General features: G+C 40.7%; 4 protein-coding genes and 1 pseudogene across 6 annotated transcripts; 2 read left to right on the top strand and 3 right to left on the bottom strand.

Annotated features, from left to right (window-relative positions):
- Window positions 1–23,230: 23,230 nt before the first annotated feature.
- Stx7 (syntaxin 7) lies at window positions 23,231–64,755 on the bottom strand. The gene is made up of 10 exons (XM_057762285.1): window positions 64,657–64,755; window positions 58,698–58,847; window positions 37,531–37,600; window positions 35,437–35,530; window positions 34,633–34,770; window positions 33,635–33,687; window positions 32,485–32,581; window positions 31,194–31,266; window positions 29,031–29,113; window positions 23,231–26,374 (listed from the first exon to the last, which is right to left on the bottom strand). Exons 2-10 carry the CDS (start codon window positions 58,780–58,782, stop codon window positions 26,282–26,284), a joined length of 786 nt encoding a protein of 261 aa, XP_057618268.1. The 5' UTR covers window positions 58,783–58,847; window positions 64,657–64,755; the 3' UTR covers window positions 23,231–26,281.
- Window positions 64,756–88,483: 23,728 nt separating this feature from the next.
- Window positions 88,484–89,530, top strand: Taar9 (trace amine associated receptor 9). Its single transcript, XM_057762377.1, has one exon. It carries the CDS (start codon window positions 88,484–88,486, stop codon window positions 89,528–89,530), a length of 1,047 nt encoding a protein of 348 aa, XP_057618360.1.
- A 4,872-nt stretch (window positions 89,531–94,402) lies between these two features.
- Window positions 94,403–102,649, top strand: LOC130869901 (trace amine-associated receptor 8b-like). Of its 3 annotated transcripts, XM_057762387.1 has the most exons (3): window positions 94,444–94,523; window positions 98,294–98,304; window positions 101,706–102,649. In XM_057762387.1, the coding sequence occupies exons 1-3, from the start codon at window positions 94,444–94,446 to the stop codon at window positions 102,647–102,649; spliced, it is 1,035 nt and encodes a 344-aa protein (XP_057618370.1). The 3 variants fall into 3 exon arrangements, with proteins under 3 accessions (XP_057618372.1, XP_057618370.1, XP_057618371.1); XM_057762389.1 differs by lacking the exon at window positions 98,294–98,304 and having other exon boundaries at window positions 94,403–94,532; window positions 101,701–102,649; XM_057762388.1 differs by lacking the exon at window positions 98,294–98,304 and having other exon boundaries at window positions 94,444–94,534.
- A 6,340-nt stretch (window positions 102,650–108,989) lies between these two features.
- Window positions 108,990–110,065, bottom strand: LOC130869910 (trace amine-associated receptor 8b). Its single transcript, XM_057762400.1, has one exon. The coding sequence runs from the start codon at window positions 110,022–110,024 to the stop codon at window positions 108,990–108,992; it is 1,035 nt and encodes a 344-aa protein (XP_057618383.1). The 5' UTR covers window positions 110,025–110,065.
- Window positions 110,066–116,979: 6,914 nt separating this feature from the next.
- On the bottom strand, window positions 116,980–118,056 carry LOC130869914 (trace amine-associated receptor 7e-like; annotated as a pseudogene).
- Window positions 118,057–121,896: the final 3,840 nt, after the last annotated feature.

Raw genomic sequence — 121,896 nt, 5'->3', positions numbered from 1 at the left:
CCCCACTGTCCATGATATTCAATTTAAAAATCTATGCACAATAACACTGGAAAATTCCACGGAGGAAATGAATATAAATGCTTTTTAAGAATCTTACTTCTCCTTGAATTCTGAACCAAGATGATATTTTTGCTTTGGCATAAATACCAAATAAAAGTATGTTGATTTGATTGCCCACTAGAAGAAAAAGAAGATGAAGAGAAGAAGGAAAGGGAGGAGAAAAAGAAGGAGGAGGAGAAGGAGGAAATAAAGGAGGAGGAGGAGGAGATGAAGAAGGAAAGCAAAGCTGTGATTGTTATAAATACTGGCGAATGGAAGAATGTGGGTTACCAAATAAGACTGTAACCTAATTAGACTCATTCCTCGCTCTCCCCTTACAGATTTCTGTTACACCAGCAGAACATGATCAAAGCATGGCCATTTCTGCATTAAAAGCCATACAAAGGAACAGTTGTTTTAACTTAAGCAGTGCTCTCTTAGAAATACCACTCGGAAATATTTACTTGGACAGACTATGGAAGGGAAGTTATTTCTGCTTCTTCAGAGCATATGGATGTTTGAGGTATACCATCAGTCTGCCATTCTGCTGACTAAAGTCAGATCTCCACATGAGAAATGAACCGAGCCAATTGCATGTGGAATGTGCATTATTTTGAGGTTAATTCAGCTGTCGCAGAGATGAGACACTGCAGGAGGAGGACCAAAAGGCAAACAAAATTAGCTGTGTATCTACCAACACTGGGGAGAACTTTCTGGGTGAATTGTCATGATTATAAGAAAATTTAAGGAGGAAGTATTGGCCAATTTCCCATTCTATAATCTAAAGATGAGGTGACCAATATCATTGTCATCAAGTTAAATAGAACCATGTATATATTTGCCCTATTCATGATTATACACAAAATATCCAAAATTTTCTTTTCTTTGGCATAACTATAGTGTTATTTTGTGGTGATGTACTCTGAATGACTCTAGACTGTCCCTAACTTGCTAGAGATCTATGACACGTGTGCAGTGACAATTAGGAACATGTGTGTGAGTGTGCTTGTGGCTGAGGAGAGAATACATAAGGACATACCTTTCCTCCATGAGTTTTTTTTGCTACCCTGAGATTAAGTTATTAGGGCCCCGTTTCTTGCAGTTCATGAACCATTTCCAGTGAGGTCGTTCAAAAGCTGTGGCTGTGGAACTGCTCTGGGGAAATCAGTGCATTTATGACCAAATACGCTATTCTAATAGGTTTTCTGTGAAATCAAAACCATGTTAATTTAGCATCAGCTCATATTAAAATCTCTATATAGACACGAATCAGTGATTGTTTTGAGATCACAGAAATGACAGTCAGTGAGAAATCAAAGATTCAGGTCTCAGAGTTGGGGGAAGGAAAGACTGTGTTAATCATTAGACCAGTAGGGGAAGGGGTGGTGAACTGCAATGAATGTGGGAACATCTGTAAGACAGGGTCTGATTCAAGGGCAACTCCAAATCATCACATGAAAAAGTTGACTATTGCACTTTGTGGACTCCTTCTACCAAACATAATGCTAAGGAGAACTCAAGATGTGTTCTTGTTAGGAAAACTTTCCAGTACAAGATAAGGGAATTGATGCTCTCTCCAATGCCTAAGAGTACCCTGTGCCTATTCATAAATGCGTCCCATAGATACTTACTCCTGGTTCTGTCCCTCTTCTCTATTAGGACTTATTGTAATCTGAATATGAAGTGCACCCCATGTGTTTGGTTTAAGCATTGGTTCCCTGCCCTTATCATCATTTAGAACAGGCAATCTCAACCTGTGGCTTACAACCTCTTTGAGGGTCAAACAGTCCTTTCAAAGGGGTTGCACAGCAGATATCCTGCATATCTGCTATTTACATTACAATTCACAACAGTAGTAAAATTATAGTTATGAAGTAGCAACAAAAAATAATTTTATGGTTGGGGTCACCACAAGATGGGGAGCTATATAAAAGGGTCACAGCATCAGAAAGGTTGGAAAACGCTGGTTTAGAAGGCTATGGATCCTTTAGATACTGGAGCTCTAGTGGAAGCAACAGATCACTGGGGCCTCAAGGTTTGGACCAGATCCACTTCCTGTCTTGTCTCTGCTTCCTGTTCTCCTAACAAGTGAGGAGGTAAGATGTTGTAGGTGCATCCTCCCACTGCCCTGCCCATGTCTTCACCATAATAGGCTGACTCTACTCCTTCAAACTGTGAGCCAAAGTAAAGTCTTCCTCCCTTCTTGCTATAGGAAGGAATTTTATCACGGCCAAGAGAAAAATGACTAACATGAGGGTCCTGGATATGACTACCCAAGGCATTTCTTTGTTGATTATAGTACCTCAACTATTCTCTCAAAGCTGAAGACTATATATATATATATATATGTGTGTGTGTGTATATATATATATATATATCAATTAATTGCAAATTACTAACTCCACAATTTGGAGAATTGCAACAAAGCCATGGCTGAAAATGAAAAACATAAGCATAAAATTCAAACTCTAACTGATATAGTTCTCATTCTGTTTAACCTTTTAAAAGTTCTCTGGCTAAAATGGTAAAAGATTTACACACATAATGTGTTGTGTTGTACATATTTAGTGCCACATAAATTTCCTTTCTTTGAATATCCTGGATATAAATTTTCAATTCATAACTTTCTCCATAACTGTGGACCTAGTATCTTTTTACCTTTGTGTTAAATTGTAAAATCATCTTGCTTCCGAAGAGAGGCTTTGAACTTAAGTATAACATAGAAGAGAATTATGATCATTGACTGCCACGAACAGATGGCTTCATTTATACTGTTTACAGTTATTGAACTTTAGGAAAAATATAATTGAAGGACGGTAATATGAACATTCAGTGCAAATTACCAAAGTGTTTATAAATCTCTTTAAATTTGTGGGAGCAAAACTTCTGGCAGATTATCTTTAATGTAAACAGTATTGATTTTTAAATGTCAAAAGTTGCTACTCAGTCAAGTTCTTTGTTCAAAAAGAGCCAAATGAAACATTTACCGCTACTGACAAAATCAGTTTAAACAAAACACAAGGCTGGAAACAGGAACAGCCACTTTGCTCTCTTCCTTCTAAATTGTAGGAACATTTAATAGCTTCTGGCATCTTACGTCTGTGCTACGTCAGATACTTAACATCTGTCATTCATCAGGGATGATCTTCAATGATATTAGATGTATAATTCACTTGATTAATCTTACTAATTTCCCCTTTGCAGAATATGTCTACCCATCTTTGTCTCATCTCTAGACAACTGTTTCAAATTAGATACCAAGTAATATGAACTATTCGATTGTGAAACAGTAAGTTTTCTAACAGAGAAAAAACAAACATGTCATTCAATCTTTTAAGTTCTGTCTTAAGGAAAACATGTGATAGTATGCTTGAATATGTGTGTGTACACACACACACACACACACACACACATATATATATTCTGTTTCAGAGTTATTTATCCTTTACACATGAATGTTAAAGAACCATAACACCACACAAATACCCTCAAAACTATAAACCAGTTAATGCAAGTTTTATTGGATAACACCCATAAGATTGTAATAGAATCTCTGTAAGCATGGCTAAATGAAGCAAGAGCCACATGCACCCACAATATTGAAATACATACTTCCAAGGGACCAAAACAAACATGTCCATTGTAACACACAGCCTGATCAACTAATTTTACTAATGGACCTCCAATAGGAAGAAGAGTCATCTACTCACTGATACTTTCCATTAAACACACAATCTGTTTAACTCTAGTGAGACCACTCCTGAAACTCAGAGGAGAAAGTGGCCCTTTTCTGTGCCAATCACAGGACCTCGGTCAAGTGAGAGAGCTTGCTCTACAGAGGAATTTCTGATTCTGAAGCAAAGGAAACCACGTGCTCCATTCTGATTAAGGTGTTGAGTTTTGCAAATTACTTTTTTATTTGTAGAATCAAACAATGTATTTCTTTATGACACTCAGATATCAATGATTATATTATGCCCATCTTCACCTCCTCACATTGTCCCTCCACATCCCTCTTCTCACTCTCTCTCTGTCTCCCTTCCTTCTCCCAAACTGTCCTCTCTCTGCTTTCATGTCAAAGAGAGAGAGAGAGGGAGAGAGAGAGAGAGAGAGAGAGAGAGAGAGAGAGAGAGAGAGAGAGAGAAATTTTGTAAGAGAGATAATATATATTTCTGTTTCCCATTCTCTTTCTCAATCCCCCTCTCTTTAGCCCTCTTCCTCCCTCACAATAGTGGGGATTAGATTCCATGTATGAGAGAAAGTGTATTTGTCTGAGTCTGACTTATTTTGCTTACCATGATGATCTCCAGTTCCATCCTTGTTTTGGTTACTGTTCTACTGTTCTATTGCTGTGAAGAGATGCCATGACCACAGCATCTCTTCTAATGGGAGGTATTTCATTGGGGGCTCACCTACACATTTAAAGGGTTAGTTCATTAATTATCATTATCATGACAGAGAGCATGGCAACATTCAGGCAGGTACTGGAGAGAGAGAGAGAGAGAGAGAGAGAGAGAGAGAGAGAGAGAGAGAGAGAGAGAGAGAGAGAGACATGGGCTTTTTGAAACCTCAAACCCCACCACTACTTACTTTAACAAAGCCAAATTTAACCTCTTAATACTTATAATCTTTTCAAATAATGTCATTCCTTGGTGACTAAGCATTCAAATTTTTGAGTCTTCCGGGGCCATTTTTATTCACACAGTCCTTTTAATTGCAAATGACATAATTTCATTTTCTTTTATTGCTGAATAAAACATTGTGTATGTATCCCATTATGCATGCATCTGTTGGCAAGCAGCTACTTTGTTCCCACACCTTAGCTCTTGTGAATTCAACCCCTGTTTTAAAAGCTGCTACAATGCCATTGCAAGAGAGATAAAGGATTCATGTGACCCATGAAGACTTCAAGTGTTGACACTTGGATGTCCATAGAAGATGAAGATGGGAAAACTATGTCATAAAACCTAGATGTTTCCAACTGGCAAGAGAACAACAGGAACAGCTTGACCTTGGGCAAAGAATGTGAAAGGTCCCCAGGAAGATATTTTAGAGAAGTGGGGAAAAAAAACAACTCAGTTCATCTGATTTCCAGGTATCAAATTGGTAGAGAAATATGATCTCTAACCAGCCATTTAGTTCCCAGAGTCTTGAGCTATGTATGGTGGATATATGCCCAGAGATTGCAGACTTTGCTAGATCAGAATCCAAACTTGTATTTATAAGTGGTATGCATAGTGGTCACTCACCTGCTTCATCAATATGTGTTGTAATAAGAGCGGCAGGGCTGCATCTCCGGCACCCGGCCGCCCACATGGCTAGCTTATGCCCCGAAATAATTACATGGAAACTGTATTCTTTTGAACACTGCCTGGCCCATTAGTTCCAGCCTCTTATTGGCTAGCTCTTACATATTGATCTAACCCATTTCTAATATTCTGTGTAGCACCATGAGCTGGCTTACCAGGAAAGATCTTAACCTGCGTCTGTCTGGAATGGGAGAATCATGGCGACTCCCTGACTGGGCTTCTTTCTCCCAGCATTCTGTTCTGTTTACTCCACCCACCTAAGGGCTGGCCTATAAATGGGCCAAGGCAGTTTCTTTATTAAATGAAAGTAACTCCTCCATCAAATATGCACCTTCATGCGTGGACATATGTGTTAACTGATTCTTTTCTTTCAGGTAAGATCTTGTGTAGCACTGACTTGTCCTGTTTTTTTTTCATATAGCACAGGCTGCCATCACACTTGCTGGAATCCTTCTGTTTCTGCTTTCCAATTGCTAAGATATAGGCATGCAACATCACTTCTGACATTATCTTGATTTTAAATTTTTTTAATTTTTCATCTCCCAAAAGTATAGACAAAGATGTAAAAACTCAACACCCGAATTTTTCTAGCTTATAGTTCATTTTCTTATAAGAGCTAATTAATAATAAATTTTCCTAGAGAAACTATAGCTATAAGAACAAACTGGAATTTGTGATATGTAATTAAAATTATCTTTGATTCTGATATTGCTGATTTGTCCTCAATGTGAACAAAAGAAAAACTTTCTTTTCTAGATGTTACATAAATCTACCAAGTATTTTAAGAAATTTAGAATAAAAGACAACTTTGAATTATTTTTTGAACTTTATTAACCAATGAAAGTAACACATAGACAGATGACCCTCCTACACCAAACTCTATAAAGTAAGAGTGTTGAAGGAGTTTTTCTGTCCCACCCAATCATTCAGTCCCAAAGAAACACACAGAGGTCTACATTAACTATGAACTGATTGCCCTGGTAGCTCAGGCTTCTCATTAACTCTTATAACTTATATTAGCCCATAATTCTTGTCTGTGTTAGCCACATGGCTTGATACCTTTTTCAGTGAGGCAGTCATATCTTGCTTGCTCTGTGTCTGGGTTCCTCTGTGTCTGGGTAACAACTACAGACTGACTCTTCCTCTCAGAAATCTTCTGTTCTCCGTGCTCCACCTCTACTTCCTGCCTGATTGCCCCCGCCTTTACTTCCTACCTGGCTACTGGCCAATCAGCATTTATTTAAAATACAAGTGACAGGGTACAGACCATTGTCCCACAGCACTTCCCCTCCTTTTTAAAACAAGAACTCTGAATCGAATCTCCTTTGTTTAGCTTTTTTCCTAACCATTATCCATAACAATTTGTAACCAACATTCTAAACAAAGAAAAATATCCATAATCTATTTTTTGTGAATGTGGGTGTAGTGTTTCAGGCTACTTCCTGTTGATTGGGGGTGCTGATAATCTTATGGGGACCTAAAAAAACTGAGTTATGGTCAAGTCCTGAATAAAATATTCTATGAGGCTTAATCATTGTAGCCAGCAGTCTAGAAATTGTTCTGCATATAAAACTCAGAGGAAACTCCAACAGAGGTCCTCTGAGATGTTGGATCATCTGGACCATCTGTTCCTATTGGAGATTTTTCATGGGGTCTTCCTGATCAAACCTGATTTCTCTTATCCCAGAATGAATCTACAGCCTCCCATTTCCTGTGGAAACAAAAGCAAAATCTTCTCTCTAAAGTAACATACCTTTTGACTTTAAATTTTGAAGTCAAGGCATATTCAAAATATATGTGTTGGATTAATCTAGCAGCATTTATAACCAAATATCTTTTAGCAGCTTTTGTTCCTTCCTCAGCTATCAAACAATTTAAAGACAACACAATAACATACAGTATACAGACTCTCTGGTATTTTTCATCTTTATGTGGCTTTATTTTAAACTCTATTTCTTTTATTTTTATTTTTAATTTTTAGCTTTTTGAGACAGAGTTTCTCTGTGTGTCTTTGGCTGTCTTGGAATTCACTCTGTAGACCAGGTTGTCCTTGAACTCACAGAGATCCATTTGCCTCTGCCTCCCAATTATTGCGATTAAAGGTGTGTGCCACCATATCCAACTACTCTCTTTCTTTCTCTTTTATTTAAAGGACTTTATCCTTTTACTTTTCTTTCACAAGCCTATATTTCTTTTTAAACACACAGTAAACCATTTAGAGGTTTTCTTCAACTGAATCTATCTTTACTGTATATCTCTCTTTTTCTGACCATAGAAGTCTTTATTTGCTAAGCAATATGGCTAGGATTAAAGCTGTGGCCTTGACTGCTGGATCCAACCCATTCCTTAGCTTTCTGAGAACCTAGCTTCATGGCAGAGGTACTGGCTGGAGCCATGTTTATTGCCACAATGCTATGGAGTTTCAAGGTCCCTAACACCACCAAGAAGTATGCTGTTGACAATTCATAAACACCATTTAAGTGTTTGGTGGCAGGGTCTCTTAAAAGAGCTGCAAAGTTTTGCAGCTAAAGCGGAGTCAGGAAGCCTCTCTTAAATGAGATGCGCTTGCCTGTAGCAAAGAAAGTAAATCCAAAAAATTGCTACTACCAAGAAGACATGCTTAATGCTGTTATTTGGGGTATAGAATTACTTTCCAAGCTCTCTCAGGTTTTCTATGGATGTAGTTGTCCACATGTTGGGCACCATTAGTTGGGAAGTGCTGTGGGACAATAGTCTGTACCATCACTTGTATTTTAAATAAACGCTAATTGGCCAGTAGCCAGGCAGGAAGTAAAGATGGGGCAACCAAGCAGGAAGTAGAGGTGGAGCAAGGAAAACAGGAGAATTCTAGGAGGAGGAAAGAGTGAGTCTGCAGCTGTCACTCAGACGCAGAGGAAGCAAGATGTGGCTGCTTCACCAAAAAAGGTACCAAGCCATGTGGCTAATATAAGTTATAAAAGTTAATAAGAAGCCTGAGCTAATAGGCCAATCAGTTTATAATTAATGTAAGCCTCTGTGTGTTTCTTTGGGACTTAAAGACTGCGGGATCCAGGCGGGACAAGAAACCTCGGTCAACATTTAAACTTTAAAAAAAAAACTGTTGGCATGTACTCATTGCACATAGAAATGGGTTTCATAAAGACAGTTCATTCAATTAGGTTTTTTTTTTCTTTGATTTTTATGTTCTTGGGGAGCATTTTGCTGAAACTCTGATGCTTGGCACTTTACTCTGTCCCCTCTAACCCTGTAACACTCTCCACTCCTGTTCTGAGCCCAGCCACATCTCAGAGGTTATACACATCTAAAGACTTGCAGCTAGGAATTATGATGAGAAAGGACATGTGAATCTGTCTGTCTGGTTCTAGGTTGCCTCACTCAATGTGATCTTTTCTAGTTCTATTCATATAGTAGGAGGCTGCTTGTTCATTCCTGGCTGCCCAGACCAAAATAATCACTCTGAAACTATATTATTTGCAGTAATGTTTGGCCCAATAGCATAAGCATATTTTTAGCTAGCTTCAATATCCTGAACTAACCCATCTCCATTAGTGTGTGTATCACCATGTTGCTGTAGCTTACCGGGTAAAGTTCTGCCTGGCATCTGTCTCTGGCAGGGCTACCTGACTTCTTACTTGACTCCACCTTCTTTCTCCCAGCATTCAGTTTAGTTCCCCCTCCCCTCTACTAGCTCTACTGGACCCTCTCACAGACCAACGCATTTTCTTTATTCATTAACCAATAAAAACAACACATATACAGAAGGACTTGCAGACCATATCCATTTCATTATTTCATTCTTCTTTATATCTGAAAGATATTCTATGGTGTATATGTACCATATTTCATTTTACATCTATCAGTTGAAGAACAATTATGTTGTTCCTGTTTCTTAGCTGTTGTGGATAGAACAGCAATGGTGATGACTGAACAAGTATCCATGGGGTAGGATGTCCTTTGGGCATATGTCAAGAAGTGATAGAGCTGAGTCAAATGGTAGATTTATTTTTAGCTTTTTTGAGAGTTCTCCACACCAGTTTCCAGAGTGCCTAGACTAGCTTGCAATTCCACTGATGGTGAACGAGAGTTCCCTTTCACCCACATCTTTTCTAGCATTTGCCATCTGTTTTTTATTGATCTTTGCCATTCTGACAGTGGTAAGATGACATCTCAAAGTTGTTTTGAATTGTATTTCCCTAATTGTTAAGGATGATGAACAGTTTTTGAAATATTTCTAAGCCATTTTTATTTCTTCTTTTGAGAACTCTCTGTTCATATCTCAAACCTATTTGTTTTTGGAATGGGTTGTTTCTTTTTTGACCAGTAAAATAAAAGGTACCATGAGGTTGGGGAAACAATAGAGAGTCAAATAGCAGGGCACAAGAGATTTAAAATGGAAAATGGGGGGAAAACATCCATGCAGGGACTTTGCATAGGGAAGGGAGATAGATAAAAAAGGAAGATGGTAAAATAACAATAAATATGACTGAAAAGTCATAAGGAATCATTATCTATGTACCTAAAATTGCATATAAGTCTGTGTATGCATACATACTTTAAATGAAAATTTTCCATCTGGGCTGACAAAGATTCCCCAGTCAAAATCACAGACTATCTAACAAGAACCCTAATACTAGGTATTAAAAGTCTTTGTTAAGTTGTTGGTCAAAGTTGTCCAAGAGACTCCAAAAACATTATAGGCTATTCCCAGAAGGGGAAAAGTCCAACAGGAAAAGTCCCTGTTGCTTAAGACACCATACACTTTAGATGTAGGACCTAGAGGATCTGAGAAGGCTCTGACCTGAAAGCCTCCTCCTTGAGAACTATTTTCCATGGTACCAGAAAGCTCCATGCAAGCATTCAAGGGAAGGGAATTATCAATTGTGCTGTCCAGCAATGAAGTATATGAACCAAAACAATGACCAGGATTACAATAATATCTGTAAGGGCAGGAACGGCACATATACCTGGGCAGTAACCAACAGGTCTCTAATTAGACTTTACAACTGCTCAACAAAAGAGAAACTATGCCTGGTACTAGAAGGCTAGCCAACTACCCAGTGCTCTTGAAGTCACGGATCTTAGATGACAACCCACAATCACCAGGTACCATACTAAACTAGCATAGTTACAAACCACATTAAAAATATTTATCTGTACATCCAAAGGTAGTCTTCAGCCTTCAATAAAGAAAGTTCTCATTGTAACAGATGGAGATCATTACAGAAAAGTACAACTGATGAAAATACAAGGGAATAAAAGATTGTGTGGTACCCAGTCCCAATTGATACATATACAACACAGTTTTTTCATGCAAGACAAGGAACATTGAAAGAAAGAAATGCAATTGGTGTAAATTAGTCAACAGACTAAGTAAACATTGAGTGCACCCACAAAACAGAGGACTCAGAAATGACCAAAAAGCTTAACTAATAATTTATTATATTGAAATAAGGAAGAATCATTTGAATGCCGGTATTTGTGTGAGTTTTATAACATTTTGAATTTCAGTGGAGTTGTCATAACATTTATAATGTTGGAATTTCTAAAGTTCTCAACCTAAGCCCTGGACAACTCTACATCTGGAGGGCAAAGGCATCACAGGTGAAAGCAAGCTCCCTTACAACTATCTTTTTTTTTAAATTTATTTATTTATTAAAGATTTCTGCCTCCTCCCCGCCACCGCCTCCCATTTCCCTCCCCCTCCCCCAATCAAGTCCCCCTCCCTTGTCAGCCCGAAGAGCAATCAGGGTTCCCTGTCCTGTGGGAAGTCCAAGGACCCCCATGCAGGTGAGCATCCAAACTGCCTAGGCTCCCACCAAGCCAGTACATGCAGTAGGATCCAAAACCCATTGCCATTGTTCTTGACTTCTCAGTAGTCCTCATTGTCTGCTATGTTCAGCGAGTCCGGTTTTATCCCATGCTTTTTCAGACCCGGGCCAGCTAGCCTTGGTGAGTTCCCAATAGAATATCCCCATTGTATCAGTGTGTGCATGCACCCCTCACGGTCCTGTGTTCCTTGCTCATGCTCTCTCTCCTTCTGCTCTTGATTTGGACCTTGAGATTTCTGTTGGGTGCTCCAATGTGGGTCTCTGCCTCTGTCTCCTTTCATCACCTGATGAAGGTTAATATTCAGGAGGATGCCTATATGTTTTTCTTTGGGTTTACCTTCTTATTTAGGTTCTCTAGGATCACGAATTATAGGCTCAATGCCCTTTATTTATGGCTAGAAACCAAATATGAGTGAGTACATCCCCTATTCCTCTTTTTGGGTCTGGCTTACCTCACTCAAGATAGTGTTTTCTATTTCCATCCATTTGTATGCAAAATTCAAGAAGTCATTGTTTTTTACTGCTGAGTAGTACTCAAATATGTGTATATTCCATACTTTCTTCATCCATTCTTCCATTGAAGGGCATCTAGGTTGTTTCCAGGTTCTTGTGAGAGCTTTGCCGGTCTCCAAGAACACGCAGTCTCCCAACCCCAGCCTCCCCTCACAGGGTTATGCTGATTCGCTGATCCACAGCTCAAAAGCAACACTGTTCAGCTTTGCTTCAATTCAGACTACAATTTCTTTTTAAACTACCTGACCCTTATAATCAGATGGCGAGTGCATCTGGTCATTCATCTTCTCAGGGTCAAGTACCCGGCCTGAACACAGCATCATTTGTGTTTCTGAGGCCTCTCAGCATCGTGAGGAGCAGAGCAGGAAAACTGCCCATTGGAAAGGTTTGAAAGGAACTTTTCATACGCTGTTTTCATTGTCTTATGTTTCCCTCTGGAACTTAGATACCCAGTAGGGAAACACATCTTCCTTGGTACAAGGATGAGATTTAAAAAGATACTCTTTGTTTCTAATTAAGTATGGGAAAATGATCAATTACTGCATTACTGCCAGTCTTAGAAACTAGTGTGCGAGATTTTGCTCTCATTCAGGGACCAGCATTCATGAAGCACCCAGTAAATGCTTTCTGGGTGAATAAAGGAAGAGCTCAACGCATTTCTGCCTTTGTCTGGAAGTTGTCTTTCATCACGAGGATGAAAATGTTCCTTAAGTTCCTGCTTCACCATGAGAGAATGTTGTCTAAAGCTTGCTCAATTTGCATCACAAGTTGGAGGGAAAGCCGTAAGCCGACTGATCATTGAGACCAGGCTTCTGCCTATCTCTGAACCATCACTGAAACAAAATATGATTAGACCGACTGGTTCCAGTAAAGCAGAGCCCGTAGTCTTGGCAGTTAGGATGATGTCAACTATACTTATCACCTTTCAGATAATTATCTACTCACCAAAAGGAAGGATAGAGTTCCAAAAAAGAAGCTGGGGTGCCATTAAGAACTGACAAGCAGTAGCTGGAGAGATGGCTTAGTGAGGAAATCACTTGACCCAGAAGCATGAGTCTGGAGTTTGGATGCCAGCATCCATGTGAATACTATAGGCAGGCATGGTGGCAGCCTACAAGCCCAGTGCTGCAGAGGCAGAGACTGGTGAGGCCCAGAGCAAGTTGCCTCACTAGATTAGCCCAATCAGAGAACTCTAGGCTCTGAGGGACCCTGCGACATTACACAGGTGAAGAAAGATTGAGGAAGACACTCAGTGTTGACCTCCATCATCCACAGGTACCTACACCTATGTGCATGTGCACATACACACATGTGAACACTCGTACACACCCATGCACTCACACACATGTGAACACTCATGCACACCCATGCACTCACACATGTGAACACTTGTACACACCCATGCAGTCACACATGTGAGCACTCATACACACCCATGCACCCACACACATGTGAACACTTATACACACCCATGCACTCACATGAAGAGAACCAGAGCTGAAAGAGTGCTCTGGATGCTCCATAGGCCACCAAGAAATAATTGCAATGCAATATGTTTTATGACTCAATGTGAAATTAACGATGTGACATGAATTAGAAATAATCCCACATTTCTTAAGTTTTAATGAAAATCTCCTTCACAATGGTAAGAAGAAAACACTACAGGACTATTATGATATTTAACACCACATTTTTGTTCTTAAGAAGGGATCAGATAGTGTGATTTCTTTATATAAAAAATGCTTTAGATTAAATTGATGTTAATTAACTGACTGAATTGTTACTTAATTAACATTATTTACACAGAAATTTTTCTTTTATTATTTAATTAAAAATTTCCGCCTCCTTCCCTCCTCCCATCTCCCTCCCCCTCCCCCATCACCCTTCCCCTCCCACTCCAGTCCAAAGAGCATTCAGGGTTCCCTGCCCTGTGGGAAGTCCAAGGTTCTCCCCCCTCCATCCAGGACTAGGAAGGTGAGCATCCAAACAGACTAGGCTCCCACAAAGTCATTACATGCAGTAGGATCAAAACCCAGTGCCATTGTCCTTGGCTTCTCAGTCAGCCCTCCTTGTCAGCCACGTTCAGGGAGTCCGGTTTGATCACATGCTCTATCATCCAGCTGGCCTTGGTGAGGTCTCATTAGATCAGCCCCCCCCCATCTCAGTGGGTAGGTGCACCCCTTGCAGTCCTAACTTCTTTGCTCATGTTCTCCCTCCTTATAGTCCTCATTTGGACCTTAGAAGCTCAGTCCAGTGTTCCAGTGTGGCTTCATCCATGGCCAGATGAAGTTTCTATGGTGATATGCAAGATATTCATCAGTGTGGGTATAAAAACTATCTGATTTTTGTGTAGATGATGTTTGCTGTCTTTTGCATATTTTCTAAGAAATCTTTCTGAATTCCAGGGCTATACACTGCTATGGCTATTCTTGGTTGTCAGCTTGACTCTATCTAGACAGAACTACAATCCAGAAATGGAGAGCACATCCATGGAGATTTTCTGCTCTGTTTGAAGTGGACCAGTCCACTTCTAGTATGGACTTTGAGTGGGAAGACCCATAGGCATCAGGCATGCTTGTGGTATACAGACATATATACACAGACAAAATAATATTCCCATTAATATACTAAAAGTAAAAGAATAGAAAATGAGTGTTCAACTAGCACATGATATAACAATCGTACTGTGACACATCTGTCTCATAGAAAGGAACACTTTATTAATATAAAACCTGCATGTGGCCCAGAGTGGTGAGTGCCTGACTAGCGGGCAGGCTTCAAGGTCCCCCCTGCTAGGGAGCACAGGCCCCTGCTGCTGGGGCTGCAGGGTCTGCTGTGCTCTTCTGGACCTGCCCTGCCTGCCACGTTCTTCCCTTTGTCCCTGGCTCATTGGGCTACCAGGCGTCCCTGTGTAGGTGATGAGAAGTTCCATCTGGACGGGTGAGTGTGTGTTATCCAGGGGCGGACTGTCCCGGAAGAGAGCACAAACCCCCCTCCCCCAGCTCCTGCTGCAGGGTTTTCTTTCCTACACACGCCCCCCCCAAGCCTGCCTTGTCTGCAAGGTCCTTTGCTGAGGATCAGCTTCCTGCTCCTACACTAAGGCTACCCACTCAGAGTGGTGAGTGCCTGCCTACTGGGCAGGCCTCAAGAACCCCCGAAAGGGAGCACAGGCACCTCCAGTTTGTGCTGCAGGGTTGCCTGTGTTCTACTCAACCCGCCCTACCCCCCACATTCGCCCTTTTGTCCGCAGGTCATTGGACTACCAGGCGTCCATGTTTTGGTGTTGAGGAGTCCATCCGGAAGGGAATGGTTCCTGCCCCTATACTGAGGAGATACACCCAGGGAGTTGGTCACAGCAAAGACTGGACCAAGACACCAGGCCTCTCCTGGATCCATTTGAAGGAAGAGATGGGCAGGCGCCAATGCAAGAATTCCTCCAACAACCTGAAAGGCAACATGACATGACCAGAATCCAGGAATCCAGAAATAAGAATTGTACACCCTATTCTAGAAGAAATAGAAGAATTCGACTCAAAAGTGAATTATATGAAAATAATAGAGGACCTTAAACAGGAGGTGAAAAACTGCCATAATCAATTAGAGATTACAAACAAAAAGGTAGAGGAAATGAATAAATCTCTCAAAGATACCCAAGAAAACCAAGAGAAACAAGTAAAAGCAATCAAACAGGTAAGGGAAACGGTTCAAGACTTGAAGAATGAAATGGAAGTAATAAAGAAAACACAAACCCAGGGAAGGATGGAGATGGAAAATTTGGATAAACAAACAGGAACTACAGAGACAAGTACTACCTACAGATTACAAGAGATAGAAGAAAGAATCTCAGACACTGAAGATACCATAGAGAAAATAAACAAACTGATCAAAGAAAACAGCAAAACCAACAAATTCTCATCACAAAACATTCAGGAAATCTGGGACACAATAAAAAGACCAAACCTAAGAATAATAGGGATAGAAGAAGGAGAAGAAGTACAGCTCAATGGTCCAGAAAATATATTTAATAAAATTATAGAAGAAAACTTTTCCAACCTTAAGAAAGATATTCCTTTGAAGGTCCAAGAAGCATACAGAACACCGAATAGACTGGATCAAAAAAAAAAAAACTCCTCGTCATATAATAATCAAAACACAAAACATACAGAATAAAGAAAGAATATTAAGAGCTGCAAAGGAAAAATGTCAAGTTACTTATAAAGGTAAACCTATCAGACTTACACCTGACTTCTCTATGAAAACCATGAAAGCCAGAAGGTCCTGAATAGATGTACTGCAGAAACTAAGAGACCATGGATGCAAGCCCAGACTACTATACCCAGCCAAGATTTCATTCACTATAAATGGAGAAAACAAAATTTTCCAGGATAAAAACAAATATAAACAATACGTAGCCACAAATCCAGCCTTACAGAAAGTAATTGAAGGAAAATCACAACCCAAGGAGTCCAACAATGCCCACAATAACTCAGACATCTAATGACTCTTCACCAGCACAACTTGAAGAAGGGAAACACACAAACACTACCACCAAAAAAAAAAAAAAAAACGAAAGAAAGAAAAAATGACCGGAGTTAACAACCACTGGTCATTAATATCACTTAATATCAATGGATTCAACTCACCTATAAAGAGGCACAGGCTAAGAGATTGGATACGAAAACAGGATCCAACATTCTGCTGTTTACAAGAAACACACCTCAACCACAAAGACAGACATCTACTCAGAGTAAAGGGTTGGGAAAAGGTTTATCAAGCAAACACACCTAAGAAACAAGCAGGTGTGGCCATACTAATTTCTAACAAAGTTGACTTCAAACTAAAATCAATCAGAAGAGATGGAGAGGGACATTTTTTACTCATAACAGGAACAATTCATTAGGACAAAGTCTCAATCCTGAATATCTATGCCCCTAATATAAAAGCACCCATTTATGTAAAAGAAACATTACTAAAACTCAAGGCAGTCATCAAACCACACACACTAATAGTAGGAGATTTCAACACTCCTCTCTCACCAATGGACAGGTCAATCAGAAAGAAACCTAACAGAGAAATAAGAGGATTAAGGGAGGTAATGAATCAAATGGACTTAACAGACATCTATAGAACATTCCACCCAAATAGGAAAGAATATACCTTCTTCTCTGCAGCTCATGGAACCTTCTCGAAAATTGACCACATACTCGGTAACAAAGCAAACTTACACAGTATAAAAAAAATATTAGTAACCACCTGTGTCTTATCAGATCATCATGAATAAAAGTTAGAATTCAACAACAATGCTATCCCCAGAAAGCCTATGAACTCACGGAAACTGGACAGTCAACTACTGAACCACACCTGGATCAAGAAAGAAATAAAGAAAGAAATTAAAGTCTTTCTTGAATTCAATGAAAACAAAGACTCAACATACTCAAACCTATGGGACACTATGAAAGCAGTGCTAAGAGGAAAGTTCATAGCACTAAGTGCCCACTTAAAGAAAACGGAGAAAGCACACATTGGAGACTTAACAGCCCACCTGAAAGCTCTAGAAAAAAAAGAAGCAGACTCACCTAGGAGGAGTAGAAGACTGGAAATAATCAAACTGGGGGCTGAAATCAACAAAATAGAAACACAGAAAACAATCCAAAGAATCAATGAAACAAAAAGCTGGTTCTTGGAGAAAATAAACAAGATTGATAAACCCCTATCCAAACTAATCAAACAGCGGAGAGAGAATATGCAAATTAACAAGATCAGAAACAAAAAGGGAGACATAACCACAGACACAGAGGAAATTCAGAGAATCATTAGATCTTACTACAAAAGCCTGTATGCCACAAAATTGGAAAATGTAAAAGAAATGGACACACTTTTTTAGATAAGTACCATATACCAAAGTTAAACCAGGACCAGGTGAACAATCTAAATAGACCTGTTAGTCGCGAAGAATTAGAAGTTGTTATAAAAAACCTCCCTACGAAAAAAAGCCCAGGTCCAGATGGCTTCAATGCAGAATTCTACCAGAACTTCCAAGAAGACCTAATACCTATACTCCTTAATGTATTTCACAATATAGAAATAGAGAAGTCATTGCCAAATTCCTTTTATGAAGCTGCAGTTACTCTGATACCAAAAACACACAAAGACCCAACCAAGAAAGAGAACTACAGGCCAACCTCACTCATGAACATCGATGCAAAAATACTCAATAAAATACTGGCAAACTGAATCCAAGAACACATTACAAAAATTATCCATTATGATCAAGTAGGCTTCATCCCAGAGATGCAGGGCTGGTTCAACACACAAAAATCTATCAATGTAATCCATCATATAAATAAACTGAAAGATAAAAACCATATGATCATTTAATTAGATGCTGAAAAAGCATTTGACAAAATTCAACATCCCTTTATGATAAAGGTCTTAGAGAGATTAGGGATGCAAGGGTTGTACCTAACTATAATAAAAGCTATTTATAGCATGCCGACAGCTAACATCAAATTAAATGGAGAGAAACTCAAAGCTATTCCACTAAATTCAGGAACACGACAAGGCTGTCCACTCTCTCCATACCTCTTCAATATAGTTCTTGAAATTCTAGTGATAGCAATAAGACAACATAAGGGGATCAAAGGGATTCAAATTGGAAAGGAAGAAGTTAAACTTTCATTATTTGCAGACGATATGATAGTGTACATAAGCGACCCCAAAAACTCCAGCAAAGAACTCCTACAGCTGATAAACACTTTTAGTAGCCTGGCAGGATACAAGATCAATTCCAAAAAATCAGTTGCCCTCCTATACACAAAGGATAAGGAAGCAGAGAGGGAAATCAGAGAAGCATCATCCTTCACGATAGCCACAAATAGCATAAAATATCTTGGGGTAACTCTAGCCAAGGAAGTGAAGGATCTATTTGACAAGAACTTTAAGTCTTTGAAGAAAGAAATTGAGGAGGATACCAGAAAATGGAAGGATCTCCCTTGCTCTTGGATTGGGAGGATCAACATAGTAAAAATGGCAATTCTACCAAGGGCAATTTATAGATTCAATGCAATCCCCATTAAAATCCCATCAAAATTCTTCACAGATCTTGAGAGGACAATAATCAACTTTATATGAAAAAAAAAACAGGATAGCCAAAACAATCTTATATAATAAAGGATCGTCTGGAGGCACTGCCATCCCTGACTTCAAGCTCTATTACAGAACTTCAGTGTTGAAAACAGCTTGGTATTGGCATAAAAACAGAGAAGTTGACCAATGGAATCAAGTAGAAGACCCTGATTTTAACCCACAAACATATGAACACCTGATTTTTGATAAAGGAGCTAAAAGTATTCAATGGAAGAAAGAAAGCATCTTCAACAAATGGTGCTGGCAGAACTGGTTGTCAACCTGTAGAAGAATGAAAATAGATCCATATCTATCGCCATGCACAAAACTCAAGTCCAAATGGATTAAAGACCTCAATATCAGTCTGAACACTCTGAACCTGATAGAAGAAAAAGTGGGAAGTACTCTACAACATATGGGTACAGGAGATCACTTCCTACATATATCCCCAGCAACACAGACATTAAGGACAACATTGAATAAATGGAACCTACTGAAACTGAGAAGCTTCTGTAAAGCAAAGGACACTGTCACTAAGACAAAAAGGCAACCCACTGACTGGGAGAAGTTCTTCACCAACCCTGCAACAGACAAAGGTCTGATCTCCAAAATATATAAAGAACTCAAGAAACTAGACTTTAAAATGCTAATTAACCCAATAAAAAAATGGGGCACTGAACTGAACAGAGAATTCTCAACAGAAGAAATTCAAATGGCCAAAAGACACTTAAGGTCATGCTCAACCTCTTTAGCGATAAGGGAAATGTAAATTAAAACAACTTTGAGATACCATCTTACACCTGTCACAATGGCTAAAATCAAAAACACCAATGATAGTGATGGAGGAAGGTCATTGGCTAATAAAGAAACTGCCTTGGCCCATCTGATAGGGCAGAATTTAGATAGGTGGAGTAAACAGAATAGAATGCTGGGAGGAAGAGGAAGTGAGCTCAGACTCGACAGCTCTGCTCTCTGGAGCAGACGCCATGCTCTCCTCTCTAGAGCAGACGCGATAAAGCTCCGACCCAGGATGGACGTAGGCTAGAATCTTCCCGGTAAGCGCTCCTTGGGGTGCTACATACATGAATAGAAATGGGCCAAGCAGTGTTTAAAAGAATACAGTTTGTGTGTCATTATTTTGGGGCATAAGCTAGCTAGGCAGCCATGAGCCGGGCTGTGGGAAGAGGCCCACAGCTCGTACTTTGCTGGAGAGGTTGTGGAGTCAGGGGCACACTCATCCATTGCTGGTGGGAATGCAAACTTGTGCAACCACTCTGGAAATCAGTGTGGCGATTTCTCAGGAAATTTGGGATCAACCTACCCCAAGATCCAGTAATACCACTATTGGGAATATACCCAAGAGATGCCCTATCATATGACAAAAGTATCTGTTCAACTATGTTCATAGCAGCATTGTTTGTAATAGCCAGAACCTGGAAACAACCTAGATGCCCTTTAATGGAAGAATGGATGAAGAAAGTGTGGAATATATACATATTAGAGTACTACTCAGCGGTAAAAAAAAAAACAATGATTTCCTGAATTTTGCATGCAAATGGATGGAAATAGAAAACACTATCCTGAGTGAGGTATCCCAGACCCAAAAAGAGGAACATGGGATGTACTCACTCATAATTGGTTTCTAGCCATAAATAATGGACATTGAGCATATAATTTGTGATCCTAGAGAAGTTAAATAAGAAAGTGAACCCAAAGAAAAACGTATAGTCATCCGCCTGGATAGAGGAAGTAGACAAGATTACCGGGCAAAAACTGGGAACTTGTGGGTGACGGGGCATGGGGCTAAGGGCAAATGGGGTGAGAAACGTGAGAAGGGGAGGATGGGGGGAGCTTGGGGGAATGGGATGGTTGGGATATAGGAAGGGTGAATATGGGAGCAGAGAAATATATATCCTAATTATGGGAGCCATCTTAGGGTTTGCAAGAGACTTGACTCTAGAGGGGCTTGCAGGTGTCCAGGGAGATGTCCCCAGCTGGTACCTTGGGCAACTGAGGAGAGGGAACCTGAAATGACCCTATCCTATACTGATGAATATCTTACATATCACCTTAGTACCTTCATCTGGCGATGGATCGAGATAGAGACAGAGAAACCTGTCTCGAAAAACCAAAACAAAAAAAAAAAAAAGAAAAAAAAGAAAGAAACTAAGGCACCTTCATACAAACCCAAAAGAGCCATAGCACCTAGTTTTGAAAAGTGAACTAAATCATAATGCATTCCTCATTAAAACATGCTATATTTCCTGAATCCCCACTGATGGAAAGACCGGCTTGGACCTGGAAGCTTCACCACTTCTTCTTTAGTGATGCAAGATTTTAAGAAGAATAAGTCTTCCACATTACTTGGGTTAGATCCCCGACTTTTAGACTCCTCTTCTTTGTCAGAGTTCAGATCCCAGTTCTACTGTTAAATTGTTGATACGAAGCAGGCATTCTGAAGAGAGAGCAGGAGCCAGCACACCTCAGCAGAGGCTCAGTGAGTTCATCTCTGAACACTCTGCCCATGCCCACAGTCTTTGGAGGGGCAACTACTGTCGAGCGCTCCTTACCGTAAACACTTGAAACTTTGTATTTTGGGTTGGTCCAAGTGGGAAGTGATGCTCTTTCAAGTTTATTTAAATACTCGGTTCAGTTCTAGAGGACTCTCTTGAATACAAGTAGGGGTGTTATGCATGCAGGGCAGGCACAGGAAATCTGGTTTTGAAAACAAGTAGGGGTGTTGTACACGCAGTGCTGGCACAGGAAATCTGGTTTTGAAAACAAGTAGGGGTGTTGTACACTCAGTGCTGGCACAGGAAATCTGGTTTTGAAAACTTTTACCACTCACATGAAAAAAAAATGCTGTCACTACATGGCCTACAGGAGCCCAGTCTGAGTAATTAAATGGCTGAATTCTTAAAACCCTGCCAGAAGCAACAGGGTCGGATTTTAGTGTTTAAAATTAGAATTACTTAGATAGTAATGCTCATTGGTTAACTCTGTGTGTGTGTGTGTGTGTGTGTGTGTGTGTGAATCCCATTTTGGTGGGTGTGTCAATCACAATAAAATGATTAGAAGACAATGTTTTAAAAGCAGCACGTTGATGGAATATGTGAAAGGCAGGAATTTACGCGGGCATCAGCTATTGGATGAGTCTTCTTCCTTCCTTGCTCTTCCTGCTCTCATCACTCTCCCTTACCTCCTTCCTCCCTCTCCACTTTCTGGTTGTTTTTAAGACAGGGTCACAGGGTTCAACCTGGCTTGGACCTCTCTGTGTGATCAGTGGAGGCTAGTATTAAATCCCCACCTTCCTGCTTTCGCTTCCCAAGTACCAGGACTCCAAGTATGGATGACTGGCTGAGGATTTTCCTCTATGCCCCCTTTTCACTAAGCACAAAACAACAGCAGCTGAGGTTGGGGTAAAGCTCAATTTAAAACACTGTGATATATTTTGCAAGGCACATACTCATTGCATTTGTTTGAGGGTACTGCGTTGCAATAGATTCTAAATTCTCCTTGCCTCCTTCCTTACATAGTTCTGCCCTCTACTGGAAGCAGTAATTCTGTGAATGCCTTATATACATGGGATCTGTTATTCCAGATACGAGTCCAGCCTCAGACAGAAGAGCAACTGTTTGGTGGCTTTTCAGATGGACTGTCAGATTCTTTCTAGAAAACTTGATTTTCCAGAGGTCTTCACGAGGAAAGAAAATGAACTCAGTCACTTTACGAGTGGGCAATAGGAGCAAGAAGAGAGTCCAGTCCTTAGAGCAGTATGGCCAACTGTTTAAGTGCCCAGTGGTCCCAGTCCTTGCGCACTCCCTTTCTTCCCTTCCCTCCTACCATTTTCTTATGATACATAAAGTGTATCCCAGGCTGACCTTAAACTCACTGTAGCGGAAGATGGCCTTGAACTTCTGATCATTCCGATTCCACTTCCGATTCCACTGAGCCCATGGCTTTGTGAGTGATACATTAGCATTGTGCCAACTGAGCCGCATTCCCAAGCCCTATACTAAGCGCTTTTTTCTATGTCAAATAAAAAGGACTATATTCATTTGGTTCATTCATAGTCTTTATGCCCAGACATGTAGAACCCTGGCAACAAGCTGACCTCAAATGATGCCAAATTAAGTCAAGTATCTGTTGAGAAACTGTTGAGGGGAGGAACACAAGGAAGTGAAGTAGAAAGAAACTGCTGGATGCGGCTGTCCTAACAGACACACAGCTTCTTGGGGCTGCTCGCTCCAGCACGGAGGACAATTCCCAGGAACAGCTGACACACTGTCCAGTCAAAGTCAACATCAAATTGAATTCTACGTGTGCCAATGACTTTTTATTTTTCACCATGAACTTCACGTCTCTGCATGAAGAAACAAAAACTATACAAAGTTCAAAATATTCTGAGTGATTTTTTTTTTGCTAAAACCCATTTCATGAGCCAAAAGTGAACTGAGACATATTGTTTTTATTAGAGATTTATCTAAACATGTCAATATTTAAAACATTCTGGGTACAAAATTTTACCAAAAGTGGTGAGGACCATGACTAGCCCCAAGGGTGATATCTTCGAGGCGTGGTGTTAGCAGTCACCTCTACAAATGCTGTTGTGGTCTTGGCATGCTCAGGCAACCTCCTCCAGACAGCGCTTGTGGCTTCTTGTTCCATCCTTCTCCCCGATTGTGTCCACATCTATAACAGGAGGTACCATTCCCACTGAAAAACAGTGCACTATATTCAAAGGGAACACTTAATCTTTCACTATCAACTCTTCTGCAAAATTGTATTTTTTATTATATTTTAACAACCTAAACACTTTAATGTGAGACTGTCATTCAATTTAAGAGGCCAGGTAATCTCACTCAGTCCCGTGTGAGAACACTGAACAACATGGCACTCAGTGGGAGAAATCCTTCAGCTTTAATAAGATCCAGGCATACTCAGTCATCAAAAGCTCTCACTTTAGTTTCCAGTGTGAAGATGCGCTGAAGTGTGAGAGCCAGAAGACGGGAGGGAAGCTGTGCACTGCTGTGCTCTGGACACACTATACCTGTGAACTCACAGCAGCTGGGAACCCCTGCACGAGAGTGGCACGTGATCAAGCCCGCCAAACTACCACAGGCAGGATGGTCGATCTCCACCTCCCACCCCTTACTGAGAAGTTAGTGGCAGCTTATAGTTGCTAGGGGTGGAGGTGATCTTTGATAAGGATGTGGTCATGGGTAGAATTCCATGCTCCCAGAGAGGGCTCCGCACTCACGCATCTGTACCTAACAGGACTTTGTGAGCTATAAAAAATTAAGTAAAATGAATAATGAAAAAACCACATACAGTTGGGATGGAAACATGTTGAAGAGAATATGGGCACAGTTAGTGGAGCAGATAAATATGACATACAACAGATTTCATTGTATGTTGATATGAAATTCTCAATAATAAAAAAAAATTAAGACAACATTTCAGAGGAATTCTAAAACTGGCCCGAGGGAATCATCCAGCTTTTTGGTTTCTCAATTAGCTCTTCTGTTATATTTTGTGTTTAAATTTTTTTCAGTCAAAACTAGGTTTTATGTTCCAAATATCTTGTAAATGTTTCCTCAAATTAGTGCTCTATAGAAGAATACAAGCAGCTAAGGTTGCTGTCTTAGATCACTGTTCAAGGACCCATCTAAAGCAATAACTTAAGATCAAATCTTAAGTACAGTGGCTAAGGTGACACCCAGCTTTTGAAAGCGCTCTGCTGTTGTGGGGCACTCGCTATGAAGGGCACAGCAGAAAACGGGCATGGGCTACATGAAAACAAACTTTGTTAGCAAGGAAAGTTGGCACAAACCTGTTCACAGATGCCACTAAAACTCTCTAACGACAAGAGGGCAGCTCTGGCTGGCACAGCGCATGCTCCAGGCACATCTGGGAGAGAAGACCACGTGGGACCAGGCCTGGGGGGCAGGCACTGACCTGGCAGCATCTGCACGAACTCTCCTTGGATTGGCCATACTAACCATGATGTTGTAGGAGGCTGAAGCAGTCTGACTCTAGCACCAGAAAAACCTCCGCATTCCCACCAATCTCTCACAAAACCATTTTCTGCTGTCGCTTTTATCGAACAAAGAAAGCTATACTGAGATGTGAGGCAACTTCTACTTATTAGTAAATGACTCATTTAATACTCAGAAATTCAAAACGTTAACCAGTGATCCAGAAATGTGGACCATGTCCCCACAAAGCACACGTGTTTTCTTCAGCAGCGAATGTGAGGGAACCCAAGTCGCACAAAAGGAGTCCCCAGGAGTCAGAGTTAGAAGGCATCTCCGAAATCATCTTTATTCTGCTTGCAAGGATACAATTATTTAGTTACTATTTCACTTGTTCCCATTTAAAAGTTCCAGAGCCTGCCACATTAAACGACGCCTTCACTAGCAAACTGCTATAACATGACATTATGAAAACACAAATGTTAAACAAGATAACCCCTTTTACAGCATTCAGATTACAGCATTCAACATTGATTTTAAAAGGCAAGTGAGTTCACTGGCAGACATCTGATTCTTATTCTAATAAAATATGGTAAAAAAAAAAAACAGAATGACACTCTAAATAAACTATAAATTTAAGTGTCAAAACTTGTGCAAAAATTAAGTCCCAAATCTGCAAGTGGGGGAAAGTTACTTTGTGATGATGACTCAAAGATACACATCTAATCAGTATTCTGTAGAACGCAGAACCACAGTATGAAGACTGTGCAGTGAATAAGAAATTGGAATCTTTAGCATCTAAACAGAATAGATATGGGTGGAGATTTTTCAGGCAATTCCTCCAAGTTACACCAAACATTCCAGTCCCTATGCACTCCTCAGGACACATCGAACTGAGCAGCCCACATGTGAAGACAATCTATCCTATCCATCTTTCCTACACAATACTCAGAAATGTATATACACACTCGGAACTGGTTCATGGGTTCTAGTCAGAGAGGACAAATGCAATCTGATAATGAAAGATAAATAATGATTGGCACACAAGTAGGTATGATATGGTTTTGATACTGAGAATAGTGGCTGGACAAATCAAATTTAAACCTGAATTTTAAAAAGTAGATGGCACAGTCTGGTTCATGTTACACAATGCAGGGGTGCAAGCAGAATACACCTACCAATCAAATAATCCCCCAAACTCAGTCAAACAATATAAATAAGTTATAAATGAACATCATACACAATGTGAGCAAAATCCAACAGTCATTGAACTAAAAAGCATGGATGCTATACCAGCAATGGTATTTAGAAAAACCTTCAGAATTAGAAATTATCAGATCGAATCCAAAAGAACCTCCTTCCCCCAACAAAAATGACATAGTATGATAGGGACCATCCTTTACACCACAGCCTTAATAATGGTAGAAAGTGATCGTGAGAATCTGCCTACATAACCTAGACGACGTCATGCAGCGGTCCATTCCTTCCCGATTCAGCCTTTCAGTCCCCATATGATGAGACAGACAATCACAATCCCGACCACGAGGATAAGAATGATGATGCAAAGGGTTTTCCTGGATTTGCGCTGCAGAAACAAGAACAAGACACAGGGACAGATATGGTGAGGCCACTCCACAGGAGCGGAGAGAAACTCGTCTACTTCAGAAACAGTTTGCAGCCCTGGCATTCGGGGTTGCGATTTTTCTTCTTAAAAACCTATACAACACATTTATTTTAAGAAATATTTTTCTTGAATAAATGTTGCTTTTTTTATTTGTAATTGCGGGTAGCATTCCTGGGAGTATAGTTGAGCTTAAGAAAGAAGAAACTGGGTCTGGAGAGATGGCTTGGTGGTTGAGAACACTGACGACTCTACCAGAGGACACAGGTTCAATTCCCAGCACTCACATGGTAGCTCACAACTGTCTGTAACTCACGCATGTAGTGCACAGACATATGCAGGCAAAACCCCAACACACGCTGTCAGAACATAGTCCAGGAATAGAATCGTGGGAGGGGAATTCTGAGTGCTTGTGAGGAAACACCAAGGAAACAAGACAAGAGTTTTATGACCTTACTTACAAAAAAAAAAAAAAACATGGAATTTTTCTTGGAATGAGCTTCTGTGCTCCTCCGGGTGTAGCATGTAGGAGTCAGTTTACTTTAGATTATCCATTACACCCAGCTATTGTTATTTGTGTACATGCCTCGACGGAAAAAACATGGTTTTGCCATGTGTGGCTTGACCTTGAGATTGTACACTTTGCTCGGGTGATTGTTCCTAACCTCGAGTATAAATCACCTGGTGCTCTGAATAAAGCTGGCTATTGCACGAGACTCTAGTCCGCCTCATTCTCAAGCTTCAATCTCCTGGGTTTAATCGTTTAATCACCTTTAGAGCAGTAAAATGCACATAAAACAAATAATAAAATTTACCAAAAGATAGATAGATAGACTGACAGATAGATGGATGGATAGATAGATAGATAGATAGATAGATAGATAGATAGATAGATAGATAAAAGAAGAAACTATGTCAGGTACAGATAGTGCAGTGGCAAAGCATTTGCTTGGTGTACAAGGCCCTAGATTAGATTCCATGTTCTCTTTCAAACCCCCACAATGCAAAAGAAGAGAGAAAAAAAGAAAAGCTACTGGTTTAAGTGGTACACTGAGAACACCTAGACAAGAGGATAAAGAATAGCTCCCCGAATGCATCAGTGTTACCTAGTGCCAAATACACAGTGGTTTACCTGGTGGGGGAAAAAATGGCACTCGCTTAAGTTTCCAGGTTAGAGAGGAAAGTAAAAAGCAATGGAAAATATCTAGTAAGGCACAATATTGTAGCTACAAGGTCCAAGAAAGGAGTAATTACAACAGCAACAAAAACTGATGTGGTAAGAGGGGAACCAATGGTGTGCTATGACGGCCTTCAGAGGCTGCAGAACAGATCTGCCTCACTCTTAGTGAAAAAAGATCTACAAACCGTACAACTGTTAATAGTTCACAGCAATAATATCTGTATAGTATCTGAAGCAAGATTTATATTTCTCAGACACATATGGACTCCCCATGTTAATGAGATTACCTTGAGAAACAAATTTATATCTATTTGAAAAGTTTCTGCTACTTGATGACATAGTATGTAATGATTAATGCCACTCCTAGCTAATATAGCTTCCAGAGACCCTGGAGAGACCTTTCTAGTACAAGGACATCTGTCACTCAGTCTGGAGTACCACTGACAAGAAAGAAAAAGTGGTGGGTCAGACAGGAGTGATACACACTTTTAATCCCAGCATTTGGAATGCAGAGACAGGTGGAGCTCTGAGTTCAAGGGCAGCCTGGTCTATGTGTTGAGTTCCAGGATAGCCAGAGCTACATAGAGAGACTCTGTCTTTAAAAAAAAAAAAATGAAAAATAAAAAGTAACAGGGAAGAATGGGAAATGAGGGGAAAGGCTACCCAAGAGGTCTCTTTGTATGTAGGGCCGTCACTCTCTCATCAGAGACTATCATGGGATGCAGAGAGCACAGCTTACAGATAGCACTAGACAACCCACATTGTTAAATTCACAGATTTTGTTTTTTCTTCAGTGAAAGAAACTGACACTTTTCCATGCAGAAAGATATGAATGGATAATGTTACTGCCTGGTAATCTTCACTGGTCTGTAAAGCCAGCCTTCGTAGAATCCGTCAATAGAACCCATCTTTATACACAATACAAACCCTTCCTCTGTAGGGCCAACTCCTGGGCACTGCTTCTCAGTCAATATAACTCATTCTTGTGTGAAGGTCACAGGTACTTTGCTAAAGAGATGAACTTTGGTGTAGCCACGCCTGAAACTTTGCTGTGACAATTCTCACATGGAAACTTTCCCCCAAAGTTTTACTGTGTTTAACTATGTGAAAAATAAACTGCTTAGCATCAGGCTCCAGAAGGTTTTGATCCAGTACCAGTTAAGTTGTGCTGACCTGAATTTCATTTTCACCTTTCCTGAACTGTTCCCCTGCCACCCGTGATGCTTGCAGGGACCTGCACAATGGGAAAAAGCATGAAGCGGTAGTCTCTTGCAAGCCTCCTGATTTCCTAACTCTGTGATCAATGTGAGAATAAACATGTCCAAACCAATTTACATTGACTGGCACATTCTGATCCTCCCCTTCCACAGAATACACAGCTACTTCAAGTATGAGTCAAACCTCTTAAGCTGTAAGAAAATGGATCACAGTTAACCTTACCTGATAATCTGCTGCTCTCGACAGCTGTTGGTTCGCCTGTTGAACGTGTACCTCTGCACTTTCTACATTGGCTTCTATGCTGTCTTTAAAATAAAATGCACACACAGGACTGTTGAACACGAATTGATGTGCCAATAATAAACCAGCAAATTTCCTTCAGCAGACAATGAAGGAAAAGACATAATGCAACCAATATACAAATGTATAAATAATGACCTTAATCACCTTCTCTAGCTCTACTGGACCCAACAAAGGTACTGCCATTTTGCAAATATCAGATCAGCACAGCACAAGCTCCTATTGATTTCTAACCCTAGAGCTTGCACTATCTCAAGACCAATGTGCAAAACAGATCAACCCTCTTCTCCCTAGGCCCAAAGACTTTCGTCATCACATAGGAAAAAAGCTACCTCAGCTTCCCAAAGAACAGTCCCCTCAGGACCAAGGAAGGACCTAAACACTAGAGTTGAGTCCTTTGTATATTTATTTATTCAAACTGTCCTGCTTGTTCTTAGTGTTCCTCAGCTTTGTATTTCTTTCTGTATTGCAACTCACCTCAAATCATTCACCTAAACACAATGCTCCACCTATTTGCAAGGTACAGAGGTCAACTTCACAGCAAAAATCTGGTAACTTTAATTTGTTCTGTTTTCACTAACCTGACTGCAGTGAAGTGTAGTTCCCACCCACGGGCCCTCCTTTCTGCTTTACTCTAACCCCGCGGTGGAACAGAGACTGACTTGTGGACTGAAGGCTTTTGCTCCTCCCTACGACTCTTAGTTTTAAAGGTCATTGTGTCATACTCTTCCAGCCCTCCCTGGCAGCAGACACTCAGAGGTCTCGTAGCTTCTTCAGGCCTTGAGCCCTGACTCAGGGATGTTCTTTCCCATCCTTCTCAGAGTGTCACAGCTCGTGACTGCATTATTTGATGCTGAGCCCTTTTAACCAATACCCTGGTCTCTTTATAAACTGACCACTTACTCTGTGTGTCTGTGTCTGTGTGTGTACATATCTGGTGTGCACATCCTTGTGCACACGGGTGTGGAGGCCATAGGTTGACTTCCAGTATCTTCCTCAGATGTCTTTCTCATGACTTTTTGAGACTGAGCCTCTCAGTAAATCTAGAGCTCATTAATTCAGCAAGAATAACTGGTCAATGAGCTCTAGGCATGCCCTTGTTTCTGCCTCTTTAGTTCTAAGATTAGGACATGGGTAGCAGGTGCCCACATTTTACTCAATCTTTTTATATAGGTACTAAGGATCTGAACTCAGGCTGTCAAGGTTTGAGAACCAAGCTATTTTACCAGCTGAGCCATCTCTCCAGCCTTACTATACTGTGTGCGGTGTGTGTGTGTATGTGTGTGTGTGCATACGTGTATTTCTGTACATGCACCTGTGTGTACAGAGGCCAAAGAAGGACGTCTGGTGTCCTGTTCTATCAGTTCCCACCTTGTTTCTTGGAGAGAGGGTCCCTCACTGAACCTGAAGTTTACAGAGAGCAAACCTCAAAGATCCTACCTTTGCGCTTCACAGTTCCGGGGTCAGGAACATCTGTTGCTACAGCAGGCTTTCTCTCCTGTGGACTCTGATCTCAGATCCCTGTGTCTGCACAAGAGCTCTTACCCACTGGACTCTCCCTCCAGCTCCCACCCACCCATTTCCATGGTTACATCCCAAACCTAAAGCTTTAATGCCAAGGGTCTCAGTACCCTATCATCTAAATGAGCTACACTAGTCTATGAAAAACTATTTGATAGTTGGTCAGACTAATGACAAGGCAAATAGCTAACTATTTCTCATAAAGCAAGACAATATACACAGCTAAAAATATCATGAGTTCCCCCAGTCCTCAGCATGATGGGCACCAGATATGGATAAAAAGGAAACTGAGGCCCCGGAAGTAGGCTAGGGGGCCAGCGAGACTCAGGGACTCAGCAGCAGGAGGTCCTGAGTAAGCTCCTAGTTTAGGAAGCAAGTCAAACTTGCTTCAACCAGCAGGATCGCAAACAGAGACAAGGCAGCAAACTCCCCGTAGAGACTATGCTTTTGATTTCAGAGGAGCCCTAAGGGACAGAAAGGAAGTGGTTTCTTGCTTGAGAAAGCTGCTGCGGGTGAACTCGGGTAACTTGTTCCCGCCTCACAGTCCACACCAGCAGGACTTACCAATCACATCTCCTTGCTCATGAATCATCATTCCCAAGTCTTTGAATATTTCATTAATGTCCATAATATCAGCCTAAGACAAAAAAGCATGCATTATTAAGCATGATTAGAAATTTAGTCCCCATTCCTACAAATGAGAAAATTCAAAAGGAAAAGAAAGGAAGAAATTTATCCCTATACATACATATATAATATGCATTTAGAAGCAATATATAAACTTTGGGAGCATCAAAAAATATACTACTCTAAGCAACCCTAACAAAAGAGCTCCTGTATGGTCACTAGTTGTCCAAAGTAAATCTGTGACACTTGCTGTATCAAGTAAGGTAGGATGGAATTGAGGACCTATAATGGAAGAAGGCCATGGGGTACTAAGTCCAACCTGACAAGCTTTCTTGTTAAATGAAATATGTTTTAAAGAATATTGATATTCTTATATTTCAATAAAACAATCACCCATCAATTTGACAATTTCAATGAATAAAACATTAGGTATAAATGTAAAGTCCTACATTAATAAATTTGAATACCCAACAGAGTATAGTGAAATTATAAATGTCACTAGTGGGTAAACAAATTATAAATTTATTGGCTAAAGAAACTATAGCCTTATTTTTCTTCAATAGATACCTATTTCTTCGTTCCAATTAAAGACTCTCTTTATTTAAGTACATAAGGATTTTGCATGCCTATCAGGGCCTTAGTTTCCCCATCTGTAAAGTGTTAGTGATAATGACATAGTTAGCAAGTATAAGGAACTTTTATGAGGACAGAATGAGAAAATTAACAATTATCACAGTGCCTTGACACATGGAAGACATTCAGTGAACTGTAGCCACTGGTAACTAGTATTAGCCCATTGTGTGTGGGGGGGGTGGGTGGGGGGCTGGATCACTTCCACAGGAACTACAACTTAAGAAATCCTTCATCTCTGATACAGCAGACACCCTAACACAGTTCTTTCCATGCTTCTGTAAACATCTTACTCATGGAGGGATGGTGTGTGTGTGCTGACGGATGTCAGTTTCCCAGAGTCCCTGGACAGATGCTTACTTCTAGAACTGTATTTTCTCAACGCGAAGGAGAGCTGTGAATGATTTAACAATGTGAAAGAATCATGGCCTCTCGCCCTAGCACCAACAGTGTAAGTTCTTAAACAGGAATATTCCAAATGCTGTACTAGAAATTTCACCAAACTGACAGATGTTCTTAGCGTGTTCTTCCCCGGCATCATCCAGGTCTGTGAAAATGCTCAGAGACAGAGGCAGAAGGGTCAGGCTGTGGGGCTTACTTCCAGCTGCCTGATTGAAGACTCCCTCTCGTGAATAAGGCGGAGGTCATCCTCTGTAATTTCTTCATCTTGAACCTGCACTTGAGGCTGTGTTTGGCTAAAAAGAAAGAGAGAAAGAAAGAAAGAAAGAAAGAAAGAAAGAAAGAAAGAAAGAAAGAAAGAAAGAAAGAAAGAAGACAAATTATCCACTAAACAGGACATTTTCATCCTCAAGACCAGAATATAGCTCATTTTAAAAAGTGTTGAAATAAGTTAGGCATGGTGGTACATGCCTGTAATCCCAGTATGCAACAGGCTAAGGCAGACAGATCTGGAATTGAAGGCCAGTCCTGGCTACACAGTGAATCCCAGGCTAGCTACACAGTGAGATCCTGTCTCAAAATAAAAAAAAAAAAAAAAAAAAAAAAAACCCTCAATAAATAAACAAAAACTTCTAAGTATAAATAGATATTTATTCAAATTTTATTCCATTTTCATTACTGTAATATTAAGCTGGGTGTGTCCCCCAGCCCTCTAACGCCCCTATATCCAAGAAGTCTGGGGGACTGGAAGCCTGGCCTGGCAGTTGCCCTGGCTTGGACTCCAGCTCTCGGCCTGCCAAGCGCTGACCCCTCCCCGGGAAAGGTCAGGACCACTCCCCAGGCTATTTAGGCTTTCACTGGAAAGAAGAACACGTGGTTTTGGGGTTTGTGTGGATCCCCCTTCTGTATCTCTCTCCCTTGCCATGCTCTCCCGGCCACCCAAGAGTGCAACATTGATTAAACATGAGCATTTGATGTGTTTTAATCTGGTCTGATTATATTTCTTTGCACTGGCAGAGCAGCTTGTCTTAAGATGTTTCCTAACAATTATACTTATGATTTAATCATATATAGGTTTAGAATCACTTACGTGTCAAAATTTATACTTGGCAACTTGACATAAGAATATTTCATTCTTAAAATTAAATAAATAATTTTATTTGGGTGATCTATCTACACATTATATAATACCTTATAATTATTTAATTTTTCCAAAATTTACTATTTATTTATATATAATAAGCTATTTATGTTATAATACAATAAAAGCTCTCATTCTGCTCCATGGACTATAATATATAAAAGTTGAAAAATTATATGTTGATTTATAATTTTTTTTTATTTCTTACCTTTCCCAGGACACAAGATGCTTTTCTTTTGAGCTGTCTTCAGGAAAACCACCCTGAATAATTTAGTTAGGAGACAGAAAGAAAGCAAGAATAAGGACAAGTAAACACACTTATATTTTCCTTAAGATGACTAATCTGTATTTTAGGTGGGTATGTGTTCATATGTGTGTGCATACATATGGGTGTGTGCACATGTGTGCTTACATATGGGTGTGTGCATGTGTGTGTACACATATGCGTGTGTGTATACATACGGGTGTGTGCATGTGTGTGCACACATATGGGTGTGTGCATGTGTGTGTGTGCAAACATAGGGTGTGTGTGCATACATATGGATGTGTGTGTGTATATATATGGTATGTGCATGTGTGTGTGCACATATGGGTGTGTGCATACATATGGGTGTATGCATGTGCAATAGGAGCGGGAAACAAGAAGTTCTTGTTCTAATTTTCTAGGTCAACTGCTTAAGTAATGACAAAATAATATATTAAACTGACAAGGAAGGAATTCACTATTTATAAGGACAAAATAATATAATTTAGCTAATACTTAATGTCATTGTGAAACCTCTATAGTAAAGAATGAAACATCAACTAATGGTGGATCCTGTGAGAATTTAAGACAAAATTAACTCAAATGTTCACTTCAGATCATCCTTTCAATTACCCTTTCCAGGCTCATATTCATTCTCAGAATTCCTTGGCATATGCGTTAAGTTCATCACTTTGCCCTGGCACACACCCGAGCAGCAAACTGACTTGCCATGAAAAGACCACCTGGACTTGACACCTAACTTTTAATAAAAACAGGTTTTTCCATTTTTATGTAGTCTATACTCTGCTAATGCTCCACGGGAAGTAACTACAACAATACACAACACTCTTCTTCTTAAAACCCGAGCAGAGATTCCTTAAAACAGTCACAGATTAAGGTGTGTCACAGACACCAGTATGCTGCAAAGGCCACGCCTTTACCACGTCACTCCCAGTACTCACCGATACCCTGGAGCTGGCTCTCACTCGAGCGACAAACTCTTTCTCTCTCTCAGCAGCTTGCCTCTGGGCCTTCTGAAAGTTTGTCAGAGATGTTGTGAATTCTGCCACTAACCGGTCCTTCTGGATCTTTCTTTGACGCTAGAGGGAAGGGAGAAAGAAACAGCCTGCTGAAACAAACTGAGAAGCTCACTAGGATTTACAGTAGCTGCTTCGCTACTCTGGCTCTTTATGTGATTTTGAAGTTGTCAGTCAGTCTCCAGTAACAGACACTATCTGATGGACTCCCAGGCACCTTTCTAACGTGTGCAAACACTTGCACTTTTATCTTGAGTCAAAAGGCCTGCCCTGCAAGATTTCTCACCTTGGGTCATGGTCTTAAGGCTAATTTTGGGTAATCCCCCTGTTAGGCAAATAAAACCTATACCCTTATATAAACAATAACTTGCAGTAAGTAAGCAAGGAGCTGACTGTACCCTCAGGCGCATCTTAAGTGTGTACATGCTGAGGGTGTGTGTGTGGCAAGAGCCCTGCAAAGCCAGGAAGCAATTAAATAGGAGGCATTTTCTCAGCCAGCAGTTAATCATGGGCCAGAGCAGCTACATGGAAATAATTTCTGCTTTATGCAACCACATGATCCTACCTGAACAACTAAATACAGTTTTGTTCTGGTAACTAAACTCAAATATCATTTTTTTTGTTGTTGTTGCCTAACTTCCTTTGTAGTATCATCGTTCAAAGATCTGACCAGGCACTTAATTTCTTCTACATTCAGGACATCAAAACACGGGTCTGAAAGCCTGGTACCTGTTCACTGGGGGTGGTGGGCAGTGATCCAAACTCTTTAATGTACTTATCTGTTTCTTTCGCAAGTTGGTTGGTATATTGCTGCTTCTGCTGCCTAAAATGAAATGAAAAAAGAAAAAGAGACAGAAGGCACACACATTACAGCCAGAAATACATCTCTGCTACGTGTGTTAACCATAGTAAATGGTTGTGGAAAAACTAGTGTTTTGTCAAAGTATTTATAGTTTCAAACTATAAACTGTAAAAGTACCCATAGTTTTCTGAACGGCTTGTCAATTTCTTCTTTTAAACCATATCTTTAGGTTCTATTTTTTTTTTTTTTGGAAAATACTAAGAGCTGTGACATAGAAGGGTCTTCATTCACCTAGAATAACCAAGCTAAGAGAAATAAATAAGAATTATAATTACCTATAAGTGAAAATCATTAGGTATAAACAAAAATGACTCCAATAAGAAGGGCATGTAGTCAGGAGACTGATGGCTATCTGGTTCTTTATATTTGAGAGACTGAATATGTGTACAGCTCTTATCCGCGCCTCCCCTGGGAGGGCATCTGAAGAAGAAAGAGGATTTTTTTTTGTACAGTGCCTAGGTATGAGATATATCTTGCACATTTTTTGTCTTTGTGTGAACACTTATGTTCCACAAACACAAAGGTGGAGGAGAAGCGGTGATTTTACAAATTTACTAAGTTAAACTTGATGCGGAAAACCTAACAGGGCTTCCTTATAAACAGAAGTGGATTCAACAAAAGGGATAAATTACACCTATACCTGCATCTTCCTAGATATCTTATAGAGGAAAGAGTATAAATTGTAATGGGAAGACTTGATATTGAGCAATATACTCTTGCATTAAAGGGTTCTTAGAAATGACACCAGGGCCTTCCTTTACATTCCTTAAGTTGCACGTGGACTGTCAGTGAGGCTCAGATGTAGAGGGCTTCACAGAGCTGGCGAGGAAAAATAACAGCTCACAGCTCTAGACACCAAACGTCCTTGCTTAGACATACTTCTCTGGGACAGGAGAGTCAGAGCTCTCAAAAGGCAACCTCTATGATCATGTCTATGGATTCAGAATTTCCACTGTTAACTCCACCAAAATAATGTGACCATTTAGTATGTACCTCCATTGCATTTCATTTCAAGGAGTGATGACATATCAGCTATGATTCACCCCAACATCTATTCTATTGTATAAAAAAATATAAACTACAGACAACTACAAATACTTCGAATGGTCCTTTTTTAACAACATGAGTTTCTATTTCTATCTTTTCATATCTTCTTTGTACTTTTGTTCTAGCTAATGGTTGTATGGAGATGATGCTGTGTGTGTGTGTGTCTGTGTGTACAAATATATGTGTATGTGAGTTTGTGTATGTATGTTTGTGAGTGTACTTCTATGTGCTTGTGTGTCTGTATGTGGATGTCTGTGTCCCTGTGTGTTTGTGTGTGTGTATCACTTGTAATATGAAGCTATTAAAGTGCTGAGGACTTAAGAGGTTCTGAAAAATATTTGGCAGATCAAGGCTCAGAAAGAGAGAGTTTTCTATGAGAAAACTAGAAATGGTTCCAGATGTGTCCATCACTCACATTTCACAAAGTTCAGGCGAGAAAAGATGAAGAACACTACAAAATCTATAAAACACACCAGGTACTATTATTATTCCTCTACCAGCATATTTACTGAAACATATGTAGTGTGTGTATGTGTGTGTGTGCACGTGTGCATGCGTGTGTGTGTTTGTGTAAGTCTTGAGACAGAGACTCACTGTATAGCCCAAACTGGTCTGGAACTTACGCTGTAGCCGAGACAGGCTTTAACGTCTCAGCAATCCTCCTGTTTTATTAATTTTCCATAATTTTTCGCAATAAAAAGCCATTACAAAAGCAGGTTCTCTTTTTTTCTGTCTTAAAACAAACAAAACCAACAAGCTGGCAGTGGTGATACACACCTTTAATCCCAGCACTCCAGAGGCTGAGGTAGAGATCACTGTGAGTTCCAGGACACCCAGTATAGTTACACAGAGAAGCCCTGTCTCAAAAGATCAAAAAAGCAAGACACAAACAAACAAAACAAAACAAAACTTACAGCTGTTGCCTCAATTCTGGTGAATCTTGAGGTGTTCCAAGTTGATTCAGAGTCCTTTGTATGTCCACAGCTATCATAATAGAAAATTAATGAACAATTGTTATAAAACTTACAGCCACAGAAAATATTACATTAGAATGTAATTAAATGATGAAAAGAAAGAAAAACAAAGGCATAGTGATAGATACTAATAATCGAAAAACAGAAAAAGTGAATGGTTTATTTTTGTCTAATCAGTAACAGCAACAGACTGATTTCCCAAGACAAAACTGAGTGGGAACACTGACATGAGAAACTGTGCTCATGACCCAAAATGGCAATCTGTTTTCCATGCTACAGAGACCACACTGAGAGGGGTATATGTGAGTTTTACTTGAATCTCCTAGCATAAAAATTACAGGACAGTTACTGTGGTGATGACATGCTTTATTTTAATATAAAGTGAGTATTACAGCTTTAAGTGAGAAATACATAACAAAATTATAAACGTTCCAGTCATCTGTGTAACAATTGATACAGGTAAGAGTAACTAAGGAATGCTAAAACCACAAGTGGTCTCTGCATCCCTGGGAGACGATATTAAAGAAATAACCTTTCCATTGATAAATTCATTGCTTAAAACATAAGCTCAATGTTGGCATCAACACGGGACAAAACGGCACTGTGAACCGTAGCACAGACTGTGATGAGAGAGAGTCACAACAGTCCTTACATAGTTTTTCTTTTGCCAAAATGTTTAACCCAAGTCTAACCATGAGAAACAAATCAGACCAATCTAGCCTATTGGTTAATCTATAAAGCAGCTGGTCTGGACTTAAAATATCAAAGACGCAAGAATTTTGTGTGTAACAGAACCTATCACAGCCCAGTAGAGTGTGATTCAAGGATCTTCCCAGACATTTGTGGCCACCATATTCTTCCTTGAAGATTAAAGATACAGACATTCCTGAAAGTATGCGAAGTGAAAAACCTACCGTATAAAGGAGAATTCAGAAAAGTTAGAAATTAAGGAAAAGTGAGAGAAAGTTCCAAGAGAGGAAAGACTTTTGATGAGAGGAAAAGACCTTTGAATTCCTTGTTTAGAGTTTTTACAGTTTTGGCAGAAACTGGACAGAGGTGAGGTAACTCTTAAGCTTGGTTACTTCTCAACAGTCAAAACAATGGGGGCCCTGGACATTCTCTGCATGTCACCTGGCCTACCAGATTGATCATCATGCCCTGTTCATGGGCTACCTACTAAGTTATGAGATGTTGAAGCCCCTTTGTCCATTTCTGACATATGCTTTATTAGCTGGTAACATTGGCTGGCTGTAAACTGTTAGTCTTGACCAATATTGCCATTACTGATCTTGCAGGTGTCTTGGATCACACATTCACATGATCAACTTGTAGCTTTACCATGGTAGAGACCTAACTATATCCCAGCCACCAAGATATAGTGTCAGTCCTTCTTGGCCACCTCCTACTTAGCTCTTTGTCTATGGGGAGTCGGGAATGGTCTCACAGGTAGAAGTCTATTGTTCAAAGCTATCCTTCCCCACAGTTTCGTCTGCCATAAATAGCTGCATTAGGATCAAGGATGTGCAAAAGGTCAATAGTGTTTTCTGTGTGTTCCCCTAAAGTGTTCATGGGACCAGCTGGCCACCTTAACTGGTTGAGAATCCTGTTTTAACTATCTGCCTCCTTCCCTTTCCTTTTTCTCCACTGTTGGTTGCAGGGTGTACTGCATACAGGTTACACTTAGACTCTGATCCACAATCTGAAGAATTCAGTTCTACTGGTGATAAGGAATGTCCAACTAGAGATCACTCACTAGGGATTGCGCTGGGCACATGGACAGAACAGGTTTTACTTCAGCACCCCCGTGGAGAGAGTAAAGATGCTCCAGCCTATGAAAAGCAGATGCAGTATGCCATTAGGAACTTTTCTTCTTTAAATGGCTTACATTAGGGGTTTTGATTGTTTGTTTGTTTGTTTGTTTTGGAAATCGTACTTATTGTAGGAAAAAAAAAGGATGAAGCATAATGGAAACTTACATCTGGCCTAACACTCAAAAGTCTTATGATAGTGGTATCTTTTTAGTTTTTTACATCATGATCAATAAAAAGTAGGATCAGAGAACTAATCTTTGAGGAGGGAAAATCCTGTTAAAGTAACAAGCCTCATCAGATGAGTTTGAGGGGAGTTCTAGTGGCTACCACAGACGGAAAAGATCAGAATGTTGTAGATGACAGTTATGGCAAAAGGCTTTATGCACAAATTCCGTACAAATCAAATACATTGATGAACAACCCCCTTCTACTCTGAAGCAATGAAGGACCATGCTATTGTCTTGGAGGATGCATTCAAATGAGTGCATGGATGCAGGCAAGGGAAGACACGGGACTTACACAGCATCCACCCCAGAAAAGGAAAGAAGAGTATTATGAAGACCCAAATAAAAGATATAGAAACAGATGCTACAAAAACTGAGTCAAACAAGGACCTAAAACATCTGTGTTCTTCTGAAGGACAATCCCCAAAGCAACAGTGGGGTGGCATCTCTATTACTTAGAGTAGGAAATAGAAAAGTAACCTCTAGTTGGGAGACTTAGCTATCTAATTCCGTACTAGGATGCAGAGTGAAATGGACAGATCGCCTACTATACACCACAAGTAGAAAGTAAGCTCTAGACAAGGACTAGAACTATATTTTATCCATTTCTGTATTTACAGGATTGACCATACAAGTGATACTCAATGAATATTTTTACAGCATAAATACAAAAAGTACTGAATAGATTAAAATTTATATAATAAACTACATGCATCTAAACATATAACAAAACCTAAATCTAAAACATACAACTAAAGTAGGAGATGAGTTTAAAATTGCTAAGCGCTCAGTTGTAATTAATTCACTCATTCTGCAATGACTGGCTAACCACTATGGGCCAGACACAGTGGGAGGTTCTGGATATGAACAGCAATTCTACAGAGTCCTTTGAATCAAGTAGGTCTAAGCTTAAAAATCAACTAAATCATCAAACACTGGGTAAGGTCTAGAGAAACATAAATCTGAAATTACCAAATATATATAGACTCAATTTCATTACAGAAAGACACTGATAGCCATAGAGAATAACTGATGTCTGAGAAACTGTATCTATTTGGTAAAGGAGCTGGGATTAAGAGAGCGATTTCCTGGCTTTCGAGGTGGTATTTTTCCAGTGTGACAGAGGCACTGACAAGGTCGTGTCCAGGTCTGAGTGTTTGGTCACCACAAAGGAGACAAACATCAAGTGCGCATAACTTGAGGAAGCAATAGAAACTAGTCAAGTGGGGGATGTGTGTACCCAGCACCCTGAGTGAGTTCCCTGCACCACAAAAGGATAGCAATGCCCACCGGATGCAGATGGAGCTAGTCTGCTTTTGTTTCCTGTGGCGCTATGAACTAAGAAAGCACTAGAGTTGTCATTTTACACACCTCTATCACTAGCACCATCCTGTGCCAAGGCCATCAAATGCCCCATGAGCTCAGGATCTGGTTTTGTACAGTTCCCAAGCTAAGAAGGCTATTAAATATAAAGAGCAAACACAAACAACAAAATGAAGAATTTGTAGAAAATTGTACAATGACTGCAAGAGTATAAAATATTTACTATTTGATACTTTAATAGAAAAGCTGACATCCCGCTCTGATTATTAAATATTAACTAAATTTTGTATTCACAAGCTCTACTCAGTACTGAGTGTACTAAGAACTCTTTATGTTACTAAGGCTATTTGGCATAAATACTTAACAATGTGGCAAACTTTCCACAAAGGGCGCCTAGGCTTCAAGCTGAACCTCTATAATTTTCCGAAAGTATGTGTTGCTAAGGCTTGGGAGGCACAGGCTTGCGCAGGTTATTCTTATCCACTATGTTAATTTAGAAGCTGGATTACGGTTACTCTGCACTGCTAATGAACTTCTTTGCAGAAGACTCCATGGCTTGCACAGATGGTTTTCTCTTGAAGAGGAATGGGGATAACTGGCTTTGGCCCAGCTCAGCTGCCCTGGTAGCATGAAGATGCCTGAGAGAAAATGTACAAGCAGAAAATGCTAGGCTGATGGCCAGCAGGCTAGAGAGCTGGAAAAAAAAAAAAAAAAAAAAAAAAAAAAAAACGATAATCCTCTCCATCTCTGTATGGTTCCTTTCAGTTTAAGGTCTAGGGGTGTTCTGAGTTTACAGGACAGTCGTGATCCCTTTCAATTGTTATAAATTCAATTAAAGTAAACACGATGCATAAAAATTAAGGAATACTTTTCAAATTACTAAAGGAAGTCTACATTATTGTAGAATACCAAATGCAAATCAAGACTCCTATGAGAATGAAGTAAGGAAATCACTTCTGCTGCTGTCTGCCATTTTGTACCATTTGTACAAACATACTACATTTTCCACAACAGAAATATTACATCATCTCCAACAAACCCACCCAAAAGTGCTTTATTGTTTCATCAAAACCAAGCAGTTCCTACCCTCGCTTCTTGTTAAGCACATGTGGGTGTGCTGCCCTCTAGTGGACTACGACGTAAATGCTTGATAACAAAGTGTATGTACTTTCAGTCAGAAAACTGCAGGTGGGGTTAAGTGGACTTGCAGCCTGGGCAATGTGGAGCTCTGGTAAATGTTTGACAAGTGAGGATGACAGGCTGTTGGGGACAACAGATCCTGCTGTAACCCACACAGAGCACCTCGAATAACCCCAAACAGCCAAGGGCAGAATGTACCATCACTGTTAGCAGAAAACATCTCTATCACTGAATCCAAAATGGCACATTTGCAACACGTCAGAAGCAAAATGGCTGGTGCAACCCCGGTGTGACCCTGAGGTTCCGATTCAGTCTTCTGCTCCCCAGAGGACAGATGAGTCCGCCTGCACCTACCAGGAAAGGCCACCTGCAAGGGCATCTGAGTCAGCCCGGCTTGGAAATGTGATTCCACTTCCTGCTGCTGACTTGGGGCATTTACTGCATGGCTCCAGCCACAGCTGCTTAGCACTGTTGGCACAGAAACCACCCAGTCCCCAGGTGTCATTCACTTTGACTGAACACAAGGCAGAGGGAGAAGCAGCCTGTACTGGAGACAGCGAGAGCCAGAACGGGGCCCTACCAGAAGCAAGCCATGGTCTTGAGTCAGAAGCAAGCAGTAAGAATATCCTTGTTAACCATTGCCACTCATGCCTGAGGGCAATTCGGTAGCATTAATGCCTTAGTTAGTTTTATGTCAACTTGATACAAGCTAAAATGATTAGGAAGAGGGACTCTCAATTGAGAAAATGCCTCCGTGAGATCAAGCTGTAGGCAATCACAGAGCACATTTTTCAAAACAGTGTTTAGTATGCGAGGCCCCAGCCCACTGTGGGTGGGGCCAACTCTGCACTGGTGGTCCTGGTTTCTATAAGAAGGCAGGCTGAGCAAGTCATGAGGAGCAAGCCAGCAAGCAGCACCCCTCCATGGTCACTGCATCAGCTCCTGCCTCCAGCTTCCCACCTAATCTGAGCTCCTACCTTGACTTCCCTCAATGGACTGTGATTCAGGATAAACCAAAAAGACCCTTTCCTCCCCAAGTTGCTTTTGATGGTGGTGTTCCATCACAGCAAAAGTCCCCTGAACTACAACAAATAACCTACAATATACTGGCAAACTTAGAGGGAATCATAAAGACAGCAACCGGAACATACGAGTTACATCCTTTTTTCCTTTTTTTATTAAGAATTTTTAAATGCAACCTTTTCTCATTTTACGTAGTTATCCATGTTCCCACTCCCTCCCCTCCTCCAGCTCCACCCTTCCCTCCACCCCAACCCCCCATCCAGTCCTTAGAAAGGGTAAGGCTTCCCATGGGGAGCTAGCAAAGTCTGGCACTTCACTTTGAGGAAAGACCAAGGCTCTCCCCACTGTATCTAGGCTGAGCAAGATATATCCCTCCAAAGAGAATGTGCTCCTAGATGCCAGTTCAAGCACTAGGGATAAATCCTGGTCCCACTGCCAGTGGCCCCACAGACTGCCCAAGCCTCACAACTGTCCCTCACATTCAGTGGGCCTACTTTGATCCTATGCAGGTTTGCCTGCTATCAGTCCAGAGTCAGTGAGCACTCACTAGCTCAGGTCAGCTGTTTCCCAGAGAACACACACAACAGCTGCTGAAAGCTCAGTGGCCTCTTTTCAAAGTGCTTTATCTCTTGTCCTGTCTTGTGACTTCTGTAGAAAGGAGCTAATCGGCTAGCTGGGCAAACCAAACCATGATGGCCATTTTCTAGTAGGGAGGAAAGAAAGCCTCTGCCTCCAGAGGCTCAGTCCCTCGTTTCCAGCCCTCTGCTGCCCAGCTTAGCATCCCTGCAGACATACCACACTTCACCCTTCGTCTGTAAAGCAATCTCAGGTCTAGAACATGTCTAGTTTCCTTATCAGCTCCCCGCCCCAGGCAGAAAGGCACCGAAGTCACCCAATTATCATATACCTGCAGTTTACTGCTATGCTGGATTAGTAGAGAGTAAGTCTGTGGGTCTGGTGCTTAATAATAAAGCTCAAAGCAAGTGGGGTTTGTTGTTTTTGCTGGTTTTGCTTGTTTATTTGTTTAACCGGATTTTTAGATGAGCAGACATAACAGGCTGGACCTCTTGGCAAGGATATTCTGCATTCCTGTTTTAACACATGCACTGCTGAGCTGTTCTGCTCTTGGGTAAATTGTTGAGTTGCTTGTTGAGATCCTGGTGCTGCAGAGTGCAACTGGATAGGAAGCCAACAGAGGAGGATTGGGCTGTGGGGATGTTCTGCACCTTGCAGTAATCCAGCATTCTTGACACGTGATGCTTGTGACATTCCCAGCTTTCTTCTCTCTCACAGGAGGGAGCCCAGCCATTCTGTCTGAAAGCAGCAGCAGAGGACCAGCTGTGTCACCAGCCCACCTCAAGCACATATGGTGATGATTTCCGAACTTGTACCTCTGTCCCAACGTCTGAGCTCTGCTTGTGGCCAAGATACCACTCAGGTGTTTCTAAGTTACTGAAGACACGCGTCTGCTTCCTTTAGGAGAATCAGCAGGAGCTTGATTCTCAATCCTTTCCTGCCTTCCCTCCACCTATCCAGATGCACAGATTAGATGCAAACGGTAGGGTAAGAAATCCCTATGAATTATATTTTTATAAAAATTAAAATAAACTTAAGACTGGATAAACACAGGCCAAAGGGACAGAAATAAGCAGATACTGGGCAGGTAACAACATGCATGGGCAGGGACCAAAGCGAATGCCGAGTCAGGTGAAGGAGCAAGAGCTGCTGTCGCTCACAGATGCTCAATGTGAATGGAGCATCCCTAATCCAAATTCAAAACTCATGCTGAGCATGTGCACACTCACATAAGAAGAAAACTGTACACGATGATTTTTTTCCTGTACAATATAAGTATAAAAGTACTGTATATAATTAACTTTAGATTACATGTTCAAGTATATATGGAGCATAATTAAGTCCCCACCTGAAACAGGACGGGAGAAGAGAGAGAGAAGAAAGAGAGAGGTACCCACCCACTAGCTAGTGCTGGGCAATAAAAAACTGGGCAGCCTGCCAAGGCAGGTGGGCAGAGGAGCGTAAAACTTAAACGGAAGGCTAGCTGTCCTCTGAAAGGAGAGAACAGTTGGGAAAGAGGCGGCTGTGTATCTTGGGACACTAATATTATGAAATGATCAAAGCTTAGGAACAACCCGCCAAAGCCAAGACTATCCTGCAGGCAAAGAAGAAAGTCATTAAGCCCTCCCCCACTCCCTGGGCAGAGCACAGACTGGGGAGGAGGGGTCCTTGAGCAGAGAAAACTGTCATTTTCTTTTCCACATGTCAACCTCCTGACTGGTAAATCAAACTCATGCCCCCGCCGTAGGATGACAAAGAGGCACTGCAAGTACATGAAAGATGATCTTAAAATGTGGGAAGGAAGACCACAAGAGAACCAGAGACCTAGTTAAATAATAAGCACTAAAGAGGTTAAAACTAGAGGCACTCAGGAAAGAAAAGAAAAGAGAAGAGAAAGCAAATTCTAAAATGAAGTCTGAGTGAGTACCAGAGGAACTGATGCACAGAAAGTGCCAAAACCCATCTCCTACATCCAGGGCAGTTTTAGGCATTCTGGTACATCAGCCACATTTGCCTCTTTTGAGAGCAGGAGCTCTTGGCTCACTCTTATCTTGCTCAGCCAGACTTTTGTCTTAATTCCTGAGGATTTCAATACACAAGTGGTTGAGCCTTCCACTGCTCCCCAAAACAATTCCGCCCTTGGCGTGGCTGCATGCTCCTACAGTGTCACGTGCTGCGCCCCCTGCACAACTCCAGCGTCATGCCAGGCATATCCCTTACAATTACCTCCTGTGCACAGGGCTCCTTCCCTCTGGCATGCTGACTCCACAAGCTGATCAGCCCCGCCTCTTCTCACCTTCCTCTTTACTGGCCTTTTGATACAACACACACACCATGGTCCATCTACTGTATCTGCTCCCTTGCACACTTCCTCTAGCCTAACCACTCTGACACATCTGACACATGCCCCCTCTGCCTCTGCACTGTGACCGTGAAGCCTCTACCCAAACCCTTGTTATAGCCACGGTAAAAGACTTTACGATGGCCCGTGAGGCCGATCTAATCTGGTACTGGCTCCTCTTCACCTCTAATCCTCAAGTGAGCTGTCATCAGAACAGCCCTTTCTCTGTCTTTTCCCACTCAAAACATCCTCACACTGCAAGACGCATTCTGCAAGTTGCTTCAATGATGAGTTCAAGTATCAGCTCAACCATTAACTCCTCGGCAAGCCCACCTGGCCCCCAGATACTGTCCTCATAGATACAGTCCCCTGTAGCATACAGTGTGGTTTTCTTATTGCTATTGTTCAAACCACTTGATCTTTCCTTTTAACTCACGTCCTTATCTTATGTCTTGTCTCACTACACATTCACTCGACAGATGCAAACATCTGTTTTATTCACTGGCAGACCTCTAGCATCCAGACTGTTCAGCACATAATAGATGCTTCATATATTGGGACAAATTACACACACACACACACACACACACTACACTCTGAGACAATACAACAAGATCTAAACACACAATGTTATATGAATCGGAGTGTCCTGAGACCCAACACAAACTTCCTATAACTGTATGAACTTGAGCAAGCAACCTAAGCATTCCACAATCAAGTTTTCTTATCTGATAGACTTGATGGTAAAATCTGATAACAGCATTTGTGAAACACACGGTACTTAACACAAGACACGGAACATACAATGTAAAGGGTCTTAAATGTCTAGGTTAAGGGTGGGGGGCTGACTCAGTGGATAAAATGTCTGCCACACAAGCACGAGACCCTGAATTCAAATCCCTAGAAGATATGTAGAGCAAATAGAGTCACACATTTCTATATTCCCAGTGATCCCATGGCAAGTTGGAAGGCTGAGACAGGACAGTACCCAGAAGCTCACTGGCCAGGGAGCCTGGCATCTGCAACACAGCAAAACACCCTGTCCCAAGTGAGTTCCTGAGGTTGTCCTTTGACCTCTGCACTATGAAACATATGCCTGTACTTACATACTTACATATAAACACACACACCATACACATATCATACACGCATACAAAATAAAAAAATTTAAATAAAATATTAGATTAAGGCATCAGATGTGTTTATACATGCTATAATCTCAGCACTCTGGAGGCAGATGAATTACAAATTCAAGACCAACAGGAGCCACATAGCAAGAATCACTCTCAAACAAAGAAACCTGCCTGAAAGACAATAGAGCTAAAATCGGCAGATATTTCCTGACCAACCTCCTTCTAACTCATGCCCAGCAGCAAGGGAATACTCTGAGTCTTCCCAGTGGGCAGGCCTCAGTTGGGCTGTATTAAAGGCAAAGACTTTCACATTCCCAAGTAGTGGTTCATGACTACAAGCAAACCTTGGTTACATCTGTGGGCTGGCTCTTTGACTTCACAAGGGATGAAGACAAATTCATCTCATAGAAGTAAAAGGTCATAACTAGTATCACCAATTCATTGCTGGTTTCTTCAACGATCACGATAACTGTACCATAGAAGGAAGACTAGGAACCATAAATATACCAAAGCAGAACACTATGCATGTCCTATGTGGGTTCTTCCAAAGTAACTAACAGTATCAACTACTTTATGAAAAACCCTGTTTGGTAAACACACAAAAGGCACTAACTCTATAATGAAAAATACTACTCAGGAATTGGTGAAGAACAAACAAGCAAACAGTTTGATAAGGAAACAAACAAAGGACAAGAACTGTCTAAGTAATTCCAGGAAACAAACACTAGTCAAACCTAAAGAATAACTCGTCAACTTCCAGCCGACCAGATGCATATGAGGCTATTGCACAACTAGCCACAAACTGTAACTTCATAAAAGGGAAGCAACACTGTGGCTCAATCAATCACTGGACACAGATTATACTCATGGTAAATAAAGCTAATAATAACTGTAACTATGTAAGTAAATGTAGCATCATATGGGCAACACTGCGTTTAATCTATGTAGCTCTCTAAGGATGCACTGATACAGATGGCATACATATCAAGATCCCCAAACTCATAAACATACATGGAATCTTGGGATAAAATTTCCATGAATAAGGGATTGTTAGGATTGTTAAAAGGTAGATGTAGCATCCAATAATGAACCACACGAAGGTAGCAGAAGCAGGAGAAAAAGTAAATAGTGAAAAAAAATAATACCTTTTGTATATTATAACCTTATTTTTTAAAAAGAATTTCATATAAATATTTTGTTGTAACATTAAAACATTTGTCTCAAAGACTAACATTTTAATGGGGGACACAGGGGAAAAATTGTAATTATATTTCAAATTTTTCTGATAGAGGACACTATAAAAACAAAGGAAGCTGATGAGGAAATTATTAGAGAAAAGGTCGAATAAGGCATCACTAAGGAAATGTACTGTCCCCAAAGGAGCCATTTGAAAAGAAAGCAAACACCACAATCGTGAGGTTAAAAAGGGTCATTCCAAGAAGGTGCAGAAAGAACCTGAGGTAGATGATGAGTGAGGGCAGGGGGCAGATTAGGGTATGAGCGGTATAGGGCTTCAAGCTTGATTATAGAGCCAAGAAAGTCACAGATGAATTTTAATGGGTGGTGCGGGGGCGGGGGTTGGTCCATAGTTTTAAAAGTCTGCCTTGTTTATGTTGCAAGAAGACTCTGTAGGCAGGAAAGGAGGCAGAGAACAATTTGGAGGCTGCTATCATTTGAAGTAGTGAGAACAATGTGGACCTGGTTGGGGGAGAGGGGTGGTTGTAGAAATGAAGAGACATGGTCAAGATGACACACAGAACCAGTGGCCTGTGCACTTAGATTGGATCCAACTAGGGACATCTCCCAGATCAGAGTATACCAAAGGGAAGAGAGTTCATGTTCAGGGCATCAGCCCCTACACGAGTCACACCCAGGGAAGTGAGAAAGTTCCAGGAAGTACCTTAAAACCACTCAGTAAGAAAAAAAAAAAAGAATTTAGTAGATAAAACAACAAACAAGAGTGTATTCATGCCTCACAAACAGCAGTCATGCTCTACCTGCAGGACAAGTCACCAGAGGGGGGGAAAAAAAAAGGTGTCTTTCTTTTTAAGATTCCCATGGATAAGAGATATTCTCCTACCTCCCTCAGTACTGTGTCAACAATTCAGGCAAAATTATGACAGCACCGAAGCTACTGGTATGCAAGGGGGGAAATAATCTCAGCCCCGTATTTTCCGATGCTATGGCAGGAGAAATGGAGGCATATTTGACTGCACAGGAGGAGGGAAGGCTGAGTTTCCAACTCCTTTTCCCCCACCTTCTCGTTCCACCAAAAGACCCCTGCATAAAATCACTTCCCGTTTCTGAGTAAACATGGTTCCAGCAAATCTGCTCACTTCTTGGGACTGGAGTGCTTTTTACAGGGAAGCTTGCTCTGGCTCCAAAAAGAAAAGTCAAAATACTAGCTTCTTTATATGTCTCTTTACTAGGCCAGAGAAAAAGGACCTATATTTTGAAAAAATAATTTTATTCATTCTTAAAGAATTTCAAACAATGTATTTGGGCTAGACTTACTCCTAACTCCTCCCCAGTTTGCCCAGCCCACTCCCTCTTAAGAACCTATAGTTTTATAGAAATGTCTGACTTCATTTCAAAGTCCTAAGAGCCTTATGGCGTCAAATACTAAGCAGAGATTCTTCTTAATAAACAAGAACAGCATGTGTGAAGTCAGAACAGTTACTGAACACTGCGGAGACGCTGTGGTTCTTCTAAAATTCTAATCAATATTATGCTTAATGAAATAGTTGAGTCTGTAGCAGGCATATGACTTAAAAAATGAAACAAATGATTTTACCACAAAACATGTTTCTATTATCTTCTTTTAACATTAATAGCAAAGGCTCAAATTTTTTCGTGTACCTTCCCAGAGAGCTTCAGAAAACAAATCTATGTGGAAAAGCAACTGTGATGTTATTATGAAGCTTCAGCAGAAACCGCTGTACTCAATTTCTGATGGGAAATCTTTTTAATTTTTTTTCTTTTTAGAGTTGTTTGCTTTTTATTTTATGTGCATGAGTGTTTTGCCTCCATGCGAATCATGTGCCTGGGGGAGGGGTGTCAGAAGAGGGTGTTAAATCCCCTGAAACTGGAGTTTGTGTGTTACCCCATGTGTGCTGAGGGCTGTACCCCAGTCTTCTGCAAGAACAGCGTGTATTCTTAACTGCTTTTAGTCCCTGATGAAAAGATTTGGTACCAATGGATTTGATTAGCTTATTTTCTTAAAGTTTTTAGCCACGTAAGAATCTCCTTTTAAAAAAAATACTTATTCAAATACCTTTATTGACAAATTTTATTCTTTGACAATTTCACACATGTATATAATATATCTGGTTACTCCCTCTTTCTTCAGCCTCTTATTTCCCTTCTGCCTTTGCCAGCCACTCTTCTTTACAGAGCTCTTTTCCTTACCCTACTTACTGTTTTGTCCCATAGAATGCAAGCAGGGCCATCTGTGTGATTCTGGGTGATGGGGAACCTCCCTCAGCCAATGACCTTCCAGAGGTTGGACCAGGTTAGGGCAAAACCTTTTGGTACCTGGAGAAAACCACTGGCCCGCCCAGCTCTCTCCCTTATTCCTGCCTTACACACCTTGGGGTTATACTTTTTGTTTTCTGCCTGTGAGTTTTCCCCTCACAGTAAAACATAACTAAAATCTTTTGGCGTTATCTTGGGATTCTTTGACTTACGTCCTCACCCCCATTTTATGTGTGCAGTGACATCTGGGTTTGGAACTATCCATCAATGGCATAGACTCAACATAACAACTATGTATGGAAACTTTCCCCCAAAATGCTGTTTCATAGTTAGTTATTCTCATTTCTATTCATCAATTTCCTTCAATTCTTAATTTAATTAATTCTGGCATGACTCACTCTAGAAACAATAATGCCTATCATAAAATACTCCATAATCCCTGTGGTACTCTAGACCAGCAGTTCTTAGTCTGTGGGTGGGTCATAACCCCTTTGGGGGACACCCTCTACTACAGCTCCTCATGTCACAGTGTCCCCCAATAAAATTATTCATTGATACTTCATAATTGTAATGTTGCTACTGTTATGAATCATAATGTATAAACATCTAAGATGCAGTATATCTGATATCAGACCCCTTGAGAATGGCTGCTCTAGCTGCTCTTAGAAATGGCTGCGTCCATTATGGGATCTTGTAAATATGCATTGCAGAGCTCAGGAAAAATGAGGAAAAGCCCTGCCCATGTAAGAAGGGTTCTCAGGAGTCCCTGAGACTCTGGCTGTGATGCTGCAGAAAGCTGGAAGAGACCTAACCCACCCAGAAAACCCAAGAAAACCACACTTTAGGAAAAGAAAGAGCTTGTTCAAGCTCATGCTCTTTGTCTCTGATTTTAGACAAGGTACACACAGCTTGCTGGATTAAAGAATGTTCTGTCCTCTGAGTTTCCTAACAGCTACATTCTCAAAAAATCCTGATTCAAATTAGAGAAATGTAAATTAAGCCACAACGAGTTAAAAATGTTGCTGACGTGGACAAGATTTCAGGCTGTTCACCTTGGAGAGGAATTGGAACTATGTGAACTCTGATACACCTGCTGGAGAAATCAAGCACTTCTGGAAGCTTTTGCTGTTTCTACTAACACCCATCAAGCACACAGCCTAGGACTCACCAGCTTAGGAACAGAAGCAGCATTGCTTATAACAGCAAATGGCCTAAACAAAACAACAACAACAAAACGTAAAAATTTCAAATTCTGGCAGGGCAGTGGTGGCGCACACCTTTAATCCCAGCACTCGGGAGGCAGAGGCAGGTGGATCTCTGTGAGTTCGAGGCCAGCCTGGTCTACAAGAGCTAGTTCCAGGATAGGCTCCAAAGCCACAGAGAAACCCTGTCTCAAAAAACGAAACAAACAAAAAATCAAATGCTTGCACATAAGTAGGAAAGGTAAACTGGTATAAATGCTCGAATAAGGAATACTACAAATGGAAACCATTGTTCATTTGTAAATAAAATGACCTACAGCCACAAAGACAAATGCTCCAGACTCAGAAGAGAGTGAAGCCCAACACAAACTGGAACACACACTTAACTCTCTCAGTTGAGCCTTAAGAATCAGGTAAATTTATCAGTGATGCTGATAAATTTCCAAACTCGGATCCTGCTTATCTTTGATGGGCACGGAGGATGTGTAAGCAAGTGCAGGACTCTGGGGCTCAGAATGGACTCCTCGATCTACACGATATGGCGGTGGAGAGCGACAGGACTGCACACTTGTCAGGCATATGCACTACATAATAATACATGCATGCCAGCGTTTAAAGAAAGAATGCTATGTTGAAGATTTCAATATATTTCTCCTGCTCTTCAAAATTACAAGTTCTCTTTGTGTGTTCTGAAGACATTCTTTTCCTATGAGGTCTTTGAGGAAGCATGAAAAGTCCATGTAAAAATATCATCCTCTGGTCAGCCCACAAAGGCGCGTTGACCTCCTACATCACAGATAGGAGCTGTCTTGAGGAAACTACCGAGGGCAAGAGAATGTGATGAGTGGCTATCTCAATTCCAGATATGCTAATAAAAATGCTACTTTTGACCTCAATCTCAAGCTTTGAGAAACTAACTGTGTCATTTCTGAGATGCGTGCTGAGACCTAGGAGACTCATTTACATAGCGACTCTAGCCTGCTGGAAAACCTTGAGCTGAGAAGGACTAAATGCCACATCAAACCTCAGACAGAAAGCACTGCCTCTGGCACACAGTCACAGGAGGGACGGCTGGCAGCACAAATGTCTGAACAACTCTGTTAGAGATCAACAGCCTACAGCAAGGGATAAAAAATATCTGCTGCATCATTTTAATGCTCCATATTGGAGTTCACATAGAAATCCATAAAGTTCTAGTTTGTTCCATCTATTCAACCTGTCACTGAAAGGACAGATTGTTTCAAAGTAAGTAACCATCTATAATATGTAACATATACGTGTTACATCTATGTGTAAGCACTTATGATGTGTAAATATTGTTTACTATAAATTATATCACTGCCATAGCTAAGTGCTTACTACTGACGCAGATTTATAACAGTATAGATCCCCTTCAACAAAAAGGGAAGTGATTGAACAGCAAAAACCACTGAAGTTTAAAATACTGCCGGGCGATGGTGGCGCACGCCTTTAATCCCAGCACTCGGGAGGCAAAGGCAGGCGGATCTCTGTGAGTTTGAGACCAGCCTGGTCTACAGAGCTAGTGCCAGGACAGGCTCCAAAGCCACAGAGAAACCCTGTCTCAAAAAATAAAATAAAATACTATGCTCTGGGGCTAAGGATGATGGAGACACAGCTCAGTGGCAGAGCACTTGCTTCACCTGTATGAGGCCCTCAGTTCAATACCCAGTCCCTCATTAAAAAAAAATACCTTTATCTATCCTATGATTTGTAAAACAGAACTTCCTTACAGAATATTGTTAAAAGAAAACAACATTATATTCTTGCTGTTATTCTTAGATTCCCCTAATAATAATAATAATAATAATGCTTGTTTTCGTTTTGTAAAATAAAGTACAAAATTCAATAGTAGTCACTGCAGCGCCAGGAAGCCGTGGGTCCTGCTTGAGCGGATGCCTGCCGAGCAGATGCCTTACTCACAAAACCTTCCCTAGACTCGTTTATAAAATCAGGTACTCTGGAAAGACACGAGTTAGAAGATGCAAATGTCAGTGTCAAGGAGGAGCACCTATGGTGCAGAGAACCCTTACTCCATCGCGACTGTCCGTATTAATAGCACTGTCAGACTGCGGGAACGGGAACTGAAATCTCACACTTCTGCCTTTCACTTCCACATGGGTCTGCACAGCTCTTACAGGACGGCGGGCTAGGTGGGAGGCAGTCACAGACTTTCACTCTGAACTTCCTTTAGTTCAGACACAGAATTTCAGAATTAGAAGAGAAGCACAGCAACATTGGTCTCTACAGATATGACCAAGTTTCAGATTTGCATTCTGCCAACCAGTCCCCACTTCTCCACCTCCCTCTGGCCTGCACCTTCACCATCTCAGGTGTGCCTGCCACATTAGACCGTCTCTGTCCTCCCTTTTCTTACTGGATTCTTCCTTCCTATTTCACAGAAAGGCAAATGGACTCAGGAGCAGACGATGCTTCCACCAGTGTGATACCTGGCTTCACCTTGCAGAGGAGGTGAAAGGCGAACCACTCTCTAGCTCAGTGGTCCTCAACCATCCTGAAGCTGTGGCCTTTTAATGCAGTTCATGCCGTGGCGACCTCCCAGCATAAAACCACCTCCATTGCTACTTCATAACTGTAGTGTTGCTACTGTTATGAGCTGTAATGTAAACGCCTGTGTTTAAAGGTCTTAGGGGGCCCTGTGAAAGGTCATGACCCACATGTTGAGAATTCCTGCTCTAGTGGCACATTCGCAGGCCCCCAAGGCCTTGAAAGACTTTTCTTTGAAAATTACACACTAAAGTTCTAGATTTTTCCCTTTCTAGTGAAGAAATGCACCCCTGCTCTGACCATCATCGACTTCCAGGGCAGAGGCTGTTATTTGTCTACGAAACAGTGGTTCACCCTCTCTTTCTCAAGTAGGACAATCCCCGGATCAAACACATCCCTGGCAGATAGCATCTAACACATAAGCATGGGCGAGCAGAATTCTGGGATGTCTTTTTAAATGGACAAAGCAGTTCTTTTTATCCTGCACTTGGAATACATAATGAGATACTCTCTCTGCTCCTCCCCCATCAGTATCTCAGATGAGGCCTCAACATTCTCCAAAGAAAAAGTTACCTCATCTCTATTTTCTTAGTTCTCTGATCACTCAAATTCTTCATGCTACTTTCTTCCCGACTTCCACGGTTCTTAACTCCCCAGTCATTTTCTCTAAATCCTTCCAGTTCTATGGTTTTAAATACCACTTGTACTGTGATCCCATATTCTAAATTCCAGATTGTGATAGCATTCCCAGTTTTTAAAATTCATACATCTCAACTGTCTGGTATCTCCATTTCAAGGTCCAAAAGACACTATAAAACTTACTTGACCAAGGGTGAAATGATCCAGTGGTAACATACTTCCCCAGGACTGGAGCAAAAATTAAAAAATGTACTAGAGGGAAACAGAATCCTCGCTAACTAGTCCTAGATGGTAGTGCTTCTCATCTCGTTCACGCTTGTCATTAACTCCTGTGCTCTGTGCAAAAAGTATGACTCCTCTCCTTGCCTCCCAGCCCCGCCCACATATACCTGCAAAGTCCTCCTGGCTCTGTGTCTAAACACACTCTTCCTGTCTCTCCATTCTCATCCATACAATCCTGACACATGACAAAATCTCTTGGAATAGACCTCTACAAAGACCAAAAGATGCCCCCTTGTTCCCCTCCCATCTGTCCCTAAGTACCTGCCCGAGTGATGTGTCTCATCTCCTCTTAGGCTTTCAGTGATTCCGACTGCCTCGTACAGTAAACTCTAAGCCCCTCCAGAGCAGAAAAAGCCTGAGGTAACTCACCCAGCCTCCTCTCATTTCCCCTCAGGCAACCCCAGCCTCAAGTCCAGTGCTTTGGACATGCAAGTTTGTTCTTCCTCCCTGTGTTCTGAGCAACTCAAGCTCTTGAGTGCTTTGGGATGTTTCCTGCTCGTGAGCTCCTTCATGGGACCTGCTCCTGTAGCTGTCTCTACCAGGCCTTCCTCCTACATCAGGGTGCATTTAAACAACACCCCCCCCCCCCCCGCCAGCTGACTGCTTCCTCCTCTCTTTCACTATAAATTCCTCACGGGAGACCATGTTGCTTATTAACTTTTATACCATATGTTGCTGACAACTCCACCGTACTCTATGAAGACAGGATGGTAAAGGCTTGCTGACAGCTACATTCACATTCTCTGAAACAATGTCCAGTGTGTAATAGATACTCAAGGAGCTGCTGTTCAATGTGCTAAACAGAATATCACAATTAAAAGTCACTTAGTCTGAAACATCATTTAAATATTTAAAATTCTGGATAAATGACTTGGGAATCACCTGACCACTATTTCTAGTCTCTTGGTAACCTCGCTTTTAAGAGGCAAAGCCATTCTTTAGCAATTTGGATTATATAAAAGCCCTTCCTCCTCCTCAGCTTGCGGTCTAATTCTCAGGAGCTGTGAACTTGTGTAGTAACCCCCAGTGTATAGTACATGTAGATTCGGTTTCATACTTGACAAGACAGTACTTTGCATATCTGAAGAGAGTGACTAGATCTTTCCTTGACTTAATGATGTCAGTCTTCATTAAAAATTATCATAATTACTGAATTGAATCTAGGGCCATGCATACTCTAGCTGAGGACCCTATCACTGAACCATATCCATAGCCCTCTTCTTACTTTTTATGTTGAGACAGAGGTTTCACTAAGTTGCACAGGTTGGTCTTGAACTTCCTCTGTAGCCCAGGCAAGACTTGAACTTGTAATCTTCTTGTCTCAGACTCCTGAGTATCTGGAATTATAGGCCTGGACCATGGGGCTCAGCTTGAACAGTTAAGGGAGCCTTCTGCACAACCCAAGAGTGCTATAGACTGTAATTATGGTGGATACTCAGTTGTCAACACACTATAGCATTCAACCCTGGCTCAGATTACCATGTCTCATCAGGCTGGAACAACTGATCCCTTTCGTAGCAAGCACGGCCTGATTTAAACTAGCCCTCTCCTCCTTCCAGCCCAAACTTCCACAAGCTCCAGTTCAGGTACCTCCTGTCCTGTCTAGTGTTTACCACTTCGGTAATCTCAGAGTGCTACAGTCAATCCTCAGTCTTCTGAATGCCTGGCACCACTTAATAACCTGAGCCAAGAGGATCTATTCTACTTGGCATCCTTTCTTGTTAAAGGTCTAGGTGTTCCATGTGCGTAAACTGAATTATCAGCCCCCTTAAACCTTACACCGATAATTACATTTACCTGAGGCCAACTGGTGTCTTATATAACAAGCAGCAAGGAAGCCATGGGGAGATCAGAGCAATATGAACCCAGAAGAGCAAGAAGTTGGAATAGTCTTGATGAAGCTCTTAAATGCCTGTCATGAACAGCATGATGATAGCCACTGATAGTAGCCAAAGAAAATACAAATTACTCTAAGTGAGAATGGACATCAGTACCTTCTAGAGACATCTATACAGGAACTTTATTCCCTTGACCTCCAAAGTACACTGGCATCTCATTTAAATCACTTGTGTAGGACAGTTAATGATAAATAAAAAAAAAAAGTAAGATCATTTGAAAATATTCTGTTCTTCAGGAGTGTGTTAGCATGTGTTAGCATGTTGTCAAGGAGTCCTGGTGTCTTATATGGTGGCACCCAACTTTAATCCCTGTACTTCAGAGATAAAGACAGGCAAATCTCTGTGAGTTTGAGGCCAGCCTGGTCTGTATAGCAAGTTCTGAGCCAGATATATTGAGACACTGTCTCAAAAAAAAAAAAAAAGGAGTTCTGGCAATATCTCAGAGCACAGAGAGAAAGAAGCCTAGAATAGTCTAAAGTGTGTGATTAGCTGTGATTTGGGGAATTAAATTGAAAACCAAAACGTATTTGCCTATGAATATGCACATGCATACACACATACATGAGCTTATGGGTAAATTGGGTCTGTTGGCTTGCTTTCTCTATAGCAAGGGAAGTTCAGTGGGGAATCTACACCATCTTCCATAATATCTCCACAGATTAATATCCCCTTCCGCTATAGTGTGAATGTCATGTTGAGGCTTGATCCCCAAAGTGGTAGTGTTGGGAGGTGGTCCTGAGAGGCGATTAATGTATTTCTTGGTCTCTCTGAGCTGGATTAGTCCCCATGACAACAGTGGACAGACAGCAAGTGTGGCTGGTTACCTCACCTCACTCTCCTGCTTCCCTGCTAGCCAGGTGACATCTTGTGTCAACAAGTCCTCACCAGAAGTCAAGAAGACGCTGGTGCTGTGTTCTTCGTCTTCCAGAACTGCGTCTAAATAATGCATTTCTTTACAGCCTGTCAATTTCCTGCATCTTGTCTTCCAGAACTGTGTCTAAATAACACATTTTTTCACAGCCTGTCCATCTCGTGTATTTTGTCACAGCAACACAGAAAGGAACAGAGACACATGCAGACTCCTTTCCTGCCTCTCTTCATTTTATGCCACATATTCATAAGCACAAACTTAGCCTAAGCACTATCTGCTCAGATTTTATTCTTAATAAGCATAAAACTTTTGACCTCTTAGTAGTGCTCATTAGATCTTAACCTTTGAGACTAAGTCAACGGATCTCAACTTCAAGACGCAGGTGGTCGCAGAGTAAATACAAACATCGGCCTGGAAATCTTTACTATTAATGAAACCACGCAACTTGGGCCTGTGCTGGCACTCTGCTCTTCTTGTGAATTCTCTCCATACTTGCTCTAAGGAGCTCTAGCCTCTTCAAATGTGTTCCTAGAAGAACGCTCCTTCCTCCCTCCTCCCTGAACTGCTGGAGTTGTATCAAGTTTACCACCAAGTTCAATAAAGAATTGAAAGCAACAGCGAAGTCATTTTGGAACTGAACTCACAGCACTGTGTGATCTTTTGGATGTTAGAGGAGATGCGCTGCGCCAGCTGGGCAGGGTCCCCACCGATCCCCGGAGTGTAAGACATGGCTGGTTGGCTGACCGGCTGATTTCATCAGCTGCAAGTCGGCTATATGGTTTTCAAGGAGTCACCTGAAAAACATACAAGGTGTACAATTATATTTTTTGAAAATATTGGTGTCCATTTCCCGAATTACCCACTTGGGTGTTCAGAGTGCTAAAAAAGGAAAATTACTACTACTGCTATTTTCTAGAGAACATTTCTAAAGCCTAAACATCTAAGTCGTATACTTAGGTATGATTAGTATGGAGAACAAAAGCTTAGATGTGAAGACCAATTGGACAGATCTAGAACATGTGGGAGAGACAAATGATATTTATCAAAGGATAGGAAAGCTTGTGACCAGCCCTGAACCAAATGATTCATGGCTGGTATCAGCGGGAGGCAACCCAGAAAGGGAAGGAGAAGAATGACCCAATGATTACAACATATCTGAGAAGTGAGAAGAGTTCACAACTTAACTTCACAACCTTCCCTTTAAAGTCCTCCTTCACGGTTCTTTTGAGCAAACTGCGGCTTATAACGATTAAGTAACTGATCCAAAGTAACAAAACCACCCATTGATGAAGGTGAGATTTAAGCCCAGGGTTCAGGTTCCAAAGTCACCCATGTTTGCTAACATAGAGAATAATTATCTCAGAAGAATAAGTCTTGGTTTCCAGGTTTAGTTTGACCATAAGCCGGTATAAAACTACTGGAATTTCCAACAGATGAATACAAGGATACTAACATCTGGCTATGCTCAAGTGTCCTTGGCTTTGCACATAGCTGTTACAATGTATCATTTAGGGGACAAGTTGTAGAAAAGAAACCTGCATATTTGTCCTATACTGATATAACTACTATATTTTTGATGTACGATGGGCTGAATCTACAAACAAGAAACATGATGGTAGGGGAGGCACAGAGAGACAGTGCTGGGAGGAAATACAGCAGCTGAGCTGATATGACTGGGTAAACCAGCTGGTTCTATGCCTTGTAGAATGTGCCTGGAAAGTCTTGGGAGCTTATATTCTCCACTCTTCTCCCGTGTTCCAGGAAAACCAGGTCCTAGAAATAGACTCAAACCAGTTTCATTAAAAGCAAATTGGAACCTTAACAAACAGCTGACCTACAGCCACAGAGTAGCAGGAGAAAGCTCCTTTCAGGAAGCACGGAATTAGGACTGCAGCCAGGTAAAGAGCTGGGAAGCAGGCTGAACGAGAGCAGATCTGAAAAGACAGGTATAATGTATCCTTGTAGACCGAGCACTGGACTCACCAAATCACAAGACCTTGAGTTCCAGGTCAGCTTAGGCCTGGAAGTCAATTTCTCCAACACCATTTTAAGCATTCCATAAACCAATTAGATCTCTCCATTTCATACCACTGAATTTTTGAGCATTTATTTGTATGTGTGTATACACACGTGTGCATATGTGTATGTGTGCATGCTACCATGAGTGTAACGAGATCAAAGCACAACTTTCAAGAGGATTCTCCCCTGTCACCATGTGAATCCTGGGACTCAAACTCGGGTCACCAGGCTTGGCAGCAAACATGCTTACCTGCTGAGCCAACTTGCTAGCCCCATCCTTTAAAAAATAAGATCTTTATTAAGATAAAATTCATATACTATACAATCCAACCATTTAAATTAAAACCCAATAAAACCCCGATGGTTTGTAATACGTTAACAGAGCTGTGAGGTAATAATCACCATGCAATTTTTGAAATGCACATTTCTCTGAGAAGCAGATCCCCATCTTCTGTTTGGTCCCCAAACTTCTAAGCCATAAAAGCCATTGATGCACGTTGTATGCTTTTCTACTCCAGGTGTTTCACATGAGTGGAACCATGCAATATATATTCTTTGTGACTTGTTTATCGTCCTGGTTTATCGACCATCTCCCTGTAGCATCTATAAGAACCTCAATCCTTTTCATTGACAAATAATACCATAATAAATGGATAAAGACCATTTTCTCTTGTCTCAATGGCATCTTTCTCTCTGATCAGCCAGGCTTCCAAAGCACCCTCGTCTTACAGCCACCACAACACACTAGGAATGCCTCCTCCTTTAACCATGGGCACAAATAAGTCTCACACTCATGTCTACAAGTCACACCCTTAACACTCTTCTCTCTCTAGTGTCTGTATGCCTTTAAAATTACTAGAATTCACCAACTGCCTGTTCAGCAGCTGCCAGTATAACCAACAACCAGAAATCTCTACCTTGGGCAAGACACTTAGCATTTGGGCCTCCTGCCCGGGTCTGACTAAGATAATGCACGTTGGGGACAAAGTGCCTTTCCACCGTATGCAGAGGACAGATCTGATGTGTTCCTGCACCTATCCTCATTAGAGGCACACAGTCACACACTGCCCTGAGCCTAATCTCACTCCTACAAAGAGACTAATATCAGAGTCCTGCTAATTTGTGCAAAGCATTTTGGCTTTCGCTTAACTCTCAAAATCCATGTACATACAATAAGTTCAAACTTTAGCGTTTTCTTTTATCTTTCCAAAAAGTAAGTCAGTCGGTTATGATCACAGCCTGCTGCTCTCATCCCTGGATTCAAGCAAGCTAATTGGATACACAAGGGGGCTGCATTCATTCTAACTGCTACCCATCCTTCACCTCTTCAGACTTTGCCAGAGGAAGGTATGGAGGTGACCACCTCAGTGTACTCTTGAGTGGTGTGAACAGCGATCTGAGAAAGGGCTGAATATTTCCTGCACATGGTGCCTTTTATGATTATTCTTCTTATGCTCCATATAAGGAAGGATCATTGTAGTTTTTCACAAAGAAACTGAAGCCTCGAGGTGGGCGGTGGTGGCGCACGCCTTTAATCCCAGCACTCGGGAGGCAGAGGCAGGTGGATCTCTGTGAGTTTGAGGCCAGCATGTTCTACAGAGCGAGTTCCAGGACAGGCTCCAAAGCTACAGAGAAACACTGTCTTACTGTCTTGAAAACCAAAGAGAGAGAGAGAGAGAGAGAGAGAGAGAGAGAGAGAGAGAGAGAGAGAGAGAGAGAACCAAGGCATCACTGAGAACAAATAATTTGTTTATTTATGATAAACTGAAAGTAAATCTGGGAGCTCACGTTTTAGCAAACACTAGATGAAATCCTTTTGCTTTCTGTATAACAACTTAGAACAGGTAGACCAATTCAGCAACCCAGCCAAAACCTGCCAACTTCCTGTAAGGCCCACAGATAGTTTTGTTATCCTCACCCCTTCAACGAAGAAGCGTCAGTGGATGGAGGGAATACCAACGAGCAGCACACTCCCTTTTCCTGCTGCTCAGCTAACAAATGATAGCATTTAAAAGACAACAAGAGTTGGCTCTTCTGATAAAATACAAAATAAGAGGACGATGGCTATCTTTGCTGTAAAGAAAACACTCATACAAGTACATAGCAGTCGATAAATGACTTCAAAGGTTATGACTTTTGCAGTGAGCTAATTAATGCTAGGTTTATAAAATGCTTGCGCTCTATAACCATTCCCCGGTACCTAGCTTGAGCTGTAAGGCACTAAATTATGTTTTGCTGGAAACCCATTTGCAATTCTTAGTGCCTTTGACAAAATAATTGTATAACTCATCTTGTTCACCTGTGCATCTTGTGGACACTGACTACAAAATGAATTAAGGTAAATGCAAGTCACCCAAGTCACACTCCAAGTGCTCCGAAGTTATATGCGGCCAGAGGCCAGAGGCTTGGACAGCTTGCATATCCATTTCTATCACCACAGAAAGTTCTACTGGACAGTGTCCAACTCAACATCTTAGCAATTTTCTTTCTAATGAAGATAATAGAAACACTATAAGGTAGAAGAGGAGAAGGGAGATCAAAGTGCAACACCCACAATGAGAGTGGTCTAAGACTGTGTCTAAAGAACAGAAATGAAATGAGCAGAGAAACTTTTGATACAGATTGTTGAATGTAAAATACTGCCCTGCCGTGACTTCTAGACATACTGTTGAATCTTTAAGGCTACCACTGAACAGAAACCAGTTTAAAGTTTAGCCTTCTCAAAAGAAATGGTCACTTTCACTTTCTTAATCATGAACACCAGCCTAACATCCTGGACTTCCTTCTCCTTTGGCCCCCAGTGTTTTCGTCTAGGTGCGTGGTGTGAAGTGGAAACTGTGGACAGGTTCTATTCTCTAGGACTTCGCTGCAAAACAGGTCAGTTTGTGGCGGGAAAGGACAAGTGCACCCACTTCCTGAGAATACATCCCCAGCCTCAGAGCAAATATTAGCATTCCTAAAACTCTGCATTTCAGGCATATTGCTGCCTTGGCTTCTCTGGCTGCCATTTTCCTGTCTCTAGAAGGCCCTTGTCATGGGCCTCACGTGACGGCTCCTTTTCTCAGCAAGCTGTTATCACATGCTAGAGTTGCCAGATCTGAAACGAGAAGTCACTACTATTGCTCTCTGTCAATGTAACTTCTGCATCAAGCCACTTATAGTCCTTAAAAGATCCAAAGATTCACACTACTTATTTTCAATCCCTAAGACCAGCAAGAGAGGAATCGATCATAGGGGATAATCAATGGACATGAAAGTGCTCAATCTCCCGGAAGGGTATTTTTGTTCCACAAACTACCAAAGTGCATTTCAGCACAGTTCCTTCATCAATTAAACCATTATGCTACACTATTTAGTTTTAGCTTAGTTCACCAAGGATTTCCCTCCCCAAGGTTTTACACATTAATAGTTCAAGTTACAGTGAACCACAGCGAAATTTACACAGACTTAACTGTAGGTGTTTGATCTAATGGTAATAGTAGACATCGCAATAGTATTTTGTAGTGCTGAGGACTGAACCAGGACCCTATGCATACTAAACAAGCCACTGGGCTACATATAGCTCGATGTAATTATTAATCGTTTCCAACCAGCAGCGCTTGGATGAAGCTGAGATCATAATCAAAATTAGAAATGACTGTTAACCAGGAGCAATGTAAGTAGCAAACTAGCTGGAGGAATAAGGCACAGATGAGTTAATATGGTGTCACATTAACTTCCCCAGACACTGGGAAACTACCCTCGAATTCCTAACTAGCCACAAGCCTGGGGCTAACTTCAGCAGAGGCAAAGCCAAAGGCTTTCACATCACAAGACACAATTTAACAGTTTTATCAGTCTCTGCGCAGTGCTGTTCAGAGTACACCTAAAAGAAATGCCCACCTCCGACAGGACCACATCATGTTTCATGGTTAATCCCCCCTTTTTTTTCTTGATTGTGGACCCCTTGAAAATGATAATTATTGCCAGAATACAAGATCTGAAGTGACCATAAAAAATAAGATCTGTCTATAAAATCCAAACATATTTTTAAAGGAAAAGGAAAAATTAGTGTTTGACTAGAAGGCTCCTATCTCTACCCTTTTATGGGGGGGGGGGGTGGCTTTTAACCTAGAAAACATAGATGTGAATTCTTGAAATACTTTTGTTAAGGTACTTGGGGTAAATCCAAAGACACGGACAAGGTAAGTCAAAGAAAGTTAGTTTTGTGTAAATCAAGGCCAACAACACAGCAAACTCAAGTGGCCGCAGAAAGAACCTGTGGCCAGGTGACCAGGGCCCATTGCTTTTGCTTTTCTGTTCTGGAAAGGGAAGCTGGCAGAGAATGCGGAATAGGGCAGTCGCCTGCCCGGAGCTGGCGATGGGTTCCGGCCCCCAAGGCTAACAGGCTGCCCGTGTCCCCTGCCGCGGGCCAGGCAGACGTGTCGCGTCGCGTCCCCAAGTCCGCGGCGGGGCGTGGGAGCACAAGAGGCACCGGCCAGGCGTCCCAGGGGAGTCCGTCTCTGCGCACCCAAAAACAGCCACCGCGATCTGCGCTTCTGGGGTGCCCCTCCCGAGCCCTCGGGCTCTGCAGCCTCCTCTTACCATAACCTCATAGGCTCCCTTCTCCTCCTCCGCCAGCCGCTGTCACCCCGGGGCCCAGAGCCCTCCGCGACTAGTCTCAGCAGATGGGCGGTGGCGGGGAGCACGCCCACTGCGCATGCTCGGGAGCGCAGCCCCGGGAAGGAGGAGGCGGGGCTCGCTTCTCTCCCATTGGCCAAAACAGCTAAAGCTTGAAGCGACAGGCAAAATTGCTAGGGAGCCCTGCTTAGAAGCCTGACACAATGATGGTGAATGCTTACGTGCAAGAGAAGAGGAAAGGATAAGGAGAGCTATCTTCTTTTTTTTTTTATTTAAAAAATTTGCTTTTCATTTTGTATACCAACCCCAGTTTCTCTTCCCTCCCCCATCCCCCTTCCTATGTCCTATCCACTCCTCAGAGGAAGAAAGGCCTTCTTTGGGGAGTCAACAAGGTCTGGGATACCAACTTAAAGCAGGCCTAAGTCGTCGTCCTCCGACCCCCACCAAGGTTGAGCAAGGTATCCCACCATAGGGAATGGGTTCCAAAAAGTCAGTTCATGCACCTGGGATAGATCCTGGTGCGACTGCCAGCCCCCCCCCCCCCCCACCTCAAGATAAAGCCACATAACTGTCACCAACATTCAAAAAGTCTAGTTGAGGCCCATGCGGTCCCCCAACGGTCAACTTTGCAGTCGGCTTTACTTACAACCCCACCTTAAAATGTCACTGCAAAAACATGTCAAGGCAATCCTAGCCGACCACGAAAGAACAAATGAAGAGTCACCTCTAGGTGTCCATTTGGGAAAGATGTTTTCTTAGTTCATGATCGTCCTGGCATCCTTGAAATACAGGATGCATTTTTCCCAGGCTTTAAGAGCCCAGAATGTTCCCACAATGGGAAGCATCAGTTGCTTGGGCGAAAGAGATTCTTTGCCAAATTAATTAGAATCTAGATTGCCTTAACCTTTCCCTATATTTCAAATGACGTTATTTTCTGAGAAGAGCATGAAAACATGTGATTCCAAAAGACAAAAGAATTTAAGTGTGGGTTGTGAGCGGAATGGATATCCAGAGAAATGTGAGATTACAGATTACACAGAGCATTGAACATTGGTTGGTTTTACACATGCAAGCATACATAAATGATTTAGGTCAGACTGAAGCACTTCCTCTTCCAACTAGGATCCCCACAGGGGAGTGAACACACTGGTCAAAAGACATATATCCATTTAAAACAATGGGATTCAGCTGGAGTCATTGTGAACTTTTGAGTTCTGCTTCATTTTGTTGGGTACTGGAGATTGAACCAAGGGCCCTGCACGTGGGAAACAGGTGCCTTAACTGTGTTCTGTCTTTACAGCCTTTTGTTTTGCTGCCCAAACTTTGATCTCTATAGCAGAGTCAGGTCTTGAAGCTGCAATCCTCCTGCCTTGTCCTTCTGAGTAGATAGAACTACAGACGTGTTTCACTCAACCAAATTATTTGAGGTCTTATTTTGAGGTGCTAGAGATCAAACCCAAAGCTTCACATTCTGGGAAGATGATCCACCACTGAGCTATACCCGTGTTTCCCTCTGCGAACTTTTAGAAATATTAGCCCAATATAGTGGCATTTTATGTTTTTCAAGCTAGTGAGGAAATTCCACTTTCTGTTTGAAGCCTCTCTGTTTTTCAAAATAGTTATAATCTTGAAAATCATTCTTTAACAAGGCAACAACCTCTGCACACAGAATCCCTTTCATACAGCCTGGCCCTTTGTCCTCATTACACAGATTAAGGAACCTGAAACACCAAACACCTCCAAGTCACAGAGATAATTCGGAACAGCACAGGCTTGAGTCCCAGTCCAGACTCTAAGAGTCCTTCCTACCGCCTCACTCCTTCAATAGATATCTGCAGGGGGTCTGCCCTGCACAAACTATAGAAGATGGCCATTTTCCTATGGGGTAGTGGTGTCCTTCACATGACATCACAAACTGTTCTGTGATGGAGACTTGCATGGAGCACAGTGCATCCCAAAGATGGGTGGCCTTACTATGGAGTCAGTAATGATCCTTGAAGTGGAAACAGAAACAGAAGTTTTGAAAGTTATATAAAAGTTTCACTAGAAGGCATGATGGAGAAGGGCGTTCCGTAAAAAGAAGGCACGTGCAAGCATGTATAATGTGCATAAATGCTTAGTTTATTTGAATAAAACATGGTGCACAGTACAACTGAAGTGCAAGTGTGTTTTTTTAAAAAAAAAAAAAAAAAACCTCTGTGAGAGTTGAGCTTCTACACAATTTTAAGGCAAGGTATAAGATGTTCTTAATTCTATGCCACAAAGGAAATGCCGGGAGAAGCTAGAAAAATTAAACGAAAATACGACAGAGAAGAAAGGCACCTGGAGGTGTTTGTGATAATTGTGTTGGAGATCTCGAAGGGCTGCACTAAGTCAAATATGATAGCAAGGGTGGGAAGGTTAACATGATAAATATTTAATATGTCTTGCACATCGACTGGTTTAGGAAAATGAAAGAGAGGATTTGTTAATTGGAGCTAATATCTTAGTGTGCTTTTTATATGCCCTTCTGAGTTACTTTTCTAGAGCTTTGGGCTGGGTGAAGGGGAGGGCATGGGGCCCTAGAGAAGCCCCTGAGGCTCAGAGACCTCTTTAGGTTGTGCTGCTTGCCTCTGACTATACCGAGACCAAAGCTTGCAGTTCCGTATCAAACCCTGGGCTTGTTCCAAGTTGTCATTTTAAAAGACATGTTATAATTGGATTCCTTCCTGGTCATTTGAATTCAAAGAGAAAAATTAAATGTAATACTCTATTAAACTTAGAATTCCGGAGTGTAAGTAGATTCCGAAGGAGTTCCTGACAATTGTGATATTACACTTTATTATTTAGCAGCTAGTTAGTGGGTTTCAGACAGATGTCCTAAACCCAGTAAGGCCCAATACTTCTCAGTTAGTGATTAAATCAACAAGGCCTTAACAAGCAAACTTCTCACCTCCCACAAAGTAAATGCTTCTACACTTCTGGGAGTCTGTTTTAGTTGCACCTCTATTTCTGTGAAGAGACACCATGACCAAGCAACTTAAGAAAGAAAACATTTAATTGGGGGCTTACTTACTGTTTCAGAGGGAGTTTATAACCATTATGGAAGGGAGCATGGCAGCAAATAGGCAGGCATGGCTCTGTAGAAGTAGCTGAGATCTTATATCCGATTCATAAGAACAAGGCAGAGAGAGAGAGGACTAACAGGAATGGAGTGGGCTTTTGAAATCTCAAAGCTGCCTCCAATGATACAGCTCCTCCAACAAGACCACATCTCCTAATCCTTTCCAACAGTTCCACCAACTGGGGACCCAGCATTCAAACATATGAGCCTATGGGGACCATTCTCATTCAGATCACCACAGAGTCTATCACCTATGGCCAAAAAAAAAAAATTAAAAATTAAAAGAATTAAAAATGCAATTTGGGTTTCTCAGAGGCAGTTTTTTTTTTTTGAGGGAATTATTTTGAGTTTAAGAGGCAATGAGAGCAAGACATTGGATAGCTGTCAGCACCGTTCCTTCCCTACACAAATATCTCCCTTTGCAGGCTAGGGAACCTCAACTACTCCTTTCATCTGTCTCTGATTAGCATTCTAGTGGATGGAAATAAATAATAAATAATAGCTTCCTTTTGTTTACTAACAACCGAACTAAAAAAGCAAGATTTTAAATAATTATAGTGTAATTTCGTGGAAAATCTAGAGAATATAAGATATAAAACTGTTGTAAGAAGCTGCTTGTTTGTTTCCTGGCTGCCAAGACTCCCAAAATAATCACACAGCAACTGCATTAATTGAGTCACTGCTTGCCTATTAGCTCTAACTTCTTATAAGCTAACTTTTACTTCTTAATTTAACCCATTTCCACTATTTTATATTTTACCATGAGGCTCGTGGCCTACCGGCAAGGTTCCAGTGTGTCTGTCTGTGCCAGTGGCTCCGTGTCTTCTCCCTGACTCCGCCTCCTTTCTCCCAGTGTTCAGTTTAGTTTTTCCTGCCTACCTCTGTTCTGCTCTGCACAGGCCTAAGACAGTTTCTTTATTAAACAATGGTATTCACAGTATACAGAGGGGAATCCCACATCACAAAAAGATAACCATATATTGCAAATCAAAGAAAGTATTGGTAAGTGAGACAGACAGTTTGACTTAAGAAAATTTGTGATTTATAATATAATGTGAAAAGCATGCTTGCTTTTTGAGGGCTGTGCTAGAGAAAAAGGTTCTTGATATTTAGCAGGTGAGAGTTAGTTTTGGATACCATAATCTAAAGTTCCTCACAGCCTCCTGGGGCCGACTTATTTTCTATATCACACAAGTGCCTTGACAAGGCCTGGCACAGGTTTTTCTCTGCTGTTGAAAACAGCATCCAAAATGGACACTCATGTTGGGATAATCTTTATAGTTACATCAGTCCGCATTTGTTTCTATAAAAATGGTAAGACTGGGTGATGTATAAAGAGTAGAAGTTCACTCAAGCTGACGATTCTGGAGGCCCCTGAGCCTGAGACCATGGTGCTTTTCATTAACTTGCACATCCACACGTCAGAGGCCCTGAGAAATGACACGGTAAAGACATGGGCATCATTCTATTTGTTCTCACACTCCTGCATATATCTCTCTATGAGTATTTTCATAGTTACTATGTAACTTTTGACACTTTGAAGATCAAAGACGCATGTGTCATAACAGCAGTCTTCACACAAAGCTATTAGTGCTCTCACGATCTCTTCTAAGCCCAGTTGTCTCCAAAGTCCTCTGTAAGCAACATTAGCAGATTGTCTTAATTATTTTTTTCTGTGGCTATATAAATTCTGTGGCAAAAGCAACTTTTAAAAGAAAGGGTTTATTTTGGCCTACACTTTGAAGTTAGAGTCGACGGTGACAAAGAAGTCTCAGCTGCAGGAACGTGAGGCAGCTGGCCACATTGCATCTACAGTCAAGTAGCAAAAAGGGACAAATGCCAGTGCTCTGCTCATCTTCTCCATTCCAGTCCAGGATTTAAGTTCAGAGAATGGTATCACCCACAGTGGACGGGTCTTCCCACCTCTGTTAATCAAATCAAGATAATCTCCCACAGGCATGTCCAAAGCCCTGTTACAGGTAGTTCTAAATTCCAGCAGTTGAGACAATTCATGACTTGTATGAACTGGGGACTCCATTTTCTAACACACGAACCTTAGGAGACACAACAAACCATAGGCACTTGTTTTCAAACACTGTTTCCATGAGTCATCTTCTTTTCTTCAGTAAATTCTCTATTCACTGTCCACTACAGTAGCAGTGAAAGTGATAAATCCAGTTCTGCTCCACTTAATTATTACCATAGCAACCACTCATCTCCTGGAAGCCTGATCTGGAAACCAGTACTCCATGATTGCCGTAAGCCCCAAGTGGACTACTTCAAAATGGAAGGGCTTGGCAGTGAGAGGCTGGAGCATCAAGGGTAGGTGAAGGAAGCTCAAAGTTGGTCTACGGAGAAATGCTTGAGCAACATGTGACATTTTGAAAATGAAAGAGGGCATTCCACATTCACAAATCAGAGGCCGTGAGAAGAGGCTTCGGAATGAAATAGGCATGACATTATTTGATTCAATATTTCTGAATATATTTCACTATGAATATATTCATACTTATTATTTGAGAAGAATTTTGTGCTGGCTAGTTTTATGTCAACTGTAGGCAAGCCAAAGTCATTTGGCAAGAGGAAGCATTCATTGAGAAAATACTGCCGCTAGATTGGATTGTGGGCAATCCTATGGGCAAGCATTTTCATGATTGATGCTTGGTAGAGGGAAGGCCAAGTTCACTGTGGGTAATGCCATCCCTGGGTGGGTGTTACTGGGTTGTATCAGGACTTATCATGAGTAAGCTATGAGGAGCAAGCCAGTGTACTGCATTGCTCCATGGCCTCTGTATCAGTTTCTGCCTCCAAGTTCCTGCCTTGAGTCCCTGCCCTGACTTCCCTGAATAAAGGAGTACATGTTATGAGACGGAATAAACCCTTCCCTCTCCAACCTACTTCTGGCCATAATGTTTTATCACAGCAATAGAAACACTTAATAAAACTTTCAGGTATTCATTATAGAAAACATCACTCTCAAAATTAAGTCCAAGGCTCTTTATCATGGCAAGCTTTCAAAATGACACCCAAACTACCTTTGGTGACAAATCACATCTACTTTGTTATGGGCAGTCCATGTTACAAATGCTTTGGTCCCAGTCTCCTGCCTGCTAAACAACCCATTCATTCTTAAAGGTGCCCCAGTTCAGACCATACATTGTTGAGTCACCTTCCATCTAAGGACCACATGCTTTGGATGCTGACTTTCCATGCACTGTAATACACCGCTTTAAGGAACTTCTGTGTCTACTCCTCTCTCCTTCCTGGCAACGGCGCAACCACACAACTGGGGATTTTCTTATTCTTGTCATTGGCTCACAGTTATCTTTAACTATCATCTGCTGTTCCCACTTCCTCATTTTACAGTGGTATATCTTTTTAATTTTAGAATAATTTTAAGATGTAGGAAAGTTGTAAGCTGAGCATGGTAGCTCATGCCTGACATCCCAGAACTCTGGAGGTCATGGAAAGAAGACTGCTGTGAATTTGAGACCAACTTGACCTACATAGAAAGCTAGAGGCCAGGCCAAGCTATAGATTGAGACCTTGCGAATAAATAAATAAACTAATAAATAAATAAGAACAGGGGGAGGGAGAAGGCATTTGCCATCAAGTCTGGCAATGGGAGTTCAATCCTCATACTCAACACGGTGGAAGATAGGAAGTGACTCCTATAAGTGGCCTTCTGAACTTTACATGTATGCATGATGCATACACACATTCCATAAAGAAAGAAATAAAGAAATGTAGAAAGGAGTTTAGAAGAGTCCAAAAGATCCTTCAGAATTTGTTTATGATGTGCATTCAGATGTTTTAAGGTAAGCAACTTTGTGATATTTGTCAAAAATAAGCAACCAACCTGTGCACGATAGCATCAATTAAGCCACTGACTTCAGCTAAACAACTCCACTAATGTCCATTTGTACTGGGAATCAATCCAAGAATGAACACTGTGTGTTTATACAGGGTTTCCTTTGTCTCCCCCATCAGCATCTGTTTTCCTTGTCATGACCTTGACGCTTTTTAAGTCAAGCATTCTGCATAGCAGGCCTCTGTTTAGTTATCTCTGATGATTTCTATGATTGGGCGGGATTAGAGGTGTTTGGAAAGCAAACTGGAGAGAAAGTGACCCTCCTTTCATATTATGTCACCTCATACAGAAGACACAGGCATGACCTGTTGTTGGCAAGGACAGTTTCAGTCTCTTGGTTAAGGCGGTGTCTGAGTTTCCTCCAAGAGCAAAGGACTATTTCCATTTCCATACTGCATTGGAAAAGCACTCCATGCCTGCTTTAGGATCTAGGGGTGTAGACAAAACCCCAAATTTAGAAGAGAAGACTATTAACTTATGGGGCTGGGCATATGCCTGAAATCTCAGTACTTGAGAAGCTAAGGTAGGAGGATTGCTGTGAGTTTGAGGCCAGCCTGGGGTCCATAGTGAAGCAATATCTCAACCACTACTGCCAACAAGAATAACACAGAAAGTGTACGGGAATATACCGAAACCACAATACTATTAACCAGTCTTTGAAGAGAAAGGCTTTGAGATGGTGTGCATAGCTCACATTTACTTAATCTTGTAAATCAATTGAAAATTCATCACCGGGGTTTGAACAGCATTTATTAGAACTCTTGTGATTATTTTCCTAGGGTAGATTTTCTATTTCTTCCTATGCTTATCTAAGGAGGGTTCTGTCAGTTCTCCCAGATTTCTTTTGTAATCATCTTTTTGCATCAGCATGAGTTTGTGGATCTTTATTTTATGCTTTATCCTTTAATTCAATTGCCTCTCAGTCATCCCATCATTTGGGATTTCTGTGTGTATGTGTGTCCATGTGTGTGTACATGTGTGTGTGTGTCTACATATTCATGAGGACGGGTACATATGCATGCACATATGTGTGTATTTGTGTAGAGGGTTAGATCATTGTTGGGTATCTTTCTTGGTTGCTCTTCATCTAATTTTTTGAGACAAGATCTCTTGTTGATCCTAGAACACCTTGATCCTAGGCCGGTTACTAACAAACTCAAGGGATCCTCCCCAGTGCTGGGATTACAAGCACGGGCTGCTGTGGCACCTGGCTTTTTCTGTAGGTTCTAAAGATTCGAACTCAGTTCCTCCTGTTTGCATGGCAAGCGCTTTATGGCCTGAGGCAGACATCTCTCCCACCCGTTGAGAATTTTCTTCAGCTGGCTATCATGTCCATTTGACAGGTCCTTTCATTTTACTTCTTATTTGCTGGTACAAGATGTTTCAGGCTTACCTTCAACTTTTATTTCCGTTCCTGCTCTACACTCACTCATTTTACTACAAAAACCTGTTCTTTTTTAATGTAAATAATATTTAGGAACCAAGATCAGAGAACTTACTGCTATTGCAATGAATTTTCTTGGAGACAGATAAAGCTAGGAAACAAATGTATTCTATAAACGCACCCATACACATACATCTATAATTTCATCGACTTCGTCTGTATCTGTGAACAGACGTTTATGCCCATCTGTATGCTTCAATTCGATATCACAGGCTTCACCCAAGCTGGCTCTCCGTGTTTTGTAGACTTCTTTCTCCAGCAAGGAAAAACCTATCTACCATGAACTACAATTTATTTGATTATTAATGTAATATACATGTTGTTTCCAAATTGCTGGATCATACACATGTAAGGAAAATAAAATTGGGAATATAATGCTCAAAGGCCTAAACATTTTCTTCTACACCCTTTAATACAGTATGTCTTTTCCTCTAACCAGAGCAGCTATGGTGTCCTCTCTTTCTAATGAAGCAGGATAGAAAGACGAGGAACTCTATGCAGACTTGAGAGGGAAAGGAACCAGGTTGACCTCGCCAACAATGAAGCAAGAATCCAAAGCAATTAGCAGCTGCTCAAGGCCTTTCTGCCTTCCTGACAGTAAGGGCTATCTTCTAGGAACCTCACCAGAAACACTATTTGCAGAAAGATTACTAACCCCTTGTAGTGAGGAGCAGTGGGCTGTGTTCCTGCCCAGATCCCACACGACTAGCTTAGCCCCAGAAAAATACAACACATAAATTGTATTTATTTAAACACTGTTTGGCCCATTAGCTCTAGTGTCTTACTGGCTAACTCTCATATCTTGCTTTAATCCATATCTAATAATCTGTGTAGCAGCACGAGGTGTGTCTTACCAGGAAGATTCTAGTGTACGTCCATCTTGGGCTGGAGCTTCATCGCGTCTGACCCAGAGAGCTTAAGCCAAACTGGTATGCTAAGATTTCACAGTACTCTCAGGGGAGTGGGAACATTGTGAAGGGGACATTAGGACAGAAAAGAGGAAAAAGACACAAAGTGGCAAAGCCCCAAGAATCCATGCTCAGTTACCTGGAACATCCAGGTTAAGGTTATTAAGTCACCAAGCTTGTGGCAAAATCCAGAGGGATGTGATGGGGACGTGCAGACAGCATAGAAAGATGTTTTCTGCTGCCTCCCTTCCTTTCCTTAAATTGGTTGTTAATAAGGCATTTCTGTAAATAAATACATACATACATACATATACAAAATGTCATCACTAATTTTTCTTATTCTCTGAATCTCTATTTCCAGCACCGGAGCTTGCATATATATCTCCTCTTGTGAATGAGATGGGAGCGAGCTGCTAAGACCCATGACACACTGTGGGAGCATTCAGTGTAGAGGATGCCATGAGATCCAGAAGGGTTAGGGTAATTAATGCTCCCAGTGACTATAATCTCCCAGGAACAAAGAGGTGAAATCTTGGAAGGTTTATCTACCTGGAATTTTATAGATTATAATAAGAAGAAAAAAAGGTAGCCAGGAATTACATTTGAATATCAAAAAGAACACTGAAAAAGTAAAAAACAAAACAAATAGGTTCTTTTGGTATAATAAATAAATAACAAACCTGAATTTAGTAATCAATGAACCCCAAAGTTATCGGAGTGGGGGAAGGGATTATTGTGCATGAGAAGGTCCTCGAGCTATGAAATCCACAAGTGACTCCTGGGTTCAAACAGAGGAGTTTCCTTGTGAAGAAACAGGACCAGCATAGACTGGGTGTGGAGAAGTGGAGCGAATGGGAGGGACAGGATCAGATAATGCTTAACCCTGGGCCTTCCTGTTCTCCGGAAGGGCTAAGAAGGGCTGGCTGTTAGCTGGCTTAGGACTAATATTAAGACACACAGGACTTGGAGAAAGAAATTTCAACTGAATATTTATTAATATGAGTTTTGTTCTTGTTCATTAGTAGAAAGCAGAAGTTGAAGGTGAGCTAACTGGGAATGGAGTATGTGTGTGCACGTGTGCATGCATGTGGGGTTCCTCTATATCTGTCCGTGAATGGCAGGAAGAGAAGGGGTACATTGTCTCATTTCTATGAGGACTGTCTTTTCCAAACACAGAACACAGGGGGACAGGGGTTCATTACTGTTTTCGAGGGTCATGGGAACCAGGTGAAATTTAGTACTGTTGGATCCTGGAAAATGCCATACGATAAAGAAGGAAATTTGTATTGACAATGGGTCAATACAGGGTAACAGGTAGTCTTACAATGCTGCACCTTTGTATGAGAAGAACCTTTCTTTAAGTGTATAAAATTTACAGATGTAGTTGATTTAGTCTTTAACACGTCAGCTTTTTGTTTGGAGCTGTATACGGAGTGTGTTCTGGGGAACGATGTATCACAGTAGGGTTTTTAAAAGCTGGCAGGGTGGTGAGAAGGCTTAGTGGGTAAGGAGGGATTTCCACCAAGCCTGATTATTTAAATTTGATTCCCAGAACTCACACTGTAGGAGAACTGACCCTCTAAAGTTGTTCTCTGACTTCCACAGAAATGTCATGGTACACATCTCCCCCCCAATAAATAAAAGTGATAAAATAAAATAAAACCTACCATGTTTAAAAACTTGAAGGTGGGGCTTTTCAGGGGCATTTCCACAGACTGAAGAGTGGAACACAAGCGGCTCCTGGCACAGATCGCAGCAGAGTGCTTTGATTCACTGTATGTTCTTGGAGTCAGTGTGCCTGATTCCAGCAGCAGCCCTGGGATTCACAACTATGTGATTCAGTTCATTCATTTAATCTCTCAATGCTTCTGTTTCCTCATTTGGGAAATAGAGGCAAATATGTTTCACAGGCTCACTGTGAGGGTTACCTGAGTGAATACTGGGACCCCCCAATATAGATGCAGTAGAACAGCTATTATTAACAGATGTATTATGACTTTATTATATAAACTAGAAAGAGAGAGAGAGGGGGGAGAGAGGGAGGGAACGAGGGAGGGAGGAAGGGAGGGAGGAAGGGAGGGAGGGAGAGAGGGAGGGAGGGAGGGAGGGAGGGAGGGAGGGAGGGAGGGAGGGAGGGAATCTGGAAGTAACAAGCTTGTAAACATTCGTGACTTCATACATTTTTGCTTTATATGCATCTGAACTTTCCTTTTTCTTTAAATGAGATACATGAGGGAAATTATGTTCTTTTATTTGAAATAAACGAATCATGTAAGATCTTGGAGTGTGGTCTGGTATACTCTAGCAGGAGAGTGGGCAGGAAACATATTATTAGCTCAGGATGATGTTAATCCTGAGAGATAGCTCTCTGATCAGAGCAGTTCCAGGGAGAATCATTTGATGTGCACTGAGACAGCTCTATAATTTATTAATACTTTAAATGTAAGAGTGACGAAGACATACTCAGAGACTTTTAGGGTACGTGTAGGGTCATGGAGATTAGGAAATGAATGTCATTTGTCATCGCTCAATATAGAGTCCATTTGATAAGATACACTTCGACAATGAATGTTTTCAACCAGGCTCCTCCCAAGCCAGCCTCCCCTCCTCCCAGGGCACCTGGCTGCTCTCTTCTCTGAGCAGTTTTATTGTTTACTTGGTGCCTCCCTAAGTGGACTATGAACTTACTCAGGCTGTTCCCTGCATTCTTAGCATCTGCACAGAGGCCTGGACTGGGAGGTTCTTAGCAAGCCTGTGTGCGGAGGAGGGCTAACTTTGCTAACTCTTAGGTTAGGCTTCTCTTCTATAAACAGGCTAAGATCCCGTGGATCCAGGGTCCAGTTTAGACTCAAGAGGAAGATGCCTGCAGGGCACCAGGAGGTCTGAAACAGCATTTTAATGAAGCATCGTAGTACGATTCTGATGAAGATAATAGTCAAAGCCTTGGGTTACTTTTATGGAGGGGGAGGTGGAAGGGAGGGAATCTTGGGAGCGTGGATTGGTATACTTTAACTGGAGACTGGGAAGGAAATGCTTGGGCTCAGGGTGCTCTTGAGCCTGAGAAGTCAGCGCTTTGGTCACAGCATTAAAGGAAGAATCATTTGGTGTGTGGTGAAATGATTCTATAGTTCATTAATATTTTTTGTTTTTATTTTATGTAGGTGCGTGTTAAGTTTACATGTATGCCTGGTACATTTTCAAAGTATTTGGTTGCATAGCAGGGATAGGGGAGAAGTCTTATTATTATTATTTTTTAAAGATGGCTTTTAATGGGACCCATGGGAAATCAGGATTTGTTACACAACAAGAGTCACAAAGGGTGTGGGAAGAAAAGAGTGTCAGGAATCCAGGACCCAACATGGTCTCTTCTGAGAGCCTGTCTGTTCTCAGCTCTCCACGGTCCATAGTCGTCTCTGTCCCCCACAGGCACAAGCCTTGGGTTAAGAGGTTCCATAAAAAGAAATAGCCCAGGTTTCTGTTGCTTTGGTTTCCTTTTTTGATCTGCCTGGAGTTGTTCAAGTTGACCACTAAGGGGCAGCAAATTACAGCAAAATGAGAGAGCCCTAATTTGGATGGAAGGTAATATGTTCGAAACAGACCAACAACAAAGGCATATGTCTCAACATGCTTTCTACTTTTAGCTATTGTTCTCAAATATCATTTATATTGTTGTTATATACATTATTTCTGAGTTATTGAGAGAATTCCCCCAGAAGCCAGAAAATAGTGCCTAGAAACATGTGTCTTTTAAAACACATTTTCTTTTTTTTTTTTTTTTTTTTTTTGCTCTCAGAACTTTATTAGATGGAGTTTGGATGAGAGAAAACCCTGAAACAGTTGCCCGCCTGGTTTAGGACAACTGGTATGGAGCAGACTTTGTTTGGAACGGGCTTTCACTGAGATGGTAACGGATTGATTTCTTTTCATGGGAGCTGACTGGCTGAAATCATTTTATTGCAATGAACTCACAAATAAAAATATCACACTGAAAGACTAGAATGATCATTCTGAAATTATGGGGCTTCCCTCTGGATTTTACATACTCACTGTCAAATATTAAAAACAACAAACCCATGCCAGAGTTGAGACCAGAAAAATGATTAACTCTGTCCTTTTTTTTACAGCATGTGTCAATTTGCTTGTTTTCCATCCTTCCCCACCACCTAATGGTACCTGTTCTGGGTCTCCTTTCTAAATGTTATAATAGGCTCACACTTAATCTGTTTACGTGTGTGTGTGTGTGTGTGTGTGTGTGTGTGTGTGATATACTAAGATCTGTGTATGTGGGGAGACATGCATCATTTTTCTTTCTAAGATTGTGTGACCTCCTTTAACACTATGCATTCAAATTTTATCTGTTTTCCTGGATATATCTGATCTCATTTTTTTTTTGGAACTGAATAATATCCCCATATGTGTGTATCAGGTTTCTTCATCCATCCATTTGCAGATGGGCAGCTAGGTTGGTAGCATTTCTTTGTAGTAAATAGAGCAGGTTTCCACATGGGTGTGCAAATGTCTCTGTGGTAGGATATGGAGCAGAATAGCTGGGACATACGATTGTTAGTCATTGTTCTATTGCTGTGAACAGACATCATGATCACAGCAACTCTGGCAAAGGGAAACATTTAATTGGGGCTGGTTTACATTTTCATCATGTGTGGCATGTAGGCTGAGATGGCACTGGAGAGGTAGCTGAGAGTTCTACATCTGGATCAACAGCTGTCAGGAAGAGAGAGAGAGAGTTACTGGGTTTGGCTTGGACTTTTGAAAGCTCAAAGCCTACCCCCACTGACACACTTCTTTCAAGACTATACCTACTCCAACAGGCCACACCTCCTAATCCTTTCCAGTTGTGCCACTCTCTGTTGACCAAGCCTTCAAATCTGTGATCCTAAGGGGGACTGTTCTCATTCAATCCACCACAGTAGTTATAGACTTAATGTTCTGAAGAACCTCCAAATTGATTTCTATAATTCCTGCATTGATTTGAACTCCTGCCAAGGTTCTTCCTTCACATCTTCTCCAACTTTGGTTGTCAGATTTCTATATGGTGGCCATTCTTACTAGGGTGAGGTGGTATCTCAAAGTAGTTTTAATTTGTTTTCCTTTAAGATCAGGGATGCTGAACACCTTTTGAAAATTGTTACTGGCCATTTTGTGTTTCTTCTTTTGAAAACTGTTAGAAGGGGGAAGAGGAAGGATGGGAGGAAGAGGGAACTGGGATTGGTATTTAAAAAAGATAAGATTGTTTTAAAAGAAAAGAACTGTTAGTATCTCAAAAAAAAAAAATGTCTATCCAGCTCATTAGCCTATTTGTTGACTAGCAATTTTATTTATTTGGTATTTAGTTTTTGAAGTTCTTGGAAGCTCTGGATATCAGTCTCTTGTGTGAAGTATATAGATATTTTCTCCCATCCTGTGGGTTGTTTGTGAGCAGTGTTGATAGTTCCCTCTGTGGTGCATCTAGTTTCATCTGTTAATACTGAAAGCTAGTTCCTCCTCTGGTCTCAAAATGTGAGTCTGGAGTTTTTATTTGAGGATCTGTGTGGTCAGCTCAGGACTAGGAGTCTATACTTTTGGAATCTGAGAGGTTAGTTTAGACCTATGGTTTTAAATTCAGTCCCAAACAGTAGACAGGTGTATCTGGTAGTCAGTATCCTGACCCAGCAGGTTCCCAGAAGGGTCAAGGTTTTCCTTTATCTGGTTACCTCAAATAGTCAAGACAGGATCACCTTAGCAACTCCATCTGACAAACAGCAACAAGCTTTATCAGTACCCAAGGCTGGCATCATGTAGATTTCCCTCTAGAAAGAGTCACCAAAAACAAAACAGATAGACTTAGAAAAGGGAGAAGTTACAATTAAAATACAAACACACTTCAGATTTGCAAAAAACACAAAGAATATAACACAACCACTGCTGTACCCTGTAAAGATTTGTCACTCTAACTGGTTTAATAAAACATTGATTGGCAAGTAACCAGGTAGGAAGTATATGCACAGCAATCAGACTAGGAGAATTCTGGAAAGAGGAAAGGAGAGATACAGTTACCAGCCAGATGCAGCAAAAGAAAGATGAGAATTCCTTAGTGAGAAAAGGTACCAAGTCACGTAACTAAACATAGAATAGAATTATGGGTTAATTTAAGTTGTAAGAGCTAGTTAGTAATAAACCTGAGCAATAGGCCAAACAGTATGTAACTAGTATTAAGCCTCTGAATGGTTATTTTAGAAGCGGCTGCAGGACCAGGTGGGATGAGAAACCTCTAATTACAGATCACTGCCTATAAACCATCCCTAACCAACAAATTCCCATAAAATGGAATCCACAATCCACAGAGATAGCTGAAATGTCAGAGAAAAAATGTAGTCTTCATTTTAAAAATAATTAATGATCATAAAGAAGATTCAAATAAGCAGATATGTAAATTGAGAAAATTTATCAAAGACTTTGACAAGACAATCTCCAAAGTAGAGAAAACAGTAAATCGGAGGTAAAAGGGCAAAGTATTGAGGAAAAAATCATCAAGAAGATTGAAACATTGAAAAAGAACCAAACAGAACTATTTAAGGTGAAGGAGATGTTCAATCAAACAAAAACCACACTCTGCGTTATTATTAACAGAGATTACATAGAAAAACAATTTGGGGAGTGGAGTCAAATTGGAGACAAAATAAAAATAGGCAAACATAGGACAAATTTAAGAAGCATGAATGGTGTTATTAAAATATCTAGGATATAGTATACATTCCAGAGGTCAAACCTGAGAACTCAAGGTATAGAAGGAGCAACAATCACATCAAATAGAATAGACAGAGTGTTTAGCAAAATGATAGCAGAAAACTAACCAAACACAGAATGAGTTAGGCATCCAAACACAAAACTCATATAGAACTCTTTTAATATTACCAGAGAAGAAAATTTCCACAACACATCATAGTGAGAATATCAAATATACAGAGTAAAGAAATAATACTGAGAGCAGCACAAGAAAAAACACAGAAACTCAAATACAAAGGCAGAAATGCCAGACTTACACCAAACTTCTCATCAGCAACTGTAAAAGCCAGAATAGTAAGTGATAAGATATTTCAAGCTCTGAAGGTAAATGGCTGTCAAGCATGAATGCTATTTCCTACAAAGTTGCTTTTAAATTTTAATAGATAAACAAAGATGTTTCCAAAACCACACAAATTAAAGAAGTTCATGACAACCAAGATATCACTGCAGAAAATTCTTAATAGAATACTCTATAGTCAGGGAAAAGAACGAGAGCCTCCTCTATGAGAACAGATGAAATTATAGAGTTCATGAAAGGAACAGAGCATACCAAAGAAAGAGACACCCACATCTAATACAGCAAATAAGAAAAATCCCCAAATTAATATGAGAAAAGGGAAAGAAATACCAATAACACTACAAGTTCAAATGTCACCAACAAATTTGTAGGCAAGGACAAACTCCTCTCTAATAGCCTTTGGTAACTTCGACCTTAACTCACCACAGAAAAGAACACTGATGCAGGAACACAATTAAACAATCAAGAACCAACTCTGTTATCTCAAAGAAATGTGTCTGATCACTTTGGCTTTTTTTTTAAAAGGAAAAAAAAAAGTATGTCTATTAATTTTAGTGCAAGGGTGATCATGCCAGAGCACACTGCGAAAGTCAGAGGGCAGCCTGATAGAGTCCAGTGTCTGCTTTTACCATGCGGTTCCTGAACACCTTCACCAGCTGAGACTTCCTGAAGTTTCTTACTATACCTATATGTTGTTTCATGTCCCAAGATAAGTACAACATCTCAGGTAATGTTTTTCTTCGGTCATAGTGTAGAACTATAGAGTCATTAGTCTATTTTCATGTGATCTGAGAAAAGTGTTTTCATAGTCATACAGTGACATTTAGGAGATAGCTGAAAGTGAAGACTTTTATGAATCATCTTACTCCCATACTTAGTAAATTGGGTGCTTAATTATGAACATGCAAAATGATGGCCTCCACGTTTTACTGAGAACCATTACAGAGCAAACCTCCCAAAGTGGTGTCCAGAAGACTGTAGCCGTTATCCTAAACCTGATGTCACCTTGGTTTCCAGGAACATCAAGTTTCAGACAGATCACAGATGATGAGAAACACTATCTTATGGGAACTGGTGTATCTCCCAGCAATAAAGATGATTTTGAATCATCTTAAAGAACTAGAGTACAGAATGATCCACCAGGTCATACTTTGACACAGACCACTTAATTGCACATATATGCCTCTTGTCTTTAACTTCAGTTCTTCCCCCATTTAAACCTAAAACCCATGGTTATATTGCAAGCAAAAACTTGGGGGTCATTTAACCATTTTATCTTTGCCTCTTCTAAATACATCATGTCAACTAATTCTACTTGAGAGATGGAGAGAGACACATGCACACAGAGGATGATGGTCTCTAAACAAATTGTTCTTATATTTACAGTACAATATGAGTCTACCCATTTCTTTGCTAGACATCTTGAATTCAGTAATTCAATATTTCCCTACTGGAAATTTTGTCCCCTTCTCATTATACATCTTTAGTCCTCTAGCGGGTCACCTAGGACAGAATGTTGTTAATTATTTTGGAATTTGGTCATTTCTCATCCATGTCATCAAGGATGTTTTGAGATAGAAAGGTTTAGAAAATATTTACAGGCAGTAGAACCTAACTTCTTTAGGAATCAGTAAAGATTCTACCAGTGAGACGTCTACTGAAAAAGCCACACAATAATATTCAACCTGTGGTCTAGTCTGTCACTGTGTACATGGGACATACTCATGGCAGCAGATGTGAAGATCTTGACATCACTCTATGCTTGCATCACACATGCAGATTCTGAGCATGCACCTTCAAGTATCTTGCACATTAGGAACACTCAGGGAGAGGACAAGCAGCATAACAAGGATCCTGACGTCTCCTCTCTTGTTTATTCCTCACCTTCAGGTACACTATTTGGGTATTGCACACTCAAAATAACATCTATACCTACAATCAGCACACTTTTCTCACTCTCAACTTACATATGACAGTTCTTCTTCATATAATCACTTCTTACATAACCCAGAACATCACAGGAACAGGAAGTCCTCCCAGCTACTCTTCTAGCTCCAAGTCTATACCTTCTGGATGGCAATAATTCCTCTCTTATTTCTATTAAAGTCCTCTGTGAATAGTCAATAACCGATGGTCTCAAATATACAACTAAACAATATTTGTGTATCCAACAGTCTTTCACACTATGGAGAAGACGAGCTGCTTCTGGACTCCTATGTGTACAGGTACAACCCCAAAGCACATCAGCACGCTATTTCATTTCTTTCAAGTACTTATTCCAGTGATAAATGATAAACAAAAGTTGATTGTGTATGGGTATAATATGTTATTATGCACAATATGCATGAAAAATATTCTGCATTCTACATTCCAGGTGGCTCATTTTAAAAATTAAACTTTTATGTTAGTACACAGAACACTTCGGCAGTAACTGGTTACTGAGGACTCCTAGAATTATGAAAAGAAATAAAAGAAGTTAAGGCAGTTGTTGATTATTAGATATTGCTACTGGGGAGTGTAATATTACTATTCTGTTCATTTCCTAGTAAACACACTTCTATCTGTAGAATATATTGCTGCTATACTGACTAAACTATTTCAACAACATTTTTTGAGGCAAATGTCATAGCTAGTACCCAGCCCCCACAATTTTCTTATTTTGCTATACTAGTTATCTATCTATCTATCTATCTATCTATCTATCTATCTATCTATCTATCTATCATCTATCTATCTATCTTCATCATCATCATCATCAGTATTCTTATATACAGATTCATCCTTGATTAGCATGACCTAATTTTTTCCCATTTTTCACTGCTTATATTCTTTTATTTTCCACTATTACTTTGACATTTGAGATTTGTATACTAGGTGTCTATCCATGCTGTCAGCAGTGCCCTTATGAAATGTGTGGATGTAACATGAATTCTAATTGGCCTTAATAATAAAAACTCAAAGTCAGATATTGGGAGGTGAAAGCTGAAAGATCAGAGAAGCAGAACAGCCAGGCACTAGTATTCTTTCGTCTATGAAATCCTCAGACTGAAAAGGGCAAGATCCTGTTTCCTTGAATCCTCAGACTGAATGCCCCAGCTCCTGTCTCCTCCTGCCTTATAGTCCTCTCTCCACCCAGCCATATCACTCCTGTCCCCACCTCCTTAGTGTTGGGATTAAAGATACAATCCCAAGTTCTGAAATCAAAGATGTGAGCTCTGTGTCTCTTTTAGACTGATCCAGTCTCATGTAGGTAGCCCAGGGTGGCCTTGATCTCACAGATATCCATCTGCCTCTTTCTCCCAAATGCTAGGGTTAAAGTTGTGTGCCACCATTGCCTGGCCTCTATGGCTAACTAATGTGGCTATTGCTCTGCACTGTGATCTTCAGGCAAGCTTTATTTGCTAGATCACAAATAAAGTATCACCACATGTTGATGTTAAAAAAAAAATCTCTTGCTTGGTTTCTGGCATAAAAGTGGGTCTGGTTGTCTTTTCGCCTCCTCCCCTACGCCATTGCTGGGATGAACATTTCTTTAAGAAATCCTAATCTCTCTTATCAATAAGCATCATTAAACAACAATGTGGATCCTAGAGGTGTTCCTTGTTGCTCTGGTGTCTTTGCTTCTAGATAAGAGCAAGGATTAAGACCTTGTTGATTGGGACTGTAGGCTGCCATTCTAGAACTCAAGACTAGAGGACTGGGAAAGGCCATCACTCCCTCCTGCACAATAGCATTATTATTTGCCCACAGAAAAGTAGGGGGAATGTCCAAGGATTGAGGAACAAGAATTCCTTGCACAGACATTTAAAGTCTGGGGCAGGGTACCCCCTGGAGTGAAATGCCTTCAGCTACCCTGAGAGTAAAGCAAGACACATGTGAGTGGGCTTTATTCGAAGAGTGGTAATAGAAGCAGTTTATGTCAGAAATGTAACCTTATTGGTCACAGTGATCTATGAATATGTAGATTTGCCATCCGGGGAAGCCCAAGACTGATCAGGAACACTGCAAAGAGGGTAGTTAATTTTGGAACACCAAACCAGGACAGTTCAAATGTAAATGGGACATCACCTTGTCCCCCAAACACCCTTCAACTCCAATTGTTTTTCCCAGTATTTTTTCATTCCCTCTCCCTCTTGATTTCTCCATTTCCCAATCCCACCTGCCCCCAGTTCACCAACGAAATTTATTCTATTACCCCTTCCCAAAGAGATCCTTGAACCCCACTTAATTCCTCCTTGTTACTTAGCCTCTCTAGGTCTGTGAATTATAGCATGGTTATCCCTTACTTTACAGCGAGTATCTATTTATAAGTGAGTACATACCATGTTTGTCTTTCTAGGTCTGGGCTATCTTACTCAGGGTGGTTTTTTCAAGTTCCATTGACTTGCCTGCGGATTTCATGATGCCATTGTTTTTAACAGCAGAAGCATGCTCCAGTGTGTCAACAAACCACATTTTCTTCCTTCGGTCTTCATTTGCGGGGCATCTAGATTGTTTTCAGTTTCTGGCTATTATAAGTAAAGTTTCTACGAGAAAAGTTGAGCGTCTTTGTGATATGATGGAGAGTCCATTGGGTGTGTGCCCAGGAGAGGTATAAGTGGAACCAGAGGTGGATCTCTTTTCAATTTGCTGAGAAACTGCCATATTGATTTCCAAGGTGGCTGTACAAGGTTGCACTCCCATTGGCAATGAAAGAGTGTTTACCCTTGTAACACCCGATTCTGTGTTACACCCTCGCCTGGAGATTGAAAGAACACACAAAGAGACCTGGGTCATTCTAAAGGAGATCAGCTGAATGCCAGTTTATTCAGACTTGGGGAAGTCCTTAAGTACCTAACTGCTGCACAAGGACCTCCGCCCAGGCAGGTGGAAAATTACCATAGCAACAATGGAGTCAATGCCCTACAGCTAATCACCAGGCGGGGCAGGAAGAGCACAGGAACAAACAGAATGCTTAGTTAGCTGACCAGAAACTGTCCTCGCAGATGCACCGCAGGAACAGGGGCAGACCCGGGCCCTACAACCCTTGCTCCACATTCTGCATGAGCTGTCACTTGTGTTTCTTATCTTAGCTATTTTTACAATGGAAACTCCAAGGAATCTACTAGAGTAACCTTACCAAAGACTCATAGTAATGGAGGACACAGACCCTTTCTCGGCCATGGCCATCTTCTATAGCCAGGCAAGGTCTCAAGTGAGGAAACTGAGACACCAACCTAGAGACAAAACCACAGTTTGTCCTATCTGTAGAGTGTTCTGGACTCAGTGCCTAGTAGAATCCCCATCAAAGAGACCAGGGAGACGTCATCCAGCAACTAACAGAACAGAAGCTGTGTCCCTAATCCTAACCCTAACATTAGGTGGAACTCAGACAGCCCTGTGGAGGAGAGGGAGGAAGGATTGGAGGAACCAGAGAGGACAAGGACACTGAGAGAATACAGTCCACAGAATCAACTGACTATGATTCATGGTGGCTCACAGAGATCAGGGTGTCTGAAGAGGTCTGACCTAGGTTTTCTGCATGTATGTTATGGCTAAGTAACTTGGTGTTCTTGTAGGATTCCTATCAGTGGGAGAAGGGCTGTCTCTGACTCTTTTGCTTACTTATGGGACCATTTTTCTCCTACTTGGTGATCACATCCAATGTTGATAAGATGGTATGTGCTATTGTTGTATATTAAGGCCATGTTTGGTTGATGTCCCTGGGAGGCTTGCTCTTCTCTGAGGGGAGACAGAAGGGGAATGGATTTGGGGGAGAAGGGAGATGGGATTGGGAATGGGGATAGGAAAGAGAGGGGAAACTGTGGTTGTGACAAAATATATGAAAGAATTTTTAAAAGAATAAAAAAATAGGAATTCAACATCGACAAAATGAATTTGTGAAGCTTGAAATAGCATGTACGTCATTTAAAACTTGTGGACAAGGAAACCCGTTACTTTAAAATAGTAAAAGTCAGTGCTGCATACATTTGTATATAATCCTGAATTGTCAACAGACGCCATGTAAGAGATGGCAATGAGAGCAGTCTGTTCTCTAGCTTAGAACTAATATTCAAATGTAAGTTTTCTCTTATTCACGGAGTAGAAACTAATCAGTTGCTTGTCGGGTACACATTGGAAACCCTCTTTAGGCTACATATCACCTCTAAGAACAAATTCAAAGACATACAGAAACTACTTGTGCCTTGGATGGCAGCATATATGTATACTTAGGGGACACAGCAAGTGTACAAACAAACTCCAGCCCACCCCAGTAACTAACACCCCTTTGTGGTGAGTCTAAAACTAAACTTCTTATTTCCTGATTGAAATATGAGGTGATAGAGGGCTTTGGGCTTATTTTTAAAAATTCTTGCTGATTTTAGACAACTCAAATAGAGTACTTGCCTGTGAAGTACTTTCATACTGATTATCCCAGTAAGTGTTTGACCATAGGTTTCCCAGTCACTTTCAGCTGCTCAAAGGGCTGGAGAGATGGCTCAGTGGTTAAGAGCATTGCCTGCTCTTCCAAAGGTCCTGAGTTCAATTCCCAGCAACCACATGGTGGCTCACAACCATCTGTAATGAGGTCTGGTGCCCTCTTCTGGCCTTCAGGCATACACACAGAAAGAATGTTGTATACATAATAAATAAATATTAAAAAAAAAAAAGAAAAAAAAGGAAAAACAATGAAACTATGAGTCACAGGAGAAACATATCCTTCAAGTGTGCATAGAGCAGCTGTGAGTGCGCTCTCCCAGCCTTCACACTCTAGACTATGGGGATTTGGAAACTACAATTTGAAGGATATGTAATTTATTTTTTTTCTCATTTCGAAAAGAGAAAAAAAAGCAAAGTCGAGTTGCTGATTGCCAATTGCCGCTGAGCTGGCTACTCTGGGGAGACAGCTGAGTAGCAAATATAATTCAGCCTTGGGTGGCCAAGCTGTTTCTCAATTCAGGTGGCCACAGATGAGATGCTCAAATGGTAAGACGATACCCACATGTGAAAAATAAGTTTTCAAATGGCTAATAAATTAAATTCTATATTAATGGTAATATAGTAATAATAATAATAATATAAAACATAATAACATAAAATAAATTCTACACTAGATTATGTACATAGCTAAAAATTTATTTAGTAATATATTTGACATTGAAAATGACTTTATGGATCAAGTTATTTAATAACTCTGGTGTACTTTTGGGAAAGACTAAAATGGCTATAAACAGCATATGGAAAAATGATTATAAAGAATACTTATTTTACCTAGAGTTGTTTTGTTTCTTTGTTTGTTTGTTTGTTTTCTTCTCCCAGAAGCCTTTGAAGTTGTTACCCTGTTTTTGTTCTAGATTTCTAGCACGGAAATCTGGGAAGTTTAGAATTATCAAGACTGAAGGCAATGGCAAGCAGCTTTTCCCCTTCGAAATCTTTGGAGCTCTGCTACGAGAATGTAAATGGATCCTGCATCAAAAGTACTTATTCCCCCGGCCCCCGCGCCATCCTCTATGCGGTCCTTGGTTTAGGAGCCCTGCTGGCAGTGTTTGGAAACTTACTAGTCGTTATCGCTATCCTCCACTTTAAACAGTTACATACACCTACGAACTTTCTGGTGGCATCCCTGGCCTGTGCTGACTTCTTGGTGGGCGTGACCGTGATGCCCTTCAGCACAGTGAGGTCTGTGGAGAGCTGCTGGTACTTTGGGGAGAGTTACTGTAAGTTCCACACTTGTTTTGACACCTCCTTCTGTTTTGCGTCCCTATTTCATTTATGCTGCATCTCCATCGACAGGTACATTGCAGTTACAGACCCGCTGTTGTATCCGACCAAGTTCACCGTGTCGGTTTCTGGAGTATGCATTGCTCTCTCTTGGTTCTTTTCTGTCACATACAGCTTTTCTATCTTTTACACAGGAGCCAATGAAGAAGGGATCGAAGAATTAGTGGTTGCTCTGACCTGCGTGGGAGGCTGCCAGGCTCCACTGAATCAAAATTGGGTTTTACTATGTTTCCTTTTATTCTTTCTGCCCACTATTGTTATGGTGTTTCTATACGGTAGGATATTTTTAGTGGCAAAGCATCAGGCTAGAAAGATCGAGAGTACGGGCAATCAAGCTCAGGCCTCCTCAGAGAGTTACAAGGAAAGAGTAGCCAAAAGAGAGAGGAAGGCTGCCAAAACCTTGGGGATTGCCATGGCAGCGTTTCTCGTGTCTTGGTTACCACACATCATCGATGCTGTGATTGATGCCTACATGAACTTCATAACACCTCCCTACGTCTATGAGATATTAGTGTGGTGTGTCTATTACAACTCAGCCATGAACCCCTTGATATATGCTTTTTTTTATCCTTGGTTTAGGAAAGCAATAAAACTGATTGTGAGTGGCAAAGTCTTCAGGGGAGATTCATGCACAATCAATTTATTCTCTGAAGAGGCAGATGAAGGCTAAAAAGATCACCAGAGAGATCTGAAAGTAGGCTTGGGTTGAAGGTCAGAGGTAAAATAAACACTGCCATCCCAGGAGGAAGCCTGACATTCAAGGGTCATTCCAAAGCATTCTTCCTGTGTCTATGCATTTTTCGGCTGAGTGACATGTGGTCAGATCTGTTCATTCTTCCCCGTGTCATGTGCCCTTTAATGTTTTCTGCTTTGCTCTGAAATTTCTACCTGTGTCTTCAAGTCATTGGAAGCACTGTAGTTCCTCCACTACTCACGAAGAGTATTCAGATGTGGGCAATAACACAGAAAGGGGAGAAGCTCTTGCAATTTGAAGTTAGGCTTTCGGGGGACAAAGCCTTCTTTAAAGTATATCTTGCATAAGAAGTAAATATAATTACACTTTCTTGAAATGTCTGTTTTTAGTCTTAAAAGACTTTGCAGTGAGCTGGAATGTAGAACTTCCGATTGACTGAAAGGCACTGCTGTCTCTCCCCATTTCATAGAGACGGGTTCACAAGAAAGATGTGTGCCACACAATATGACTTTTAGAGAACATATTTTCTTATTGAAGGATTTGCATATGAATAAAAAGATGGTCTGAAGGTCTGCCTACTTGTTTGGGGGCTGGTTTGCTTGTCTAAGCTTGTTTGTTTATTTATTGTTTATTTATTATTGGTCTCACTATATAGCCTGGACTGGCAGGACCTTTGCTGTGTAGACCAGACTGTCCTCAGACTCAAAGAGATCTGCCTGCCTCTTCTCTACTTGTTTAGGATCTGAAGTAAAATATGAATTTTATTTTTTAAAAATGCTAATTTAAATGAGTGTTTTTTAAACAGCAGAGGTCTTTCTTTGAGACAAAGTAAGCACATTTAGTGCTGAAAACACATAAAAACAGTGTGTGTTTTAACACAACAAAAACTCCGATATTTACTCAAGGAACAGCTCCCAGTTTCTAGTCAGTTATACATTTCTCGATCAATATGAATCTAATTAATTTTGATTAAAATATGTGCTGTATGTTTCAAGATACTATGAGAACCCAAACACAACTAACGATAAGCGATCCCACTGCGCATGCCATTGAACGATGAATGGCCTTACGTCGTTGCTTAGGTAGTGGATCTCACAAACGATTCTGTAATAAGCTCGTATTGCAGAATAAGGCTCCAAGCACACAGTTCCATAAGCATTCCGTAGGCATCCCTGCTAATGCAGGAATTAGAGATGAGCTAGTTTGAAACCACTTCACCGAAAAGTTAAGCCGCGTCACATTTATGTGCTGATAGATTTTAAGTGGAGCTGAGAGTGTTGAGCAGGAAGAGGGTTATGGAGAATGAAACGTCCCAGCAGGGCACCTGGTTGTGGTTCAGAAAGCAACCACAAGCCATGGTTGTGCTGACCGCCTTTCAAGGGATCGCTGTTAAGCTCCTGTGTTCTTTCTCCTTCAGAAGCAACTCAAAGCTTCTGTGACCAGGACACTGTGTCAGATGTCTTTATCCCAATGCCTGTTGTTTTCTTCAGCTGCAAATGTAAGCTTTGTACTAACGCTTGTAAGTAATAAATAAAACCACCTGAAACAACAGAAAGTAAATCCTGTGCTGTTTATTTTTAGTTCATTTATTTTTACTTCGTAGAACACATATTTAGAGTAGACTACAAAAGAAATAAATCCTAACCAGCGATGCTTTCAAATCCTTCCCAACATCACTAAGTGGGGAATGCTCTCCCGATCATCTGTCTTGCTTATATCTGCAAGCTTTATGTCCTTCCGCAAAGGAAGCCTTCTGGTAAAATGTCTGTGTCTATTTCCCCATCACTGTCAACCAGTCTGTTATCACAGCTCCTTCCTCTCTCCAGTGACAAACTGCTTCTTAGAAATCAACCATAACCCTCTCAGCCAGCCGCAGATCGAGACTCTGCAGGACCAGGGCAATGTTTGGAGCCAGAGCTATGGAGGAGGGAAGGAAGAGCTGCTCTTAGATGCTCACTACATCCGGGACATGTGGCTCAGTTGGGTCTTTCAGTGTGGGGAGCTCTAGGTCCTGAATTACTGGCTTTATTCAGTAAAAGTCTTCAAATTATTACAGAGAATAATTAATCTACTTAAGCCATGGGGTAGTTATGAAAATAATATCTCCCATATATAAAGAATATTATTAAAATACAAGTTTAATTGTTTTAATGTGTTAGTTAATTTACAATAAATTATGCTCATGTGTGTTTCCTCATGTCGATACTTAAAATGACAGCTATCTGTTTTCAAAGTCAATGTTCTACTCACAATGTGAAGGAAGAAATGTAAGGAAAAAACACCATTCCAACACTTCCAGAAGTACAAGACAGAGACTATCTATCATCTCAAGAATTACCTAGGGATTGATTTAGATATTTTATACCATTCAAACACACATACTTACACATGTGATAATAATGCCAGAGGGCAATATTCTATCATTTTATAAGGCAGTACTAACTAAACTTAGCATTTTACACAATATTAAAAACCATAAATGTGTAGGGTCCCTGGAATGACTCATAAAGACAGCAAAATCCACTTGAAAGCCCCTAAGCTGATGAGTGCTGTGCTCTTCCCCTCATCAATATGAACTTCTAAACAATAGCCATTTGCTAAATGAATTGTTCATATGAAATAAGTTTTAAAAACAGATTATTTCCAGGGGGTTCCCTTCTGAGATGGTAGTGAACAGAAGAAATTTTAGAAAACATTCATAGTACGTTTGGATGGTAAATAAAATCTTGAGTGAAGTTCTAGGAAGGGAAGAGTTAACTAGGTGGGGAAAGACCTCATGTTGTTGACATCAATTGAGCAAAACCAACACTTCACCTATTGGGAAGAGTTGCCTTCTTTGTGTTCATGTAAGGACATGACGAACAAGTTTAAAACATAACTGTCCATTTTGGTGCACACCAACAGAATGAGGCAGCTCTTGACAAACCCACCTTGAGCTTTCCCTCATCTGAAGTATGAGGTAGAGATAGAATATTGGAGGCCAGGAGCATGAGCTCTAACCTCATGACCTCCTATGGGTCCACCAGCCTCCTTCTACCTGACCTCAGATAGCTCATTCCCATTGGATGATCCAGTAAGAGCTTGCTTACAATGGACTGTGTCAGACACCACAGACTCACTTGACGTTATAGGTCAAAGGTTCTCTCGCCATTTTGGTTCAAGAGCACATAAAGAACTGTCTTCCCAAATAGTGTTTTACTCTACCCCTACATATAGCATGGCCTTGCTTCAGAACTACCAAGGCCTCCCCTCTTCATCTCAGCACACATTATTGCCACAGCTTCTCTACAACTGATAACTCCAGCACCACAAGGTCACCAATTACTCTGACTTTGTACTACAGTCCCATGCAACCGCAGGACATTCTCCTGCTCTCAGCTCCACACAGAGCTGGCCAGAATGATATTCCTAAGTGTGGGATATGTCACCTTGAGGTCATGAAGAGATCTACCACCTACTCTGCTTCTCTTTGGTGTTGTGTAGAGATACAATATGCAGTCATTTGCCCTTTCCTTTAAGTGGGATATCTTTGACTTATGAAGTATAAAAGCCCTGCATCTTTATAGGTACTGGCTATAAATGTACTGTTTTATTAAGGTTTTCAATGTTCTGGGTACCATTTGCTCATTCCTCCCCATGCATCATCAATGTAATGGATTCACACTATCTTCAGAAAGATGCCTGGAAGGTGTTTCCCATTTCCTCTTTCCTGTTTTGGTCTTTATTTTGTTGATTCTGTTTTAGAATTACATTTCATCATGTACTTTGAGTTTTTATATGATTTATTATTTGAAACAAAAGCACTCAGCTTTTGTTTTAACTTTATTTCCACCTCCATTTAAAGTGTGCATTTAGTGCCTGGTAGTTTTTAATTGTCTCCATCCAGTTGTGACAGTCCCCACATGACGGTCATACTCTAAAAGATGCTGTGGGTTCTTACTCAGAACAACTTGGAAATGTCAATCGATCAAGGACTTAGACACTATGTATCTCAGCCCAGGTGAACAGTATAGAGTGTGTAGGAAAGCATAACCAAGAAGACTTTGGTGAATGAGCAACCGAATCATCTATTCCATGCCACACAATTAATGTGTGTTATTGTAAACTAATTCCAAAACATTTTTAGTATCTTTGCCCTGAATAGTAGACTATGTTTCTCTTTCAGTGTTTTGAATCTACTGCTCTGTGGCATGGGAGTTCTTTAAAATATCTGAACTGAAAACTGCTTCATCAGATAAAAAGTAACTATGTCTCAGGCTGAGAATATTAAGTGAATAATATCATTGCCGAATACTGAACTGTCATTTCAGGGCAGTGAAAGAAATTCTTGGTTGTGACTATCAGGAGTAATTTCACAAAGTTATTCGCAGTAATTAGCAGTGTGCAGAGAAAAATAACTTGTAGAACTTACTAATTATAATTAACAGTAGTGAGGGCACTTTCAAGGTTTGCACCTTGCACTGTAGGGATTCCTCATGTGGAGTTCACAATAGATGGAGCGGATTGGCTGACTTCCCCAAACATCTTAGGGCTTGGAATGCTATTAAAAGTGACTTATTGAATGTGAAATTATATTATAAGCCATTGTCTTTTGCAAGGAAGGAATCTTATACTTAATTACGCAGGTAATTGGTTTCTGGACAGATAAAAATTAGTATTAAGTTTGCCTAAGATTAACAGTGAAGCTTAATATAATTAGAGGAATAATGAATTCTGTGACTGTAGATGGAGAAATTGATTTTCTGAAAATAGGAAGGGGGTTATAATCTTAGCCAATATTCAAAATCAGTTCTTCAGATCTGGAATTATATTTCTTTAATTTTTAGATCTCAGAATTACTGTTGTCTTCCAGCAGAACAGAAATCCCTCAAGCACCGTAAAGCAGACTCATGACCAGCAACTTTTCCCAACCAGTCCTGCAGCTCTGCTATGAGAACATGAATGGATCCTGCATTAAAACTCCCTACTCGCAGCCAGGCGATGGTGGTGCATGCCTTTAATCCCAGCACTCGGGAGGCAGAGGCAGGCGGATCTCTGTGAGTTCGAGACCAGCCTGGTCTACAGAGCTAGTTCCAGGACAGGCTCCAAAACCACAGAGAAACCCTGTCTCAAAAAACCAAAAAAAAAAAAAAAAAAAAAAAAAACCTGCCCCCAAACCTGCCTTGTCTGCAAGGTCCTTAGCTGTGGAACAGTTTCCTGCCATTTCACTAAGGCTACCAACCCAGAGCAGTGAGTCCCTGACTAGAGGGCAGGCCTCAAGGTCCCCGCCAGGGAAAGCGGGCCCCTGCTGCTGGGGCTGCAGTCTCTGCTGTGATCTGCTGGACCTGCTCTGCCTGCGCCCTACTTCCCTTAGTCCCTGGCTCATTGGGGCATCCAGGAGTTCCTGTGTAGGTGCCGAGAAGTTTCATCGGGACGGGTGAGTGTGTGCTATCCTGGGGCGGACTGTCCCGGTAGAGAGCACAAACACCCCTCCCCCAGCTCCTGCTGCAGGGCTTTCTCTCCTACACACCCGCCCCCACCCCCACCCCCAAACCTGCCTTGTCTGCAAGGTCCTTAGCTGTGGAACAGTTTCCTGCCATTTCATTAAGGCTACCAACCCAGAGCAGTGAGTCCCTGACTAGAGGGCAGGCCTCAAGGTCCCCGCCAGGGAAAGCGGCCCCTGCTGCTGGGGCTGCAGTCTCTGCTGTGATCTGCTGGACCTGCTCTGCCTGCGCCCTACTTCCATTAGTCCCTGGCTCATTGGGGCATCCAGGAGTTCCTGTGTAGGTGCCAAGTAGTTTCATCGGGACGGGTGAGTGTGTACTATCCTGGGGCGGACGGTCCCGGTAGAGAGCACAAACGCCCCTACACTAAGGCTACCCAACCAGAGCGGTGAGTGCCTGCCTAGCGGACAGGCCTCAGCAACCCCCGAAAGGGAGCGCAGGCACCTCCAGCTTGTACTGCAGTGTCGCCTGTGTTCTACTGGACCCCGCCCGACCCCTTGCATTCGGCCTTCTTTACGCGGGTCATTGGAATACCACGCATCCATGTTTTGGTGTTGAGGAGTTCATCTGGAAGGGAACGGTTCCTGCCCCTACACTGAGGAGATACACCTAGAGAGTTAGTCACAGCAAAGACTGGTCCAAGACATCAGGTCTCTCCTGGCTCCATTTGAAGGAAAAGATGGGCAGGCGCCAATGCAAGAATTCCCCCAACAACTTGAAAGGCAACGTGACATCACCAGGATCCAGGAATCCCGAAATGAGAAGTCTACACCCTAATCCAGAAGAATTAGAAGAATTCGACTCAAAAGTGAATTTTATGAAAATAATAGAGGACCTTAAACAGGAGGTGAAAAACTGCCACAACCAATTAGAGATTACAAACAAAAAGGTAGAGGAAATGAATAAATATCTCAAAGATACCCAAGAAAACCAAGAGAAACAAGAAAAAGTAATCAAACAGGTAAGGGAAACGGTTCAAGACTTGAAGAATGAAGTGGAAGTAATAAAGAAAACACAAACCGAGGGAAGGATGGAGATGGAAAATTTGAATAAACGAACAGGAACTACAGAGACAAGTACTACCGACAGATTACAAGAGATAGAAGAAAGAATCTCAGACACTGAAGATACCATAGAGAAAATAAACACTCTCATCAAAGAAAACAGCATAACCAACAAATTCTCATCACAAAACATTCAGGAAATCTGGGACACAATAAAAAGACCAAACCTAAGAATAATAGGGATAGAAGAAGGAGAAGAAGTACAGCTCAATGGTCCAGAAAATATATTTAATAAAATTATAGAAGAAAACTTTCCCAACCTTAAGAAAGATATTCCTTTGAAGGTCCAAGAAGCATACAGAACACCAAATCGACTGGATCAAAAAAAAACATCTCCTCGTCATATAATAATCAAAACACAAAACATACAGAATAAAGAAAGAATATTAAGAGCTGCAAAGGAAAAAGGTCAAGTTACCTATAAAGGTAAACCTATCAGACTTACACCTGATTTCTCTATGGAAACCATGAAAGCCAGAAGGTCCTGGATAGATATACTGCAGAAACTACGAGACCATGGATGCAAGCCCAGACTACTATACCCAGCCAAGCTTTCGTTCACTATAAATGGAGAAAACAAAGTTTTCCAGGATAAAAACAAATATAAACAATACGTAGCCACAAATCCAGCCCTTCAGAAAGTAATTGAAGGAAAATCACAAACCAAGGAGTCCAACAATGCCCACAATAACTCAGACATCTAATGACCCTTCACCAGCACAACTTGAAGAAGGGAAACACACAAACTCTACTACCAAAGGAAAGAAAGAAAGAAAGGAAAAATGACCGGAGTTAACAACCACTGGTCATTAATATCACTTAATATCAATGGACTCAACTCACCTATTAAGAGGCACAGGCTAAGAGATTGGATACGAAAAGAGGATCCAACATTCTGCTGCTTACAAGAAACACACCTCAACCACAAAGACAGACATCTACTCAGAGTAAAGGGCTGGGAAAAGGTTTATCAAGCAAACGGACCTAAGAAACAAGCAGGTGTGGCCATACTAATTTCTAAGAAAGTTGACTTCAAACTAAAATCAATCAAAAGAGATGGAGATGGACATTTTTTACTCATAACAGGAACAATTCACCAGGATGAAATCTCAATCCTGAATATATATGCCCCTAATATAAAAGCACCCACTTATGTAAAAGAAACGTTACTAAAACTCAAGGCAGTCATCAAACCACACACACTAATAGTAGGAGATTTCAACACTCCTCTCTCACCAATGGACAGGTCAATCAGACAGAAACCTAACAGAGAAATAAGAGGATTAAGGGAGGTAATGAATCAAATGGACTTAACAGACATCTATAGAACATTCCACCCAAATAGGAAAGAATATACCTTCTTCTCTGCAGCTCATGGAACCTTCTCGAAAATAGACCACATACTCGGTAACAAAGCAAACTTACACAGTTACAAAAAAATATCGGTAACCACCTGTGTCTTATCAGATCACCATGGATTAAAGTTAGAATTCAACAACAATGCTATCCCCAGAAAGCCTATGAACTCATGGAAACTGGACAGTCAACTACTGAACCTCACCTGGATCAAGGAAGAAATAAAGAAAGAAATTAAAGTCTTTCTTGAATTCAATGAAAACGAAGACTCAACATACTCAAACCTATGCGACACTATGAAAGCAGTGCTAAGAGGAAAATTCATAGCATTAAGTGCCCACTTAAAGAAAACGGAGAAAGCACACATTGGAGACTTAATAGCCCACCTGAAAGCTTTAGAAAAAAAAAGAAGCAGACTCACCTAGGAGAAGTAGAAGACTGGAAATAATCAAATTGAGGGCTGAAATCAACAAAATAGAAACACAGAAAACAATCCAAAGAATCAATGAAACAAAAAGCTGGTTCATGGAGAAAATCAATAAGATTGATAAACCCCTATCCAAACTAATCAAACGGCGGAGAGAGAATACGCAAATTAACAAAATCAGAAGCGAAAAGGGAGACATAACCACAGACTCAGAGGAAATTCAGAGAATCATTAGATCTTACTACAAAAATCTGTATGCCACAAAATTGGAAAATGTTATAGAAATGGACACTTTTTTAGATAAGTACCATATACCAAAGTTAAACCAGGACCAGGTGAACAATCTAAATAGACCTGTTAGTCGCGAAGAATTAGAAGTTGTTATAAAAAACCTCCCCACCAAAAAAAGCCCAGGTCCAGATGGCTTCAATGCAGAATTCTACCAGAACTTCCAAGAAGACCTAATACCTATACTCCTTAATGTATTTCACAATATTGAAACAGAGAAGTCATTGCCAAATTCCTTTTATGAAGCTGAAGTTACTCTGATACCAAAACCACACAAAGACACAACCAAGAAAGAGAACTACAGGCCAATCTCACTCATGAACATCGACGCAAAAATACTCAATAAAATACTGGCAAACCGAATCCAAGAACACATTAGAAAAATTATCCATTATGATCAAGTAGGCTTCATCCCAGAGATGCAGGGCTGGTTCAACATACGAAAATCTATCAATGTAATCCATCATATAAATAAACTGAAAGAAAAAAACCATATGATCATTTCATTAGATACGGAAAAAGCATTTGACAAAATTCAACATCCCTTTATGATAAAGGTCTTAGAGAGATTAGGAATACAAGGGTCGTTCCTAACTATAATAAAAGCTATTTATAGCAAGCTGTCAGCTAACATCAAATTAAATGGAGAGAAACTCAAAGCTATTCCACTAAAATCAGGAACACGACAAGGTTGTCCACTCTCTCCATACCTCTTTAATATAGTGCTTGAAATTCTAGCAATAGCAATAAGACAACATAAGGGGATCAAAGGGATTCAAATCGGAAAGGAAGAAGTTAAACTTTCATTATTTGCAGACGATATGATAGTGTACATAAGCGACCCCAAAAACTCCAGCAAAGAACTCCTTCAGCTGATAAACACCTTTAGTAGCGTTGCAGGATACAAGATCAATTCCAAAAAATCAGTTGCCCTCCTATACACAAAGGATAAGGAAGCAGAGATGGAAATCAGAGAAGCATCACCCTTCACGATAGCCACAAATAGCATAAAATATCTTGGGGTAACCCTAACCAAGGAAGTAAAGGCTCTATTTGACAAGAACTTTAAGTCAATGAAGAAAGAAATTGAGGAGGATACCAGAAAATGGAAGGATCTCCCTTGCTCTTGGATAGGGAGGATCAACATAGTAAAAATGGCAATTCTACCAAGGGCAATTTATAGATTCAATGCAATCCCCATTAAAATCCCATCAAAATTCTTCACAGATCTTGAGAGGACAATAATCAACTTTATATGGAGAAACAAAAAACCCAGGATAGCCAAAACAATCTTATATAATAAAGGATCGTCTGGAGGCATTACCATCCCTGACCTCAAACTCTATTACAGAGCCTCAGTATTGAAAACAGTTTGGTATTGGCATAAAAACAGAGAAGTTGACCAATGGAACCGAGTAGAAGACCCTGATTTTAACCCACAAACTTATGAACACCTAATTTTTGATAAAGGAGCTAAAAGTATTCAATGGAAAAAAGAGAGCATCTTCAACAAATGGTGCTGGCAGAACTGGTTGTCAACGTGTAGAAGAATGAAAATAGATCCATATCTATCACCATGCACAAAACTCAAGTCCAAATGGATTAAAGACCTCAATATTAGTCTGAACACACTGAACCTGATAGAAGAAAAAGTTGGAAGTACTCTACAACATATGGGTACAGGAGATCACTTCCTACGTTTATCCCCAGCAGCACAGACATTAAGGGCAACATTGAATAAATGGGACCTCCTGAAACTGAGTAGCTTCTGTAAAGCAAAGGACACTGTCACTAAGACAAAAAGGCAACCCACTGACTGGGAGAAGATCTTCACCAACCCTGCAACAGACAAAGGTCTGATCACCAAAATATATAAAGAACTCAAGAAACTAAACTTTAAAATGCTAATGAACCCAATAAAAAAATGGGGCACTGATCTGAAAAGAGAATTCTCAACAGAAGAAATTCAAATGGCCAAAAGACACCTAAGGTCATGCTCAACCTCCTTAGCGATAAGGGAAATGCAAATTAAAACAACTTTGAGATACCATCTTACACCTGTCAGAATGGCTAAAATCAAAAACACCAATGATAGCCTTTGCTGGAGAGGTTGTGGAGAAAGAGGCACACTCATTCATTGCTGGTGGGAATGCAAACTTGTGCAACCACTTTGGAAATCAGTGTGGCGATTTCTCAGGAAATTTGGGATCAACCTACCCCAAGATCCAGTAATACCACTATTGGGAATATACCCAAGAGATGCCACATCAAATGACAAAAGTATCTGTTCAACTATGTTCATAGCAGCATTGTTTGTAATAGCCAAAACCTGGAAACAACCTAGATGCCCTTCAATGGAGGAATGGATGAAGAAAGTGTGGAATATATACATATTAGAGTACTACTCAGCAGTAAAAAACAATGACTTCTCGAATTTTGCGTGCAAATGGATGGAAATAGAAAACACTATCCTGAGTGAGGTATCCCAGACCCAAAAAGAGGAACATGGGATGTACTCACTCATAATCGGTTTCTAGCCATAAATAAAAGACATTAAGCACATAATGTGTGATCCTATAGAAGCTAAATAAGAAAGTGAACCCAAAGAAAATCATATAGTCTTCCGCATGGAGAGGGGGAAGTAGACAAGATTGCAGGGCAAAAACTGGGAACTTGCGGGTGAAGTGGCATGGGGCAAAGGGGAAATGGGATGAGAAATATGAGAAGGGGAGGATGGGAGGAGCTCGGGGGATTGGGATGGTTGGGATATAGGAAGGATGGATACGGGAGCAGCGAAGTATATATCCTATCTAAGGGAGCCATCTTAGGGTTGGCAAGAGACTTGACTCTTGAGGGGTTCACAGGTGTCCAGGAATATGTCCCCAGCTGGTACCTTGGGCAACTAAGGAGAGGGAACCTGAAATGACCCTATCCTATACTGATGAATATCTTGCATATCACCTTAGAACCTTCATCTGGCGATGGATCGAGGTAGAGACAGAGTCTCAATTTGGAGCAACGGTCTGAGCTCTTAAGGTCCAAATGAGGAGCAGAAGGAGGGAGAACATGAGCAAAAAATCAGGACCACGAGGGATGCACCCACCCACTGTGACAGTGGAACTGATTTATTGGGAGCCCACCAAGGCCAGCTGGTCTGGGACTGAATAAGCATGGGTTGATTCCGGACTCTCTGAGCATGGCGGTCAATGAAGACTGATGAGAAGCCAAGGACAATGGCACTAGGTTTTGATCCTAATACATGAACTGGCTTTGTGGGAGCTTAGCCTGTTTGGATGCTCACCTTTCTGGACGTAGATAGAAGGACCTTGGTATTCCCGCAGGGTAGGGAATTTGGACTGCTCTTCAGTATCGAGAGGGAGGGGGAATGGAGTGGGGGGAGGAGAAGAGGAGTGGGGATAGGGGGAGGGAAGTGGGGGGAGGGGCAATATTTGGGAGGAGGGGAGGGAAATGGGAAACGGGGAGCAGGTGGAAATTTTAATTAAAAAAGAATAATAAAAAAAAAAACTCCCTACTCGCCATCCTGTACATGGTCTTTGGCTTTGGGGCAGTGCTGGCAGTGTGTGGGAACCTCCTGGTGGTGATTTCAGTTCTCCATTTCAAGCAGCTGCACTTTCCAGCCAATTTCCTCATCGCCTCTCTGGCCAGCGCTGACTTTTTGGTGGGTATCTCTGTGATGGCCTTCAGCATGGTCAGGGCCATCGAGAGCTGCTGGTACTTTGGAGACAAGTTTTGTAGCTTTAACAGTGGCTGTGATGTGGCATTTTGTTACTCTTCTGTCCTCCACCTGTGCTTCATCTCCATTGACAGGTACATTGCTGTCACTGACCCTCTGGTCTATCCCACCAAGTTCACTGTGTCTGTATCAGGAATTTGCATCAGCATCTCCTGGATTCTGCCCATGGTGTACAGTGGTTCTGTGTTCTACACAGGCATCAGTGCTAAGGGGATGGAAAGTTTAGTGAGTGCTCTCAACCGTGTAGGAGGCTGCCAAATTGTTGTCAATCAAGATTGGGTTTTGATAAGTTTTCTTTTGTTTTTCATACCTACCCTTGTTATGATCATTCTCTACAGCAAAAATTTTTTGATAGTGAAACAACAAGCTATAAAAATTGAAACTACTATAGGTGGCAACAAAACAGAATCATCATTAGAGACTTACAAAGCCAGGGTGGCCAAGAGAGAAAGGAAGGCTGCAAAGACCTTGGGGGTCACTGTGGTGGCATTTGTGATATCCTGGTTGCCATACACAACGGACACACTGATTGATGCTTTCATGGGTTTCATTACTCCTGCCTACATCTATGAAATTTGTTGCTGGGGTGCCTATTATAACTCAGCCTGGAACCCTTTGATTTATGCTTTCTTTTATCCTTGGTTTAGGAAAGCCATAAGGCTTATTTTAAGTGGGGAGGTTCTAAAGAGTCATTCATCTATCATGAGTTTGTTTTCAGAATAAACATTAATGCCAAATTCAGAAAATACCATAAGGCATAAAATTATGGAACAATGATGGAAGTAAACATAAGAAATGACTCTTTCAAAATTAGGGAAAGAGAATTTTCAAAATTTAGTCAGAAGAAAAGTTATGGCAAAGTTAAACTATAAAACTGTCATAAAGATGGTTATTACACTATGTGACAAACTAATACAAGGCCCCTATATGCCACCAAGATCAATCTGTTTGAACATGCATTCGTGTCTTCAGTGCATTGAATTTTTGCTCTCATTTTGGGTGTGAAATCTCTTTTCAAGTGGTCTTTTTTTCTTTGTCTTTTGCAGTGTTGTATTAGGTTTCTATAATTGTTAGATCAAAATACCGTAAACCAGCTGGCTTCAACACAGCAATGCACTGTGTGTCTCATACTTGAGATCCAGAAAGTCCAAGGTCAAGCTATGGCAGAATTATCTTCTTCTGAAGGAGTCTGACAGCCACTGTATGGCTAGTGGGCCGGTCAGCATTCACTGTGTAGATACTGGAGAAAGGAGGATTACATTACTCAGAATCGTGCTCAATTTAAAATTTGACTTTAACGTCTGTTCTCTGTGACGCTTAGTCTGACCTTATTCTGAGGGGATCCTCTACCCCCCAAACTGGTTACTAGGGATGCTAAAGAGATGGTTTAGTGAGGTAAGTGGTTGGCATATAAGCATAAGTACCCTGGTTCAGCCCCCCCCCAGCAGCCATGTTAAAAGCAGGGCATGTCAGTGCACAGCAGAAATCTCAGTGCTGGGAAGCAGAGATGGGAGATTGATTAGACACTCTAGGAAGTCACTGAATTCCAGCTTCAAACAATAAGGTGATGAACGTAGAGAAAGCTATCCAGTGTTGACCTCTGTCTGGCCTCTACACTTGCACACACAAGCTGTGTGGATCCACACACTTAAGTGCAAACATATGCACCATATACATACAAATGGTGGCGATGATGATGAAAGAAAAATTATAGGAGTATGCCACCATTTCAGTTCTGGGATTTCTCATTTGGCATTTCTTGACTAAAACTAGTAGTGAATAGCTGAACTAAAGAAAGCAAAACGTGAGGGAGTTTGTGTAGGAAGGAACATTGGTCGTTGCGTTCCCATCCCTCACTCTGTCCTTCATTGTATGATGAGGTAGCTCCTTACCTTATTCAGCACATAATGGGGAAGACCTGTAGAAGCATCCTCTTTAGGACCAAGATGACAGCAGGGTCTGATGTTATCCAACATTACCACATGGTTTGAATATTGCTTTAGAAATGCTAGTTATTAAGAATGAAACCAGAGGAAAAACAGATATGGGAATTTGAAATTAGGGAATTAAACTATCATTATTTTGAGATGTGATGGCTGAAAATCAATTTGTTTATGTATCGTTCTTAGCATTGATGTCTATTCTTACACTCCTGTAAGTCTTTTTGTGATGCTCAAGCAGACTACAGAAGCTCTCACACATAGAATTGTTTGGTTTTCCTGAAATATGAAAATGCTTAGCCTTAGGTTATGTTACAGGGAATACTTTACATAATTTCCTTCCTACACTAGTTAAAAGTTCCACCCTCGGGGCATCTTACTCCAGTGATGGTGGAACACATTATAGAGACCAATATTTCAAATGAGAACATCTAGAAAACATGGGGAAAGCATTTTTAAAAATCCCTTATTATCAGAATGAACTTTATACAAGTATGAAATTGTCAAAGAACAAATTCAGTAAGCCCACAAACAAAATGCATCAGAGAGGTACAAAAGCAGTAGGAAATTATTCAAGGCTCACTGGGGGAAAAAGAAGTGAATTTAAAGTTTAGGATGACATTTTCTATCCACCCAATATTATCCAATTCCAGAAGAAATACTTGAAAGAAGGAAAATGCAGCACAATTCTGCCAGTCTTATCAGGCATGGAGAAAAGATTAGATTTTTTTTATGTCCCAACCAGAAAGAGGAGCCCACCTCAAGCTTTATTTTTAGCAAACAGAACTTGCTCTCTAAGTGTCTAGTGGTGGTGGTTGCTTCTTAAGGGAAAAGACAGCTGTTAATCTTTTATAATAAAGGAAGGGGCAAGCAGGTTTACAGAAGCAGAAAATGCGTTCAGTTTTAGGTTTGTTGCCTCAGATGAGAGAGTGTTACTAATTCTGTTTTCTTATTCCTATGTGACTGAATATTTCCTAAGTTAGTTTGTCAATCCTACTTAATTAATGTTAAAGTTTGCTATTTTCCCTTTCTCCTTCACCATCATGGCTAGAAAGGAGGGTCTCCCAAGTTTGGGGTGGGGGTAGCTGCTAAGCCTGCTCCTTGGATTTAGAGAATTGCACTCCAGAAATGAAGTACAACCAGAAGCAACATGGGGTTCATGAATGCCAGCCAGCAGAACAGGAGTGTATCCTAAACCTACTGAGCTGTAGATTTCTTGTATTCTATAGAATGCAAGTCTACAAGCAATTTAAATGACCACAGAAAAATGAGTTAGGATTACAGCAAGCCTGAGTCTGACAGTCAATACAGGCTCGTGCCACTCACTGTGATCTTTTTCTTTTCTTCTCTATAGAATGATTTGTATGGATATCCAAACTGCTTGTCATGGTAATTACATGTGTGCTCAGCCTCAATCCTTATGTATTTTTCTTGTCTATGTTGCACCTACTGCAAATGAGGACCAAGCTACAGAATCTCAACAATGCATGTCAATCCTGATGGCACCTTGTCATCAGGTGTCTTCTTCTCAAGACTTGGCCATATTCTGGATATCCATGCATGATATTTTAACTCCAGTTTTTTCCCTAAACTTAGGAAGCCTAACACCAAGGTGATCTCATGGGTAAACTTTTGCCGTACACATTGGGATAGAATGTGTTGCTTCGTTATGTTGTCATTTTGCTGCATTTAATATGTGTATCCATTCATCATCTTCTTTCTCTTAATTTGTCCAATGATGGTATTTCATTCCAAAGTTAGAAACGAATGATAAGGGATAGAATATTATCTATAAAAACACTTTGTAGGATTGCTGCATTAACTTTTCTTGGAGAGACATGAACAAATGTCTACTTGTCGTAAATCATCAGCAACAGAAGAAAAAGGTGATCTCAACCACATCCAGCTTGGTGAACCAATGAGTTGGATTAAGGCTATTTATAGAAATAAGTGCAAGAAATTCTTCATAGAATCTGGACAAGTTGTAGGCTCCTCACCCTCAGCAGCCATTAACAGCTTATGTATTTTGGAGAGGGGTGAGGCCTTGTGTATACAATGCGCTACTTTGTGCCACTTGACGAACTACTCATGATCAGCTCCTGTACTACCCTGTGAACCCTCCCTCTCTACTCTCCTAGCTGTGAGGGTATAAGCAGAGAGTCACAGCTCTTATGATTTCAAGAGAATTAAGGCCTTGCCACGCCCAGAGGATAAGATTCCACAACAAAGACAAAGGCAATCAACCAGTGAAAGCAGCAAGAATGACTTGTTTTGGTCATCCAGAAAATGACCTGAGGCAAGAAACACATTAAAAGTGAAAAGAAAGAGCCTGGTGGAGGTGACAGCCGCCTTCAATCCTACAACTTGGGAGATGTAGGCAGGTGGATCTCTGTGAGGTTGAGGCCAGTCATGTCTACAGAGCGAGCGAATTCCAGGACAGCCAAGGTTGAGAAATCCTGTCGCAAAAAACTAAAAAAAAAAAAAGTGAAGCAAAACAGAAGAAGCCCTATGCTGTGTGAGTCAGAATTGCCACACAACTCGGAGCTATGATTGCTAAGTGATTGGACACATGTGACCTTTGAGTTTAATCATATCAATATTCATGCATCATCCTTGCCACCAAATAACATACTCTAGAAAAGCCATTTTAGTTACTTTACTTACAAAATGGAAATTCTTAACAGGAATAAGTGAATTTTACTTATTTTCTTAATTTTTAAACCACTGGTTTATTTTACTTGATTTTTAAACTACTTAACCATTGAATTAGCTTGAACACTGTATCCTTTGAAGAGCATATATGCGTACCTTCAAAAGTCAAAGAATCATAGCCATACCTATTGTTAAAAGACCCAAAGGCCTCTCTCTCTCTCTCTCTCTCTCTCTCTCTCTCTCTCTGAATGCTCACATCTGATTCTCTCACCTCTGCTTACTAAATCTAACTGCGCTTCACGCTCACTCATCCTGAATTCCTTCTTCGATAACGATGCAGTCTTAACCTGTGTGGACTTCCGTAACTGGGCTGGGCGACTCCCAGGCACGACCAGCAGCCCTGGGCTGCACTAGCGCTGCTGTCATGGGGAGCAACCAAAGTTCATGCAGGAGGGGAAAAAGTTGCGTGAGTGTCGGAGAGTGAGTGGTGAACTGGAGAAGCCAGCGGGAGGAGCACCAGCTGGGGAGAAAGGACAAGAGTTCCTCTTCTGGGGGAAACTGAGAAGTCGTGTGCTCACAGACTTGACAACAGTCCTGTCTGCTGGGTGGCAGAAGCAGAGGATTCACACAGCAGTTCCTACGGATAGCCACTGCGTGTGCGGGTCTAGCCATTTGTGTGTGGATTGAAAGATGGACACCCTCACAGTGGGAGACAGACAGGCAGACACTGGACAGCAAGCATTCCAGTGCCTACAGCTGCAAGTTCATACAGAATGTGTTGTAGCAAGAGGACGAATATGAGAGAGATGGAATATGAATATAGCAATCCTAACAACCTGTTTTCAGAACCCAAGGGTTTGTGTAATGAAGCACCCTGACCTGACCCCCGACAGACTGTGAGGATGGGAAAGATGCTGAGCAAACACAGTCATCGGACCATTTGCCAGTGGCCCGCAGCTGAGGGGTACTGAAAACAAGAGCATGCAAACTCTCTTAATCTGCTGCAGATTTTCTCAGCAGAAGGATTAATAACCACCTTTTTTCCTTTGTGCAAATCTGTTCATACAACCTCCTTATTTGTTTGTTTACTTTTTACTTACTTATCTGTGGGAATACGCAAATGGAAGTCAGGGGACAACTTGCAGGTTGGTTCGCTACTTGCTACTTCCATTGTATGGGTCCCAGTGATCAAACTCATGTCATTAAGTTTAATGTTTGGTGTCTTTATTCTCTGCATCATCTCTCTGGCCTTCACATTTTGTTTCTGTTCTTTTTGTTCATAGTATATTGCTATAATTCTTCTAGTTTGCTACTAATAACTGAATTTCCTGATGAACCCAATTTATAAGTTATACTTCATCTCTATCTCCAGATCGTTAGACAGACTGACAGATAAATAGATGAGAAAACTGTATAAATAGGGTCAGGTACCATCTATTATTTCAGTCATCCATCGATATCTTTATCTTGAGAGCAAAAACAAAAGCTATATAGATCTCATACAGAAGTGAATTACGTAGTGCTTAAGGTGACTACGCTTGGTATAGCTTGTTCATTGTGTCAAGCCTATGCAGTCCACGTTCTCACCAACTTTCTGGAAATCTTTGTACTAATGATATGACCATCAAGGCCGAATTACTGGTTCCATATTATTGTATGTGTTCCTAGATTCTTTCTCAATTCTGAGTACAAGAAATTTGCTTCAGTCCCCTAATCTCCTGCTAGGGACAAACACTGAAGAAAGGGTGAGGGGATGTCACGGAGGAGCAAGAAATAGACAGCCACTTGCCTAGTGTCATCAAACTTAGATAGGTCTATTATGAGCTGAATTGTGTCACCTAAAATATACAAGTTAAAGTGTTAATTCCAAACACTCCAGTAGTAGAGAAATGGTTAAATTATGTACTTAACATTCTATCAAATCCAGTATGACAGATGTGCTTGCAAGAAGAAATGACAAGGCCACGGACACCCAGATGATGAACCTGTAGGAGTATAGCCATCTCAGAAAGTCTAACCCAGACTCTTGAAAGAAACCAGTGCTGACATCTGATGATCCTTGACTTCCAGCCTCTAGAAACCATCTGCTCATGGATCAATATGGCATCCCTAGTCACTCATGAAAAATTTCAAAAGAAAAGAATTACCATATGAGAATCATGACAGCCCAGCATAAGCTAGAAGCTTAGAAATTTCACATCAAAAATGATTTCCAAACTAGAAACACAAGTGAATATATACAAAACACGAATGAAATGACACAAACCAAGCATTCATTACTCATTATTTAATGCAATAAACATCTTCACAACAGTTTAATCTGCCCATGTCTTCTTTCTCACTCAACTGGAAAATATTGTTTCCCCAACTCAGAAATATTTTCACATTTATAAGTAAGGATGAAATTCATTGTAAGAATTTTATCTGTATTTACTAATGTGAAAATATTTTTAACAACATAGTGCTAATACTTATTCTGAAAACAAACTCATGGTAGATGAATGACTCTTTAGAACCTCCCCACTTAAAATAAGCCTTATGGCTTTCCTAAACCAAGGATAAAAGAAAGCATAAATCAAAGGATTCAAGGCTGAGTTATAATAGGCACTCCAGCAACAAATTTCATAGATGTAGGCAGGAGTAATGAAACCCATGAAAGCATCAATCAGTGTGTCAATTGTGTATGGTAACCATGAGGACACAAATGCCACCACAGTGACCCCTAAGGTTTTTGCAGCCTTCCTCTCTCTCTTGGCCACCCTGGCTTTGTAAGTCTCTGAGGATGACTCTGTTTTGTTGCCACCTATGGTAGTTTCAATTTTTACAGCTTGCTGTTTTGCTATCAAAAAAATTTTGCTGTAGAGAATGATCATAACAAGGGTAGGTTTGAAAAACAAAAGAAAGTCTATCAAAACCCAATCTTGACTGACAACAATTTGGCAGCCTCCTACACAGTTGAGAGCACTCACTAAACTTTCCATCCCCTTAGCACTGATGCCTGTGTAGAACACAGCGCTGCTATACACCAGGGGCAGAATCCAGGAGATGCTGATGCAAATTCCTGACACAGAAAAAGTGAACTTAGTGGGATAGACCAGAGGATCAGTAAGAGCAATGTACCTGTCAATGGAGATGAAGCACAGGTGAAAGAGAGAAGAATAGCAAAATGCTGCATCCCAGCAACTGTGTAGGCTACAAAACTTGTCTCCAAAGTACCAGCAGCTCTCGATGGCCCTGACCATGCTGAAGGGCATCACAGAGATGCCCACCAAAAAGTCAGCGCTGGCCAGAGAGGCGATGAGGAAATTGGCTGGAGAGTGCAGCTGCTTGAAATGGAGAACTGAAATCACCACCAGGAGGTTCCCACACACTGCCAGCACAGCCCCAAAGCCAAAGACCATATACAGGATGGCCCTGGCCCCTGGCGAGTAGGGAGTTTTAATGCAGGATCCATTCATGTTCTCATAGCAGAGCTGCAGGACTGGCTGGGAAAAGTTGCTGGTCATGAGTCTGCTTTACGGTGCTTGAGGAATTTCTGTCCTGCTGGAAGACAACAGTAATTCTGAGATCTAAAAATTAAAGAGTTGGAACTCCTTATCTGAAAAATTATCTTTAAATATTACCCAGGATTATATTTCTTTTTAATTTTATTTTTTTAAAAAATTAAACTCAGAAAATTGTTTTGATAATTACATTTAGTTTCATCTTTAAATTCTGGTGTATATAATGCAAACCTTACTTTAGTTCAGGAATTATTGCCTGAATAGTTGAAGAAAGGTAATCTCAATAAAATTTTGAGTTCTGAATTTAAAAAAACATTAGAGTATTTGATCATTTGCTTTAAGTATTTTCCTCGATCACATCCTTCTACAATAATGAAAAATTAAAAGACATAAATTTCATAAAATTATCATGAGTTCCTAATCACATAATAATTTATAATTATCTCTAAACTTCATTGCTAACCCACAGCAAATGTCCTATGAATTGTCATCAATCCAGGAATCACATTAGATTAATCATTTGGAAACTTTTTACTTAAATACCTGTTTATAGTAGTGACACTCTTTTCTGCAAAGGAAAATCACACGTATAAGTAAACATTAGAGAAGGGACCTTTTGATGAGTTTCTCCCTTTTAGAGTTGTAGGCAGTCAGCCAACTCACTTCAACCATTATAAAGGCCTCTCAGAGGGTCCCTGTGGCATGAGGTGTGAATCATAAAGGGAAACTTGCTTTGATAATTATAATCACTGAGTTCTCTGAAGTGTGCTTTCTGGGCTGTGCCACTCTGTAGAGATGATTCTCAGTTCCACCACCCAAGGCTTTCTCTCAGTTCAATCTTGCCTTCTTCATTAATCTACCTTCAGGTTTTCTAAGGTCTAGGACAAAACAAAAATGAGCATAAGAAAGGCAGCTTACTTCAATAAAGGGGGGGTATGAAAGGCTTGCAGCATCAAGCTTTGTCCTGTCTTACGCAGTCTCTCATGGAGTTGGTGTTTGCAATGGCTACGTCATTAGTGTCACAGTTACTTTTCAGTTGCCGAGACAAGCTCGCTGCCATGATCCACACCATGTTGGTCATGGACTCGATCCCGAGACCAAAGAGACTTATAAAAAAGCATTTAATTTGGACTCACAGCTCTAGATGGTTAGAGGCCATGGCCATTGTGGTGTGGATCGTGGCAGCAAGCAGACAGGCATGGTACTGGAGAAATAGCTGAGAGAGCTTACATCTTGATCCATAAGCACCAGGCAAAGAGAGCTGAGATTGCCATGGGTTTATGTAACCTCAAATATTACCTCAAAGTCATGTCTACTAACCTTTCCAAATAGTTTCACCAACTGAGGACCAAGTGTTCAAACTTTATGGGGCCTATGGAGGCCTATGAGAGCCATTCTTTTTTAACCTACCACTTAGGTACAGGTTTTTTTATTTCCATGTTTAGGTTTCTTTTTTATTTAATTTAATTCTCTGCTCCTCTCCCTTACTCTCCCCTTCCTTCAGCCCTCTCCCATGTTCTCCATGCTCCCAATTTACTCAGGAGATCTTGTCTTTTACTACTTCCCATGTAGATTAGATCTATGTATGTCTCTCTTAGGTTTTTCTTTGTTGTCTAGGTTCTCTGGGATTGTGATTTGTGGGCTACTTTTCTTTGCTTTATGTTTAAAAACCACTTATGAGTGAGTACATATGATAATTGTCTTCTTGGGTCTGGGTTACCTCACTTAAAATGATGTTTTCTAGCTGCATCCATTTACCTGCAAATTTCAAGCTGTCGTTATTTTTCTCTGTTGTGTAGTACTCCATTGTGTAAATGTACCACATTTTTCTTATCCATTCTTTGGTTGAGGAGCATTTAGGTTGTTTCCAGGTTCTGGCTAGGTTAAACAATGCTGCTATGAACAAAGTTGAGCACATTTCCTTGTGAACTGAATCAAAGACCCAGATATTAATTCATACACCTATGAACACCTAATTTTTGACAAAGAAGCAAAAAATATCAAATGGAAGAAAAGAAAGCATATTTAACAAATGGTGCTGGCATTACTGTATATCAACATGTAGAAGAATGAAAATAGGCCCATATCTATCATCATGCACAAAACTCAAATCCAAATGGATCAAAGACCTCAACATAAAGCCAGCCACACTGAACCTCATAGAAGAGAAAGTGGGAAGTACACTTGAATGCATTGGCACAGGAGACCACTCCCTAAATATAATCCCATTAGCACAGACACTGAGAGAAACAATTAATAAATGGGACCTCCTGAAACTGAAAAGCTTCTGTAAAGCAAAGGGCATGGTTAATGAGACAAAATGGCAGCCTACAGAATGGGAAAAGATCTTCACCAACCCCAAATCAGACAGAGGTCTGATCTCCAAAATATACAAAGAACACAAGAAATTGGTCATCAAAAGAACAAATAACCCATTTATAAAAAAATAGAGTGCAGACCAAAACAAAGAACTTTCAACAGAAGAATCTAAAATGGCTGAAAGACATTTACGGAAATGCTCAACATTCTTAGTCATCAGAGAAATGCAAATCAAAGCAACTCTGAGATTTTATCTTACACCTGTAAAAATGTCTAAGATAAAAAACACTGATGACAACTTATGCTGGAGAGGCTGTGGGATAAAGGGAATACTCCTGCATTGCTGGTGGGAATGCAAGCTGGTAAAGCTTCTTTGGATATCATTATGGTGATTTCTTAGAAAATTAGGAAACAACCTTCCTCAAGACCCAGCAATACCACTTTTGGGTATATATACAAAGGATGCTCAGTCGTGCCACAAAGACTCAACTATGTTCACAGCAGCATTCTTTGTCATAGCCAGAATCTGGAAACAACCTAAATGCTCCTCAACCAAAAAATGGATAAGGAAAATGTGGTACATTTACACAGTGGAGTATGACACAACAGAGAAAAATAACGACAGCTTGAAATTTGCAGGTAAATGGATGCAGCTAGAAAACATCATTTTAAGTGAGGTAACCCAGACCCAAGAAGACAATTATCATATGTACTCACTCATAAGTGGCTTTTAAACATAAAGCAAAGAAAAGTAGCCCACAAATCACAATCCCAGAGAACTTAGACAACAGTGAGGACCATAACAGAGACATACATAGATCTAATCTACATGAAAGTAGAAGAAGATAAGATCTCCTAAGTAAATTAGGAGCATGGGGACCTTGGGAGAGGAGCAGGGAGGGGAGCAGAGAAAAATGTAGAGCTCAATAAAAATCAATAAAAATAAGAGTCTAAGTTCTTAAAACCTTTTAAATGCCATATTCTGTAAGTCTTTGAAGTGTTTAAAAAATACCTATCAATTTTAAATATATCTCTGCATATCTAGAAAAATTAACATGGCTATTAAGTTTGAAAATTACAGATAACTATTAATTCACATCTTAGCTATACATTACATTTTTAAATAAGCTGCATAAACATAATGCCTTAAACATGAGTAGAAATATATATACAGTATAACAAAATTGACATTAAATTTGCATAAGTAAACCAAAATTCATGCCAATATAAAGTATTTTGAGATTAAAAGTTACATTTTATTAAAGCCAATTTACTAATCTACCATTTTATCATTTCTGTATCATACCCCCATTTTCTCTCTAGGAAAAGATTGAATATGACCATTAACCATTTATAACCAATCTCTTTTAAATGAAAATATACATTTATAAACAATACTTACAGAATTTGGGTGTAGCTTTCTATTCTACTTCTGGCTGATTGGGGACACTAGAAATCTCATGGGGATCTTGAGAAAATTTAGAATTATGGTTAAATCTTGGCTGTAGTGGTTTGTGAGATTACATAGTCTCAACCAGTTGTATTGAAGTTGTTTCGGATGTTGGATCACCTGGGCCACAACTCCCATGGAGAGCTGGGCAGGGGGTCTTACTTGATCAAACCATATTAGCCTAGAAGGAATCTATAGTTTTTCATCTTCTGTGGGAACAAAAGCAGAACCCCTTTTCCAAAGCAACATATCCTTAGATCCAAAGTTCTAAGTTATGTTACCTTTATGTTCATTTAGCTTAGCAGCCCCCACAATCAAATGTCTTTCTGCAGCTAGTTCATTAGCAGTCAAAAAAGTTTCCTATCATAGATAGACTTCCAGCAGGGATGGGGAGAGATCCATTGGAAAAATTCTCACCCACATGGCTCAGCAGGGCTCGATTCCTCCTATGAATTTGGGTTTGTTTAATACCACAGAGCTTACATTGCTTTGGTGACCACCTCATGGACGTTGTCCATCAAGGAGGCTATATGACTCCTATGCTCGGGTAAAGTTCTATTCCTGGTATCAGTATTCTCTTTGCTTTATCTTTTTCAATTCTGGACAATGAGTGGTTGTATAAAAAGGGACTGGAGAGACCAAAAAATAAGAGATATCATTCAGTGGTCTGCATCTGGGTGGCATGGGCAGGAAAGATAAAAATTTACTAAATTGTATGTGATTTTGAAGTTTTAATTTAAATTATATTTTGAATAAACTTTGAAATTAATATGCTATGTAATATTTCCAGAGTTGGTGTGTTTTCTACTGGGTCCCTTCAATAAAAAGATGCAATAAACCACCACAAGCAGAGAGATTCTTAGAGATTAATCATGCACTAACATGTTCAGATTTGTAATCAGTCTTTCAATGCTTATGAAAATAGTTAGAAAAGTTTATCGATCTTGATAAATGGTAAAATTAGTTTGTCTAATTAATTGAAAGGTGTCTTAGTCAGGGTTACTATTGCTGTGATGAAACACCATGGCAATAGGTGGAGGGAAGTGTTTACTTGAGCTACACTTTTAGGTAACAGTCCATCACTGAGGGAAGTCAGGGCAGGAACTCAAATAGGCCAGGTACCTCCTAGAGGCAGGAGCTGTTACAGAGACTTATTGCCTTGCTCAGCATGACTTGCTCAGCCTGCTTTCTAGGATCAACAGCCCTGTAATAGCACCACTCTCAGTGGGCTAGATACTCCCCCTTCATCACTAATCGAGGAAATTTGTTACAGCTAGAACATATGGAGGCATTTTTCCAATTGAGATTCCTTTCTTTAAGATAACTTTAGCTTGTGTCAAGTTGATATCAAACAGGCTAGTAAAATGGAATTGCTACTTGGAGTATACTGAACTGAATATTAGAGCTACTTTTGAATGCAGACATTTACAGTATGCATCGATTATTATGAACTTTTGTTTATGTATACTGTCAGTCAAGTGAAGAAGAAATCCTGTTCTATGGCTGCAGGAAAAGACTCTTGTTGAAACAACTAAAGTCAAAAGAAACTGATGATGTTGAATATCTGAACTGAAGAGCTATGAGCAGAGGACATTAATGAGTCTGAGGAGTTGTTAGTCATCTGTCAATCACACAAAGACAGACTTCCTCAAACATACTAAAATAAAAAAAAAAAAACCAGTGTTGTAGCTTAAGTCTTTAATCAGAACATCAAGAAAGCTAAGGCTAGGGGATTTCCTGGAGTTCCAATACAATATAAAGCTATAGAGAAAGACTCTATCTCAAATAAAAATCAGAAATAGGATCTCACCTAAGGGAAAGTTTTAAATATGTCTGACAATAAAACACAGCATGCATTAATAATAAATAGATTCGGTGTGTATCACCATAGAAATTAGAAAAATAAGAAACAACACTTCAATATGTCTTGATAACTTTGCCAAATATATAAGGCTCAAATTTTTCCTTTATTTTTCTATTATATGTATGGGTTTATTTTCTTCCATGTATATCTGTGCACCATGTGCTTGCCATGCCTTTAGAGGCCAGAGTTCCAGACAGGGCTAGAGTCACCGACGGTTGTGAGCTGTCATAGAATTTTCTCCTAGAAGAGCAGACAGTACTCTGAACTGCAGAGCTGTTGCTCCAGCCCCAAAGCTTGCAGTTTTATAATTTCTTATATGAAACATGCTAATCTAGAATAGTTTACACAGCTAGTTTATTACTCTGCTGTACACTGTCTAGATCATTACTAAGATAGTTATCTCAAATATACACAATTGTATTGTCCAGAATTAATTGTACAAAATTCAGATTATTAGGGCATCTCTGTATTCTAATAAAAATGTGGTTTTCAGACTCAAGGTGGCTGCATATATTGTCCTTTACCTTAGTGATTTCTTCTTCTGAACACATTATTAATGGGCTCTTGTGTATATTTTTTGAAAATTTAGATTAATTTTTAGAAACTTTACAAAAGACCAGTGGATCAAAAAATTATACATTGCATTGAATAAAGAAAAGACATCCTCAAATTCTAGATTAAAACAAATAACAATTTGTAAAGCTTCTAGACTGTAACCATTCCTATGTACTTGCTCCCTAGAAAATAGGTCACTAAAGATATATAAGTATTTGTGACATGGTTTTTCTTTCCTCTGTAAACAACTGTGTAGGTGTTAGCTATTACATAAACTAATTGGTTTGTTTTTGCTAGCTTTAAAAATTATATTTTTGAATGTGCAAGTAGTGGGCCTCAGAGAGTAGAGACCCACACATCCCCCTTTTCTGAGCAAGAGACAGCCCATAAGGGTTGCTTCATTTCATTTATGTTGAATTCGAAAAATACTACTAGGGGACTAAATGGCTAAATATTAAAAAAAAATAAAGCTTCAAAAGATTAACAAAAGCAAAGAACTAGAACTTTAGAAAGGCAGGAAAAGGGGAACAGGGAAAACAAGCAATACTAATCAGCACAAAACACAATGGAAAATGATTAGGTCTAGAGTCATCTGATTTCATTACAGATAGAAACTAATTTTACATTTCTTGAAGAAAATAGAAGCTGGATTTAAGTATTTTCATCAGAGCTACAGCATAATTCATGCCTCTAAAGACTGAGAGGTGGCATTCAGTCTCCCGGTGCTGTTCTTCTGTTAATCTCTTGTCAATCCCCAATAATCCAAGAATCTACTCAAGAAATAAGTTAGTGGCAGAGGAGTTCTCTCTCCAGATTCTGCCAGTGGCAATCAGTTTGATGGCTTTTCGAAACCAAGGATAAAAGAAAGCATAAATCAAAGGGTTCATGGCTGAGTTGTAGTAAGCGATCTACACCAGGATTTCATACACATACGTGGGAGTGATGAACCCTAGGAAGGCATCAATGATGGAGTCAATGAAGTATGGCAGCCATGACAGGAGAAAGGCTGCCACTGCGATCCCCAGGGTTTTGGCTGCTTTCCTCTCCCTCCTGGCCACTCTGTCCTTGTAGCTGTCTGATGCCTTGGCAGTCTGGTCGCTCATTCTCTCAATCTTCTGAGCCTGCTGTTTAGCAATGAGGAAGATCTTAGAGTAGACAGTTATCATTACAAGTGTAGGGATAAAAAATATCAGGAAATTGATGAAGACCCAGCTCTGATTCACTGCAAATTGACAGCCTCCCACACAGGTAAGGGCAGTCACTAGATCCTCCAGCCCAGCTTCATTTGCTCCTGTGTAAAGGAGGGAAAAGCTATAGATAATGGGCAGGAGCCAGGAGAAGGCAATGCACTTGCCAGAAACAGATGCAGTGAACCTGGTGGGGTAGATGAGGGGGTCACTGACAGCAATATATCTATCCACAGAGATGAAGCACAAGTGGAAGATAGAAACACTACAAAATGACACATCAAAGCAAGTGTGTAATTTACAGTAAGTGTCCCCAAAGTACCAGCAGCTCTCCACAGACCTCACTGTGCTGAAGGGCATCACAGTCAGTCCCACCAAGAAGTCTGCACAGGCCAGGGATGCCACCAGAAAGTTGGCAGGGGAGTGCAGCTGCCTGAAATGAAGAATTGACATCATCACCAGGAGGTTTCCACACACAGCCAGCACAGCTCCAAAGCCAAAGACTGCATAGAGGATGAGGCGAGGGCCTGGGGAGTATGGGTTCCTGATGCAGGATCCGTTCAGGTTCTCATAGCACAGCAGGGCAGATGGAACAGAGAAAAGATCTCTGCTCACTGTGCTGTCTTGATCCCAGAGAAAACTTTCATTATCTGAAGCCATGTATGCTATTCCAGAAATCCTCAGAAAAAAATGCAGATTGTGTATTTGCTAATGTGTTTTTACTTCCTAACATTATTTGCTTCCTAATTCACAGTCAAACTTTCTTATTACAGGGATGTTCTTTAAGTCTATTTTAATTTTTTTTTTCCCTGCTCTATCTATTTCTTCACATCTCAAAAGCAGAGGTCTGGTCTGGGATGCCAGTTTAAATCTCACTTTTTATTGGCATTCAACCCTTATTTAATTCACCTACACTGTGCCTCCAGCACCTTTAACTCTCAGGATGAGGCCTAATGATGCCCAGAACAGTGTGTCCCTAGACTGAATCCCCATGGTGTAAGGTGAGGTAAGTGAGACCTCATCAGTAGAGATGTTGTTTGTGCCACAACCAAGTCCCCCATTCTAACTTGGGCATAGCTAACCTTTCTGTTCAAAGCATGTGTATGTGATTCCTACTCTAAGAGAACGTTACACAGAATTTCAAACTTTGTTCATTCACTAAAATTAACCTTTCCCCTTCATGAGAAATTTTATCAATGACTCTCATATTAAAAGTGAATAAAATTCTTTTACGTTAAAAATCTTTCTTCCTTCAGGCATTGGTCTGTGTTAAAGAAACAAGATGCAGTCGTGAAAACAATTCCTTTTCTCCTAGTTCAGCTTTAATATTTTTTTATTTGGTAAAGTTAGGATATGGACTGCAAGTACTTCCTTGTGGGATGAAGCAAGGAGGCCAGTACCACAAACAGGAGTATATTCTCTGTGTTTTATGATTTATCAGAATCATTAGAAAGATACTGTAAAATGCATGTGTGGAAGGGCATCACAGTCAGTCCTTCCAAGAAGTCAGCACAGGCTGGATATGCTATCAGAGTGTTGGGTAAAGAGTACATGATTTTATTTAACTTTTGAAATGGTTCACCTCACAAAACACTGTTACAGAATCTGCCTCAGCTTTGAAAAACTTATTCCCTTATAAATTTGGACACTGATAGTATTGGTTTTTTTGTTTTGTTTTGGGGGAGGGTTGGTATTAAGCTGTAATTCTACTCTAAATACTTCACATTAAAATCTATCTAAAGATTGCTAAGCAATTTTTTGCTTTCATCAATGAATGTGAATATGAACCTTTTCTGTGGCTTAATGGTAGGCAACATGGAATTGAATTTTTCATAACAATGATAATGATAATAGTAACAATAACAATAGTATACAAAATACATTTTTTCTTGTTTGCCTACTGCAACAAACAAGTGTAAAACACTTTCAATTATATTTATGGTTATATTCAAATAAAGCCACACTTTCACGGCAGGGAGCTGCCCAGTACACAGACAGTAGCTGCCCTCAGTACCCATGTGCAGGTGGGAGTTTGGATCCTCAGAACCCTAATAAATGTCTGTTGAGCATGGCTGCCCACCTGTAATTTTGGTGCTCAGAAGAAAAAGACACAGCAAGTTGGCTAGCTAGAGTAGTAGAATTGGCAATCTCTGGGTTCAAGAGAGAGACCTTGGCTCAAAGAATAAGGGGAGAGCAACTGGAGATGTCTCCCAATGTCACCTACAGGCTTCCACATACACATGCAGACATGTGGACATTCTTACAAATGCTAAATATAATAATAATGATTTTTTAGTTCTCTGCTTAATTTCAAGCTGTTCTTTTTATTATTGGAGATTTTTTGCCTACACTTTATGATTGTAGGAACATTTATTTAGTTTTAATTGTTTGGATATTTGATGGTACAGTATCATCTTTTAATATATATCCCAGGGGTGGGTTTCAATCTATTGGTCATAATTTCAAACATTTATTCATTTTTTTAGTTTCCATCTTTGTGACGAACATGTCACAATCTATGTTTATATTTAATAGTATTAATACTTTGTCCAAGTAATTAAAACCAACTTTTTCTTCTAATACTTCAGAATCCAAATGAATTTCCCCAGCTAGGTCCTTGGGCAGCAGAGGAGAAGGTTCCTGAACTGGCCTTATCCCATAGCCACACTGATGAATATCTTGCATATCACCATAGAACCTTCATTTGGATGGAGATAGAGACAGAGACCCACATTGGAGCACCGGACTGAGCTCCCAAGGCCCAGATGAAGAGCAGAAGGAGGGAGAACATGAGCAAGGAAGTCAGGACCGCAAGGAGTGTGCCCACCCACTGAGACTGTGGGGCTGATCTAATGGGAACTCAACAAATCAAGCTAGACTGGGACTGATGGAGCATATGATCAAACCGGACTCTCTGAACATGTCGGACAAGGAGGGCTGACTGAGAAGCCAAGGACAATGGCACGGGGTTTTGATCCTACTGCATGTACTGGCTTTGTGGGAGCCTAGTCTGTTTGGATGCTCACCTTCCTAGACCTGGATGGAGGGGGAGGACCTTGGACTTCCCACAGGGCAGGAAACCCTGACTGCTCTTTGAACTGGAGAGGGAGGGGGAAGGGGAAGGGGGATGGGAAGAGGGGGAGGGAAATAGGAGGAGGGGAGGAGGTGGAAATTTTTAAGTAAAAATAATAATAAAAAAAAGAAAAAAAACCCAATTTTTCTTCTAAGACGTCAGAATCCAAATGAATTAATTTATAATTTCCTGAACTTACTTACCATTTTTAAACAGTCCTAAAATCCATTACCATTTCCTAAATAATTTATTCTTTATTTTTCAGGTATTATTTTACATTATGGGTTTTTTATTATCAACACTGTAGAAACAGGAGTGTTTATAGAAAATCATGACAAAATTGCTGTATACTATGATATTAGACATATAAAATTTCAGGTAAAGAATAAAAGAATCCCACAAAAACAATCTCTATGTGCTGGAGAAATGACTCAATGATTAAGAACACCTGTACTCTTTCAGAGAATCCGAGTTCAGTTCCCATCATCCTCATGGTGGTTCACAGCTCTCATTAATGCCAGTTTCAGGGGATCTGGTGCCTTTTTCTGATCTCCATGGACACCAAAGCATGCAGTGTAGGAGAGAGTTGCTTGTTGGTTCCTGGCTGCTTAACCCCAAAATAACCACACAGAAACTGTATTGATTAAATCACCATTTGGCTCATTAACTCTAGCTTCTTATTAGCTAACTCATACATTTGAATTTAACCAGTTTCTAGTAATCTGTGTGTCACCATATGGCTGTGGCTTACAGGGTAAAGTTTCATCTGACTCTAATGGGGCTACATGACTTTTCTCTCACTCCACCCTTCTTTCTCCCAAAATTCAGTTTAGTTTTCCCCACCTACCTCTATTCCCTGTGCAGGCCCAAGACAGTTTTTTTTTTTTTATTATTATTAATCAATGGTATTCACAGCATACAGAGGGGAATCCCACATCAGTGCAGTTTTACAGGCAAGCAAAACACTCACACATAAAATGAATAGATCAAATAAAAGTATTCTATTTTTTTTCTTTTTCGAGACAGGGTTTCTCTGTGGTTTTGGAGCCTGTCCTGGAACTAGCTCTTGTAGACCAGGCTGCTCTCGAACTCACAGAGATCCGCCTGCTTCGGCCTCCCAAAATAAAAGTATTTTAAAACCTAAAAAGAAGTATCTATTGTAGAAATTGTACATGTTGCTCATAGAAAAACATGGATGGCAAGATTTTTGAAGACAATAATTAGCCACAGACAAATTAAGCATCCAAGCGATTTGAGTTGAGGTATCAATGCTATAGGGAATCTTAGAGCCAGTAGTTATTTACCCACTGGGGCATGGCCTCTTATACTATTTATGCTGATGTAGAGCATGTGTCTGGCCTCTTTGTCAGCTGTGGGATTTGGTTTCTGTTCTCCATTCTAGAAGAGGATTCTGATTTGTTGAGTCT

This window comes from Chionomys nivalis, chromosome 2 (genome assembly GCF_950005125.1).
Source record: "Chionomys nivalis chromosome 2, mChiNiv1.1, whole genome shotgun sequence".
In the NCBI taxonomy this organism is placed as follows: Eukaryota; Metazoa; Chordata; class Mammalia; order Rodentia; family Cricetidae; genus Chionomys; species Chionomys nivalis.
This window is presented reverse-complemented; position numbering and strand designations above follow the sequence as displayed.

Coding starts and splice junctions, on each gene's coding strand:
- Stx7 (XM_057762285.1), bottom strand. CDS start 58,782: ATGTCTTACACTCCGGGGATCGGTGGGGACCCTGCCCAGCTGGCGCAG. Junction 35,531..37,530: donor CCAGAATTGAGGCAACAGCT/GTAAGTTTTGTT, acceptor ATTTCATTTTAG/GCAGCAGAAGCAGCAATATA. Junction 26,375..29,030: donor CGAGAGCAGCAGATTATCAG/GTAAGGTTAACT, acceptor TTGTTTCTGCAG/CGCAAATCCAGGAAAACCCT.
- Taar9 (XM_057762377.1), top strand. CDS start 88,484: ATGGCAAGCAGCTTTTCCCCTTCGAAATCTTTGGAGCTCTGCTACGAG.
- LOC130869901 (XM_057762389.1), top strand. CDS start 94,444: ATGACCAGCAACTTTTCCCAACCAGTCCTGCAGCTCTGCTATGAGAAC. Junction 94,533..101,700: donor ACTCCCTACTCGCAGCCAGG/CGATGGTGGTGC, acceptor AAAAAAAAACTC/CCTACTCGCCATCCTGTACA.
- LOC130869910 (XM_057762400.1), bottom strand. CDS start 110,024: ATGACCAGCAACTTTTCCCAGCCAGTCCTGCAGCTCTGCTATGAGAAC.